This window comes from Convolutriloba macropyga, chromosome 12 (genome assembly GCF_964194025.1).
Source record: "Convolutriloba macropyga chromosome 12, txConMacr16.3, whole genome shotgun sequence".
NCBI classification, from domain to species: Eukaryota; Metazoa; Xenacoelomorpha; order Acoela; family Convolutidae; genus Convolutriloba; species Convolutriloba macropyga.
In genome coordinates this window covers 34,682,245-34,808,124 of record NC_134479.1, presented here as the reverse complement: position 1 = coordinate 34,808,124, position 125,880 = coordinate 34,682,245, and the positions used below count along the sequence as shown (strand labels likewise).

Genomic DNA, 125,880 nt, shown 5'->3' with positions numbered 1-125,880 from the left:
CTATATAAAGCTGAATTGTTTAAAAGTATTTGCACGAGAAAAAGTTCTTGATTTTACTTGTAAGATGAGCTTTTTTCATTCTATTAAGTGCTAAGAGTATGAAAAAAACTGCGCGAATAAGAAAACAGAAAAAGATGAAAAAACAATTTTTCGTTTATTTTGTAATTAGTGTTTTAACAAAAAATAGTGTTAAAAAATTGGGATAAAAAAATCTTTTCTAAACTTTTGACTGCAAATCCTTTAAAATAAATGAAACGTCAGGTTGCTGATTGTTCATGTAAAAAAAAATTAAAGCTGATCAGGAAATCAAACTTACGTACATTGGTCTTGACAAAAAATTTACTGTATAATAATAGTAACTATTAGCAAAGTGCTATATATTAATCACTCTGAATAACTTTTATAAATTCTATTATGACCATGTGATGCAGGGCCTTGGCCCCAAACTGTTGAAAGCTTTGTAAACAGTCTTTCATTATAGAAGACTATCGTATTTCATGTGGTGTCTCTTATTTTGCACTTAGGTCCATTTCTCTATGTATGGCCGGTTACAAATAAAAACTGTGAAATAAAGAGCATATTAAAATCTGGAATTAATTTTTGTTATTTTTAACTATTTGTTGAAAATCTTTTCCAGGCACTTTATTAGATTATCTAATTGAACTACGCTACAACTAGCACTATAGATTTGCGCTTGCTGAAAGAAAGTTTAAAATGATTTACATAGAAATCGTTTCCCATTAGTTTATTTAATGGAAAAGCGGTGAAGTGAATTTTTAAGCAAACTGCTTTTTATGAATCTTAAGTTATATAAAACCGAACTTTTGGAAAATTTTTGCACAAAATGTTTCCAACAGAAAAGATTTCCTGGATTAATTTGTAAGATGACCAGTTTCCATTCTATGAAGTGCTAAGAGTATGGCAAGAAAACATCTGATCTTTCGAAAACAAACTAAGAGCAGAAAAAAAAATTAAAAAGTTTTTGAAAACAATGTGGGACTAGAGAACAAAAAAAAGTTTCAATGGAAAATATCGCTCAAAATGTGCATGGAAAAATTTTTCAATACTTTCAATTAAAATTTGTTCGGTAATGAAACCTTTATCGATAGTCCGTATAGCGGAAATAAAGGAAGCTCCTCATGGAATTGAATTTAAAGACACTGATCATGAGAAGAACTTTAATATATATTGGAATTAACTAGCAAGAAATTGCTGCATATCAACCTTGACAGGAGTGGCAAGTAAAAGAAGACATACCCATGTTGAAAATTTTTAAATAATATGTCATTACAGCGGAGTCTTGTATCTCAAATATTGTCTCTTACTATGCACTTAAGTCCGTTTGAACTATTGTCTGGACAAAATGAGGAAAATAATTTTTTTTAATTTTGTTTATTCAGATTGTAAGATTTAGTGATGGCTAATAAACCGGCAAAAGGGATTCAAGACTCAGTCAGTTTTTTGACAAATCTGCATTTCTTGGCGCTTTTCTTGTATTGTTTTTGTAGATTTCGGCGCGTTGTTATGCAATGTTTTTGAGCCCAGATTTTTGAAAAATCAGTTCCTTTCTTACTTGATTTTTAGAAAATTTTTCGAATCGTTTAAATTAAACTGTCTTTTCTTTATAGCATACTTTGAAAGATTAATTAATTTCTCTAATACATAAATTTAATTTTTGCCCTCTTCATCTTTCTGCAAATTTCTGAATGCGTACTAAGAAAACAGTTTGTTTTTGTTCAAAAATTTAGAAACGATAATTAATATTTACTACTGATTTATTTACATTAACTCTAAAATTTATTTACATGAACTTAAACTTTGATCTGGTTGCAGTAAAATATTGCAATTTTTGTATTTTCTGAAGGATTAATTTGTTTTATATAAATTTGTAATAAAATTTGTTTTCACAGGATGTCAGAAAGTTTTCCTACGAACTGCGTTTTGTTAAAAAAATTTTCTAGGGGATGAAAACCCCATTAATTTTAAGAAACGGATCTATTTTACCGGCATTTGTCAGAAATCTGAGTAAGTTCATGTTTTTTTTGCCTAAATTAGAGAATAAATCAGTTCAATGCAACCTTTGAGGCCTACAGTCAACAAGAAGTTGAATGAAAACTGTTTTCCAGCTTGAAAAAATGAAATAAACCTTGTGAGTACAAAATCTAAAGAATACAAAAACCAAATCTGTAGACTCCTGATTTTCTACAAATGAAAAATTAGTGAGTGGTCATTAGAAAACCGACTGGAGACAAAAATTATTTTATTTATGTCTCAATTAAGTAAATGATGCAAATATATTGGGAATAAAATTATTGTTCCGACCTTCTTGAGGGGGGAGGAACTATATACTCAAATGGGTTTTTTTTGTTCCGTGAATTTTCGCCGCTCGATATATACATCGTAGAGAGTTGAGACTGGTATCATTAGAAAGCTCGTGCAGCGTAGAATATAGAATTAAAAAGATTTTTTTAATTTTCGTTTTCTACAGGGAGTTATCGAGGTTTAAACTTCTGAGAAAAGAAGAGTGAATTCACGTTGTTTTTATTCACATTTTCCAGAATTTTTGCCTAAATTTTCGTCAATTTTGCTAAAATTTGTTAGAATTTTTAAGAATAGTGTCGTTGATTTTATTTTTGAAGACGAACAAGCATTGTTGATTGTTTTGATTTAATTTTTTTGGTCTAAAAATCTGGATAAACATTTCAAAATTTAGCCTTTTTCATCAAAAACAGCACGAAATAAGCTACTTTAGTCCACTTTGATTAAATTTGCCGACAGTACCCTCCGAAACAACACTCATACAATCTTTGTAGACTCAAAGAGGGGCTATTTCTACTTCAGAGTCCCCTGAGAGTGCACTGTAGTTAAAAATTTACTGTTTTTTGCTAACTTTACTCGTTGATTATCAAAAATGCAGAATTTATTTTGAGTTTTCAACTAACAAATTATCTATATCTACAACATTCGTAAAATCAATTGTTCCTAACTGACAATAATTATTAGCAAGGCTAGTTTTGGGCCATTCTTGGACTGTTACAATCCAAAAAAAATCGGGTTGTAATCAGTCGGTTCTTTTTTTAAAAAAAAGAAAGACTTTTTTTTTATTAATAAAGAACAGAACATATCAAATCAAAGCTCAGGAGCGATAGGTCCAACCAATTCGCTTACTAAGCAACTCCAAGCTAATGCATTTAGTTTTTAAATTGAAAGTTTATGGTCGTTTCTTTTTTTAAAAATATTTGACTTTTCAATAAATAATGGTTTAATTAAATTTTCCTGTGTTTTTTTCTTAATTTGTTCAACTTCCAGCTTAGTGTCAGCAAAGAAAGACTGCTTCTTCTTTCTACTGATTTAAAATTTATTCTCGGTTGCAGTTTTAAGCCTGAAGTTATTGTTTTCTGGCTTTGATACTACAAGATTTCAGATTTTTGTTTGTTTTGATATTTGCCAGTTTCTCACGTTTTCTAATTTTGTCACATTATCACATTATTGACAGTTCTCATGTCACCTTATTAGCATTGAGAATAAGGCACAATTGATCATATTAAAATCCTGAAAGAAATACATCATCGTTTTAACGGCCTCGACGCCTCTTTCTTGAAGAAATCAATTGAATTTTTTAATTTTGTCTCTAACTGTCATTTATACTTTGTCGTTTCGGTCGCATGAAATTTCCTGTATAGTGACAGCTTTCATTGGCTTTTCATGGAAGAATAGAAGAACCGATATTCTGATATTAGTAGATAGCTGATGGCTTTCATGACTCTGAAAACAATCGTTTTCCAAAATTTAAAAAAAAAAACTTTTTAACTTCGCAATTTTGTTCTTTTTATGTTTCTTTTTTACCTAATCTCGTTAGTTAATTACAGGTCAAATTTGACATTATGGGTGTCAAGGGAATAAAAGGGATTGTTGTCCCAAAATCTTTTTTTAAAAGAATTTGTTATGACCTTACTGGCTTCGACACCGGTTTTTCAAAAAAAAGTAAATGAATTTGATTCTTGTCATAATTGACGTTCTTTTTGTAGATGCAAGAAAAATTCTGGATAATTACAGGTGTCGAGGGTTTCTTTTTCATGAATAAACGACCCTATTTAAATAGCTCTTTTTGTAATTAATGCCTTTCATGACATTGACTGTAATTTTGTTTCGAAAAAAAATTAAAAGTATTACATACTTTAGCACTTCGCTTTTTGTCTACTTGTTACCTAGTCTTACTAATGAATGGCCACGTACTACATTATAGCTGTTTGAAGAAGGCGCAATCAAATATATTTTGAGTGCCAAAATTTGGCTTGACGGTTTTGACAGCGTTTTCTGGCAAGTTTCAATTGAAATTTTGTTTGTTCTTTGTTGTTCTTTTTAGCCGCGTCAAAAAATGAATAAGGACAGGTCCTAATGCCCTTCTATAGAACCGGTGGTAATCGTAAATTGGTGGTAATATTAATTGATTCCTAATGTTATTTATTAATTTGAAGTTAACTGTTTCAAAAAATTAAGTTAATTTTTTTACTTTACTGTTTTTGTTCTTTTTTGTATAATTGTTACCAAACCTTTTTATGTACTGGTCGCATATGTTTTCTGGTGATTTATAAGTTATTTTTGTTTAGTTTTAGGTTTATCTGACGGTATGTTGACTTTGTTACTAAATTTAGTTTTTAAGAGGGACATAAATTTTTTGATGCAATTAATGTTTGTTGTTGTTGTTGTTTGATTTTGCTGTTCGTCTTGACTCGCTTTCTTAATATTGACATATTACAGAAATCTAATGCATCAATTTTTACTCCACTGAGTTATTTGCTTTGGAGGCTATCTTCTCGTTCATACAGAATTTTTTGAAAAAGACTTGGGCTTTTTTGGGATTCGCAAAAAAAAAATTTTGGGTTTTTCTATCTGTTCCTCATTTGGTAGACAATTATGCCAAAATTGTGGATGGGCGGGTTCGGAACCTTATGTGCCATCGCACATTACCGAGCCGCCTTGTTCACTATTAAGAATCAAATGTCCGATTGCTCGCGTAACTTTACTGGTGTTTTTCAGAACCATGATATAATTGTTTTTGTAAGCGTATGTAGACAATCGTTACAACCAGGGAGTGTAGTTCAAATTTCATTCAAGTTATATTATATTCGTCAAAAATATGAACGATGCTTGTTTTGGGCAAGCGCGGAAAAGAGTGAAAAGCATTTTTGACTTGACTCTTATCCACTCCACTAGTCAGACTTTCACACGCCATCAAGGATGCTCGTATACTAAGGTTACTAACCGCCATAGTTACCAATTTTCCACTTAGGTCGAAATGAAAAATGGCGCCTGACTGGTGATCAATCTCAAAAATGTCCCTTGCTAAACTAACTATTGATTAAAAAGGCAATTAGCAATTGATGCTAAGCATGATTCAAGATTTTTTTTTCAGAAAGATCTTAACGTCAGGGGTGACTAAAGAAGACAATGAGATGTTTTCAATTACCTATATCAACACTCAGCACAAACATTAGGTCTTTGACTTTGGTCTTCTCAAGTAAATTCTAAATAAGTGCTGGCCATAAAGTTTTAATCTAAGTGAGAACTCAACTTCGTACTCTCGGGTTACGTTTATCTGTGAGTAAAAGCAGTCAAACTGATTGGTCTTCCGTCAGTTATGCCCAAGGTTTTAAGGGCTTGCAGTTTTTTTAAGAAGGCTTGCCCATTTTTGAAGGTAGTTTGCGCAGTAGAGGTTGAGCAATCGAAAAAAAAAACGGCCACATTAATTGACTTATCGGGACTACTGCTACAAATCAGCGAAACATTTTCTTAGCCATCTCTGTTTTTTTGCATCACAAAAACATATAACAACCCAACGATAAAACATAATTGCACTGGCTTTTAAATTGAATGTTATCTTAAGAAGCAGCGGGTCTAAGAAAAAAAAACACCCACGAAAAGTTAAACCACGGTAACATACCCACACGGACATAAACCGACCAAACTAAAATTAAATTTCTGTTGCTCTATTTTGTTTGATTGTGATAGTTTCAAGAGAAATACCACGAGCCGCTAGCGCATGACCAAATGAGGAAAATATACAGCCCTCTAAAAACGAGGGGAGGGTGTTATTTCCCGTGTTTCCTTCGATTTTTAATTCATATCTAAAATTAGGTGGTTCTTTTCAGTGGGAGTTTTTTTAAAGACAGATATGTAGTTATAACCGAAAAAAAATATATAGTTTTGATGAGAATCTCACATTTGACAATTATCTTACTTAATTTACCATATTAATCAGAACAATTCTTACTTTTTGAATAGCAATTTATGTCATTTTACATTTTTTTATGAGTTGTGCTAGTAAATTTAACTTGAATACGCATTCGCATGTATTGTCAAAATTTTTTTAAAGCACAAAAATTTCATTTCAGAAAAAACGAAATTTTAGTGATTAAATTTCAAGTAATGTGCTGAATTCTTGATCAATATCTGGAATGCAATAGTTTGCAGCAGGAATCATTTTGATTTGCATTTTATATTTCAATAGAGTAACTTCATAGCTACGTCCTCAACTTAATTCAAAATGGAATCTGATTATGTAATTTATTGAAGTTGTAATTGAAAATTTTTTGTTTTATAACCTATCAAAAGAAAAAATTATAGAACGCGATTGAAAGGTGAGTCCCATTTTTTGTTGCAATTTCATTGGTGTTAATTTTTTTTATTCGTGACATACTGATTGTTTTGCCCCTAGCCAATGAATAAGTAGTACAAATAACAAAAAATTACCCTTGACAAAAGTTTAAATAGTACTGTATATTATGGAAGCATTTTTCAGTTTTTCTTTACTGTGATATCATAGAAGCTTTGATAAAATGCCATTTTTCATCAATCAATTAATGGAAATAATTTTTTAATTCTGTAGTTGAGATCCTTTGTCAGATATCCTGCTAAGCAGAACACCCCGGATCAGACGATCAGAGCAATCCAGCACTGAAAACTGCATTCTCAATCCTTAAAATTTTCAATGGTTCATATCATGAACATGACAATAATTAAGCTGAGCATGATTTTTTACATCCTAATTTTTAGCAATTCTGAGCAGAAAATTCGCGCGGTAAATGAATTAATTGTTTATGCGGTGAATCGCAGTTTCCCGCCATTTTGTGCTATGCGCATATATAAATTCAAGCATGCACTGCTACTTTGCATAACTAAATGCCGACAGATCTTATGATGTGCAGACTTGCGGTGAACAAATCAATTAATTTAATTGCTCTGAATACTCCACTTCAAAGTAAAGAACCACTTATTATAACTACTCGGCTTGCGATGGAGCCGACCTTTGAGTGGCCCGAACTTTAGCCAGAGGGATTTGATCTGACCCAACGTTGATCTAACCTGACATTAGTCACCGCTGTCGGAGGGCAAAATAAATGCAATGAGGAAGAATATATTTTGCATGTAAAAACTAATAACGATAACAAGCGGAAACATGAAATTAAAAGGAAGTTTGGCTCAAGATTTTGCTAGCCCTCCTAATTACGATTTAAACATCCCCCCAAACCCCACTCCCCACCCCCAACCACCCCCCCCCCCCAACCCCCACCGACCCCCCCCCCCCCCAGTTATGCCCCCAATTAGAAAAAGAATTAGAAAAAGAACAAGCAGAAGAAGGGTTAAATTGAATTTAGTTCAGTTTATTGAATGAATGAATGAATTAATTCAGTTTATTCATGTTACATGCGCAACAAGAATTTTAAACCTGATTTTAGGTTCATTCGAAAATTTCATTTCCACCAGTACAATTAATTTTCACTTCGCATGACAACTTAAGTGCTTAGAAAATTCTGCACATAGTATAATGCATTTGAAGTAATTATTACACTGTAAAGGTAAATTTCAGATTGTCCTCAGACATGCCAGACAAATTTCAGGTAAGATACTGGACAGGTCAGCACAAAGTCCCTCTGGCTGAAGTTCCAGGCCAGCCAAAGGTCAGCTCCTGGATGCGCAGAAAGTTATAAAAACTTGTTTAACACTTCATACTCAATGTTTCAGAGCGGTAAAATGTTAAGATGGCTTGTAAGTTGCTGTGACAGTTCTGACATATCATGAGCCGTAAGTCCGGGACCAAATATCCCCTACCGAACAAATTGGACGATGTGGTGCATTTTACCTCTTTGATTCAATAAAACCTAAACACGTAAAAAACAAAGTAATACACGTAAAAGAGTCTGACAGTGTCAAATATGGCGTAAAAAGAATGAAAATAAAAAATGAATTATAGAATAATATATTATGGCTAGTTAAACTATAGAAAATTGAACAAATTAGCGCAGTATTAATTAAATTCTTTTGGTATGGGCGCTGGTTCTCAATGGCTTTTCACGAAACGCGTCAGAAAAATTTATTGATGCTCATCAATATTGTGACAATGATCAATAATTCAGAACTATCCTGAGCGCAAGTTCTTTAAAAAAATACTGACAAAAATCCAAGACTAGAATTACAGAATTTTATTTTATGGTTAAAATTTGTTAAAAATAGTCAGAATTTTTCTTATTTGAGTGCAAACAATAGCTCAATTTGTTGAACATCATATGTCAAAATTTCTTTTCTTAAAACATTTAGAGCAAGTGCATATATACTTCTAATTATAAGATTTCATTGGACATCAGTTTTCTTTTGGATTTTTTTTGTTCAAATTTATATTTTTTGAAAGCTGCCAATTTAATTCAAATATTTTTGAGACAATTGTATTGAGAAGAGCTAAAATAATCTGCAATCATAACAAATGACGTCGTACCTGCTAACAAAAATGAAGCATAGAAATTTGGGTTGCGTTATTTATGCTGATAGTTTTTAAAGAATTCGTTTGACAAAATCAACTGCTTTTGCATTATTGTGATTGTAATTAAGTTGAAGATGAATAATTGCACTCTTTCATTATATTCGATAAAGTTCATAATTATGCAATGTTTACATATCAAAAAGACAAAAAACCGTTTATAATTTTCGTTTGGGAATCATCAAGACAAAATGCAGACAAAAAATTTGAAATTGAATTTTTTTATTTGACCTTTCACCCCTTCACTATTATTATTATTATTTTCCAGTTAAGTTATGTAAGTTTGTTCAAAGACAAGTAATTTAGAACAAGGTGCATGACTTTTACTTACCTATAATTGATGAGAACTTTCGAAACAACAAGCTATTGATTGTTTTCTGATATCAGATAATAAGGTAATGGTAGATGTTACGCGCAATAGTTGAAATAAATATTGAGAAGTATTTCAGACAGTGAAAAAGGAGAGCAAAAAAGAAAATTTTAAATTGCCAGAAAATATTTCATTAGGTTGCACATAAAAAAAATTGACCAATGAATTTGCTTCATTTGTGTATATTTAAAAGCAGCATACCTTTAAAAAAAGAGGTGAACAAAAATTTTCCCTTTAAGTATTTCTATTGGGATAATTTTGTGTGCTAAGTCGTGTAGCCATCGAGCTATGTGTACAAAATAAAACACAAAGACTGTTTTCTTATTGGTTGGAAAATTTGGATTAAAAATCTCCAAGATAAAATGACCCACCGTCTTTGAGAAGTTTCACATTTTTACCTTGAGTGCACCTCTGTGAGTTCAACTGCATTAAAATTCAATTTAAAACTCGCCAAAGATGAATAATTATGTCAAAGATGAAAAATTTAGCGCAGGACTAATAACTTTTGGCAGGAAGAAATTCGTTCTGCATTCTAAATTAGCAAAATAGAAATTGGAAATGAAAAATGAAGATATTTTTGTAAGGAAGTCACGTTTTATAGCTCTAGAAATGAGAACCTAGACCATAAAGTGCTGATATATGTGGACTTCGAAAGAAAGAAAAGTTGAGATGAAATTCATTTGTAATATGACTAAGATAACTCGGATTAAATTCGGGGGGGGGGGGGGGGTGGTCAGCGTCTCAGCTCTAACTTCAATGTCTGTCTAGACCAGCCAGACTTCAAAGCTGCCAACTTGAAGGGTAAAAAGGCGAAGAGAGGTCAAAAAGGTGACCATGTGAGAGGAACATTGCAATATCAAAGCTGGCCTTTCCAATCAAACATAAAAAAAGAAATCGAAGTTGCGACTAGTTTAATATGAACGTGAATGACGTGCTGTTAAATCTTGTCTTTTTTCTGTCAAAAATTAACAAACATGTTAAGGATTTTAAAAAAGATAAAGTCCATGTTTTTCCGTAGAAAAGAAACTTAAATTTGGGTTTGAAAAGAGGGAAGCGGAAAGCATATTACGAATTTGGTACTGCAAAAAAAAAACAAATTGTCTCAGAAAATACCCAGAAAAGTAAAAACTGGCCCAAGTGTGTTTATGTTTAACGTTCTGTATATATTTGTTTTACCAAATTAAGTTTGTACCAGACACAACAGACATATTCAGCTCAAACGACCCGGGTTGACCACCTTAAACCTTTCCAGGCAACCATTTGAAAGCCATAAATGGAGTTTATGGTAACTTGGCAACCATATATCTGACCATGAAAACAAATCAACATTACTCGGATAACTCTTAAAATAAACAGGAATTGTACTCTGAATGGAGAAAATCTCATTAAGGAAGTTGAAAAAAAATGTTGTTGGTTTCTCGGCAACTGCATCCAAGACCGAAGATATATGACAGGAGCCACTTTGCCATAAATTGTTTAATTAAGAGGGAAGTTTAAATTACTGCTTCAGCAATGCTTGGGCGTTGAAAAGATGCATAAGATTCATATTGGATTCTTCTAAACAACAAAAAAAGCCTCAGAAAAAGCCTCAAAAAACTATAAAAATGTACTATACAAGAATCGTGAAAAAAACTTAAAAGAAACAGTATAAAAACAAAGTAAGAAGGATTAGTGAACAATGTAAGAAATATGCACCAAATATGCATCTCAAAAAAACTATGTAGGAATCATATAAAAACCTTGATTGAAGCAAGTAGTAAACATGAAAGAACCATATGGGGGCCATATAAAAACTATGTATGGATCATATGAGAACCATGTAATAATCACATACGGTACCAATAGGCCACAGGTTGGTTAAAACATTTAAAGCTGAGATTGCTGTATAAACGATGTAGGAACGCACAAATGGGTAAGAAATTTTTTGCGTAGCTTGAGTGGAAATATATATTTGGTTTTTGGATATGGTTCCCAAAATAAGTTAACCCGGGAGACTTTGTAGGGCTTAAATTTGCCCAGAACTCTCTTTACTAAAGACAAGTCATAATAGCCTGTACCGAAAAAAGCATCCAAGCAAACAGTAACGGACTGAATTTACTTCCAAACACAATGCACCGAACTGAAACGATCACAAAACAGATACTAATGTTTGATATGAATTTCTGGTGTCTTTTGACAAATAGTTCTGATATTTCGGGTTAAATATACAGGGATGTTCAGCTAATTATACCAGGAAACATTGCACTAGATTAGATACAGACAATGATAGATTAAAAACACTTCAAGAGCGTCATTGAGAAGGAAACGTACTAACTGAAGCAAAACATCAAACAGACTGTTCCCAAATAAACTGACCTGAAAAATTCTAAATTAGCAAAATAGAAATTGGAAATGAAAAATGAAGATATTTTTGTAAGGAAGTCACGTTTTATAGGTCTAGAAATGAGAACCTAGACGATAAAGTGCTGATATGTGGATTTCGAAAGAAAGAAAAGTTGAGATGAAATTCATTTGTAATATGACTAAGATAACTCGGATTAAATTCGGGGGGGGGGGGGGGGGTGGTCAGCGTCTCAGCTCTAACATCAATGGCTGTCTAGACCAGCCAGACTTCAAAGCTGCCAACTTGAAGGGTAAAAAGGCGAAAAGAGCTCAAAAAGTGACCATGTGAGAGGAACATTGCAATATCAAAGCTGGCTTTTCCGATCAAACATAAAAAAAGAAATCGAAGTTGCGACTAGTTTAATATGAACGTGAATGACGTGCTGTTAAATCTTGTCTTTTTTTCTGCCAAAAATTAACAAACATGTTACGGATTTTAAAAAAGATGAAGTCCATGTTTTTCCGTAGAAAAGAAACTTAAATTTGGGTTTAAAAAGAGGGAAGCGGAAAGCATATTACGAATTTGGTACTGCAAAGAAAAACAAATTGTCTCAGAAAATACACAGAAAAGTAAAAACTGACCCAAGTGTGTTTATGTTTAACGTTCTGTATATATTTGTTTTACCAAATTAAGTTTGTACCAGACACAAGAGACATATTCAGCTCAAACGACCCGGGTTGACTACCTTAAACCTTTCCAGGCAACCATTTGAAAGCCATAAATGGAGTTTATGGTAACTTGGCAACCATATATCTGACCATGAAAACAAATCAACATTACTCGGATAACTCTTAAAATAAACAGGAATTGTACTCTGAATGGAGAAAATCTCATTAAGGAAGTTGAAAAAAAACGTTGTTGGTTTCTCGGCAACTGCATCCAAGATCGAAGATATATGACAGGAGCCACTTTGCCATAAATTGTTTAATTAAGAGGGAAGTTTAAATTACTGCTTCAGCAATGCTTGGGCGTTGAAAAGATGCATAAGATTCATATTGGATTCTTCTAAACAACAAAGAAAGCCTCAAAAAAAGCCTCAAAAAACTATAAAAATGTACTATACAAGAATCGGGAAAAAACTTAAAAGAAACAGTATAAAGCAAAGTAAGAAGGATTAATGAACAATGTAAGAAATATGCACCAAATATGCATCTCAAAAAAACTATGTAGGAATCATATAAAAACCTTGATTGAAGCATGTAGTAAACATGAAAGAACTATATGGGGGCCATAAGAAAACTATATAAAAACTATGTATGGATCATATGAGAACCATGTAATAATCACATACGGTACCAATAGGCCACAGGTTGGTTAAAACATTTAAAGCTGAGATTGCTGTATAAACGATGTAGGAACGCACAAATGGATAAGAAATTTTTGCGTAGCTTGAGTGGTAATATATATTTGGTTTTTGGATATGGTTCCCAAAATAAGTTAACCCAGGAAACTTTGTAGGGCTTAAATTTGCCCAGAACTCTCTTTACTAAAGACAAGTCATAATAGCCTGTACCGAAAAAAGCATCCAAGCAAACAGTAACGGACTGAATTTACTTCCAAACACAATGCACCGAACTGAAACGATCACAAAACAGATACTAATGTTTGATATGAATTTCTGGTGTCTTTTGACAAATAGTTCTGATATTTCGGGTTAAATATACAGGGATGTTCAACTAATTATCCCAGGAAACATTGCACTAGATTAGATTCAGACAAGGATAGATTAAAAACACTTCAAGAGCGTCATTGAGAAGGAAACGTACTAACTAAAACAAAACATCAAACAGACTGTTCCCAAATAAACTGACCTCAAAACAGAAATTAACGAGAAAGGTTTCAATATGAAATAATTTTTACCAGACATATATGACATCAGACAAGTTGCATTACACTTTTAATTCTGGAAACAAAAAATAACACACTGAAATGTGTTTAAATTCAGACTAAAAACCAAAGAATATGTCATTAATTCATAATTAAATTATCATAAATTCTATAGAATCCGAATATTTAGGGTGGAGGTTTTACCCTATTCACAATTCCACAATTGTTCCAAGAATCTATCTTTAGAGAAAACAACTGGACTGGATAGTAACTTCACAAACCTAGTACTCTTAATTGGAATAAAGGGTTATACCAGGCCCTCCATTCAAGCCCTAAACAAACTATTTTCAGGCGCTTTAGAACTGTAGTCAATTGCCAATAATAATGCTGATATTAGAATATGTTTGTAATGCCTCTCTATGTTATATGATATTTTAGCTGCAAAGAAATGTTTTACCAAAAGAAATAAATTGGTGACTCTAAGATTGAGAATTATACCAGGTCCTCAATTCACTTTCTAATTAATCGATCAACCAATATACTTAAAACAAAATAGTAGATGACGTGAAGAGCTCGTCGGTGTTCACTCCACAACCCTACCAGACGAGTATTAACCAACTTGATAGAACTTTAAGACATTGCCCATCAGGTACTTCAGGTTACTGCAGACCGTTTTAATTGTCTGCTTTGTTCACCATTCCATACTACATGGGTTAATTTAGCTTGCCAAGTCTTCAACGAGCAGGCAGGCCTACCCTCAGAGTGGCTTCACTATACGGTCTCCTTGAAGGATCTTGGCCGACTAATACTCTCAGAAATCAATCGCCTTGATGTTTTCCTCAACTCGGTGCTGTCCTCCAGTTCGTTAACATAACTTAACCTAATTGTCGATTGGTTGTTCACTACTTTACTAGTCATCAAACTAGTTTAAATCCAATTAATTGAAACTAAAACTAAACATTTTGTTAAGTCATTAAAAATGTGATGTGAAGTTACTAAATTTGTACAATGGTGCGCTTTCGATTTAGGAGAAACTGAAACTAATTAGCAAATTCTTAGTTTTAATGAATACCAGGTTCCTGTTCTTGTAGAACAACTAGTTTATGACTTCTATTAAGCCCAACTAGCGGAACGTATAGTCTATTCTTATTAGATACAGGTTTTAGTTTCTAATAACTTATAAGAAAAAGTCTAGAAAATAAAGATAGTGGAAAATTTACTAAGTTAAATTAACGAAAACTATAGTTACCCTATTTAACTAATTTCAAACAATTATTACAAATTTTAGCACCACGACAGAGATCTGTTAACCCACTTGTCGAATAAAGTTTACTCCGCAATTTCGATTATCACGACAATATAATTATTTTCCTACTGATTTTGGTTACCAAAATTGCCTAAAATTGAGCCGTTTATATACTGCTTAACTATGTTTGGTTATGATAGTTTAGTCCTATTTTTACCAAAAGTTCCAAATCTTTGTGTGAAAAATACCTTTTATGGAAACGTTTTCAGAAGGTCCTTCATGACTTTGATAACCTAGGCCCCTAATATGGGTTTCTCATCCTTCATAATGTGTATGAGAATTTGGTGGTAGATTCATCATAGAATCTTTATCAGTATCAATATTTACTTATTCAACCGTTCTCATTAGTTTAAATTTCTTCGCCATTATTATCTTGGTACGATTTCAAATATAGAATTTGCTTTGGTGTCGGGAATAATTCAGGGTCAGTATTAATTTGGTTCTTTTCCGAAAAACGCTTAAGTTCAACTTTCCATTCCTACAAATTCGAAAACGGCTCTCTTTGAGGATTTCTGGCAAATCTGATGGTGTTTGTGACAATCACTGCTAGTCTAAATTGTCCCCAAAAAGTAATATCACAGATTAAAAAATTGTCGGAAAAGTCTTTTCAGGTCAAAACTACCTCAAAAAAACCTGTACAAAAAATAAAAAGGCACACCTTTACCATATCTAAATGAACTCCATACAGTGTGTACAGAACTGATACAGCCTAAACATATGCATTACAACTGCATCTGTTATTCAAAACAGCTTGTACCAGATATAATTGACCTGGGGGCAAACTGCATTAGCCTTCAGGATTTCCTAGCAAAACTACTGTGACTGATTTTTGCTAGAAACTGCCTTATTCAACCGACCGATCTCGCCTGGGTCTGACACCTTAGTTTGGGCAATATTTGTATTGTCGTTTTTTTTAGAAATTGAATAATCAATTTTGTTATCTTCCAATTTCAAATTTTAATTATTCCAATCGTATTACTTTGTGTATTTTAAGAATTTATTACGCATTTTAAAAATTTTAATTTTTGCACTTAACTAGATTAAAGAGAGAAAATTTGATTAGTTCTGCATTGTTGCAGAGTAAATTGTTGCTGAATGGTACTCGAGTAACCTTTCACTTCTGGAATACTTTCCAAAGTTGGCGAAAAATTCTTTCTAACTTCTCAGTTAAAAGAGTACTTTTGCAACTCGGCATTGCTTCCGTTAATTGACCATGCTGGACTCTGTGATTGCTTTGATGTAAAGATTTCAATTGGGCGCCAACCTCGTTCTAATAGAATTACGGTCTAATGAAGCATTAAGACATATAAACAGCCTAAAATAGAGCTCATTGCGACCTAAAATCTTTGCACAAGCGTTGATTTATACCTTGGAGGACGATACAACTGGATCGCCGTCTTTTCATCAAATGAGGAGAAATGGAATGCTAAAGAAATAGAAAGAAACAATAACCCTAGTTGAAACCGAAAGTCATTAGAAGAGAATCGAAAGATTTTATCGAATAACCGGTAAATTCTGACAAGATCTGGCAATTTTAAGATAAACGGTGAATGCGGTGGAAAAAAAACCTTTATTGCCTGGTTGCGGTGAAATTTCATAATTTCACCGCTGAATTTGATGGTGAAAATACATAAATTCACCGCTTCGAAAAAAGTGTCCAAATTATGCAAGATAAGCGGTGAATGCGGTGAAATTAATGGGGGGTAATGGAGCAATTGTTAGATATACCCTCCCCTTAAAACTACATTTTAATCATTCATCTTTTTGACATTTTTCTCTAAGTAGCGAATTTATGTGATTTCACCACTAGAGTAAGCGGTGAGCTTACAAAAAACTGCCACATTTCACCGCTAAAAATGTAATTTCACTGCTACAAATCGCAAATCTTACAAAAATTACCGCGCATGTTTTGAAGAAAGTTGAGTGAATTTGATTTATATTCAAAACAAAAATACAAGAAGTTAGTGAGAAAAAAGGAAGTTAGTGAGAATGGCGCAGTGGAAAAAGGAATGAATAACATGCAGGAGGTGAGAGGTTCGAAACCTTTTAAGCGCGGTGAAATTTCATATTTTAGCGGTGAATTGTGGTGAATTTTTGTAAGACCACCGCTAATTCTAGCGTTGAATTTACATAATTTCCCCGCTTTCACTGCATTTCACTGCATTTCAATTATGTACAAAATTTGCGGTGAAAAACTAACTTTTCACCACTTATCTCAAATATTTCTTCCGATTTTTTTCTTATTCTTTTTATTACACAGACTGAAAAGAACAGCTCACAAACAGAAATGAACAGATCACAGACAGAAATGAACAGCACATAGATAGAGAGAAATGAACAGCTGAAGAACAGTCAGTTCACTGCGCTTCTTAAAACGTGCTTTAGAATAGAATGAGCGCTAAGAAAAACACAATGCAGCAACAACTTGAGACACTTACATCACTCATTGAAGATGACTTGGCAGATTTATTGAAATTAATTATCACTGATTTAAAGAGAAAGACCAAATGATAGTACTTCTCAATGGACTGTGTGATCAAACAAAATCTGCCTCTCTTGACAAAAAATGTGTTCCCGGATAGTATCAATTTCTTCGGGACTGCTATTCAAACTGAGGTTAGTTTATCGGATATGGTGGCGTGAAATTTTCTAGAAAAATTTGAAAATTTGCATAAGCGACCGGCAGTGATTGTGAAATTTGTGCACTTTTGGACAAAAAATGAGGTACAGGGACGAAAAAAATGGCTTAGACAATATTTGAACCCAATTAACAAAAAACCCGTATTTATGTACAAGCGACTGACCAAGCAAGACGGTGATCTGCTTGACTACGCCAGGGCGGGGGGATGCACACCACCTCCAAAAAAAGTCAACCGCAAGTATTAATAAAAACAAAAACTGGGGTACGTTTCAAAGAGTGACCAGTAGTTTGAGGATCAGCATACCAAAAACGCAAAAACGACCATTTGAAAAGGGTCATCAAAATGATTATTGGTTCAAGGTTTGTATCAGTTTGATAACGTTACGGCAACAATTAGATGCGAAAGGATTCAATAATTTCATCGCAAGCAAAAGTGATGATTCTCCTCTTACAAAAAATAGTCAATTACTTTTGTCATTCAGAACGCGGTTGATGCGTAGCAGCATCACACTAGCCGCTAATTAATTAATTAACTGTCAACTCTATTTACCATTATTATCAACTGTATTGGGTTGGAGCGCGGCATTCTTTGATTGTCTAATATCTATTAAATTTTTTTGATAACATTGCCAAGCTCTAGCACTCTCTCCAGGGAGATCTAATGGAGGAAGTAAAAAAGTTTGAGAAGGTGAACAACTCGCACATAGTTTGTTTTTTTAAATATTTGATCGCTTAGGAATTAAATTGACAAACTCAGGTGTTACGTCAACACATTACCTGTAATACTTTTGGCTACACGCCTTCGTGAAACTTGACTCACGATAATGATAATAAATTTTTCTATAGCATGCCAGCCCGATGATTTCACACTACCAAAAAAATGGTTAAGGTGGAGGAGTGGCTATTTACTTGAGAGAAGGCATAAATAAAGAAGTCATTGAGAGTTCAACAACCACCAAACAGATCCTAGTAAAACTTTCTCATACAGACAAATTTTTAACGATTTGTACTGCTTACAGTCCGCCCCCCCCCCCACAGCATATAGAAACTTTGAGGAAAAGTGCTTTCGGAATTGAATTAACTCCGGAGAAGAAAAATTGTGGTGGTAGATTTTAATATCGACATTTAAAGTCTTAAAGACAAAGTAGACAAAATAAAAATTCATTATCTGCATTTGTTTTTTCAAATTTGAATAGTGAACCTACAAGAGTTTCACAACAATCTGCAACTTGCATTGACCATTTATCATCAAATATTCTCCCCAAAACAATTGTTTTGAAATGATTCATCAGCAATAACTTTTGAACTGAGCTTTGAAACTGACCTTTACACGCCAGAAAAACAAAATCGTGAAACATTTTTTTGTAGAAGTTATAAAATTTTGAAGAATATAGATGTTAAATTAAGGTTTTTTCCTACTCTTTCAAAAATTATGTTCGATTGATTTTTCCCTTTGTGTTGACAAACAATTAAAACAATTGGGCCTGTCTCTCATTGAGTGCCCTGACAAACTTGCTCCCTTAAACTAGGTATCAACGAAAGCAAGAAAACCGACTTGGTTGAACTCAACAACTGAAAAATCATGAGCTATGCAAACTAAAAAATAGAATGGTGCATATCAGTGAGCCAAATGACATAAACTTAAGAAATTTTACGTATTTTAGGAAGAATGTCAAAAATTTACAGCACGATTCGAAAAAAAATTAGACAGCAAAGTCCAGATTGAAAGCTATTCAAAGTCCATGCAGGAGGTGAGAGAATCGAACCCTTTTAAGCGCGGTGAAATTACATGTTGTAGCGGTGTATTGTAGTGAATTTTTGTAAGACCACCACTTATTCTAGCGGTGAATTTACATAATTTCCCCGCTTTCACTGCATTTCACCGCCAAATGATAAACAAAATTTGCGGTGAAAAATTAATTTTTCACCGCTTATCTTAAATATTTTTCCAATTTTTTCTTATTCTTTTTATTACACAGACAGAAAAGAACAGCTCACAAACAGAAATGAACAGCTCACAGAGAGAAGTGAACAGCACACAGAGAGAAATGAACACCTAAAGAACGGTCGGTTCAGTGCTCTTAATAAAACGTGCTTTAGATTAGAATGACCGCTAAAAAAAACAAAATGCAGCAACATCTTGAAACACTAACATGACACATTGAAAATGACTTGGCAGATTTATTGAAATTGATTATCGCTGATTTAAAGAGAAAGACCAAATGATAGTATTTCTCAAAGTACTGTGTGATTAAACAAAATCTGCATCTCTCGAAAAAAAAACTGCGTTCTCGGATGTTATAAATTTCTTCGGGACTGCTATTCAAACTGAGGTTAGTTTATCGGGTATGGTGGCGTGAATTTTTCTAGAAAAATTTAAAAATTTGCATAAGCGACCCGCAGTGATTTTGGAATTTGTGCACTTTTGGACAAAAAATGAGGTAAGGGGACGAAAAAAAATGGCTTAGAGAATATTTGAACCCAATTAACAAAAAAACCCGTAATTATGTACAAACGACTGACAGAGCAAAACGGTGATTTGCTTGACTACGCCAGGGCGGGGGGATGCACACGACCTCCAAAAAGAGTCAACCGCAAGTATTAATAAAAACAAAAACTGGGGTACGTTTCAAAGAGTGACCAGTAGTTTGAGGATCAGCATACCAAAAACGCAAAAACGACCATTTGAAAAGGGTCCTCAAAATGATTATTGGTTCAAGGTTTGTATCATTTTGATAAAGTTAGGGCAACAATTAGATGCAAAAGGATTCAATGGTTTCATCGCAAGCAAAAGTGATGATTCTCCTCTTACAAAAAATAGTCAATTACTTATGTCATTCCGAACGCGGTTGATGCGTAGCAGCATCACACTAGCCGCTATTTAAAAAATTAATTGTCAACTCTATTTACCATTATTATCAACTGTATTGGTTTGGAGCGCGGCATTCTTTGATTGTCTAATATCTATTAAATTTTTTTGATAACATTGCCAAGCTCTTGCACTCTCTCCAGGGAGATCTAATGGAGGAAGTAGAAAAGTTGGAGAAGGTGGACAAACCGCACATAGTTTTTTTTTAATAATTGATCGCTTAGTAAAAAATTGACGAACTCAGGTGTTACGTCAACACATTACCTGTAATACTTTTGGCTATACGCCTTCGTGAAACTTGACTCACGATAATGATAATAAATTTTTCTATAGCATGCCAGCCCGATGATTTCACACTACCAAAAAAATGGTTAAGGTGGAGGAGTGGCTATTTTCTTGAGAGAATGCATAACTTAAGAGGTCAGTGAGAGTTCAAGAACCACCAAACAGATCCTATTAAAATATTCTCATACAGACAAATTTTTAACAATTTGTACTGCTTACAGTCCGCCCTCCACAGCATGTGAAAAATTGGAGGAAAATTTTGAAAACGTGCGTTCAAAATTGATTTCACTCAGGAGAAGAAAAATTGTGGTTGTAGATTTTAATATCGACATTTTGAGTCTTTACGACAAAGTAGACAAAATAAAAATTTATTGTCCTACGAGAGTTTCACAACATTCTGCAACTTGCATTGATCATTTAGCATCAAAAACTCTCTCCAAAACATCTGTATTGAAATGACTCATCAGCAATCATTTTTGCACTGAGCTATATAGCTGACCTTTATACGCCAGAAAAACCAAATCGTGAAACATTCTTTTGTAGAAGTTATAAATTTTTTAATAATATAGATGTTAAATTAAGGTTTTTTCCTACTCTTTCAAAAATTATGTTCGATTGATTTTTCCCCTTGTGTTGACAAACAATTAAAAAAAATTGGCCTTTCTCTCACTGAGTGCCATGACAAACCTGCTCCCTTAAACTAGGTATCAAGAAAAGAAACAAAACCGGCTTGGTTGTATTTAACAATTGAAAAAGCCTGAGCTAAGCAAGGTAAAATTAGAAAAGTATATATCCGCGAGCCAAATGACATAAATTTAAGAAATTTTACAAATTTTCGGAAGAATGTCAATAATTTACACCAGGATTCGAAAAAAATAGTTTGACAGCAAAGTCCAAATTGAAAGTTATTCAAAGTCTATGTTCCAAACTTTTAAAGACTTTTGTAGCATCAACATTGAACGTTAATCGTCTCATATAGATGTTGAGAAACTCAATCAGTTTTTTGTAATTGTTGGGAGAACTCTAGCGTCAGAATTTGGAATACCTTCAAACACACCACGCATTTTTTGTAACAACAATACCTTTTTTTGTTAATTCAATTACTCCGAAAGAATCGGAAAGAGTTTGTGGAAAATGTAAAAAAAAATCAATAAGTTAGGATCCCTGGAGAATGTTTGCACTTAAAACATCGGCTAGGATTATTATTCAGCCGCTATCTGAGATCTTTAACAACTATGTCCAATAACAATATTTTCCATCAAGCTTTAAAAATGTTAAGACTAAACCTCTAATTAAAACTCGTTTATCTGATGAACCATCAGATTTTGGGCCTATCAGTTTGCTTACATGAATACTTGGTGTTCGTATTGTTAACAAGCTCAAATTTATACCTCACATACAAACTGTAGTAAAAAAATGAATCACTTTTGCGGAGTGGCTCATTAAGCTCGATATCTTTTCTGTAGAAAACAAATTGTCAGAATTTATGATGAATACATCATATTCGAATTAGTTGCAGACATTTGATTTATGAAAACACTTACAAAAATCAATTAACAGAAGTTTTAAAAGCTCAGAAACGAATCATTAGATCAATTTATTTTAAACACCCTTGGGAGTCATGCATGAAATAATGAACAAGCCGCAACATGCTACAGTCTTCGAGTTTTTTTTCTATTAAACCTTTTAAAGAAATTTTCGTCCAAATCCGAAATCAAACGCCAGTCCTAACGCTCAATTTTTCTGAACACTATAAGAGGCCTCACACATGATCACTGTTAAAACAGAGATAGAAAACTGTGAGACCAAAGCAAGACAATCAAGAGCCGGAAATAATTCATTAAAAAATTAGAATAGTTATTGCATACAATTTCTTACAGGAAGATAACTTGTTGCCCTCAGATTTGTGTGAGACGAGTACTTCAAATTTTAATGGTTTTTTTTCAGAAACTTGAAAAAAACTATATTTGAAATAAGTAGGTAATTCATAAACTTTTCCTCTAGTTGCCGACTTTTTCAACTTCCCCAACCCAAGATCTTTGGTTTGTCCTTATTAGATCTCCTGGGCTCTGGCTTGTTGGGCATCAGCCCGTAATAGAGTACCTATTGGTGCTGCTTTTTAGCTTTCCATAGAGCAACTTTGATGCATCAGATAAACGAAATTCAATTCATTTATGAATCCAAAACCAGATTCATAAATTTCCGACCCACTCATCCACATTTTTGACTTAATTGGATTTCAACTGATGAAGAGATATAAAATTTTGACAAGCAGACATATTGTTCAATAAACCATCAATGGAATACAATAATGCCATGCTTGAGGGCCGATGAAACGTGTTGTTAATAGGACTACTACAAAAGACAATAATACAAACCAAATAACAAACTTTAATTACGACCAAAAACCGGTGTCTATATAGAAAACAAGCATAACAAAATCAAACTCGCATCAGATGATACCTAGACAGAAGAATTATTATATTGTCCATTAGAAAAGATATGGAGCCCGATGTGCGACTGGATAACAGGATAACAAACAGAGCAAAAGTTGCGAAGTTCACAAATACGTTTTAGTTTTGGAAACAATAATATAAAGAAGATAAATATTAGTAGATATTAACTGAAATCACTCAATTGTTTATTTATATCTCCATAAGAAGCAACTGAGACCAGTAATTATCCAAATGTAAGTCATACGAATACGAAGAGAAGCCAAATGCTGGCAAAATTAATAAGTTCAATTAACTTTGGGCGCAAATGGCATTGAAGCCGTTGAAACAAAAAACTTGTCAATTTGAGCAATGAAAAAGTTCAGTTGCGCAATTTTCAAATCCAATGGGATCTACCATTATTTTTATAATTTAAAATGAAAATCAAAATCCTATAAAGTGTACAAAAAAAATAACTCAAACTTTCTGTGAAATCTTGTAGAAAGAATAGTAAGAATCCGAGAAACAAATGATTGAAAATAAAGACGCCAAAAACATTCATGAATTGCTCACTGGAAACCAACTGTGGTTTGTGACCTGTATTTACAAAGACTAAGCTGCAAATTGGCCGAAAAACTGTTTTAAAAACTGGCAAATTTCAAAATTCCATTTTTGTCGAAATTTCAAATGTCATGTTCGACAAAATATTTCAACAAAAATACATGTATTAATTTGCAACATAATATGCAACATCGTAATATGCAAAACGAACATAAAATAACAAAAAAAAACAAAAGCATAATCTATTCTTTAAAAGCACTTAACTTGTTCAGACACGCTTTTTCTCAGCGCTGCGCAATTTTTCAACTATTATTTCCTTTAAATGGGCCTGTAAAAAGTTTCAGGGGTCGACAAGGAAACAAAATAAACTTATTAAATGTGCAACTATGCTCGAAAATGGAAAAATATGAGAACACGTAGTATCAATTTAGAAACAAAAAAACAATGGAAACCGTAGAAAACATTTACAGACATTAATTTATAACACAGAGCCACAGAGTTTCTGCCTGTTTTATTGAAAAAAAGGCAGGAAACGAGTTATTTGTGATAGAATTGAGGCAAAGTTGTGATAGACCGGTCGAACGAAAATAAATAAATTCAATGTCATACGAGCCATTAGATAACAACTGAAAGCTTTGTCTAGATTCAAATATACCTTATAGAAAAACAATTTCATCTTTGATCGCGGAGACTAAGCAATCGGGCATAGAGATCAAAGGACAGACAAATTAGTCCGCAAGCATTGAAAATAGAGATGGATTGAAACAAAAATGCGTTATCTTTAATTCGTGTGAGTTACAAAACAGTCCTAGACAAAACAGTACCTGACAAAGTAGTCCTAAATTTCAAGATAGTCCCCGACAAAATGGGCCCAGACAAAACAGTCCCAAGCAAAAAAAACATATAAAAAGTTCACAGACAAAGTCGTTCCAAAAATATAAAGATAATGACATGATGCCTTAGTTATTAAAACTTAATCTCGCAATTGAACCTAAACCAAATCAATTTATAAAAGAAATAGAAGCGGACACAATTCTATTTGTCAAACTCAATGGCAGCTTTTCCTTAAATTGAAAAGATTGCAAAAGATTGCTTCATGATGTTTCGCGTCATATTTATGATGCAAATTGTTAACATCGCTTTCATTCAAACAAATAAAGTACCAGAATTGATTGTCTTTGAAGGCTTTGACTATATTAGACAACGAAAACTTGCTAATGGTATTATAACTTCATGGGGCTGTTGTTTTACAAACAGCATTGGCAGACTCAAACAGCAATATCACAGTTCAAGAAAATTTACCAATCAGATCCAGCTTATGCTAAAAAGAGAAAAATCCAATCTTTGTTGGAAGTCAGAGCAGCAAGGGTTGACGATAAAAAAATTTTGCTGCCCCAAAATACATCGTAGGGAAACAGCACCCAATATTCTAACTTACAATTCTGCCCAAAAAAACTGTAAACAAAATTGGGAAACAACAGTGTCCACAAACGAGCGAACCCTCGTCACTGAATGATTTGAGATGCCGGAGATCTTACAAATTGCAGATAATTTTTGAAATTCATGTATTGTGATTTAGGGTCCCAGAACAAACATTTTTGTCGGGCACCGGAACAGTATTTTTGTCAACTAGTCAATACGAAAACTCCATCGCTGCCAGAGAACTGATCAAAGAATTCGAGGAAGAAAAAAGTCAAAAAAATTGTTGGACAAGATAACAGCTGACCAGCATGTAAAGCTGCTAAGACTCAAATTACGTAAAAACAGACGAAAATTTGCAAGAACTTGTTCAAAAGTACCTGAATCACAAAATAATTTAATGTCTTCATTTTTGCTATCGTGATACATAATTTTTCTGGAATTCAATTTTTTCATTGTCTATCAAAAAATTTTCTTACTTAAGAAATAACGCTGATTATTGCAATATTTTGATCAGTATGTAGGTTTTCAACTCCCCTCTTTCTAACAACAACCTGTGGTGAGGTTCTCTGCATTAAACCAGGTGTCCTATTTTTTCGAACGTTCCGATCTGATTAATCCTCATATTTTATTGTATTTTAAAATTTTAGCTCTCGAAATTGAAATTAATCTTTGTCATCCATCTAAAGACAGCTTTGACTAGGATTTGTCTGGGACTGTTTTGTCTATTTCTCCGGACTTTTATGTCTGGAACTGTTTGGTCTTAGAATGTTTTGTCCGTTCACTCCATAATTAAGCCGACCAAACTCCATAGGCAATCCTTGCTGTTCAAGATCCTTTCACACCAATTTCACTGTTCCTTAGCGCCAAAGTTATCTGTAGATAGAATACTAACTTTCGTTCTCCCTCACAGATTTTTTCTCTCATCAATTTTTTCTCAAACAGCGATGATTATTGCAAAGTATACATTAAAGTCGTGGGATATCTATTCTATGAGCAGTGTCAAACAAACTTTCCTGGCTGCTAGTTGACAAAAACATCAGACATAACTTACCTCACTCTTACCATATTGTTAAATCAAAATATTGAAGCCAATTACAAATTTCATCCAGTTTGTATAAAAAACAGTTTGTCTCAATTCACAAAGAAATGCCTATAACTCAAGGATTTTGGTCAAGTCAAGTGGCCAATAGAAGCTATATAATTATAACATTTTGAAACAAAACAGCTAACAATATTGAGCACTTAGCGAGCACCTAAACCTAAATCATCAAATTGTACGCTTATAAACGCAAAATTTGGTGAGATCTACACCTAGAAACGCACATTTCAAAGCATTGACCACAAATTTATCTAAGGAAATTGCAGAGAGTTTTCTGACTTATCAACGCTAGTTACCACTTAACTCACAAAATTTTGCAAAAATCGTCGGCCCCGGAACAGAATTTCATTTTGGGGCAAGAACTGATGATGAATACAAAAAGTGATCATGAATACCATTTTGAGGCAACTGAGTAAATTGTAAAAACTTTTCTTTGTCGTTGACAGTTCTGGTATTAATATCTGTCAAAAAAAGATGTAGATGTTACCTAATTTTTACGTTTCTTAGTTTAAATCTTACATAATTTTATCATGAATTCAGCCTAGAACTTACAAAAACACAAAGCTGAGGGCTCTTTTCCTGCGACTCTCACCGCCGACCTCCTGCATGCTTATACCTCAGTGCTACTACATTATTAATGTAATGAACCATATTCTCTTTAATTTATGTGAAATCAACGATAAATTCAACGGAAGCAAAAAATTATGTAAGATCTACGCTACATTCACCGGAAAATTATTCAAAACTTAAGCTAGATCTATCTTAAATTCTTGTAATATGCAATCTGTATCAACGCAAAATTATAACACATCTGCGCTAAATTTAACGCAAAATTAAGTAAGATCTACGCTAATGTCAGAGCAAAATGATATAAGACCTGCTTTAAATTTAACGCAAAATTCTTAAAGATCAACGCTAAGTTCAAAGAAAATTATGTATGATCGAAACTTAAAAACGCAAAAATATGTAAGATCTACGCTCAAGTGTAGATGGTACATAAATTCCACGCAATCACCGCCAAGCGTACATAACTTTGCGTTTTTTAGCTGACGGAAAACAGTCCCAACGGATAAAAATGAAAGAGAAAATTTCTGCTACCAACTCCGATTCGTCATTATTAACTGATTTTATGTTCTCTATTTCCTTCAAGTAGTAAAGAAACCAATTTCTGAGCTCTGTTCAAAGACGGGACCCAAAACAAAAATTGGAGACAAAACGGCTGACAATATTGATTCTTAGCGAGCACCAAAATGTGAAAACATCAACTTGTACATCTTTTTGTAGACAGATATTAATTACAGAACTTTCATGGACAGAGAAAAATTTTTACAGTTTACTCAACGGTCTTAAATTGGTATTCATGATCACTTCTTGTTTTCATCATCACTTCTTGCCCCAAAATGAAGTTCTGTTCCAGGGCCGAGGAATTTTGCCACAATTAGGTAAGATAAGTGGTAACTAGCATTGACAAGTCAGAAAACTTACTGCAATTTCCTTTGATAAGTTTGTGTTGAATGCATTGAATTGTGCGTTTTTTTTTGTAGATCTTGCCAATTTTTGGTTTTATAAGCGTAGATTTTACGTAATTTTTCATTTCTAAGTGTATATCCAAAAAAAATTATCTTGAATTTAGCCTAGATGTTACAAGAACTCAAAGCTGAGGGCTCTTTTTCTGCGGCTTGCACTGCCAACCTCCTGCATGCTTATACCACAGTGCCACCATACCTCCTTTTTATTGTAATGAACCACATTCTCTTTAATTTATGTGAAATCAACGATAAATTCAACGGAAGCAAAAGTTATGTAAGATCTACGCTACATTCACCGGAAAATTATTCAAATTTTATGCTAGATTCATCGCAAATTCATGTAAGATGAACGCTGTATCAACGCAAAATTATATCACATCTACACTAAATTCAACGCCAGATTAAGTAAGATCTACGCTAAATTCAAAGCAAAATGATTTAAGATCGACGCTAAATTCAACGCAAAATTCTTACGGATCAATGCTGAGTTCAATGAAATTTATGTATTATCTAAATTTAAAAACGCAAAAATATGTGAGATCTACGCTCAAGTGTAGATGGTACATAAATTCCACGCAATCACCGCCAAGCGTACATAACTTTGCGTTTTTTAGCTGACGGAAAACATTCCTAACGGAAAAAATGAAAGACAAAATTTCTTCTACCAACTCCGGTTCGTCATTATTAACTGATTTTATGTTCTCTATTTTCTTCAAGTTGTAAAGAAACCAGTTTCTGAGCTCTGTTCAACGACGGGACACAAAAACCCTAAGTTTTTCTTAGTAGGGTTGTTTTCATTTCGTTTGTGGTTCTCAGTCTTCAAATCAACTCAAATTTATTTAAATAAAACTCCTAGGTGATGAAATGGCTGATACAGATTGCTTAAAGATTTTGTTTTTGTTGAGGCTGTAGAATTCTTGGTCTGCTTTCTCCGCTTTCTTCCAGTTACATGCTTTTTTCCGGCCAAAATTAGTCACAATACTTTACAACACTTATAGTCAATTTTACGAAAGCAACTACTTATTTCCGTATTTCGTTACTTTTGTCAGATTGGATTGTCTCTCTTTTGTTTTCAGATAAGAACTTAAAAAAAAATAAAATTTTTAAATATTAACCACGAGTTATAGGTTCTTCGGGCAAATGTTGTGCTTTTTTACAATATTTAGATCCCCCCCCAAAGGGTTTCAAGAGAACCCAAAATCAAAATTGGATTACCTAAATAATATTCTAATGACTATTGAGAAAATTGTTATTTTTGTGACTATTAAAAACAGTCAACATTCATATTCAGGTTGCACTTTAGGAGAAACATTTTCAGCCATATTAAAAGAGAGAAATTAATCCGCAAGCGGCTCGCATTTCTAATTAAAAAGAGGAAGCGATTACCAATTTGATATTCGTTTTTTCGAACAAAAAGAATTGATCCGCTTTAAATGACAGTGAAAAGTTGACCCCTATGCTTCTCGGTATTTTTATTAGAATTGGTGGGTAGTTAATCAAAAGGTGTAATTTCGCCCTCTGCTCAGAGAGGGGTTTAATTATGGTTGATTTAACCCGCATCCGGTCTTTTAGGTCGCAACTTCACGGAGAGATAGGTTACAACTTCAATTTACATTCAAAAGCACAGGTTGAACATGTCAGATTTTTCATGAGCGGAATTTATTTTAATATTGTTTGAAGGTTGAGAGAACAACTTAATGCAAACTGTACTAGCTTGAGAAAAAGCTATACTTTTTCAACATACACTTTTTTAGAAAGATTAGGCCTTGAGGGATGGATAAGCAAAAAAATTAAGAGAATGTGTTTTAAAAAATTCAGAATTTCGAGAGTTTAAAAGCAGTTGGGTTGGTGTAACGGTTAGCAATAAAGAAATGATGGTTTGAATTCAGTATCGGTCCATTTTCACAGAAGTTGCCGTATATAATTATGTTGACATAGAGAACTTCGGCTTTTCAAAACTCGCAGCACTTTATTAGGAAAAATTAGCAGGTTTATATCAAGTTAAAAAGTATACAAAATAGATAAATATCTCCAAGAAGAAATCAAATTGAAACTATTCAAAATTGGTCTCACAAAACAAAAAAGACCACAAAACGCGCACGTTTTAAAATGACGAAAGCCAACGGAAGTCAACTTCTGGCTAAGTAGAAACTTCCGGCTTTTTGACTTCTGGCGTTGTAGACTTTTGGCATTTTAACATGTGCACTTGAGTGTTTAAGTCTTAAACTGACAATTCAGTAATGATCACGTCTTTTTTCAAGTCCTAAGATTTGTCAAAAATTGTCACAGCTTGCTCGAGATCTGTAAAGTCTTCGCCAAGACTTGGCAAGCCTTGAATGAAGTCTTTGCAGAATTTTTTTCAAATCTTGAGTCAAGTCTTGAATAAGAGTTGAAAAGTCGAAATTTGCGCTGTTGATAAACAAAATAGAAGTTCAAAATTAAACAGAATTTGAATAAAATTTTAAAGATAGACTTTTTCATCTGGCCAAGCCATTTGTGACTGGAGCATCTGTCAAATCTTCAACATCATCAATGGCAAATGAATGTTTGTCAGTGGTGAGAAAAGAGTGGCTATGACTGGTATATTTGTGCAATATCAAAAAATGTTTTATACTCTACCAAGCGAATTTTGTAGAAATGCTCGCATTTTCCTGCAAATCTTTTTCAGTGTGGATGCTTTTGAAGTCAAACCGTCGTAAATAGAGAATTTTTCGATATAAGACGAAAGAAAAGCAGCACTAAAAACTGCGTTTAAAATTTGACTCAAGAGTTGTGAAGTCTCAGCCCACACTTGCTCAAGAGTTATCAAGTCTTAGCTATGATTTGCTGTAAAATTGTCGAGTTTACAACAACTAAACTCAAAATTTGTAGGACTTGAGTTAAAGCGTGCCCATTCCAAAAAGTGATATGACAATAGAAGCGATACAGTACTGATCCTTGACTGAATTAATACTGATTAAGACTTGATGTTCAGTCCGGGTAATATTCTTTTTTCCGAAGCTTCTTGTTCTATTTATGTCGAAAATCTTTCAGCCAAAAAACGAAGAAAAACATAATTAACTGTCACTATTTATACGTTGAGACATCTAAACGCGAACTAGGTCAAAACGACGTGCTCATTAACACTGGGGTATTCAGAACCTTGAACAAATTTCAGCGCCAATTTAAATTCAAAATATACTGAACCACGTTAAAATAAGCCGAAATTTTATTGTTAAAATCATTCCGCGTACTCGTGTAGCTTTCCGCAGCTGAACACTCAACTAACTGTAAATAAAGTGAACAAGGAAATATACTTCCCATAGGTTTGCCAAAACACCTTTTTTCTCGGATTCTTTAAGAGTTGCAGGACTTCATTTTTAATACGTGTGTAACATCTAGTAGTTTAAATAATGAAACATTTATAGTGTGTCTAAGCGCTTCTGATTTCACAAATATTTGTTACATTGACATTTTTACATATAAGGCAAGCTATCTTTTTGGGACTTAGCTACATTTTACTATTTCCTACCCTTTGAAATTAAACACGCAGGGGACAGACGTCAAAGTAAAAGTATTGTTTGATTGAGAGCCAGAAAGAAATAAGCAATTAAGTAGACAATTTTTGAAATATCTAAACAATCTTATCGTTCTTATCATTACACATTAGATCTTGGTTGGCTTTTGCAAAAAAAAATCCGCTGAGTTGAAATGGTACTCATGTCATTGCCTCGGTTTCATATGCTGAGAAAAACAAATTCTTATTTGTTTTTTCTAACTTATCTTATTCGGTTGGCCTTGTAACTCGTGCGCATAGTGCTGCTGAAGTAATATTATTATCTACATTTTATCTCATATAAGCGGATTTCGTTTTATTGGTAACAAGCCTTGTTGAAAAAATAAGCAGTAAAAACCAAAAACAGTAATAGTCAAGTAGCATGGGTAGTTCTGATCACAGTCCTTTAAAAGTTGTGAATCGAAACTGCGAATCTTTTTTGCTGAAACAGCATGTTCTAAAAGATGAAGAAGATTTCAGGAAAAGTATTTTCAGGAAAAAACAGCTTCAAATAATACAAAGAAGAGACGTTTTCTCTATTCGGTCTTCACGCTGTAGATGTTCTTGAGAGAAAACATCAAGATACGTACAAAATTGTATATCCTTTGCGGGAGTTTCAGGAAGTTAGATATTTTATCATGGATCCTGTCAAACCCTGAGAACGTATACAATGAGAACTTTCGTTTACCAGGAATCCTTTAGTTTTTACTAAATTGTGTCATGAAGGTGCACTTCCCGGAATCTTGATGACCTTCTCGCCACTGACATTAAACAATTTTTTGCTAAATGGTCAATTACGAGTAAGAGTTTTTTAGAGCGTTTGTATTTAAAGGTTAATAAAATTATCTTATTGAGATAATTCTCTTAAATCTATTTGAACTCCGGCTTAATGCTTCATTTTGATGTTAGCAACCTGAATTGTAATTACGTCAGTTCCAAGATTTTTCATAAAATGTCTCTTTTATACATTTTTTATTTCTATCACTTTTCATAAATTTTTAGAACAGAACTTGAAAATAACCGCTATGGTACCGAAATTAAGTTCATTCACGCTTATCTTTGTCCTCGAACTCAACCCGTTCCAGTTCAATGTCACAAATTAACAACACGAAGAGGTTAATTAATAAAGCTTCAAAAGTTGTAAAATTGTCTTTGATCACGGCTAGCTGTCATGTATACTTGTGACTTGTAGATAAAAAAGAAAAGACAATCAATGGTTTGAATTTGCACTACAGATAGACACATTGATTACAACTCTATAGCGGGAAAAACATAAACGCTAATTAGTTTAACGAAAAGTAACAGCATTATTCTCATTACCTCTGTGCCGAGACTTTTTGCTGGCTGATAATTTGGAGTTACTGCAATCGAGCAACACTCAGAAAGATGCCAGGAAGGTTAACAGAAGCTCTCAGATTTTAATTATATGTGAATGCAAAGTAAGCCGACATAAGAGCAAGCCGAAAGTTATGTAATAGTTATGTAATCTATCAGAACCCGAGTCGAAATTACCCCCTGATTACCCCCAAACTGATGTAAGAGTAGGGGGAAATATCTACGGGGGGGGGGGTAAAACTATTTAAGATTAGGGGGGTAATGGGGGGGTTAATGAGGGGGTAGTAGGGGGAATTTTTAACCCTCAAAAAAGATGTAAGATTAGGGGGTAATTTTAGGGGGTAAAACGATGTAAGGTTAGGGTGCTAATGGAGGGTAATGGGGGATTTTCTAGATTTTACCCCCCAAAAAATTACACACAAAAACGTAAGTTTATGGGTTAAATTTATGGGGTGAAGCGATGTAAGGTTAGGGGTTAATGGGGAGAAAGGTGGCATTGTTGGGCTTTACGCCCTCAAAAATTAACCCTCAAAAAAGATGTAAGGTTAGGGGGTAATTTTGGGCGGTGAAACGATGTACAATAAATGGGGTAATGAGGAGTAAGGGGGAGTTGTTAAATTTTACCTGCAAAATTACCATCCAAAAAGATGTAAGATTAGGGGGTAATTTTAGCGGTGTAAAATGATACAAGATAAGGCAGGTAATAGCGAGTAAGGATGGAATTTCTGAAATTTATCCCCAAAATTAGCCTTCAAAACGATGTAAGATCAGGGGGCAATTTTAGGGGGGCGGGGGTAAAACGACTGAAGAGCAGATATGGAAATGGGGGTAAAATGACGCTAGAGTAGGGATAAAGTGAGGTAAAGGGACGCAAGAGTAGGGCGTAATGGGGCGTTACCCCCCCCCCCAATACCCCCTAACCTTACATCGTTTTACCCCCCAACAGGCCCTACACTTACATCGTTTTACCCCTAATTAACCCCCTACGCTTACATCGTTTAACCCTCCATTACCCCCCACTCTTACATCATTTTAACTCCATTACCTCCCTTATCTTGCATCGTTTTACCACCCTAAAACATTAATTAAGGGGGTTAATTTCTGCTGTGTAAAGTCTAAAAATCTTCCCCTACTCATAATTAGTCCTTCACTTTACATCGTTTCAACCTCCTAAGTTTACCCCATTATCTTACGTCTTTTTGGATGATCATTTGGGGGGGTAAAACCTAACATTTCTCCTTACTCCTCTCTAACCCCTTCATCTTACATTACTTTACCCCTAAAACAACCCCTTACCATACACCTTTTTGATGGAATGTTTATGGAAAGTAAATTCTAACAATGCCCCCTTATTCGCATTTACCCCCAACCTTATATCGTTTCAACCCCCCTAAATGTTTTCCATATTCTCACACATTTTGGGTGGGTGGCAAAAATTAAAAATACCCCCAATATACCCCCTTACCCCCAATGCAACCATTTGAGATTAAGGGGAAAAACTGAGGAGACATGCCGAATTAAGATAACGAGGTAATAAAGAATAAGGGGAGAATTTTTAGATTTAAGACAAGTGGGTAAGGAGGATGTAAAATATGGTGGTTAAGGGGTGTAAGGGGGAATTATTAGTCTGAACAACCGAAAAATGCGACGCGAAAAAGATATCAGTTGAGGGGATAAATTAAGAGGGGTAAGATGATGTATGAGGGAGGGGGGAAATTTTGTTTAATGTGTATTGGATGGCTAGTATTGGGCAAGCATCGATAGTCTGAGGGTAATGCGAACTGGCTCAGGGACAGAGGTTGTGGCTTCAAGGCTGTAACTCTGCGACTATCGAAGTAACACGATGAAAGAGTGGACTGCCATGGGAGATGGGGGTGAAACGATGCATGAATAGAGGGTAATAAGGTGTAAAACGATGTAAAAAGGAGGTAATAGGGGATAAAGGTGCGCTTGAATAGGGGTGTGATCGACACTGGAGATAATGCATTGTTAACAGTTACAATCAACACTGCGAATAGTTTTATAGAGCATAATGTAAACCACTGCCGCACAGAAACGAAAATACGTCAATTTTTAGACATCTAGTGGGTACGTGACTCACCTGTCTGCTGTCCATGGCCTCTTATCCGCTGTGGTATGTAATCGGGAAACCGCAGGTTTGTTAACGCGAAAGTTGCTCCCAACGGCCCACCAGGGGCGACTTAAAACACAGGTATCTCAAAATTTTTTGGCTTTTTTACCTCCTTTTCAAATTTTGGCTGGCCTGCTTATCGGCTCCTTTGACCACCACCTTAACAATTACTATACATTGACGGCAGACTGCCGAGTATAGCTGCGAAATTAGCTTGCTCAACACATAGATAGAAAATATATGCAGATAGGATTTGATGGCTGGTGATTCAATCCCTTGAGCGCATGTGATTCGCTTCACAGTTGTTTATGACTGCACCCTTAATATACTTGGTTTACTGATTTGCTACCTTCAAGATTCAGAAGAAATCATGTTTTGTGTTCCAAAATCTTTACGCATGCATGCTAAATTCAAACAACGCCAATAATTCCCATGATGATCCCAATTACCCAAAAAACAGGGGGAAGTCAGGTCCTCCGACTCTTTTACCTTGTAAGCTACTTGACAGAGTTAATACTTTGAAAGTCAAATACAATTAATTAGAATTCAAGAAGAATTACCCATCCAAGAACATTACTGTAGAGTTTTGTATTTTTGTCGTTAGAAGGCTTCTAGCTACGGACTGACAAGCGCCCAAAACCCTACCAAAATTCTAAAATTTTTGTTTGATGGCTTCTCTTGTTGTAGAGAGTGTAATGTGTTCTCTCCGAAATTAATGCTCTCACGGATGCTTGAAAAATTCACTCCAGACAATGAAATAAATAATCAGGAATTGTAACACTAGCAGATGAAGTTATAGCCAGAAAGAAATCACTGAATAACTTCAACAACCCGAAAACAGTTTTCTATAAAAACTAACTAAAGGTTCACACTAATTCAAATCAGTTGAATCATTCTATTCACAACCAACCATAACTGATGCAATTGACTTCTAGCCACAATAACCTCAATAATTTCTACCTCCCAGTAGCTCTGTAGCTGGACAGAAACTTATAATCTTTTCAATTAAATTTTTGATCACCCTTGTTGTTTCACTTACTGCAACTACGACACACTATGTTCTTTCATAAGGAACTAATTAACAAACTACATTTTTTTTTCACTGAAAATCAAATTTTCCTTTCGAGCAATCTCTCTCTATCTCTCTTTCTCTCTCTCTCTCTCTGTCACTTTTTTAACTAAAGAAAGGCTCTTCCTTGACTCATAAATCTCTAACTGAGCGTTTTGTTGTGCTTAAGGGTACTCAACCTTGTCAATTTTGTCAGCAATAGGTAACGTAACGTGTCGTTTCAATTAGAACAGTTTGACCTAACTTTTAGTTTCAATAGTCAACGTAGAATGTCAGTCACAAGATGCAGGGTACCTTATGTAATTGTTTGCTCAAGTTGACTGGAATTCTGTGGTTTAAAAAATTTGCTAGTTTCAAGATTCAGAAAAATTCATGTTTCATCTTCCGCACTCTTTATGCATGTTTGCTCTCTTTCATCCCTTCGCAGTTATGTATATGACTGATTCATTATACGAGCACCATTGCGCCACATTAGGAGGTACAAGTCTTTGCGTTACAAACAACGCAAAAATCCCCCATGATGATTTTTTTTATCAAAAAACAAGGAGAACAAAAATTCTCCTAGTTCTTTCCTTGTTAGCTTTTTGTCGGCGTTTAAACTTTGAAATTGAGATATAACCTATTAGAAATTTTAAAATTTAGTTGGGCTCATCAAAGAACACAATAACTCTGATAAAAGCCTTCTTTCGTAATGCCACGTATGCCCTATTAAAGCCCACCCAGGAGCGCCACTTCTGATTTTTGTGTTTTTGATGTTAGAAAGCTTCTAGCTGGCTTATGACCAAAACCCTATCAAAATTCTAATAGTTTTGGTTTGGTTTTTCTTCTTGTTGTTGAAGGTGTGCTGTGTTGTACCCAAAAATGCTTTTCCGGCTGTTTGAAAACTTCACCCCGGGAATAGAATTTATAATCAGGAATCAGAATAGCAGCAACTAATAAAGTTTTAGCCAAAAAATTGTTGAATAATTTAAACAATCCAAAATTATTTGTTAATGAAAACTAACTAATGGTCCTCGTTAATTTAAATCATCAGAATCAATCTATTCATAACTATCCATAACTGATGCGATTGACTTCTAGACACAAAAAATATAATTATTTCTGCCTCCCAATAGCTCTGTTGCTGGACAAAACCTTCTCAATTAGTTTTTGATCACCCTTGTTGTCTCACTTACTGCAACTACGACACTAAGTTCTTTCACAAAAAACTAACTAGATAACCACAATTTTCTTTCTCTGAGAATCGACTGCTCCACTTGAGCGATCTCTCTCTCTCTCTTTTTGACTGACAACCGCTGTCCTTTGGTCTCTTGAGCCTCTAAATGAGCGTTTTTCTTGTGCTTTGTTTTCAGTTTTTTCAGAGTACTCATTTTTTTTCAGTTTTCATCAACATTAAGTAACAGGTCGTTTCTTTTGGAACAATTTGATCTAAAGACAAAATTCAATAGTGGGTCATAAGTGAGTCACAAGATGCAACTTACTTTAAGTAATTGTTTGCTCAAGTTGACCAGAATTCCGTGATTTAACTGGTTTGCTAGTTTCAAGCTTCAGAAAAGTTCTTGTCTCATTTTCCACAAACTTTATGCATGCATGCTAGTTTTTATCCTTTTAACAGTTATGGATATGTCGTATTCATTCCATTCTATGGGTGTCACTGCATCACATTAGGAGGTATCAGCCCTTCACTTTCAAACAATGACAACAACGCCCACGGTGATCGCATTTACCAAAAAACAGGGAAAACAGGGAAGGTTATCCGTATAAGTATATATCTTTCTTTGTAATACAAGCAACCCCAACAATCACAATGATGATCCAGTTCACCAAAAAACAAGGTACGCCAACAATTCCTATGATGATGGCACTGACAAAAAGGGAGAATTCAAAATTCTAATAGTTTTCGTTTGGTTTCTCCTCTTGTTGTTGAGAGTCTGCGGTGTTGTACCCAAAAAAATGCTTTTTCGGCTGTTTGAAAACTTCACCCCGGACAATAGAATTTATAATCAGGAATCGTAATACCAGCAGCTAATAAAGTTTTAGCCAAAAAAAAAATTGAAAAATTTAAACAATCCAAAATATTTTTTAATGAAAACTAACTAATGGTCCTCGCTAATTCAAATCATCAGATTCAATCTATTCACAACTATCCATAACTTATGCGATTGACTTCTAAACACAATAACTATAATTTATTCTGCCTCCCGATAGCTCTGTTGCTGGACAGAATCTTCTCGATTAGTTTTTGATCACCCTTGTTGTCTCATTTACTGCAACTACGACACTTAGTTCTTTCACAAAAAACTAACTAGATAACCACAATTTTCTTTCTCTGAGAATCAACTGCTCCACTTGAGCGAAGTCTCTCTCTCTCTCTCTCTCCCTTTGACTGACAACCGCTGTCCTTCGGTCTCTTAAGCCTCTAAATGAGCGTTTTTTTGTGCTTTGTTTTCAGTTTTTTTTTCAGTTTTTTCAGAGTACTCATTTTTTTTCAGTTTTCATCAGCGTTAATTAACAGGTCGTTTCTTTTAGAACAATTTGATCTATAGACGAAAATCAATAGTGGGCTTAGTCAGTGAGTCACAAGATGCAACTTACTTTAAGTAATTGTTTGCTCAAGTTGACCAGAATTCCGTGATTTAACTGGTTTGCTAGTTTCAAGCTTCAGAGAAGTTCTTGTCTCATTTTCCACAAACTTTATGCATGCATGCTAGTTTTTATCCCTTGACATTTATGGATATGTCGTATTCATTCTATGGGTGTCACTGCATCACCTTAGGAGGTATCAGCCCTTCACGTTCAAACAATGACAACAACGCTAATGATGATCCCATTTACCAAAAAAACAGGGAAAACAGGGAAGGTTATCAGTATAAGTATATATCTTTCTTTGTCATACAAGCAACGCCAACAATCACAATGATGATCCAGTTCACCAAAAAACAAGGTGAACTAGGGTTCTCCTTCTGATTTTCTTGTATTGATTTATCAGCGTTAAAACTTTGAAATTTAAACATAATCGATTAGATCTCTTCAAAATTAGGTAGGCTTACCAAAGAACAGAATAAGTCTGGTAAAAGCGTTCTTTCGTACGGCCACCTAAGCGCTGTTAAAGCCCACCCTGGAGCGCCACTTCAGATCTCTGTGTTTTTGTTGTTAGAAGGCTTCTAGTTGGAGACTGACTAGCGCCAAAAACCTATCTCTAATCTAAAATTTTTGTTTGATGGTTCCCCCTGTTTTTGAGAGTGTAATACATTGTCCCAAAAAACGATAGTCTCTCGGCAGTTTGAAAACTTCAATCCCGATAATTGAATTAATAATCAGAAATCTTAACACAAGCAGATAATGAACTTATAGCCGGAAACAAATAACTGAATAACTTCAACAAGAACGTTTTTCTATGAAAACTAACTATTGGTCCACACTAATTCAAATCAGCTCAATCAATCTATTCGCAACTCTCCTTAAATGATGTAATTGACTTCTAACCACAATAACGACTATAGTTTCTGCCTCCTAGTAGCTCTGTTACAAGACAGAAACCAATAATCCTCTCAATGTCTCAACTAACAGTTTTCGATCACATTTGTCGTCTCAACTACTCTAACTACGACGCTGTGTTCATTCATAACGAACTAACTAAAAAACAGTAATTTCATTGAGAATCAAGTGCTCCTTTTGAGCAAGCTCTCTCTCTCTCTCTCTCTCTCTCTCTCTCTCTCTCTCTCTCTCTCTCTCTCTCTCTCTTACACACACTCTTTTTCTCTCTCTCTCTCTCTCTCTCTCTATTTTGACTGACGAATCACTCTTCCTCGGCCTTGTAAGCCCCTATCTGAGCGTTTTTCTTGTGCTTAAGGGTACCCAACTTCGTCAGTTTTTATCAACAATAAGTAAGTGTTGTTTCATTTAGAACATTTTGACAACCAGTTTGACAAATCGGTTCAATAGCGGGCATAGGAGGTCAGCTACAAGATGCAAGTTACTTCATAAAATTGTTTGCCTAGTTGACCGGAATTCTGTGGTTTACTTGGTTTGCTAGTTTCGGAATTCAGAAGATCTCAATTTTCTTGTTCAAAAACCTTTAGGAATATGTTCTAGTTTTTATCTCTTCTCAGTTAATGATATGTCTAGTTTTTCACAGGGTGCCTTTTTTCTCACAATAGGAGGTATCAGTCTTTGACTTTCAAAAAACGCCAACAATTCCTATCATGATCGCACTGACAAAAAGGAAAAACTCAGGTCCTCCTACTCCTTTCTTTGCAAGCAATTTTGAAACTGAGATATAATCAAATAAAATTCTTTGCAAGCAATTTTGAAACTGAGATATAACCAAATAACGAAGTACAAAAAAGTTTGGATTTGCTATTTTCGATAGTTTTTTTGAAAGGAAGTTAAACATCTGTCGGTTAACGGCGAAAGCTTGCTCTTTTTCTCATGGCTCATGTCCCTATCCAAGGAGTCACCAGTCAACAGTTCACGGCAATCGGTCTTGAGGAAACGGGGTTCGAAGGAATTTTGGGGGTCGCAAAAAATCAGACGCTTGAGTCTGCAACACTTAAGACTCTCTATATGATAACTCTCTTCAAATAGCCCATGTTTTTTTCAATCTAATTGAGTCTCCACATGAGTTCTAACAAGTATTTTTTCATTTCTATCTACTTCAATTAAAAACTTATTCAATAGATTATTATTTTCAATAATACTTCCGCTTTCAAACTTTTCGACCTCTTGAACTTCCTGGATCTAAATTGCTGCTTTCTTGACAATGTTGATTTCTTTCAATGTAAAGTTACCAACAATGTGTGTAACTTTTTTTCTCTTAGCTCAGGTTTCAAGTACACACCATGGGTTTCACCAACTTCACCTTCACCTGATATTCTTAAACTACTGACACAATTTAAATAAAAAGAACTCCAACCAAAAAATGTTTAATTTAAAGATTCACTACGGATTCTTTCTGCATGCAAAAATAACTCTAAAATTATTTTTCAAAAGAAAACTCCCCTTGATTGCCTTCCCTCTTTGGATCCAAAACTACTTCTATACTAACGAACAAACAAAAGTTTATTTTAGTTTTTTTATTTCATTTCTCTTTCAACCACCCTTCTGGTCTTTTTAATTTCGTTATAGTGCCCAATCCGTCTAAATAATCTTACATAGAAACGAAAAACCTGCAAAAATCACACCATTAATTATTCAATTTTCAGTTTTCAAAAACCTTTTTTTCCTACCTTTCTCAAAAAAAGATATTTGTTGAGTCCAATTTCTCCCATGCAGTACGCTTTGATTTTCCCGCTTTAAATTTAACGCAAAAAATTCTATCCCTATATATTTGTTCTCTAATTTTGTCGTTATTAACAATTAGCTTGTAGGAAATTCTTTTCAAATTCTGTGGATAAATTCAAAAAAATAGCCAACACGTTCTTAAAAGCGCTCTTCAATTTTTGCCTACATTTGGCAGCCCCTTTTTATAAAATAAATTACCCACTATGTCTCTCCTAAAAACCGCCAACTTGTCCCTCCAAATGTACCGTTAATCACAGTGAAAACAACGTTTTTTCTCATAACCATTCCGTTCTTAGAAACTTAGAAATTCAATTTGTAGCGTTTTGGGAAGGATTCTGATCCCTAATTACAATTTGTTTCTGTAAAGTCTTCCACTTTTTTTCTAATATAATGAAATTAAATTTACTTCGTACAATAAGCTCTGCACTTCGTTCTTTGCCTTTCTGACAAATTATTGATCTTACAAAGCATGTTCAGCTTTTGTTTGTTTAACAAATAATAGCTCATTTTTACTCCAACATGCGCTGCACAAGATTGTTCTTCTTTTTTTTATTGTGGCATCCTCAAAATTAGCCATAAAAATTTGCAACTGATTTAATCTTTCAAAAAGTCTAATGTCGCCTAATCTTTCAAAAAGTCTAATGTCGTCTAACTGTTTTGACGCCTCATATCAACAATTTCCACACTCCTCCCTCCTAGAATTCTTTTATCGCAAACAATCCAAGAAATTATTCCGTTTTGTTCAAAAGTACAAGCTCATTTTTTCTTTCCTGTTGTCCCAACGGTTTTTCATTTAATATAGTCCCAAATAGTGTACATAAATGTGAATCTTTTAAATAAAATTCCAAATAAATCGAAACGTTAAAATTGACACATGGGGAAGATGAACAAAAACTTTTCATATCTATGTTGTAAAGTTTGTTTCTAAACAAAAACAAAGCAAAACAACTAAATCAATCCCCAAAACCATATTTTTTTTGTTTGCACATAACAGTTAACAAAATTCTCCTTTCATATTCAAAAATGATTTCATCCCTATTTTGGTTCTTCTGACTATTTTTGTCATTTCAGATATACTCTACATAGCTTTCCCTGGGGTAGTTGACTCATTGTTTTGCTAGCTCCTGATTAAAAGACTCTGATGTTATTCCATAGTCAGCAAAACAAAATCTTAAAAAATAGATTTACATCAGCTCGCCACAGACAATTCAGATGAACCAACTTTTAAAATTGAGTTTCTTTTTCCCATGCTTGAAGGGAAGTCTACCTCCAACCTCATTCCACGGCAAATTTTTACACTTGCGCCCAACTCTCCGCCACAATGGACTCTACCACCGCTTCATTTTTGTTCAATGCCCTTTTTACTAACGCTTTCCTTCCCAAAAAACAGCCTGCACAATTCAAATTACTCCAATTCCAGTCTTCGGCATCTCTCGCCATCACTCGTCTGCACTGAGATCAGGGAAAGGCCACAGGGAATCTCTCTTTTTAATTTTTTTCCTCTGTTTTTGGATAAAAAGGAGCATCGAAAAAAGAATTCGACCAGTCTTACTCGAGTTCTGCTTCCATTAACCAATATGTTGCGATTACAAACTCTGAACCTCTTCTGCTAGTTCACCATCTCTGCCATAATCTGTACGGGCACTGTCTGCGACTTTCAACAAATTCAATTCTGACTCACTTCCTTTATATTGTGACAACAAAATATCGCCGAAATCCACATTCAGGATATGCAACTTTTGACAATCACATTCGCTAACGGCGGTTTTCACTCGCTCAATGGTAAACACCTGTTTGTTCTATAAATATTAACACTCCGGTCATTTTCTGCATAAGCGCTTCGTTCGGCAAAACTCCAGCACTTGCTTCAGGAGAAAGACTTTTTCGCGTTTTTCAGATTGCATCGAAATAAATGAAGCTCCAGATCTTAAGAAAATTTCTCCGAACATTTTGTTCCCAATTGACATTCTGGTTCAACGACATCCAAAAACAGCTATATGTCTCGTAAAAGTATCTCGTTTCTTTCATTGAGCAATCTTTTACCCTCTGAGTATCCAGACTCTACTAACTTCACTTCAATTATTCCAAAAGCCAAATCGAACAAGTCACAGATACACTCATCTGGGCCAGCAACTAGGGATTCGTTTTTTGCTAAATTGCCATTTGTTCGTTCATGGTCTACAATTGATGCTTGTCCGCAATACTGACTCAGTAGGCAGCACAGTGTCTTCATCCGAGCACTAATTCGCAAAAGAACCCTGGTTTAAATAGTCGTTAACGTCAGCTGTTCAATCGAAGTGTCAAAAATGAAGTCACATATTTCTGCTTTTTCAGAGCTAGTACCCAGGGTCTGGAGAGTTTCTGAATTGTCTTTTTCGTTGCTTTTTTGGCGATCGCCTCTTCTTTGCATAAAATCTGCAGAGTAGTGACATCTGCTTTGTACTCCGTTTCAACATCAAAACTGTCCACTGCAATGCTTTCAGAATTCTTAGTCACCTCACCAATCGTATCTCTCGAAGGGAAAGTTAAAAAACTCTCCCGTATGATTGCACATTTTCCTCCCAATGACTATAGGCTCAAATAAATTCGAATTATCTTTTGAGACAAGGTAAATGTGACATACATGTCTCTCCAACATCTATTCAGTTTAAAAAAACATAAGGTAAACTGGAGGAGATTTGTCCATCCTTTTCTGCTCACCAGATTTTCGAACGAACACGTGGTCTTTCGAACAACTGAAATCATCTCCATCGTCGCTCCAAAAGAAGCTGTCGTCATCGCTAAACTGGCCGTCGCAGAAACTTGCATTGTCTTCTTTCTCAATAATCTCAGTTTCCTTCAGTGCTTCACTTTTTAGCTTTGCAATCCTTTAACGACTGCCAACATCCCATTCACTAGCAATGCATCGATCCGTCGTTTCCTTGCACTGTTTATTGTCGGACAACGGTTTTGTCACAACCTGTTCTGTGAACTCTCCTTCTAACTCCATTTTTGTACTGCAATCAAAGTTGTCTCTGAGTTTACATTTTTTTAGCTGTGACAGATTGGAGCCGCTGTTACCACCAGGTGCTTTATATATGTCCCTGTTATCTAACAATTCCTCAGTAAATGAACTCACTCCAAAGCCAGCAGATTTTATTGCTGACTGACCAATGTTAATCGACGAGATTTTTTGCCGAATTTTTCAGTTGTATTTTTAAAGTTTTTCATTTTATTCTAGTTTTCGAGTCAAATCATTGTTTGATAACTCCTCTCTGTCAACAATCAATCTTTTTGAAACACTGGTTTGTCAATTTCACGCAGTAAAACCGCTTTCTCATCATCCTCCTTCTCAATCAAATACCTCTCAAGCGCATCCTAAAGCAACAGCGCTTTATTACAAAGATTTACATTAAACAAGTACGACGTTTCTTGAAAAGTTCAAGCACCATTCTTTGATCAGATTTCACGTGGCAAATAATTCAAAAAATCAAAAGCCCAACCACACAATTTATCTGGTAAAAACCTCCAAACATCTTCTGTCCAGATGAAGACTTCAAAAACATCCAAGTAACGATCATGCCAGTCCTCCTAAACTTCATAGTCGGGAGAGGGGAAAAATTATAAAACCGAATTAAGCAATTTTTCCCAAAATCATGCCCTCTACTCTGAATGCTCCTCTGAGACTTCAACATCGACTAGAAATTTTCTTAGCTTCTCATCTTATCTTTGTCTGTGAAGTCATCTCACTCTATCTGGTCCCGTATTTCCTCTAGTAAGTTCAATCAAAATCCTCGTCTCCCGAATCAAGGGGCTGTCTTCCAAAATAATTGTCACTAGAAAATAATTGACTCTTTTGATCAAATTCCCGCAATAATCTTCTTCCTTCAGGTCTCCAAATGTCTTCTCGTATTTCCACAACGTGCTCTTCAGACTTTATTAGCAAAACGGTCGCCAGATTTGTGTGATTGTTTTTAGTATCTCAGAAATCTTTTCACAATTTTGTTGTCTTCAAGTTTTGCTTGACAACTCTCATTTAACAAGCAAACCCACCCTGATGCGCCACATTAGATTTTTTTGTGTTTTTTTGTTAGACGGCTCCTAGCTGGGGACTGACCAGCGCCCAAAACCCTATTTAACTTTCAAAATTTTTTTTGGTGATTCGACTTGTTGTTCAGAGTGTACTGTGTTGTCAACATAAATGACGCTCTATCGGATGTTTCAAAATTTTACTCCGCATGATTGAAATAATATTCAAGAATCGTAACACTAGCAAATAAAAAAAGTCATAGCCAGTCATCTGAACATTTCAACAATCCAAAAGTAGCTTTTTATGAAAACTATTTAATGGTCAACACTAATTCATATCAATTGAATCAGTCCACTTACAACTATCAATAACTGAGACGCTTGACTTCTAACCACAGTAGCTACAATAAATTCTCCCTCCGGTAGCTGTATTACTGGACAGTAACCTATAATCTTTTTAGTTCACAATTTTTGGTCAACTTTGCAGTCCCACTCACTGCAACTACGACACTATGTTCTTTGACAAAAAACTAACTAGATATCTCCAAATTTTCTTCGCCGAGAACCAGACGCTCCACTCAAACATTTTCTTTTTCTCTCAATTTTGGCTGAAGAAATGCCGTCCTTCAGCCTCGTTAACTTGTGTGCTTAAGGGTACTCAGCCTTATCAGGTTTATTGGCAATAAGTAACCTGTCCTTTGATTTGACCTAAGGTATAATTTCAATAGTAGGCGTAGAATGTCAGTCACAAAACGCAATTTGCCTTATGTAAACGTTTGTTCAAGCTGACCTTTTGACCGTTTGAACTTCCAGTAGTTTAATTGCTGCTTTATCATGCCAATGTTGATTTCCTTCTCTGTGAGTTTACCAAAACTATGTGCTAAATTACATTTTCTTAGTTCAAGTTTCACGTAGACACCATGCGTTTCCCAAGCTTCACCTGATGTACTTGAATGACTGACAGAATTTAAATGTAAGATCTTCAACAATTATTTTACATAGAATATGACAAATGACGCCATTAAACAGTCAATTTTTAGTTACCAAAAAATTAACTAGAAAATTTAGGCTAAAGTTAAACATATGAATATTGGGAACATTTGGTGAAAGGTGAACCCTTTTACAAATACTTAAAAAAAATCTTTTTGTTTTAATTTTATTAAAAAATACTTAAAAAGTATTAACCTATATATTAAATTGTATAGAGATTAAGGCACATTTTGTCATAAAAATTTAAGATTATTTTAATTATCATCACAACGGCAGTATAAAATATCAAGTTAAAAAACACAAGGAATGAATTTCTGTATTTCCTTTTTTTGTGAATTTCTTTATTTAAGGTTCGCAAAAAGAGGCAAATGATAAGTCTAATTTTCATAAGACCGTACGCTTTGATTTCCCGGTCTTGAGTTTGCCACAAAAAACTTACATCCGTATTTTTTCGTTTTCTATATATGTCATTGTTAAAAATTAGCTTGTAGCAAAATTTTTTCAAATTCGGCGGAGAAATTTATGTGCCGTTAATTAAAGGGAAAACAGCCAATTTTAATTAACTTTTCGTTCTCAAAATTCAATTTTTAGCGTTTTGGAAAAAATTTAGAACCAAATCAACCTTTTGTTTTTTTTCAAAGTCTTCTTTCTTTTTTCTGCTGTAATTAATTTGGATTTTTTGCGCACAATAACCTCTGTGCTTCTTTCATTGCCTTTGTGACAACTTAGTGACATTGCAAAGCAAGTTCCGGTTTTGTTTGTTTTACAGATAATGGCTAAGATTCGATTGAATTTACGCTGTCCAAGTGCGTTCTGTTTCTTCATATAGTAACTTTGCTCAGGAATATATCCGAAACTTTTCAACTTAATTAATCTTTCAAGGCGTCCAATGTCATGTTTCGACGCCTCATTTTAACAATTTCCACATAGGGATGGACAACTCTTGAAGTAACTCTAAATGGCTTGTCATAAGAGATTTTTGGCGGATCAGAAGGAAAAAGTTTTCAATTTATACCAACTAAAAAATCTTGTGGGCTTCAAAATCAACGTCTAAAGGTTCGCCAGAGTTCTATTTTGCTCCGTCTAATTTTTCCGACCCCACATAGTGGGGGAGGAGCTTTGAACACAGTTTTGGCAGGTAGATAATTTCATTGCGGCGAATCGTCATTGGTATCATTGAACAATTTCTCAAACGTAAACTTTGAAAATTAAAAGATTCTTTATGCACTTCCTTTTCTTTGAGCAGTTTTTGAGGTTTAAAGTTGTTGTGAACATTTCTTTTTTGGTGTGTTTTTGTTCACTTTTAGCATCATACTTTTAACGGTAAACCAAGAAACAATTTGGAGGTCCTAAATAAAAGAGCAGTTCAAATTCTATCATTTTTGATTTCTATAGAAGATATGAATTTTTTCAATTCTTTTCATACTTTTTTTGGTTTTTTATATGTCAATCAGAACAAAGGCAGTAACCCTATCAAAATTTCAATTTATGGCAAACTCAAATTATGATCACATGAGGCCCAATGAACATTTTTTTGTCTCCAGTAAACTGTCGCTCATGGTTTTTATGGCTTCGAAACTGTGTTTTCGTAATTTTTTTGAGTTTTTGAAGTTCGCCAGCTGTTGTCGCGTTTTCTCAGTTTTACGAATTCTTATGTTACAGAAATGTGCAATTGGTTTCCCAAAGAGGAGTAAGTGAACGTACTTAAAGCATTGAATGCATACCTAATGGCTGTTAAAACTTTGAATTATTTTTTTCAAAAATTGTTTACAGTTTTTGCACTCATTTAAGCACTTGCCCCACTCAGTCTGACTACAAAAATCCCAAATGGTTAATTTTGAATTCAAAAGTCTGCTTAGTGACTTCATTTTTCGTTACTGGACTTAGATGCTACTTAAATCATAACTTTAATGATTTTTCACATTTTTTTCGTTTTCTAGTTTTTAATGGCAACTTTTTTTCTTTTTTGAAATCTTTTCTGACTGTCACAGTACTGAAAGTTTCCATCGACTTTAAAACGTTTTTGAAAAGAGTTTTAGTTAATATAAAGAAGGTTATCAGCGAAAAGTTTTATTTTAATGACTTCGAAATTGAATTCTTCCATTTTTCTATTGAATTTTCATTTGTATATAAAAATTATTTATTTGTATTAGTTCAATTTGTTGTTCTGAAACTACGTTATCGCAGAATTGAGAGATGAAATAGCAAATAAAAAAAGGAATCAATCTAACATAATCAAAACTTTTTGCTGATAAAGATTTTCCTTATTGCACTTGTTTAAGTTTCTGCTTTTTAGCTGTAACCTCTTTTCCTTTTGTGGTTGAGAATTTTTTTGACTAATGACATTTGGTAAAAGCATATGATTTCATTGGCTTTGATATATTGTGTTCGCGTAAATTTTTTGTTTTTCTGCTTTATTTTTGTAACTGCAGTTTTTTGCTCAGTCTTGTTCTGCGGCTCAGTCTCACCTGAAAACGCCCATCGTTTTCGTGAGGACTGATAAAAAAATTAACTAGAAAATTTAGGTCAAAGTTATTGATATGAATATTGGGAATATTTGGTGAAAGGTAAACCCTTTTACAAATACTTAAAAAAAATCTTTTGGCTTTTATTTTATTAAAAAATACTTACAAAGTATTAACCTATATTTTAAATTGTATAGAGATTAAGGCACATTTCGTCATAAAAATTTAAGATTATATTAATTATCATCACAACGGCAGTATAAAATATCAAGTTATAAGACACAAGGAATGAATTTCTGTTTTTCCTTTTTTGTGATTTTCTGTATTTAAGGTTCGCAAAATGAGGCAAATGATAAATCTAATTTTCATAAGACCGTACGCTTTGATTGCCCGGCCTTAAGGTTGACACAAAAAACTTACATCCCTATTTACTCGATTTCTATATATGTCATTGTTAAAAATTAGCTTGTAGCAAACTTTTTTCAAATTCGGCGGAGAAAATTAAAATAAAACCAACACGTTCTTTAAATTGCTTTTTATTTTCCCCTACTTCTGGCAGCGCTTTTTAAAATAAATTAATAATTATGTTTCTCCAAAAACCGCTAAATAGTCCCGCCTTATGTGCCGTTGATTAAAGGGAAAACAGCCCATTTTAATTAACTTTTCGTTCTCAAAATTCAATTTTAGCGTTTCGCAAAAGATTTAGAACCAAATCAACCTTTTGTTTTTTTACAAAGTCTTCTTTCTTTTTTCTGCTGTAATTAATTTGGATTTTTTGCGCACAATAACCTCTGTGCTTCTTTCATTGCCTTTGTGACAACTTAGTGACATTGCAAAGCAAGTTCCGGTTTTGTTTGTTTTACAGATAATGGCTAAGATTCGATTGAAATTACGCTGTCCAAGTGCGTTCTGTTTCTTCAAATAGTAATTTTGCTCAGGATTATATCCGAAACTTCACAACTTAATTAATATTTCAAGGCGTCCAATGTCATGTTTCGACGCCTCATTTTTACAATTTCCACATAGGGATGGACAGCTCTTGCAGTAACTAAATGGCTTGTCATAAAAGATTTTAGGCGGATCAGAAAGAAAAAGTTTTCAATTTATTCTAACTAAAAAATTTTGTGGGCTTCAAAATCAACCTCTAAAGGTTCGCCAGAGTCCTATTTTGCTCCGTCTAATTTTTCCGACCCCACATAGTGGGGGAGGAACTATGAACTCAGTTTTGGCCGATTGATAATTTCATTGCGGCGAATCGTGATTGGTACCATTGAACAATTTCTCAAACGTAAACTTCGCAAATTAGAAGATTTTTTTGTAATTCCGTTTCTTTGCGCAGTTTTTGAGGTTTAAATTTGTTGTGAACATTTCTTTTTGGTGTGTTTTTCTTCACTTTTAGCATCATACATGTTCAATTTTAGAACCTTTGTAACAAATATTAATAAAAAATTGTTATTTAACGATAAACGAAGAACCAATTTGGAGGTCCTAAATAAAAGAGCAGTTCAAATTCTATCATTTTGATTTCTATAAAAGATATGAATTTTTTCAATTGTTTTCATACTTTTTTGGTTTATTTTATGTCAATCAGAAAAAGGCAGTAATCCTATCAAAATTTCCAATTATGGAAAACTCAATTTACGATCACATTAGGCCCAATGAACATTTTTTTTGTCTCCAGTAAACTATCGCTCATGGTTTTTATGGATTCGATACTGTGTTTTCGTAATTTTTTGAGTTTTTGAAGTAGCCAGCTGTTGTCGCGTTTTCTCAGTTTTACGAAATCTTATGTTACAGGAATGTGCAATTGGTTTCCTAAAGAGGAGTAAGTGAACTTAATTAAAGCATTGAATGCATACCTAATGGCTGTTAAAACTTTGAATTATTTTTTTCAAAAATTGTTGACAGTTTTTTCACTCATTTAAGCACTTGCCCCACTCAGTCTGACTACAAAAATCCCAAATGGTTAATTTTGAATTCAAAAGTCTGCTTAGTGACTTCATTTTTCGTTACTGGACTTAGATGCTACTTAAATCATAACTTTAATGATTTTTCACATTTTTTTCGTTTTCTAGTTTTTAATGGCAACTTTTGTTCTTTTTTGAAATCTTTTCTGACTGTCACAGTACTGAAAGTTTCCATTGACTTTAAAACGTTTTTGAAAAGAGTTTTAGTTAATATAAAGAAGGTTATCAGCGAATAGTTTTTATTTTAATGACTTCGAAATTGTTTTCCATTTTTCTATTGAATTTTCATTTTTGCCCGTTTATTTTGTCTATTTAGTAGTCATCAGACATATTCTGATTAATGCACGTTGTTGCTGGCTTCAATTGAGTAAAAAAAAATAACGCGTTCAAATAATTTCAATGAAAGCTGATGGATTTAATTGATATTACACTACGAGTTGTACTTAAAAAATAATTATTTGTAATAGTTCAATTTAATGTTCTAAAACTACGTTATCGCAGAATTGAGAGGTGAAATAGCAAATAAAAAAAGAATCGATCTAACATAATCAAAACTTTTGCTGATAAAACTTTGTTCAAAATGACTTTGAAACTTCCTTATTGCACTTGTTTAAGCTTCTGCTTTATAGCTGTAATCTCTTTTCCTTTTGTGGTTGAGAATTTTTTTGATTAATGACAGTTTGTAAAAGCATATGATTTCATTGGCTTTGATATATTGTGTTCGCGTAAATTTTTCGTTTTTCTGCTTTATTTTTGTATCTGCAGTTTTTTGCAGTCTTGTTCTGCGGCTCAGTCTCACCTGAAAACGCCCATCGTTTTCGTGAGAACTGATAAAAAAATTAACTAGAAAATTTAGGTCAAAGTTAAAGATATGATTATTGGGAATATTTGGTGAAAGGTGAACCCTTTTACAAATACTTAAAAAAAATCTTTTGGTTATAATTTTATTTAAAAATACTTAAAAAGGATTAACCTATATATTAAATTGTATAGAGATTAAGGCAGATATCGTCATGAAGTTTTAAGATTATATTGATTTTCATCAGAGCGGCAGTATAAAAAATCAATTTATAAGACACAAGGAACTTGGTAATGTGCAATTGCATATGAAGTTCCCACTCCGTTTACCTTCTTTGCCAACTTAACTGTCTGCGAACCAAATGTAAAGAGATGAAAACATTCAAAAAATTATATTTTACAAAAATAAATGGTTTATGAATAGAGAAATTTGGTAAATTTTAGACCCGCGCCCCTTTTTGTGAATTTCTGTATTTAAGGTTCTATTTGATGATATTTTGACTTTGTTACAATGTGCTTTTAAAACTAGATCTTTAGTTCTTCCCTAATTAGCTTTATGTACTTGTTTATTTTACTGTTTGTATTGCCTCGTACTCTTTTAAATGGCAGGCATCATAACTTTAGTATACAGGTAAATCCTCACTAGGTATGCTTTTCGTTTTTGAAAAATAGTTATGAACAGCCGCTAAATTTAATGGCTGGTCGTAACTGTTTTTGAAATATAAAAAAAATTAGTGAGGATTAACCTATATATTAAATTGTATAGAGATTAAGGCAGATATCGTCATGAAGTTTTAAGATTATATTGATTTTCATCAGAGCGGCAGTATAAAAAATCAATTTATAAGACACAAGGAACTTGGTAATGTGCAATTGCATATAGCGTTCCCAACCCGCTTATCTTATTTGCCGACTTAACTTTCTGCCAATTGTAAAGAGATGAAAACATTCAAAATAATATATTTTACAAAAATAAATGGTGTATGAATAGAGAAACTTGGTAAATTTTAGACCCGCGCCGCTTTTTGTGAAATTCTGTATTTAAGGTTCTATTTGATGATATTTTGACTTTGTTACAATGTGCTTTTAAAACTAGATGTTTAGTTCTTCCCTAATTAGCTTTATGTACTTGTGTATTTTACTGTTTGTATTGCCTCGTACTCTTTTAAATGACAGGCATCATAATTTTAGTATACAGGTAAATCCTCACTAGGTATGCTTTTCGTTTTTGAAAAATAGTTATGAACAGCCGCTAAATTTAATGGCTGGTCGTAACTGTTTTTGAAATATAAAAAAAATTAGTGAGGATTAACCTATATATTAAATTGTATAGAGATTAAGGCAGATATCGTCATGAAGTTTTAAGATTATGTTGATTATCATCAGAGCGGCAGTATAAAATATCAATTTATAAGAAACAAGGAAGTTTGGTAATGTGCAATTGCATATAACGTTCCCAACCCGCTTATCTTCTTTGCCGACTTATCTGTCTGCCAAATGTAAAGAGATGAAAACATTGAAAAAAATATATTTTACAAAGATAAATGGTGTATGAATAAAGAAAATTGGTAAATGTTAGACCTGCGACCTTTTTTGTGAGTTACTGTGTTTAAGGTTCTATCTGATGGTATTTTGACTTTGTTACAATGTGCTTTTAAAGTTAGATCTTTAGTTCTTCCCTAATTAGCTTTATATACTTGTGTTTTTTACTGTTTATATTCCTTCGTACTTTTTTTAATGGCAGGCATCATAATCTTAATATATAGATAAATCCTCACTAGGTATGCTTTTTGTTTTTCAAAAACAGTTATGAACAGCCGCTAAAATTTAACGGCTGGTCGTAACTGTTATTGAAATATAATAAATACTTAGTGAGGATTAACCTATACATTATAATTGTCTATAGATTAAGGCATATATCTTTTTGTTTTTTTGTTCTTTTGTGAAGTCTTTTCTAGATGCCACAGTACTGAAAATTTCCATTGACTTTAAAACGTTTTTGAAAAGAGTTTGAGTTAATATGCAGAAGGTTATCAGCGAATAGTTTTTATTTTAATGACTTCGAAATTGTCGTCTTCCATTTTTCTATTGAATTTTCATTTTTGCCCGTATATTTTGCCAATTTAGTAGTCATCAGACATATTCTGATTAATGCGCGTTGTTGCTGGCTTCAATTGAGGTAAAAAAGTAACGCGTTCAAATCATTTCAATGAAAGCTAATGGATTTAATTGATATTACACTACGAGTTATATTTAAAAACTAATTATTTGTATTAGTTCAATTTGTTGTTCTGAAACTACGTTATCGCAGAATTGAGAGATGAAATAGCAAATTAAAAAAAGAATCGATCTAACATAATCAAAACTTTTTGCTGATAAATCTTTTTTCAAAATGACTTTGAAACTTCCTTATTGCACTTGTTTAAGTTTTTGCTTTTTAGCTGTAATCTCTTTTCCTTTTGTGGTTGAGAATTTGTCTGATTAATGACAGTTGGCAATAGCATATGATTTCATTGGCTTTGAAATTTTGTGTTTGCGTATGTTTTAAGTTTTTCTGTTTTTTTTCTGTATCTGCAGTTTTTTGCAGTCTTGTTCTGCGGCTCAGTCTCACCTGAAAACGCCCATCGTCTTCGTGAGGACTGATAAAAAAATTAACTAGAAAATTTAGGTAAAAGTTAATGATATGAATATTGGGAATATTTGGTGAAAGGTGAACCCTTTTACAAGCACTTTAAAAAAATCTTTTCATTATAATTTTACTAAAAAATACCTAAAAATTATTAATCTATATATTAAATTGTATAGAGATTAAGGCTCATATCGTCATGAAGTTTTAAGACTATATTGATTATCATCAGAGCGGCAGTATAAAATATCAATTTATAAGACACAAGGAAGTTTGGTAATGTGCAATTGCATATAACGTTCCCAACCCGCTTATCTTCTTTGCCGACTTAACTGTCTGCCAAATGTAAAGAGATAAAAACATTCAAACAAAATATATTTTACAAAAATAATTGGTGTATGAATAAAAAAAATTGGTAAATTTTAGACCCGCGCCCTTTTTTGTGAATTTCTGTATTTAAGGTTCCATTTGATGGTATTTTGACTTTGTTACAATGTGCTTTTAAAATTAGTTCTTTAGTTCTTCCCTAATTAGCTTTATGTAATTGTGTTTTTTACTCTTTATATTGCTTCTTACACTTCTTAATGGCAGGCATCATAAGTTTAGTATATAGGTAAATCCTCACTAGGTATGCTTTTTGTTTTTAAAAAATAGTTATGAACAGCATCTAAAATTTAACGGCTGGTCGTAACTGTTATTGAAATATAATAAATACTTAGTGAGGATTAACCTATATATTAAATTGTATACGGATTAAGGCATATATTGTCCAAAAATTTTAAGATTATATTAAGTTTCATCAGAAGGGCAGTATAAATTATTATTTTATAAGATACAAGGAAGCTCGGTAATGTGCAATTGCACATAGTTTTCCAGCCCGCTCATCTTCTTTGCCGACTTAATTGTCTGCCAAATGTAAACGGATGAAAACATTCTAAAAAATTAAATTTTTCAAATACAAATGGTGGATGAATAACGAAAATTGGTAAATTTTAGATCCGCGCCCCTTTTTTTGTGAGTTTCTGTATTTAAGGTTCTATTCGATGGTATTTTGAATTTGTTACAATGTGCTTTTAAAATTAGATCGTTAGTTCTTCCCTAATTAGCTTTATGAGCTTGTGTATTTTACTGTTTGTATTGCCTCGTACTCTTTTTAATGGCAGGCATCATAAGTTTAGTATATAGGTAAATCCTCACTAGGTGTGCTTTTTGTTTTTAAAAAATAGTTAGTAACAGCCGCTAAAATTTAACGGCTAGTCGTAACTGTTTTTGAAATATAACAAAAATTAGTGAGTATTAACCTATATTTCAAATTGTATAGAGATTTTGGCAGATGTTGTCATGAAGTTTAAAGATTATATTGATTATCAACAGAGCGGCAGTATAAAATATCAATTTATAAGACACAAGGAAGTTTGGTAATGTGCAATTGCATATAGCGTTCCCAACCCGCTTATCTTATTTGCCGACTTAACTTTCTGCCAAATGTAAAGAGATGAAAACATTCAAAAAAATATATTTTACAAAAATAAATGGTGTATGAATAAAGAAAATTGGTAAATTTTAGACCTGCGCCCCTTTTTTGTGAATTACTGTATTTAAGGTTCTATTCGATGGTATTTTGACTTTGTTACAATGTGCTTTTAAAATTAGATCGTTATTTCTTCCCTAATTAGTTTTATGAACTTGTGTATTTTACTGTTTGTATTGCCTCGTACTCTTTTTAATGGCAGCCATCATAAGTTTAGTATATAGATAAATCCTCACTAGGTATGCTTTTTGTTTTTTTAAAAATAGTTAAGAACAGCCGCTAAAATTTAACGGCTGGTCGTAACTGTTATTGAAATATAACAAATACTTAGTGAGGATTAACCTATATATTAAATTGTATACAGATTAAGGCATATATCGTCCAAAAATTTTAAGATTATATTAAGTTTCATCAGAAGGGCAGTATAAATTATTATTTTATAAGATACAAGGAAGCTCGGTAATGTGCAATTGCACATAGTTTTCCAGCCCGCTCATCTTCTTTGCCGACTTAATTGTCTGCCAAATCTAAACGGATGAAAACATTCTAAAAAATTAAATTTTTCAAATATAAATGGTGTATGAATAAAGAAAATTGGTAAATTTTAGATCCGCGCCCCTTTTTTGTGAGTTTCTGTATTTAAGGTTCTATTCGATGGTATTTTGACTTTGTTACAATGTGCTTTTAAAATTAGATCGTTATTTCTTCCCTAATTAGCTTTATGAACTTGTGTATTTTACTGTTTGTATTGCCTCGTACTCTTTTTAATGGCAGGCATCATAAGTTTAGTATATAGATAAATCCTCACTAGGTATGCTTTTTGTTTTTGTAAAAATAGTTATGAACAGCCGCTAAAATTTAGCGGCTGGTCGTAACTGTTATTGAAATATAACAAATACTTAGTGAGGATTAACCTATATATTGAATTGTATACAGATTAAGGCATATATCGTCCAAAAATTTTAAGATTATATTAAGTTTCATCAGAAGGGCAGTATAAATTATTATTTTATAAGATACAAGGAAGCTCGGTAATGTGCAATTGCACATAGCTTTCCAGCCCGCTCATCTTCTTTGCCGACTTAATTGTCTGCCAAATTTTAAGGGATAAAAACATTCAAAAAAATTAAATTTTTCAAAAATAAATGGTGTATGAATAAAAAAAAATGGCAAATTTTAGACCTGTGCCCTTTTTTGCGAATTTCTGTAAATAAGGTTCTATTTGATGGTATTTTGATTTTGTTACAATGTGATTTTAAAATTGGATCTTAAGTTCTTCCCTAATTAGTTTTTTGTACTTGTGTATTTTGGTGTTTGTATTGTCTCGTATTCTTTTTAATGGCAGGCATCATAAGTTTAGTGTATAGGTAAATCCTCATTAGGTATGTTTTTTGTTTTTAAAATAGTTATGAACAGCCGTTAAAATTTAGGGACTGGTCGTAACTGTTATTGAAATATAAACAATACTTAGTGAGGATTAACCTATATATTAAATTGTCTATAGATTAAGGCAAATATCGTCAAAAAATTTTGAGATTATTTTGAATTTCATCAGAACGGCAATATAAGGTATCAATTTATAAGATACAAGGAAGCTCGGTAATGTGCAATTGCACATAGCTTTTCCAGCGCGCTCATCTTCTTTGCTGACTTAATTGTCTGCCAAAAGTTAGAAGACGAAAACTTTCAAAAAATTTAAGTTTTTCAACAATAAACGGTGTATGAATAAAAAATATTGCCTTAACCTCAAACCATTATATATTGTAAATAGTGCCGCTTTCGAGCGCCGATGAGATGTACCAATAAAAAGACTACAAACAAGGCAAACAGCAGAGCAAAATTACAAAAACAAACATTTTTACAAACAAAACTCAATGTCTTTTTTCCTAAATGCTCTTCACAAAGTCAAAACAGCATCACATAAAAACAATTTTAAAATAACCTGCATGTCTCTAAAAGATATTGTACTTGTCCTAATGAGTTCAGACAACTAATACACATAAAAAAACGAAAAAGAAACGAAGACAATATGTCTTATGGCTACAAAAAGACGACAATTGCTGCCAACAATTAAATCAATGAAATATTGCTATAAACCGGTGTCCATTGAAGTTCTACGCTACGAACTAATGAAAATCATAAAATTTATTTATATGAACCGGAGTTCAACGCCAATGTAACTTTGGTCAGTATGTTAATGCTACAGGACACCAACAAAAAAAAACAAATATAATCAATTATTCCAAAATGACAAATCTGTCATGAATGTCATGAATGCTATGGGAACCAAACCTAGAAAACCGCTCAATATTTCAACCACAAAACGGCTATTTAACTAAAAGTTTAACTATTACTTCAATAGGAAAAAGTTGTTATTTGTCAGTAGTGAGGCTAAGCTTCAAGTTGACCGAAAAAAAAGATTAAAAAAGAAATAAAGTTCAAAAAGTTATTAAACTTTCTTAAAACAAATATTTTTAAGTTGATGAAACCAGCTCTCTACGGATGAAATTCTGAAGAGAGAGTCATTTTTTACACCACCAAAGAAAGCCAGTGAGACCCGTAATTATATATAGAAAATATCAAACAACTTGAAAACTAACGACAAAACTCATAAAAATAAAATACCAATCAAGTTTTGCAAAAAAAAAACGGTGTCGAAGCTTTTGAAAAACCATAACTTTTCCATTATGAGCTTTATATACGTTCAATTGCACAATTATAACGCCATCACTGTAATATGTCGCCCATTATTATGCCAAAAAATTCTTTAAAAATACGCAAGGACGAATGAAATTTATTTCATTTCATCAATAGAAGGAAAATGCGACCACTCAGCCGAAAATAAGCTACCAATTAACAGAAAAAAAGAAAAAGTTGTGGCAAAGCTTAAAAATCCAATTATTTTTTAATATAATTCTTTTGAAGTCACAAACGACAAGTTTTTATTTAAAAATCAAAAAATCTACTTGTAGCACCTTAGGACTCCATATGGTTGTTTCATTGGTGAGATTAAATAAAAGAAACTAAAAAAATAATTACAAATTAAGCACACAAGCTTTATATAATTTGTGTTCATTGGGCCTCATTTGCTGCTCATAAATGGGATTTGTCAACAATAGGCAATCTTTTGAACTCATTCTGGTCTATTTTCATCCTTTAAAATAACATAAAAAGACAAAAAATGCTGGAAAAATTGAAAAAGATAACGCTTTATGCGATTCGGGTAAAAAAATTTTAATCTCGAAAAACCTACGATTGAACTGACATTTGGCTTGATGTTGCTGCATATCCTATAAAAAAAAAGATTTTTCCTATTGTTATTAAACTACGTTATTTAATAAAAGATGTAATTATAATAAAAACAAAATGAAAGGTTTGGAATACCTATTGAGCTGAATTATAAATAAACGGAAAAAGTTGTTAAATCCAGGAAATTTTTAATAGTTGGAGGAAGTAAAATTACCCCTCTTTGGCGTATAAGATTTTGTCAGCTCTTTTTAGGTTTATACATCCGTTTTTTTGTAATAATTTTTCTATAGCCGAATAACTGTTGCAATTTTGATGAAAAACAGCTGCTGTTTTGAAAAATATAGCCGAAAGTTTAGCCGAAAATCGGATTAACAGTTCAGCAATACTTTCCTCTGTTTTTAAAACTGAAACCATTAACACTAGCGTTATCAGTTTTGACATTTTCTAACGCAAAATTGACAAGAACTGGGCAAAATCAAAGCGAATGTGAACAAAAACAACTGAATTTAGCCAAATGTTCACAAAACTTGATAGCTCAATGACTCCGTGAAAAAAAAAAACGAAAATAAAAATAAAACAATTTAAATTCTATATTCTACGTTGGACGGTCTTTCTAAAGATGCCGCTCACAGCTCTCTACGATGATTATATCGATCGGCCAAAATTGACTGAACAAGAAGAGAGAAAGTAAATTTGAGTATAGAGTTCCCTCCCTACAGGAGTGGGTCGGAACAATAAATGCTGGAGGATATTTAACCTGATATTACACCTGATCAAATGGAAATCCCGAAAACAAATTGTAGGATACCTATGCGTGTTCAAAAAGAAATGTCTATAAAATTTTGGTTTTGAAAGACATAAATTAAAGTTTTAGTTAACGTTTCGAATAGTTCTACTGATAAATGATAGAACCTAATAGATTATTTATAAATTTTGAATGGGGTCGAAGAGAAAAAACAGTTGTCGAGTCACCTCGTGCGTGTGCACTCAATGAATTTGTCGATAAATTTGGCATTGACGACTCGAATACTCTCACAGATAACAGTGAAACGAAAACTTGGATTGTTTCAATATGATGTTAAATGTTTTTCGGTAAATAAACGTCCAGATCCGTACAACCTTGTTTGATCTTCGCTCATGTCTTAAGAATTCAGATATTTTACCACTACTTTGTCGCAATTCGACAGATATGACGTCGAAACTTAGCTTACGATCTTGCTAAACTTGATAAGATGAATCAAGTTTCTTTTCACTGAGGTTAAACAGATATTGCGTAAACGACAATTACTACACATCATAAGAGCATAAGAGGGTGTCCTTATTCGCAAATTTAAGTGTTCATCTGTAAATCTATTTGAACTTAAGCTTAATGCTTCTATTTTAAGTTAGTGCAGTGAATCAGAACATAAAAATGAACGCTATGGTTTTCTATATAAGGTTCACCCACACTTATTTTGGGCGTCACAGTGTCATAAATGTCACAATGTTATAAATGTTACAAAGATCTTCAATGTCACAAAATAACCGCAAAAGAGGCCAATTATGCACCCTAACGCAGTTTAGAAACTAAGAAAAAGTGATCTTTGATGTTCGAAGTAATCTTCAAAGACAATCAATGTTTTGACTTTGCACTGTAGGTAGAAAAAATGATTAAAAATTTTTCACAGGAAAAAACTTAAGGTATTCAAAACCAACATCGATATTCTCATTAATTTTCTTAACCTTTCATTATCTAGAGACCCATTTAAAGACTAAAAGTTTACAGTAACCTTAAATGTCCTTTAAAAAATTAGGATGCGATGTGAGCCACTTCGATCAAGTTTTATTCACCAAATGTGGTCAAAAACTCGACTAAATTACTGTAATTCTTCACGCATGTAAAACCCGTAAACAATGATATGAGTAATGAGCACACGTTTTGTTACAAGGTTTTTGTTGTGAAAAATTTTAAAACGAAAAAGGGGAAATTGTGGGTGTCGAGCAATAGCCTCTCAGATGTGAACGCTTGAAAATTCGATTGAAGTTGCCCAATTGGACAGAGGTAATATCTAAGGGAACAACACTCAGTCATCCACCGGATTGCCCACCAATCTCACAGACGAGGAAAAATTGCGAACTCGCATACAGGAGTAGAAGTTGAAAGCCAGGAGTAGAACGCAATGCAGAGCTAAAAAATGCGCAAAGAGAAGTGTCTAAAAATTGAGTTGCAGGGCATACTTTTCAGAAACACACCAAAGAAAATTTAGATCTATTCTGTCCCCCCCCCCCAGCTTAGTGAGCATAAATTTTTTATGACCCCCAGGCGCACGTGCTATTTTCTTACATAGTAACGTGCTATATAATAACATATGATTTGTAACTGAGGGTCATAAAAAACACTGGGGGGGGGGGGGGGGGGGGAGAATAGATCCGAAAATTTTTGACCAGAAAAGGGTATCTTCATCATTCCCAAGTCTGGGAGTTGAAATGTGATGAAAATTCAATCGCAAAAATCTTCAAGGCCCTGCGTTTGACAACATAACCGGAAAAACGTGTGATATGCAATTGATGAACCATTTGTCAAACAAACCAACGTTGCTACTGAACGCCTTAAAGGCTTGTTAAGCAAACAACAAAAGAGCAAATCAGCCAAAATTTTTCGATATTACAAAATTTTCCGATGTCTGTGACCTGAGAGATAAAGAAAATTGGGTTGTGAGAGACGTCTTCATGGTGAACATGCTTGATGCAGAGATCCAAAGAGAATCGTTGAAGGAACCAGTTGACCAACAAAGAGACTAAATCAAAAAAGACAGCAACCAACAATCAATGATGAGGTTGGAACTCAACGACAAATTCAAAAATTGTTCTCACAGCCAACATGTAGTAGCCAACGTCTTAGTGGAAATACGGTCAATTATGTTACCTTCACTCGCAGTGCAAACGCAGTTTTGCTATTATGAATACTGACAATCCCAAACAGGCAATTTTGTGTCAAAACTATAGACAATCAGAAGGCTTCGAACATACAAAATTGTTCACAACACAAAAACGCGTGTAACAACTGTGGTTTGAACAATCGCTGTATATGTAAGTGTAGATAACGCAAAAACCTCAATCAAAGCAAAAAAATTAATAATAATAACGCCATCAATATTGATGAAGTCGAATAACAGGGAGATGAAACTCAACATGTTATTAAGATTCGTTGTAATTGTGACCAAAAACATGATTGCAATTATTCATCTTGTGATTATAATTGTGTAGCTGCACAATTTCACAATTCTGAATTGATAGAACCTTTAAAACAAAAAATTTGCACTATTCTAACAAATGTCATGGTAAATTTGGTAAGAATTTGCTCTATCTTCACCGAAAGCTTATAAGAAATTGAGTGATGCCGACGGATGGGCAGCAAATGAAGTCCCTTGAAATGTATTTCAAGTTTGTCTTAGATCACATTTGTGACGAGACCTCTTTACGACTCGCTATTTCAATCAGGCAAGCATCAATAAAATTGCTAAACAAATGAAGTATTAAGTTCCCATTGAAAGAGCGCGCTCACAAAATCTCTCCAGTTGCTCATATTGGTAAGTAAAAAACACACGTTGTTTACTCAAAATTCTACAAGAAAAATATCTATAAAACAAGAAAGAGATACCATAAACCATAGAAGAATTTAATTGACAGAATTATCAATATACTAAAAATGGATATTTTATTTTAAAAAAAGAGAAATTCGTTAATCGGCTCAAAATCTGCAGACATGGCGTCAGATCTACAATTTTCAATAAACTTTTCGGCAAAAGCAAGTATCAAATCCTAAATTTTCTCAAATCAACAGCCTCCATCAGTCAGAAATTAAATCATTTTGATACAGCAGAGCATAATATTTTTTAACGTTGAATTTGTCTGTTAAACGTTTGTCCGGAAACAGTACAAAATAGAAGCTTGAAATTTGTCAGTAGCGATTCGACAGGTGCATATAGATTCCAAACTGTTTTTAACTATATCACAGATACGCCAGGTGAAATTCAAAAAGTGTTGAATTATCAGCCAGTAGGACACAAGAGTACACTTTGCTTTACTGATGATATAATCACCTTAATCGCGGTCGGTAATGCATAAAAAAATATAATAGTATATACTGGCTAGCAAAACATTGACGCATTTTGAGCTACGTTCTGAGAAGATACTCAAAAATAACTAAAAAAGTTCACCAATACACTTTTTGGCCATAATGATATCCTAAGGTGCTGTCTTTGAAAAGGTCAGATCCGCCGTACCAAGGAACCAAATAAATACAAGGACCCATAAAAACAACTGGACCTTATTCTCTGTTTCTGAGAAATTCAAAAGATTGTTTGTTATATGCACATTGTTACCCAAAATATACGTATAGATCAAGCACTGTGCTTAATTGGAAAACAAGTAAAGCCGCAAATATTTTTTTCAAGATCGCATTTTTATGAAAATCGCAAATGAAACAAATAAACAATACGATTGAAATATCGCTAACCCGAAATCAAAACGGCGCACAGAAAGCCTAATTCTAGTATATCAATCCTAAATATAAACAAAAGAGGCCAAAAATTGGGACACAATAAGCAATTTTTTTAGTCAGAACATCCTATTAGTGTATAAAAACTTTAATTGCATTTCCAAAGGTTTGTAAATTGCCGCAGCTTTGATCAAAACTTATTTCTTCAAAAAAACTAAATCACAAACAAAAAAATGCCCATTCTCTCAAAAACACTTCTATAGGTCGATAACTTATTCACTCAACGCAGCACTTCAACGAATGTGTTATCGCGTGAGGCGTTCACTGTTTCAAAAAACTGCAAAATTTTGAGCAAAATGGACAAGCCTAGAATGCTCGCTTCATGCTGCAAGAAGACAACGCCCCCTCTAAAATTCACTTTTAAAAAAGGAAAGGCACAGTAGCTGGCCCAGAAGATGGAGGCTGCTTTTGAAAACGTCTTTCTTTGTCATTTACCTCTCTGCTTTTAGAAAGCCAAATTATGCACAGAAAGCCTAATTCTAGCAAATCAGTCCTAAAAAAACAATAAAACGCCAAAAAATATATCCCGAAAACGCTAAAATGAGGGATTCTGTACAACCTAGAAAAAAAATTATCTCACGTCGAAACAAAAGTTTTAAAAGCGTGAATTGTTATGGGGCTATTTTACTTTACAGTGACAACGAAAAGATGCCCATAAAGATCCAGAAACAGAGAAATCATTGCATAGACCAAATGTATATTTAAAACAGAGAAATTGAAGCCATTTTTGATTGAAAAAGCGTTATTTAAATTTTAATTTTGTGATTGCATTTTCAAACGGTTCCGAATTAATGAAGCGTCCATCAAAATTTATTTCTACAACAAAAAAAAAACTAAAAAAAACAAAACCGACTAACGTCGGCGAATTGCTCTCAAAAGACCAGCGATCGGTTAGCTTTGTCAGTAGATAGCCGCAGTTTAGTGAGGCTAGCTTTAGCTTGATTTTACTCCTCAACTTTTAGTTTTACTTGCTTTGTTAGTAAATAAATCAAGCCAAAAAAACTGATTTTAAAATTAGCAAAATAATACTAAATTAAATCACAATCATTTTTTTTTCTCTGGAGTGCTGTCAGGTAACCCATCTGCCAGACATAAAAAACGTCGTTGGCCAATAATGATCGCTAAATTCAGAAAAAGACCAAAATATTCAAAAATTTTGAAAACAATTGCAAATTTGAAAAAAATTTCAAAAAACTTGAAATGAATTGTTAAAAAAATTGCTAAAATTTGTAATGAATAGAAGAAAATTAATCCGTGGCCAACAAAATATTTCCAGTAACTTTTAATGAAACCTTAATGGAGGTTTTCTGACCTCGTAGGCTCAAATGATCTAAATAATGACAATAAATGTCAAAAAAAAATTGAAAAATTTGCAAAATTTTGTCAAAAAATGCTAAAATTCGTGATGTTAAAATCTTGAAAGACATTCCATTACATCTAGAAATTAAAAAGTAACCTATTGTCAATCGCTATATGAGGTTCCTTGGCTCTTGAGGCTGAAAAAAACGACAAAAATTTTCAAAAACTGAAAAAGATTCAAGTTTTATCAAAACTTGCTAAAATTTGTGATAATATAAAGTTGAATATTATTCCATAGCCAACAAAAAATTTCCAGTAACTTATTATCAAACCCTAATTGAGGATTTTTGAACTCTGAGGCTCAAACGACCTGAATGATGGCAAGTTGAAATCTTGTAAGACATTCCATTACATCTAGAAACTAAACAGTAACCCTTTTGTCAAACGGTAGATGACTTTCCTTGGCTCTTGAGGCTGAAAAAAAAACATAAAAAACGACCAAAATTGTCAAAAGTTTCTTTGTAAAACTGCTTAAATTTGTGATATTAAAAAATTTAAAACTATTCCATGGTCGTTAAAAATTTGTCAGTAACCTATTATCAAAAACGAAGTAGGTTTTCTGGCCCCTTGGTCTGGAAGACCGGAATAAGGAAAAAAATGTCAAAAATTTTGAAAAGTGCACGTTTTGTCAAAAAATTCGTTATGTTAAATTGTTAAAAACATTCCATTCCCACTGAAAACTATGCAGTAACCTATTATTAAAACCTAGAGGAAGTTCCTTGACACCTAGGGCTGATAAAACTCAAAAAATTTGCAAAAAGTTTGAAAAAAATTGTGCAAATTATATAATTTTGCGTGTTTTTAGAGGACGGTTGTTCGTCAGTAGCTAGACACAGGGGCGCGGGTGCACCGGGGGCTGATGGGGTCAACCGTGGGTGGAGGTAACAGCGCGGGGATGGGGGGAGTAATCAGTGCGGGGTACCAGCCTGGGGGTGGGGAGTCATCAGTGGAGGGGTCTTCATTCAATCTAAGAACCCCACTTCACACCAGAAGTATGATCTCCAAAACAATTTGAGCTGAAACAGAGCTGAAAAGCTCTAAGAGCACTTAATGCCCGCTAGGCGCTACCTGTTTATCTCGTTTTTGAGGACGAAAAGTCAAATGGATCAGACAAAAATTCGGTCAAGCTAAAAATTGCTTAAAAGAAGACCGACACAACTAAAATAATTGCTAGTTTGAGAGCAATAAAAATGCAAAACCGACTATATTTGGGCGAACTGCGACCGGTCGACTTAGGTAGTACCCAGCTTGGGATTTGAGATGCTTGCATTGAGTGAGTGGTGTAGCGGATTAGGGAGTCCAGGACTACATGACCACAGGACTAATAGCATTGCTCCAAAATTTGAGAGCAATTAAAAATGGCCAACGGGAAAGAAAAACACCCGCTCTCTTCAAAACGCTTTTGAAGGTCGACAAATAATTCACTCAATGGAGCACACGAACGAAAGTGCTATCGCTTGTTAAAATTTAGTTCTCACGGCAATTTGAAACATAACCGGCTAACGTCGGAATTGCTCGCGCTGTATTAGTGGGCGCTCTAATCTATTGCAACCTGCTTCAATCTATTGCAGCCCTCGGGGGCGGGGGGTTAACTAAAATCGCTAAAGATGCTTCGTCATAAAATTTAAAGCAAAGAAAATGACACTAATTTTGGTTAACTGTTCGTTTGACTTTAAGTAGTGAACTGTCGCCACTTGAGTTTAGCTTCTGACACTTGTAATTGAGAGCGAAATTTAAATCCCGCAAAACGAAAAAGTCGTGGGCGAAAAAGTCACACGAAAAATCAAATTTTGCAGAAAAAATTCCTCCACTTTTACAAGAACTGCTTCATGCGTTCGAGAGCAATTAATCACTTTCACTTCGAGGTCAAAAAAACTTCCTGCAAATGTACTTCTGGTAAAACGAAACCCTAAAACATATGCCTTTTCGTGTCTTAAAAAACCCATGTGAACGACCCCGTTCAGCTATCGCTATAGTAGCTATTAAACAAATCTCTTGAAATTAAATTAGAGCATTGAGCCCCAAAAATTTGAAGAAATTAAAATTCAAATGCGTCAACACCCTTCAACCTCCTTTGGTTGTTTTGAAAAGCCAATCCACATAATTTTGGAGATCAATGTGTGTACCCATTTGTAGCTATTCTGATGTCTCAATTAAATTGACCGTATCATAATTGTCGGGTTACTCCACAATGAATTGTCAACTCCGACCTATTGCTAATTGTAACTCACCTATGTTGCAGGTAACATACGAATCATTGCACTTTCTATATGGTAGTCACTATTATTAAAACGTCAAATCGGTTAAATATATTTATTTTATTTCAATACAATTGATCATTGAAGTTTAAGTCTACTGTATAGAATATTGCTGCAGCTAAGTAACAAATCGGATACTGTTTTTTTCAGAGTCTCAATTGACAAATTTTTGTTATTTGACGTTCGCTCAGAAGCTGCTTGCAGAAGAATGTCCCAAGGCTGGCAATTTTTTGACAGCTGCAGCTTTGCGAATAGGGCCCTTCTTTGGGTCCAAAATGCGTTGATTAGGAGCCAGGTTGCTCATTGGTCCGGTTGAGGTCCCATAACTTCTAAACATTTAAACGGTCGGGTTAGCTTTTCTTATTCTGTCGGAGAAAACCTAAATTAAGTGAACTTTGAATATTGCAAAACATAGCCGGCAGATTGCCGGAATAGCTGCGAAAGAATAGACCTGCTTGCCATATAATAGAGATAGAAACAGATACAGATCTAAATTGAAAAAAAAAATCGACGCCGCTCAAAAAACTAGGCTAAAAAACATTCAGCGATAAATTAATAAAGCTTGTTAAAATTCATTTCACCGAAGCCTCTTATTAGGGACCTTTACTGCACATATGAGTTCCTTTGACCTTAAACAAATTCAATTTACACTTCAGTTTTAAAGTGCAAAAGTCATTTTATTGAGTGAGGTAAGTCACGAATGCTCAAAATCTAATCACGCAAATAACCTAAAAATTTTCGCTAAAGCGAGTGAGAAATGACGTCACGCGCGCAAATGCCGTTAGTGAGAGGAAGAAGTCATTCAAAAAATTTGAGTTTTTCAGCTTTGCTGTGTGAACAAATGTAAAACGAAAGAAGAGCGTCAGACGACGAAACAAAAAACATAGCAGGACAAGTCCTGACGTACAATTCAAAGAATTTTCATTGACTAAACAGAAAAATAAGACCTAGAATGGACTGAGTGAATTGAGAAACCATTTTTAAAAAAAAATCAGATAAAAAAAAAAACATAAAATCAATGTCAAAATGCCGCATGTCAACAAAAAAAAACCACTAGCGAGAAATGATAATTTAATTCAAACAAAAAATTAGACCTAGAATGAGCTGTGAATGCATTGAAAAAACCATTTATAAAAAAATCCGATCCAAAAAATCGAAAAAACAGTAAAAATCAGAGTGAAATTGCCGCATGTGAACAAAAAATCACTACCGAGAAACCGAATTTTTGTTCAAACACCATTTTCGCACTCTACTTTAAAATTAGAGCGAAAAAAATTCACGCCGCAAAACCACTCGCTTTTTCGCTCCATTTCCTGTTTCGGCGTGACCAAAATAACTACTCCACTTTGACTTCAAAAATCACGAAAATGTGTGAACAGATCTTAAAAAAACATAGCAGGACAAGTCCTGACGTACAATTCAAAGAATTTTCATTGACTAAACAGAAAAATAAACCTAGAACGGACTATTAATGGATTGGGAAAACCATTTAGAAAAAAATCCGATCCAAAAAATCGAAAAAACAGTTAAAATCAAAGTGAAATTGCCGCATGTGAACAAAAACCACTAGCGAGAAAGCGAATTTTTGTTCAAACACCGTTTTCTCACACTACTTTAAAATTAGAGCGAAAAAAATTCACGCCGCAAAACCACTCGCTTTTTCGCTCCACTTCCTGTTTCGGCGTGACCAAAATCACTTCTCCAATTTGACTTCAAAAATCATGAAAATGTGTGAACAGATCTTGAAAAAAAAGACAGCGCCCCAATACAATTCAAATTCTTTGAAATGTAAAAAACCAAGAGCACCGCAATATAGCTACGCTCAGCTTACAGCTTCGCAGCTATAATAATAGAAGCAGTTCTTATACTGACAATCACAGTGCAACAAGCCACTGCAGCTGAAATTATGCAATAAATAGGGTTGGGAGGGCTGGTGGGGGAAGGAGAGATAAATCGCCAGCTGGAGGAGGATGGACGAGAGAAGTGTGGGTTTCATAATAAAGTTGGTCAACAAGCCAGCATTGATCCATTTTAAGGCAACTGAGACAATTTACAAAACTTGAATATTTAGATTGTATATAATTGCAGAAATACGTGCCTGTTGATTTGGGTTCTCGATGAATGGCCAACCGGCATCTCATTGGAGTTATTTGAGGTTCCCTTCACAGTACTCCTATGTGAGTTCAAATTCGGGGGAATTACTGCTGCGGTGGTTGTAGGACCAATTCCCGCTTGCGACCTTTAACAAAAATGAGCGTTTGAAATTTGCCATCTTCCAAGCGGGTCTCAAAACTCCGAGGAAGACATAATACCAGAAAATTAATACGGAGCGCTTATTCGGGATCTTCTCCGATGCCGTGCAACATAACACCCGTAGAAAAATTTAATCCCCCATTGTTTTCGACGCAGCAGAAGCTGCAAACGAGCATGAAACATCATTTCAATCTTCTCGAAAATTTTAACCGAAACTGGATGCTGGCTCAGAAAATATTGTAGATTTTATTTAATGACATCAATTGCTTTGCTTAAGCATTTTGGATCTGCATTGCAAAAGCCGAACAATTTGATGCTCGGAAGTATAGAAAACAAAATGCCCCATGGAGCTGAAGACCGCTTACTCAACACTCGTTTTCATTGACTCTTTTTTCAGCTCTCAAAAATTTTAACTCGAAATAAGAGATCGCTTTGTTTCGTTGTCTTCACATTGCTCTCGGGCAGAGCCTTCGGATTGTTTTCTTCACGGAAGAAATTCAACTTAATTGTAATATCGATGGAGCAAACGTTTTCGTTCCAAATCTCATTCTGTGTGGAGGGACTGGATTCAAGTTTATAACCTTTCCACAGTGTTAAGATCTGGGTTTTTCTGATATCGCTCTGTTTTCCTTGTGGCATGGAATAACGAAACCAAAATTTGATGAGATCTTGATCTTTTGATCAAAATAGCAGCTGAACTGGATAGGCTGCGTATTAAACTTTTGCTTGTTCCTCAACTGGGTCGCGTTCTTTTTCTCCTTCGTAGCTTAGTCTGTGATATGCCGGCTGAAGCTGCCAAGCTCTGTACACTCACCAAGCTCCGGCTTTCGGGGATACGCGCACAAAAGGAAAAGCCCTGTAGCAAGAAAAAAGGCAACTAAAGTGTATAGACCTTCTGTTTTTGAATTTGAATATTTTAGTAGGGTGCCCGAGAATTTGCTGATTGAGTTTTTTGGTGCCGAAAAAGTTTCCACTGCTAGTGGCAATGGCTCAAGCCAAAGTTTTATTGAAGATAACCAACGCTTGCTTAGCTCTGATTGTATATGGCCCTTCCAATCGATTCTCTACTCCTGTTTTTGTTCCTAATGTTAACTTGAACACACTACTCATCTGCGAAACTGAATTTTAGTCGACTGTACTTCTCCATCTTCGATGCCTTGCGACATAACTCCCACAGAAAATTTTGGTCCCCCATTGTTTTCGAAGCCTTGTGACGAAAACCCTGTAGCAGAAGCTCATAACTAAAACTCTTTAGCAGAAGCTCAAAGCGGCAAACGAAACATTATTTCAATCTTCTCGAATTTTTCAACCCAAAATGGATGCTGGCCCAGAAAATATTGTTCAATTTCCTTGGAATGCACAAATAGATCCTATGCACCAAGTAATTCTCGGAACTGGAAAAACTCTCAGTAAAGTCCTAGTGAATTCAGTTAAAGATATGGATTACCAGAGATTGTGCACTCTAGTTGAAAAATGTAAAACTCCTCTGGAAATGTATGCATAGAAGTAAGCGATTTACAGATCTAAGCTATTGGAAAGCCTCCGACTTCAATTTTTTCTTCTTTCACACTGGTTCTTTGATTTTTTTTTCGTCTTTTGATTTAGAAGACACTGGCATTAAATTATTCAAATTTTTTCTGCAACTGTCGGTTGCAGTAAGGTTGCTCTACGACAGTCTTATGAACGACGGCATGATCAATCTGGCTGAAATTTTAAATGAGTTTTTTCTTTTTTGTTTCGTGCGAGTTCTATGTCTTTCAATTTTCATCCTATGAGACATCTGGTGCAGCAAGTGCAAATGGTTGGGCCGCTCTGGTGTTTTACCACCTTTGCATCTGAGCCCTCACATCATCAACTGATCACTGCTGTATCTGGCACTGTTCGAACTTGCAAGTACATGGGGAGTGTTTCGTTAAACAGAGTCGCAGTTGAGTCAGTAGAAGTTGATGAGACCAATTTTTACTGCAGTTTGTAGGAAATGCTTGCTATTTTGTCTCGAGTTAGACAATCCAGTGCTTTACGGTAGATTAAATCTTCTTTGCCTCGTGTTTGTACAGTAAGCTAGCTTGGAATCTGAGCCAATGAATTGTCCAGCTAGATGACAGTTAATTTGTTGTGAAAAAATTACTTGTCAAACATTGTAAATCGAGTGTTTCCTATTGTGAAACCTTTAACTCTATGCACAAAAATGACTTCATCCAACCGTTCCGATTATTTTTTCGCAATTGACAATTTAGATTTCAGATAAATTAGTTTAGACAGACGTGATCAAAAGTAATGTCTTGAAGGAAAAATCTAGTTTAATTAAGGTAAGGACAATGAGGAAGGGATACGATCACAACTAAAATCTTTTTAATTTTGATCACCGGTTTTTCGTCTATTTTTTTTCAAATATACGTCAATATAATTCAAACTCAAGCAACGCTCTCAACTTATGATCTGCATATTGCTGATAAAAAGAGTTTTAAAGAATCTTTCTTAGGAGATGAACAAACTGATATTCTAAAAATGGTTGTTTTACGCATTGCATTGTTTTTGTGGCAGTATATGTCTCAGTTCACCCTCGGTATAAATATCCTACTCAGTTAGCCGCGGAGACCGCATAGGTTCTCAATAAATTCCAAAGAAGAGAACAAATACTTTTGTACGATGCGCAATAGTGGGCCCAATTCAACGGGATGTAGACCAAGATATAGTAAGGAAACCAAGTCCCACTTTACAAAAGCGTTTCAGGATTATTGAGTATCAAAAAAGTCACAATGCTTGACTGAGCGGATTGTTTCCTGTGCATTTTTGCCTCAGGCTTCTGCTCATTTTGCTCCGCAGAGCGCAAGTAACCTAGTTGCTCTTGTGGGGCAAGTTCTCAATGAACACTTCAAAGTTTAAACATTGTTGAAACTAGACTGAGCTGTCTTTCTGCCCGCAAAGTTTTGAAAGAAGCTGTAACAACTCACATCAACTGATGACTGCTACATCTGGCACTGTTCGAACTTGCATGTATATGGAGTGTTTCGCTAAACAGAGTCACCGTTGAGTCAGTAAAGTTGATGAGACCAATTTTTACTGCAGTTTGTAGGGAATGCTTGCTATTTTGTCTCGAGTTAGACAATCCAGTGTCTTTCGGTAGACTAAATCTTCTTTGCCTCGTGTTCGTACAGTAAGCTAGCTTGGAAGCTGAGCCAAAGCATTGTCCAGCTAGATGACAGTTAATTCGTTCTGATAGAAACCGTTGTTAAATATTGCAATCGAGTGTATTCTATTGTGCAACCTTTAACTCTAAGCACAAAAATGATTTCATCCAGGCGTTCCGACTAATTTTTGCGATTGAAAATTTAGATTTCAGATAAATTAGTTTAGACCGATAGATGTTCAAATGTGTTGTCTTGAAGAAACAATCTAGTTTAATTAAGGTAAGGATAATGAGGGAGGAATACGATCGCAACTAACACCTTTCTAATTTTGGGCACCGGTTTTTCGTCTGTTTTTTCAAATATATGTCAATACATTCAAACTCAAGCAACGCTGTCAACTTATGATCTGCATATTGCCGATAAAAAGGGTTTTAGAGTCTTTCTTATGAGACGAACAATTTGATATTAAAAATATGGTTGCTTTACGCATCGCATTGTTTTTTCTGGCAATAATGACGTCTCAGTTCACCCTCGGTATAAATATCCTACTCAGTTAGCCGAGCAGACCGCATAGGTTCTCATTAATTCCAACAAAAGAGTACATAAAAATACTTTTGTACGATGTGCAATAGTGGGACTGATTCAACAGGATGTAGACCAAGATATAGTAAGGAAACCAAGCCACAGTTTACAAAAGCCTTTAAGGATTATTGAGGATCAAAAGACTGTGTGGAGTCATAACGTTGGACCGCGCGAAGTGTTCCCTGTGAATTGTTTGCTTGACGCTCCTGCTCATCTTACTCCGGAGAGTGGAAGTAACGTAGTTGCTCTCATGAGGCGAATTCTCAAAGAACACTTCAAAGTGAAAACATTCTTGAAACTAAACTAAGCTGTTTTACTGCCCGCAAAGTTTTGAAAGAAGCCGGAACAACTCTTTTTGACGGTAAACATTTAGTTCAATTCAATTTAGGTACATTGAGTTTTGCTCAGGGGCAGTAAAATGCTTTGACGATTGAACCAAAAACTTTCCGTGTTTTAGATTGCCCTGCTTACTCATTTATTTCGCAAGCTCTTATCGAAAATCGTTAAAGCTTAGCTATCACCACATTTCAATAAAAATTTTCTGATGCAATAAATCTATAATTTGCGCTAGCATAAAAGTTTTTATCATGACCTGAGCTTAGCCTTTTGATTTTCAGTAATCTTATGTGAAAGTTGACTTATCGCCTATAGATCTAAGAAAAACACTCAATTCAATGGGTTTTTTGAAACATTTTGTGCAAATTGCTTAGCACTGTTATCTGAATTTTTGACATTAATTACGGTTCGTGTAATGCAGCATCGTACAGAACAATTGTAACTAAGTTAGACAAAATTAATAAGTGTTCAGTTTCTGTCGGTAATTTAAAAATTCCATTCACTTATTCTTTGTCGCTACTTCGTTTTATAAGATAGAACAGCTTTCCTCTCACAAGACGTATGCGTGATAGGTGAATTTTCCTAGGTACAGATTGGCGCTACTCATGTACGTCTGAACTCGTCTTGGATTCTCCTATTGTTTGTGGTTACTTGAGCATGCCTGATTGAAAAAGAAAAAGCCCCTAAAAATTGTTTTCATGAACTATATGGGCACTACTCTTGTACGCCTGAAAAATAATAGATCTCTTTGTATTGTTGTATGGTGGTACTCTAGTACGCCTGATTTCATTGAGGTTTTTTTAAAGCAAATATTTGCGCTACTCTACGCCTGAATTATTTCACTATAATAATTATGGGCGCTACGCTTGTACGCCTGACTTCTATCAGGTCTCTCGTTCATCATTTTGTTTCTCGCGCTATCCACGTACGACTAAAGCGTAACTATAATATCTTATAATAATGAACGCTTCCGTCTGAAGCCTGATTTTTAAAAGTTTGTTTAATAAGATTCGGCGCTATTCTTGTAATCAACTTCTAATAGGTCTCTAAATTTGAGTTGCAAAAAAGCAACTGTCTCTGGCTTAACTAAGGGTAACCGTTCGTTTTGCTGCTCCCTGGTTCTATTTAGCAAAAAACGCTTATCCGATCCAAAATGGCGAGCGACCCAAGTTCCCAACACCTGTGATTCTCCTGCAATACCTTCACCGCACTTGCAAAACAAGTAAATCTTTCAAATACTTCAAATATCTATAACCTCATTCAAATGATTCTTTCATTTTTTTTGCAAAAGTATTCCCAGTATTTTTTTTTGTTTCGGTTCCAATGCCACATAGATTATTTCGATGAAGAACGCGCATACTACAATGTTGAAAACATAACCGACTAAACGTCGGACGAATTGCTCATGAACGACTAGTGGGAGCTCTAATCAATTGCAGCCTGCTCCAGTCGAGCGGGGGGGGGGGTCTAAATGGGACTAAGACGGTCAATAGTGGGCTTCAAATAACCACATCAGAGGTTAACATATACCACTGTTAAGATTTAAAGTGAAAAATGGCACCAGTTTTGGCGCACTTTTCATTTGAATTTTAGTATTAAATTGGCGCCAATTGAGTTCAGCTGCTTGAAATTGTGATTGAGAGAGAATTTTAGATCACGCGAAACGCAAAAAGTCAAGGGCGTGAAAGTCACTTGAAAAGTCAAAATTTTCAAGCGAAAATTTTGCATAAAAGAAACACGTTTACAATAATTGCTATGAACTTCATTCAAGAGCAATTAATAACAGCAATGTTAACATGATAATCGCTTCTCCTCACTCTTTAGGCGGTTCTCATACACGACTGATCTTATCGCATATTCGTAGTGCTGCTCTGTTATATTGTATTTACAAAATGCAATTGTCTTTAATTTTGTCTGCTACAGGAGTGGCTCTACCAAAAAAACTGCTAATCAGTCCTCAAACTTTTAAATGGCTATTAAAGCATATCAGCTGTTCAAGGAGAACGACAGACACAAATCCCAAGTTAAATTTTAAATTTTGTGTCGCTTCTCTTGTACGCCTGGTTTTTGAATTATCAAACCAACTTTACATATGCTTGTTTTGTTGTTGACTTGACATTTCTAGTCAACATTCAGGACTATATTTTTCCACTTTTGAGGCTAATGACCGCCTGAGCCTTGCCTTTTCATTCCAAGTATTTTGTAGAAGTGGTTTTAGAGGTTTGTCATTTTTTAAAAAAATATATTCCTCTTTGTTACATGAGTGGCACTACACGAATCCTTACAATCAACCCTCAACTGTGGTTCAGTTCTCATTGGATGTTCGAGGAAAGCGATGGACATAAAATCCAAGTTAATTTTTACTTTTACTCGGGCTACTCTCGTACGCCTGATTTATTCCTTTTTAATAATTTTACTTTTTCTAATTGCTGCCTTCGCACATCTATTCGAACCTTGTTTCGAAACAATGTTTTTCACTCTTTTGGGCTGCTCATACACGCCTGCTCTTTGTCGACTTTTTCTTGCATCCATGTTGTAAATATGCTTTAGAGTTCCATCACTTTAAAAATTCTCTGCTTTGCTACAGGAGTGGCACTACAGAAAGCTCTGTCAATCAGCCCTCAATTGTTATTCCGTTCGCATGGGGTGTTCGAAGAGAGCGACAGACGCAAAAATAAAGTTAGGTTTTAGTCTGAGGCTAGTCTTGTACCACTGATTTAAATTTTCAATTATGAAAACAATTTTAGTCTTACCAGTTCTTGTCTTAACACATCTATTCGAACATTAAAAACGATGTTTTTCAATTTTGGGCCTGCTCAAGCATGCCTAACCCCTTTCGACATTTCCTGGCATCTATTTTGTAAAATTAGTGATCATTTTTTAAAATGCATTGCTTTATTACAGGCGTGGCGCTACAGAAAATGTGTTAATCAGCCCTCAACGGTCATTCAACTCGCATTAGATGTTCGACATGAGCGAAGGACACAAAAATCAACACTGGCGCTAGTCTTGAACCGCTGATTTAGTTTTTTAAATTATGAAAAAGATTTTACTCTTACTAATTGTTGCCTTAACAAATCTAATCGAACCTGAAAAACAATGTGTTTCACACATTTGGGGCTGCTCAAGCACGCCTGATCTTCGTCTTTTCCCTGCATCTATTTCGCAATATTGTTTTTGAAGTTTTGCCATTTTTCAAAAAAAAACTTTGCTGGGTTACAGGAAAGGCACTACAGAGAGCTTTGTTAAACAGCCAGCAACTGTCATTCACTTTGCAAGAGACATTCGATGAGAGCGACGTACACAATTGAAAAAATTTCGTGGCTGCTATAATTGCTTCAAATTCGTTTGAGAGCAATTAATGACCATAGTAATGAAACCAGGCAGCAAAAAGCTCAACTTTAGAGAATCTATATACAAGGTTTAACAGTACACTAACAAAACATTACGCAGCTTTAATGGCACTCTAATGACTTTGCCGTCCTCTAAGAAGAGTACTAATTCTTGGCTATCTCAACTTGACATCCGGTGTAGTGATATCGTTCACCTCTGACGTTATATTGGGCTTTTCGTTCGAGTTTGGTACATATGTCTTCTTCCTGAGAAAATCAAAAGGGGATTAGATCTGTTTAATCTGTGAAGACTGAACAGTTCCATACGCAATCCAAACAATTTGCCAGTCCAAAACGATAGAAAATTGAAACTTTCAAAGCAAATTACAATGGGCTTTGTGATACTCCACTCAATTTAAACAACAAGAAACTTCCGATTTTCACGAAGTATATTTATTTTGACGCATAGTGCTAAAGAAAAAAACCAACTGATTTTTCGGTGTTAAGTAGCCGTTACTGCAGTAGCTAAACTAGATATGAAGTTTCGGAAATCACGCATCAAATTTTATTTTTCAAGAGCTAGAAGTTTCTCAGAAAAAATTGAGATTCCCATGATATTTTTTAAAAAGCATAATCTATACAAAGTTGTACATAAAAAAAACCCGCCGTGTCTCTTTTTAATTGGTTGCTAGTTGCTCATCATTTGAACATTCCATTGATAAAAGTAGAGATCTTTCACTTTTTGTTTTGAGTGCTGTGTTGGACCTATTGGTTCTCATCCTCATTGGTTCTCGGAGAATTCACTCCATTTTGCCTATTCGGATCGGTTCGAAAATAAACAAGCAATCCATAGATTGCAGGAAAAGAGCCGTCGCTGATCTTGAAGCATTTCAGGAATGAAAAAAAAGAAGAGGAGGAGAAATTGACAATTATGTTCAAATAGTCAGAAAGTGTTCTAATTTGGTGTCCAATTTCAGTTAGATCCTGAGGTTACACTTAATTCAGCTTTTAAAGTTAAGGCTAATGAGCCTAATAATAATGACAGCTAGCAACCGTTCTAGTCAACTTCGATAACCTGATGCACCTTGACATAACGACTGTGGTCTATCGGTTTTGATCGCATTTCTTTTGACTGAGCTCTTTTGACTCAATTTCACTACATTGCGTAAATCAATGAGCGAAAGAAATTAAAATATACACAGCTGAAACAGTGAATAAGTCAGACGTGAAATTCAACAATTCAATAAACCATTATGAAAACAAACGATGTCAAAAACATAGCCGGCAGATTGCCGGAAAATAGCCACCGTTGACGCGCTAGACAAACATCGGTACTGAAACAGAAAAAAAAAGATAGAAATTGACAGAAAATTTTCCTTAATTTCAAAAATTGTTCTAATTCAGTGTGCAGCGTCAGTTAGATTCTACCCCTATACTTAATTCAGCTTCTAAACCAAAAGCTATAAATCTTAATGATAATGTCAGCTAGCAATCGCTCTAATGAAATTATAACCAAATGCACTATGACTTAATGACCGGGCTTTATCGGTTTACCCCTTTCTGTTGATTTTGATTTTGCTCTTGTGACATTGACCGTGTTCACTACATTGCGTAATTCAATGCGTGAAAGAATTTAAAGTCCATTCAGTTGAAACAATGAGTGAGAAAAGTCACGAGTCAAACGTGAAAATCGTGACTTATGTAAAACGAAAAACGTGATCAACAGGTAAAGCGAATTTAAAAAACATAGCAGGACAAGTCCTGACGTACAATTCACAGAATTTTCATTGACTAAACAGAAAACTAGACCAAGAAAGGACTATGAATGGATATGAAACCATTTAGAAAAAATCCGATCCAAAAAACCGAAAAAAAAATCAAAGTAAAAATCAAAGTGAAATTGCCGCACAGGAACAAAAAACCACAAGCGAATTTCTGTTCAAACACCATTTTCTCCCTCTACTTTAAATTTAGAGCAAAAAAATTTCACGCCGCAAAACCACTCGCTTTTTCGCTCCACTTCCTGCTTCGGCGTGACCAAAATCACTACTCCAATTTGACTTAAAAAATCATGAAAATATGTGAACAGATCTTAGAAAAAAACATAGCCGGAAGAATTCCGGAAACAACTCAAAGGAGAAAACTGCCCATACTTATGACTAAACAACTAGAACAACTATTGTGAACCCTGAACCTCCACAAATGCCATACAAAATTTAAGGAAGAATAGAAACGGCATTCAAAAACAAATTGAACAAAAAAAATGAAAAACTTAATGAGTTTTTTTTAATAGAACAAGTTTTTTTTAATAGCACGAGGAAACACAAAGCCGATTAAAGTTCCTTTGCAATTAAAGCAAGGAAAACAATGGGCAAGTCATAATAGGCTAAGAAACTAGTTTAAGATTTAAAAAAGAAAAACTGCAAAAAAAGAAAAATGGTTAAAATTTCTCAATTTTTCTGTCAATTTTCCTTTAAAAAATGATTTATACCACGAAAATTTTAGTCAATTGGTATCTGACTATTCCCTAAGTAACAAGCTTCTATTCAAATCCCACTTAAAGCATCAAAACAAAAAAAAAACATCAAAAAAATTAAATTTCGTCTAAAAATTAGCAAAACTGATCAAAAACCTCCAAATTAGCATTTAACTCAAATTAACAACTTGAAACCTTCAATTCCTATCAAAACAAGCCTAAAACTAATACAACATCATAATCAAACCTCATAACCATCAAAAGTTGCAAAAAAACTACTTTAAAAAGCCGCACGTGAACAAAATTCGTTCGCTTAGAGAAAATTTTTTCACACATCAATTTCTCGCTCTTTCAATAACAGCGATATGAACAAAAACCACTCTCTTTTCGATCCGCTCTTCATTTTTGTTCAGCACCAAAATCACTCCAAATTTTTTCACGCGCTTCATTTCCCGCTTCAAAAATCACTCCAATAAAATTGATTAAAAAAGGACATCTCCAATACTCCTCTTCGACTCGTAAAAAAAGACAGCGCCCAATACAATTCAAATTCTTTGAATGGTAAAAAGGAGAGCGCCTAAATAATAGCCGTAGAGAGGCTGACGCGGGTGTTAATCATCATGCCATTACCTATCTGGTCAGCTTGCAAAATATATATACAGAAACCTAAGTAATTTCACAAACTTTGATTGTGAAACAGAAAACCATAACTAATTGATGCTTAGATAAGCTACAAAACTTATTTTTGCACAAAAATATAACTTTTAAGTCAACCATCTTAGACCAGTGAGTCCGTTACCGATTTCAAACATAACCGACTAAACGTCGGAAGAATTGCTCTTGAACGACTAGTGGGAGCTCTAATCAATTGCAGCCTGCTTCAGTCGGGGGGGGGGGGGGGGGGAGGATTAGCTTTTCATTTGACTTTTAGTATTAAATTGCCGCCAATTGAGTTCAGCTGCTTGAAATTGTGATTGAGAGGGAATTTTAGATCACGCGAAATGCAAAAAGTCAAGGGCGCAAAAGTCACTCGGAAAGTCAAAATTGTCAAGCGAAAATTTTGCATAAAAAAGACACACACGTTTACAATAATTGCTATGAACTACGTTCAAGAGCAATTAATAAAGCCTTACAACAGTTTTTTTTGGTTGATTGAAAACTTTTTTAGAAGTCAAGACGTTAACAGAACAAATATTCTGTCAAAACTGCGAACGTGGCTCCCACAATTTGAATCATCAATTTCTGCCTCCACAATCAAAACATAATCTTAGGCTATTACGAGTAGCCCGTTCAACCTAATTTGGTAATACGCCGGTAAAATTCGATGCTGTGGCACTCAAATCAAACGAGCAAACTTCCCGTATTTTAGTTAGGTCGTGCATTGGAACGGAGTAGCACAATTTTGTTTTAACCTTCGAATTCAACTAACCTTCAATTGCAATTTAACATCCACTGTAGACCTATAAATCTCTCAATTTGAACTAGACTACCAGTTTCATTTCAACATGGTCAGATATCTGAGTTAAAACTGACCAAATATGTTCTGATCAAAAAGACATGTAACCTGGTCGACAACTGACTGAGTTTCTTGAGATCGTTCTGAAGCATCTCCAATTGTGACTTTTGGTGTTTTTGCATCACAACCTGCTTGCTCTGAAACAAAAACAGAAATTTATTCTATAAAGATTACGTGACTTAATCGAAACTATTTATTCGAGATGTCTGTGAGAATATCGACGTGACCTCAGCAGAGTCACAGAACCCAAATTTTGATTTTTCCTTTTCAACAAATAAATTGCAGCTGTTAACATTCATCTGTTATTTACATTAAACTTAACACAATACCTCTGTTATTATTGTATTTTCAATTGTTATTAACAAGTTGTTTTTTTAAACCATTTTCAAACCAGTGTTACGCAAGTTCACTTTAACTACGGGCACTGTATAGGTAGTAACTTCAGCTATTATAAAATCTGGTATAAATCAGCTAGCAAACACGTTTAAAACGTGCCTATTTCAACTGAAGCGCTAGGACAAAACAGTTAAGATTACACAGGCCTGTAAGTATAAATTACGTGCCTCTGCTTGAAGTGACCCTAAAACTTCTCGCGTTCATCGACCACCTTCTGCGAGTCACTTAACCTTGCTTAAATACGCAACTTTCACTTCTTAAAATGACGTCTTAAAATTCAAAGTTCATGGAATTCAACTTCTAGCTATGTTTTGAACTTCAGGCATTTTGTTTTAATTAAGATCTTTTTTACGTTAAGTTGTTCAAAGCCTGAGAAGGATTTTAATTTTGATATTTTTAAAGCAAAATAGTAAAAATTTTGCTATTTTGAACAATAACGCCCATCATGGTAAACATTGCATACCATAATCGGGGGCTAAAACGAGGACCTCAGTAATTCAGTATAAAGTTCGATCAACTGATTTCAGATAATTCAGACTTACGGTACTCAATTCATTCAGAAGTTGCCGTCTCTCTTCATTGCCCCGGTGGAAAGCCTGAAATAATTTACAAACGTCTGAATAACTTCTAAACGAACAAATAAAACTAATTGCACTTTACAATGTCAGCTTCGTGAATTCATATATCCAATTTTAACATTTTGCATGCCGTAAGTTTGACATAATAACAATACAACGTGCCAGAAAATAGCTGCAATGGCTTTGTCTATGTTCTCAGGAGACTTTGTCCATGTTCTTTGTGGTTTGAGGCGGGGGGGGGGGGGGGCAAACTTAGAAGATCGGTTTTTGATTAAGTTCTATTTAACCCTATTTTTCTGATATTCCCGTATTATAGAATCAATCGCTTCAGTATATATATATATATATATATATATATATATATATATATATAAAATGAGAGCCATATTAGAGAAATGAGTGTAGGTAAATCTATAGCACCTGTAGAGTGTAGAATGAGTGTAAAACCTGTACAACTAATTGCTGCTTCTATTAGCTGCTCTCAAATAACGTTTTATAAGTGTTCCGCAAACTCATTTGACCTTATCTCCATGGAAAAAAAAACACGGAATCATGCAAATGAAAAAAAATCGCCCCACTATAAGTGAAAAATGATGTCCTGCACACAAAACTCAGTCAAAATTGCATGAACTAATAAACTAAAAGCAGATTTAAAGTGATAGTAACCTCATACGGTTGTAACAAAAATCTTGACAATAAAATAAAAACTCAAGAGAAGGTTGATAACAGCTCAAGCTAAGGCTTTGCCGCTAATAGAAAAACGGGATATTCTAAGAAAAAGAATTTATAACCGGAGAGTGAGCACAATTTAAATAGCAACACATCATATCAGACTTGGTAGCAGTATTGTAGAAACAAGTTGACTTGATGAAGTTACTCATGAATTCATCCATCAAATTTTTATCCAAATTGTTATTTAAGCCTTTCATCAGATTAAGCATAATTTTACAGATTAAAAAGTTCATTTTGAGAAAGATGTAATTCATACTTGAACAAACATTTATTCACTAGCATGAATGATGTAGAGCTCCAAAAAAAATGTATTGTCGAACAATCAAATAACTTCAACTGCCTCTGTCAGCAAAAGTTCTTTCATTAACATTGAAATTGCTTAGAGTATGTCTTGAACGGCTTGGATTTTTAGCACTTGAAGTCACTGAGATATATGCTTGTAATCACAGAACTGCCATCAATTGTGTTTAGCTGATAAGAACTGAAGATTCATTCTTATAACGTAAAAAGAAAGCGGTAAATTTCATTTGATAACATCAATCAGACAGTAGTAGGTAAGCGAGAGCAATTGAACTCGAGTATCATAATTTCAAAGGAACTCGAGTATCAGTGGAAAATTCTGAAATTCTCACTCTCAATTCAAAAAGTGAAGTTGAAAACACAACCGACAAACGCCGAACAAGTTTTTGAACGACTAGTCTGGCTCAATTACATTGCAGCCTGCTTCAGTCTGGGGTAGGGGTGGTTGGCTTAGTGCGGTCATAAGTTGATTACGGGCTTCAAATGACGTAATTACAGGTTATAAACAATTCGACTAATTTCGGAAGAGTTGCTCTCGAACGACAGGCGAGGCAATTTAATTCCGGGCTGTAGCCTAGATAAATTTTTCTTTATGGGTGCAAAAATAGTTAAATACGCCCAGATTCCAGCCATGCACCTCCCGATCCCTCACCAGAAGGACTGCTCACACGGCTATCCGGCTCTTTTTGTTGATTTGCTACAATCGAATTTATTTTAGCATCAAGCTTCACTTCAGAGTGAGAGCAATAGAGATCACTCAAAAATGAAGAATGAAAGCGTGAAAAAGTCACTTGAGAACAAAAAGAACTTTCTAGAAGAAAAGTGCAAAAACGTTCAAGCAGAAATTTGCATCAAAAAAGACTAACACGTTTACAATAATTACTACGAACTTCATTCGAGAGAAATTAATAAACAATGCTAAATTTAAAAATCAAAAACGAACCTCACTTTGATAAATTTTTATTTGACTTTAAGTGATTAACTACCGCAATTTGATTTCAGCTTCTCAAAATTGTGCGCCACTCAATCGCAAGAAAAATTTATTCGGGAAAACCAAAAAATTCCAAGGGAAAATTTGGCATAAAAACAAAATGGAACACATGACAACAATCAACGATCCAAACTTCTTCGGCAGCAATTTAAAACTATTTTCACAGATTAAACTACATCACTCGATGCAATGGTGATAAAATGAACGCAATCTATAATTTGACAAGCGTTTACTACACAAACATTTAATTATGCCTTCTTTAGGCAAAAATTAGCCTTAAAAGATTGACCAAAGTCGAGCATAGCGTCATAAACACCACGAACTGAGCTTAACACTGAGCTTAACACTGAACGTTTCAATGGTATCGGTTCGATAGAAGTTGGTGGTCAAATCTTACCCCGTTGCTTCACTTCAGGTGCTGAAGCAACTGAGTTTGAGTCTTCTTGTTTCAAAGTACTGTAAAGTCGTCAGATAGGGAAAGATACTGTCTTGAAGTTTATCAACCTGTACGTTGTTACGGATTTCAGACAAGTTGCTAAAACTTACCTTAGCCTCTTGTTCGATCCTCAATTCAATCTCACGTATCTCATTCTCAAGGCGCACTTTTTCCTTCTGAGCCATTCGGATGCTTCTCTCCAGGGCGCTCTAAAAATACGCAAATAAGCTTATTTGAGCCTCAAAATATTTTATAGTCACCGAAAATTTCTGGGCTTCATAGAATCGCATATCAATTTGAGATGTTCAGCCATACACACGAAGTAACGTTTGCATAAGAGTCACGTAACCTTGATTTAAACACGCACCTTGCTAGCTTTAAAATGCTGAAAATTCAAGGCATTCCAACTTTTGGCTAGGTACATAGTAATTTCTGGTATTTTAACTGATGACACTGCAGAATTTCGGAATTTTCAAACTTTCACGTGAGTGTTTCAAAAGTAGATTACGTAAATCTGTTCAAGCCACCGAAAACTTTGTCATTATTCGAGAACAGGCCCAAACTTTTAGTCAAAATTGAGATGTGAATTATACACAATCAATTACCGTTGTCTGGACCACGCATTTTGAGAGTTAAAAATGCAGAAAGCTTCTGGGATTTTCAATTCTGGCGTTGCAAACTATGAAACTATGGGCCCAGAACTATAAATTTTAATTTCAATAATCATACTGTTTCGATTTAATTAACTGCTTTTTCTTTTCACGGGAAACAAAATTTTCGTTCTCATTAATTTTTTAAACTAATTAGATATGTACAGCGTAATAAAAAAAATTGGAGTCACCATAACAATTTACATATACAACTACACAGTTGTAAAATGCATGCCATTATGAAGGCATAGGAAAGAAAGAAAACAATACAGAAACGCTAAACACGTTCTAAATGCTCTCCAACAGTCTAGATGCTAGAAACGGTAAATTACGACCTCAAGTTGCTCAAATTTCCTTATACTCAAAACCAGGTGATAGGAGTTAATGGATGCATTCAAACCCCCAGAACCCCCTCGCATTTCATCAACTCAGACAAATAGTATTACCAAAACGTAAAACTTGATTCGAAATAAACACACATGATTGTAAATCTGAATCACTGAAAAATAAACAATCCTCGCAATTGAGCTGTAATATGGAGATAACACTAAGAAAGAGACAAAAACACACTAAGACAGAAACACTCATCGAAAATATACAAAAAAAATGGTTCTCACCCAATCACACCCCTTTGTAAAACATGACAGGGATCTGTTCCTTTTTCCCGCGTCTTTCATACAGCGTATATGAATACAGCGTATACGAATGAATTAAAGCGCACGTATTAATTGATAACATTTTGTAAAGGTATATAACAACTAATAGGTATAAAAACTGTGATTAGAGATGATCTTATACCATCGCGGAACAAAGAACCAGTTCCCATGAGGAAAACATGCACAATTTTGTATTCAAGGGATAACGGCTTCACAAATTACAGAGAAAGTCTAAATCGAAAATACATTAATTCTTACGTCTGTCATGTCTGCGAATGCTTTCGACACATTTCCTAAAGGGAAAAATTAGTTCATAAAACTGCTCCAATTATTAGCTAAATTTTATTCAGACAAGCAGAGCTATTCGACGTTCATTTGTATTACTACTTCACCGGATAACACATCAATTTATATTCTCATCAATACTTTTACGGATCAAATAGAAACCATTAATCTAGTCTAGTGGATGCGTTTACATCGTCCACCGTTTTGAAGTTCCAATAGAGAAAAGCAGGGCTTAATAGGCGACTGATAGCTTTGAACCATCGTTGGATCGGTCAATTAAAAGCCTCAATTATAAAAATTTGCTGAAAGTGGCAAACATAGCCGCAGATTGCCGTAATAGCCAAGAAAAAGACTTGCGTGCCGTAGAAAGCAGATAGAAACAGACAAAACTGAGTTGATGAAATTACTGACCCTGCTTGAAAAACAACGAAAGTGCAAGCGACAAACTGTTTTCACTTGTTCTATTTTAATTTCATTCCGCACAAGCCTTTTTGTCGGGGACCTGTAATACAGATACGAGTTTCTTAGACCTAAACTAATTTAAATTAAACTAAGTTTTGAAGTGCAAAAGCCATTTTGAGTGAGGAAAGTCACGTTCGATCAAAATTAAATAATTCAAATTACCTTAAAACTCTTTTCAGAGAGAGAAAAATGCAGTCACGTGCGCCACTTAAAAGACCTTCATTAACCGTGACCTACGTCAACATAAGAATCATTGTTAATTTGTCTGATACATGGGTTTTCAATAAAACTAAGTCTTGTCAAAACAAAATTTGCATAGCAACCAAATTTCAGGCTGGGCTAAATCTGGTTGAACAAAAGACACAAGTGGAAAAAATACGCATTAAAACAGTTTCAATACCCTTTAAAGCAAAATAATCAAAAGTTTTTTTTTAAAAAAAAAGAAACAAAAAACTGAACAATTTTGTGCTATACACATCAGTAAGTGACGTTTTCACCTAGAATTTAGGCTTTCCCAGTAACTTCAGCACACTAAGCGATTGTTAATACAAGAAGCTAAAATCTACAGAAGTCAAATAAGGAGGTACTCATTCAGCGTAATTTCCACTGGAATTTACCTGTTTATCCCATTTTGAAAATGAAGTCATCAAAAAATGTGTGAACACATCATACAAAAAGAAAAAGACAGCACCAATACAACCCAAAATCTTTGATCGTACAAACCCCCAAGGTCAACGCAAAATTTTAACGCACAGCCTACAGGATCGCCATTTTAAAAACAGTCTTTCATTTCATCGAAACAGAATAATCAAACATAACCGACTAACGTCGGGCGAATTGCTCTCAAACGATCAGCGAGTGGTTGGGTTCGTCAACAGCTAGCCACAGTTTAGTGACCTCAGGGCGCCACCTCTTTATCACGTTTCTGAATACGAAGGTCAAATGAGTCAGACGAAAAATCGGCCGAGAGAAAAATTGCATAAGACAGATAGGATTAATATATTTGCTACAAACTGCTTTTGAGAGCAATTACCAATGGTTTTAAAAGTGCCTGTTAGATCAATTATGATAAAAAAAAACATTTCAACCATAACTCATAGATAATGAGGATCAGAGATGGTGACATCACGCCACATAACAGCAGCTGAAGTGCCGAATCAACAAACAGAGAGAGAGAGAGAGATAAAACGTGAACGAGAAAGAGAAGGCAAGGAACCCTAACCGAAAGAGAGAGGAGCAGGAACATATTCCATGATTGGATTCGACACTGCAACTTCTAGTTATCTAACCTTGTTAATAAATAAATCACATAGAAAACAGTAAAAGGCAAAATTGAAAAAGTTTTCAGTTTCGCAATTAAAAAAATCAAAACCATTTTTTATCTCGAAAGTTCTGTCAAGTAACCCATCTCCGAGACATGAAAAGTTTCGTTGGCCAGTAATGGTCGTTAAACTCAGAAAAGGAAAAAATAGAAAATTTGAAAATTGCTAATTTTAACAAAATCTTGCCAAAATTCAAGACATTAATATCTTAAGAACCATTTCATTGTCCCAAGAGACTACCCAGTATCCCTGTTTCAAGCCTGAAATAGATTCACTGGCTCAAAGATCCATACGCTTGGAAAAAAAATGAAAAATTTAAATTTTATCCAAACACTACTATCTGGAGTAAAAAAATTGTTGATCACAATCCCATTAACTACAAAAAATATGCAGCAGCTTATTATCACACCTTGGAGGAGGTCCCAGGGCCTCTGTTGCCGGAAAAAAATCAAAAACATGAAAAGGTTGCAAATATTTTGAAAAATTGCTTAAATTCGTGAAAATAAAATCTTGAAGAACATTCCATTACATCTATAAACCATGCAGTAACATATTATCAAACCCTAGAGGAAGATCCTTGGTTCTTGACGCTAGAGAAACCTAAAAAATGACAAAAAATTTCAAGAAACTTTAATGAAATTGCAAGTTTCACTGAAAAAATTACTAAAACTTGTGATATTAAAGTTGAAAATTAATCCATGACCAACAAAAATTTTCCAGTAACTTATTATCAACCCTAAGGGAGGTTTTTTGGTCCCTTGAGGCTCAAAAAATCTGAACAATGACTAAATGTTTAAAATTGGAAAAATGGCGAAAAAAATATCAAAAATATGCTAAAATTCGTGATGTTAAAATCTTGCAAGACGGTCCATTTAATCAAAAAATTATTCAGTAACCCAACAAATCCTAGAGGAGGTTCCTTGGCTCCTTAGGCCAAAAAAATCTAAAAAAACGACAATAACTTGAAAAAAAAGCAAGTTTTATCAAAAAATTGCTAAAAGTTGTACCATTGAAAAATTGAAAATATTCAAGGACCATTAAAAATTTGTCAATTTATTATCAAACCCCATAGGATTTTTTCTGGCCCGTGGGTCTGGAAAAACCTGAATAAGGAAATAAAAAGTCAAAAATTTGAAAACATTGCACGTTTTGTCAAAAATATTGCTAAAAGTCGTGATGTTAAGAAATTGAAACCATTTCATTCCCACTAGAAACAAAGCAGTAACATATTATCAGTAACCCTAGAGGAGGTTTCTTGACACCTGGGGCTGATAAAAAACGAAAATGTCAAAATTTTCAAAAAGCTTGAAAAAAATGCAAAACAGTATAAATTTGCGTTTTTAGCAAGCGGTTGTTCGTCAGTAGCTAGCCACGTGGGGGGAGGGGGGGGCTAGCTATTTGTTCGTAAATAACTAGTAACAAAATATTTACTAGTTATTTAGTGAATAAAGCATAACATAGTCAGGCACTAAAACCTCGAGGCATCTCCACTTATGTCAATTAGTTTGCCATTAAGTCTTAGCAACGCGCGTGAAAAACATGATCAAAAACAAATGTTTTTAAACCGCATTTGTCTAAATTTTGTACCCACTTAGTTGCTCACCTAAGTCTAATATTGCTTGCCGTATTTAGTCGACCTCTCGCACTTGCAAAATCTTGCTTCTGACTTTCGCAAGCGTTAACATGAAGCACCTAAACTTTTACCCTTTGATTTTCTGACCACGTTATAATATAATCCTAGTCCTCGTGCATTGTACCCAACGCCACTGCAATTTATGTTGCACTCAACGCTACTAACATTTATGAGAAAATGTGAAAAACGACTGCATCACCGTAAAAAAAAAGTATCGTCAACTGGTGGGTAGATTTTCGTATTCTCAACGAAATACCTTCCGGAGACCTCTTCACTGAATTCGAAAGCCGCCATAAACCTCCTTGATCCTCATTGGAATTGTAAAAGGCAGTGTGTAGACTTGGGGTGCAATTGCTGTGACACATCTTGGAAAAAGTTATAAAGAACAGACCTCTGTTAAAATTCGATACTTGAGATAAAAATCAAAACCTCTAAACCTCAAAATTAGAGCACTTTTGTTTTAGAGTACACGATTTTGACAGTTTAGGTGCGTAAATGCTATTGAACATTTTTTTCAACTGAGGTAAATAAAAAAAAAATCACATATTGACCTAAAGGCCGACGTGACAAAGACCCTCCCCACGTAACGCACACACATTCAACTACAAAGTAAAAACCTGACTGTCAACATCTGTAGAAGAACAACTTCTGATAGTCTTTTTCTTAGTACAAACTGTTGAATAAGTATTTCAAACAATTAACAAGAAAATAAGAGCTACATTTGAGGTGTATTTGCTGTGACACATGTTGCAAAAAATTATAAAAGAACGATCTCTTAAAATTAACAGCTCGAGATGAAAAATAAAACCTCTTACCCACAAAATTAGAGCACTCTCGATTTAGAGGACATGTTTTTGATAGTTTATGTGCACTTTATAATTCTTCGATTAATAAATGCTATTAAAATTTTATGCTCATTAAGTGGATGCAGAGGACCTTTTTCGAGTAAGGTGAGTCGAAAAAGTATCACACGATTGAGCTAAAGGCTGACATAACAAAAACTCTCAAATGACGTCGCGCACACAAAATCAACAGCAAACATAAACCGACAAATGTCGGAAGAATTGCTCTTGAACGACAGGCGAGGCAATTTAATTCAGGGGCTGTAGCCTAGATCAAATTATGGGTGCAAAAAAATTTTTCCTCCGCCGGGATTCGAACCACTGCCCTCCCGATCCACAGCCACAACTACTAACCACTGCGCTACAGAGCACATACCTCACTTGTTCTGCAACCGAATTTATATTAGCTTTACTTCAGAGCAATAGAGATCACTCAAAAATGAAGAACGGAAGCGTGAAAAAGTCACTTGAGAAGTCAAAGAATGTTCTAGAAGAAAAGCGCAAAACTGTCAAGCGAAAAATTTGCATAAAAAAAGACACACACGTTTACTATAATTGCTATGAACTGCGTTCAAGAGCAATTAAAAATTTAAAAAAGTAAAAACCTGACGGTCAATCTCCGTAGAAAACTTCTAATAGTCTTCGTATAAGTACAAACTGTTGAATAAATCTTTCAAACCATTACAAGAAATTAAGTAAACGCTTACAAAACAAAAACTTCGACGCTAAACACCAAATTCGACGCCAAAAACCGACGCTGAAGACATAGCTTTTTCGAATAACATCACTCTTTGAAAAAAAAGCCGCATAAAAATCTTTAAAATAGGTAAGTAAAACATCCACTCTTTAGACAAAGAACTCCTCATTAGCAAACACAAAAATTTCATAGGTAGAGTCAAGGGATAAAGTAACAAAATGAACAACGAATGGTTTCGAACATTAGCTACAAAAAGCATAGAAAACTGAAGTAAATTACAGCAACGTTTACATCGTGTCAGAGTCAGTAACACTATATCCGTTTGAAACTTAACCGAGATAACAATGTCTTACAAGAGAACTAAGCACATCTTTCACTAAAAATCTAAATCAGCGGACCACGAAAAACTACGAATACGGCCAAAACTAAAAAAACTACCGATATATTTAAATCATGACTCGTGTCAAAGTCGTCAGAGATTAGATGTGAATATAAACACAAAAAACTTCAAATTCGCCCCATTGAAGGACCGGTAAGATCTGCCACTGATCAGACTAAGTGACAGGCAACCAAAAGAACTACAAAAACGCTAAACAAAAAATTATTTTTTAAAAAAAACAAGTTTTGACAAAGTAGTTGAAACCTTTAGATTCTTCTGGAAACTATTTGAGAGCTCCGGTGGCGCCTCATTAGAGAGCCAAGAAGCCAGCTATTAACCACACTAAGTCAGAAAAAAAAACCAAGCTAACAACAGAACGCGCAAGACTCCAAACTCTGAAATTTGTTTGAAAAGATTTAGAGTTAAATACGTAACAATGTTGGATATAAAATGAACCCCTTCAATTATGGCTCATTAGGGAGCCACTGAGACCTGTCATTATTGACACCAAGTAACAGGACAGAAAAGACTACAAAATGAGGGTTAGACTCAAATTAGTGATATTTTTGATATCAACAAACTATTAAATAGCTTCTATTATTCCACAATATTGAGCTAATGAGATCAGTAAATAATGGGACTAAGAATCAGGACATTTAAAAGAACTAAAAAACGCAGAAAACTTAAAACCACTATTTAACTCAAACGGTGTCTACATATATAAACCATTAATTGCTCTTCAACACAATTAAATACTAACAAACTATAAACCATTAATTGCCCTTCAATACTAACAAACTAATAAATAACTTCTATTATTCCACAATTGAGCTAATGAGATCAGTCAATAATGGGACTAAGAATCAGGACATTTAAAAAAACTAAAAAAAACCGCAGGAAACTAAAAAAAAACACTATTTAACTCAAACGGTGTCTACGTATATAAACCATTAATTGCCCTTCAATACTAACAAGTTAATAAATAACTTCTATTATTCCATAATTGAGCTAATGAGATCAGCCAATAATGGCACTAAGAATCAGGACATTTAAAAGAACTAAAAAACTAAAAAAAACTAACTCAAACGGTGTCTACGTATATAAACCATTAATTGCCCTTCAATACTAACAAGTTAATAAATAACTTCTATTATTCCATAATTGAGCTAATGAGATCAGCCAATAATGGCACTAAGAATCGGGACATTTAAAAGAACTAAAAAAACGCAGCAAACTAAAAAACACTATTTAACTCAAACGGTGTCTACGTATAGAAACCATGAATTGCCCTTCAATAAATTCATGAAAAAATGTACATTATTAGAACACACTCATGACTTAAGGAAACCCTTGGTGAAGAAACTCAAGATAATAACAGCAAAATTATAAGTTAAATTGCCCCACGAGAAAAAAATCCTTTCAAACACCGAAAATTTGTTCAAACACCAATCTATCTCCACTTTGACAGCAGTTGAAAACTTCATATCTTAAATAAACTACTACTAGCTTTATCGCTCCTGTCACTACTGCAGCCTGACTAAAATCACTACTCTAATTTTACTTCTCATTGACAACAAAGAGTCGGAAAAAGAACATATTTTAAAAAACAGCGCACCAAGACAATTAAAATTCTTTGAATTGTAAAATGAAAAAATTCCAATGAGATCAGTAATAGCTTTGCTATCGCTTTGCATCCATTAATAATTAGATAATGAATTGAGTTTGAATTGCAGGATCTTATCCGCTTGTCCCCCCCCCCCCCCCCCCCCCCAGCTCAGTGGGTGCATATTATTTGCACCCCCCAGACGCACGTGCCATAAATTTACATAATGATTTACTATGTAATGGCACGTGCTCTCCAACTGCAGGTACTTCTCTTGGCGAATTTGTTTTTAAACCAGCAAAGCCACTTTTATTTCCTTCTATCATATCGAAGCTTATATCGACGTTTCCATCCGAACACACTTAATTACTAACGAAGCACAAATCTTATCTACAGTGACTATGGTTAACAATTGATCCCTTGACCCTAAGCTGAGACTCGCCATGACTTCACCAATACCTTCGGATAGCTCGCTCTACGATAACGTGGGTTCATAGATAAACAACGTGAAAATCCTAGATTTCATAGCTATGATAATTTTATTTTCGCCATATTTTTTGAAATTTTCACCTACCATCTTTTAGAAGCAGTTTTGTATCTTCAATCTGATTGGCCAGAATAACCACTTGTCGTTCCAGCATTTGATTGAGTTCGTTCTGATTACTGTATCTCGTTTTCCACTCACTTCCTGAAACACACCGAGATAGATATTAGAATTTAATAGCATTGAAGTTAGGTTCCTAGTGACTCACATACTTGACGGTTATCTCTAGACAATTTTATTCGCAACTTTTACCCGCATGAAACAGTATGTAAGCAATCTCCACAATTTTCAGAATCCGATGTTGATCTGATCATGATGGGATTATGAGGTCTAATGAGTTCTTCAGAATCACTAAGGAAAATTGAACCTTCATTGTCAATGTCTTCCAGGCGTTTCTCCAACTCATCGATAGTTGAGGCCAATTCTCTGGTCGATGAATGAAGAAGGGCTCTGAAAAATAGACAAACATTGAAGGATCTTTTAATCAATCCCAATTTCTTGCGGTTGATATATTAGTAGTAGTATTAGTAATAACTTGAATTCAATAAAGGTCAACAATAACAGAACGGTGCTAACATCATTCGAGGTCAAACAAAAAGAGCAAAATCAAAGCAACTGATCGTAAAGACGAAAATTCAAAGTGCACTGTGTGCTGTTGGAATGAAAAATGAGCACCACGTCTGCTAATGAAATGAATAAATTACCAGTCAGTTTCTGGAGGTCAAAGTTTGGTATGAAACAGTATACATGTAAGTTCACGTTAGGTTTCAAATTAGGTTTATATGTACAGATTTATGGGTTGACTTCGGCATTAAATGCACAGGGTGAAGACTCCTCCTTGTAAGAGCGTTGTCCTCTGTGGCCTCTTATACAACGGATTGTGCTTCTAAGTAGGGCAAAGCTCAGGGATGTTCTGATGAAATTTATGACGTTAGGATACGTGTCTTTCGTCTTTTCAGCAATTCTTGATGCATGTCGTTTTATAACTATTGTGGAGCCGGGGCCGCTTCCTCCTGTGGTCGAGAAGATCAGAGGGATGAAAGAGCTATGCTCAACTTCAACAATTCTGTCCAGGTATTTGGTTTTCTTCGTCGTTTCGTGGAACTTGTAGCTCTCTTTGATTCCAATACGTCTGTTTGTTGGAGCAAACGGGTTGAAGACTTTAACATCATAGTATGATTTCTCAAAGCGAGAACCCCATAGGCCTTTAGCTGAGATATCTAATCGTGCTTCCTCGTCCTTGCAGGTTGCGGGTTTTAGGCTCTCATTGCTGAGAGGCTGCAGGTGAGGTTCAATTTCGATATCGTAACAAGTTTTTCGCATAAGCTCGGCGAAGAGATCTCTTACTTCATTATGCCTGGTTATTGGATATCCTCCCTTAGGGCAGTGAAGGGCATGGGATACAAGAAACTTCGAGCCACACGCACACTTCTCGGGAATATTTTTGAATTGCCAGCCGTATCGAATGCATAGGGCGTCTCTGAACTCGGTTTTGGTTAACCAAAGGTCATGTCGTTCTATTGGCAGTGCATTCAACCATGTAGACGCGCCTTTCTCACTGGCTAGTTGTACTGAATATTTGAGATCTTCGGTCATGTTTGCAAGAATTTCTTCTGACTTCTGTTTGTTTTGGGTTTGTTTTTGTCTTCGTATGTCTGTTTTGATTCTCTCTTGATGTAGTGTCGCTGTTGTTACGTCAAAATGATCTAGTGGGCTGCTGAGAAGTTTCGATTGGTCATACGCGGGGACTAAATCGTCAGGAGCTCTGATTGCCATCCCGCCATTCTTTACAGGTAGACTTAGCAGGGATCTCATACCATCATCGGGGGAGTCCTGGTCGGTCATATTCGGTATTAGGCTTCTACGTATGATGTTCTCTGAGTCAGCTAGGATGGTATCAGCTTTTGGGGTTGTACGTAGCAAGAATGTCAATTTACTTTGAGCGCCTCGGGAAAAACAGTGATAGGCTGCTTGCGGTGACGATTTGGCAAACTCGCTTAGGTTCTTCAGAAGTTTTTGTTGTGTTTCTGATTGCTCTTGAACAAACTTCTGGCAGGCTGCTTCAGACCCTATTACAGAGCCGAGAACTCGTGCACCGTCGACGATTTGTACGTTTGTGTTATTGAAAATATGTTTCGCTTTTTCAATGGTGTGAGGCTTGACAATTAGCTGGCATTTGGGGGCGTTGACAAAGTATCCAAATCCTTCACCAATTTTGTTCAGCTGCTTGAAGAACAACAGGAGTTTTTCAATTGTTCCCGCTGCAGTGCCATCGTCAGCGTACCATTTTTGCGAAACTGATTCCATGTTCATTCTGTCTATCAGCGGCCTTGACGCAATGCCATACATTAGCATTGCCAAGGGATCCCCTTGTGTACATCCTTCCTGGGAAAGAAGGGTCTGCTTGTCGACGTACAGATTGCTGGGGGTTTGGTAGGAGTTGTTTAGGGCGCAGTAGATAGAAGGGCAGATTCTCCTTATGTTTTCAAGCGCTGTTGCTCTGTTCAGGTTGTTGAAGGCATTCGTTGCATCTATAAGTAGCAGAGCTTCACAGGAGTCTTTCTCAAATTCGGTTCGCAGGGAGTGAATAGAGTACTCGATTCCCGCGGTCTGACCCATGCAAAGCTGATCGTTTCCGCCTATTGAGCGTAGTTCTGCATCCACACTTTTGGCGATGCATCTTCCGACTATCCTCCGAAGTACTTCACCAATTCCTATCGGTCTAACTCCAGGGTTTTTGTCCAGAGGAATAAGTCGGCAGCTGTTGTATGGCATCAGGGTTTCTGATTCGAGTTTTTGAGTCGCGATTCGTTTGGCAATAGCTGCGACTGTGTTCTTAAGGTTGTCAGAGTTCTTTTCGAAACAGGTCAAAATCCTTCTCCATTGCGCTGAGTCTAAGCCGGACGGACCATGTGCTCCGTTAGTGCGCAGGACAGCTTTTTCAACCAATGCTGCATCGATTCTTTCGAAGACTGCTGGGTGGTAAGCAAGGGGTTGTTGTCCTGAAACAAGACACTGTTCGTTCAACGAGGATGCAGGTGGGTGCTTCGAAAGAAGAATACTCAAAACATCGCTGTCTCCAATCTTGTGTTTCAACGGAAGGACTCCTCCTTTTTCGCCGGCCAGCACTCGCATCGCGCCTGAGACTTTTCCTTCTTTCATCATTTCATTGAAACGTTTGATTGGTTTGGGCTCACTTACTTTTTGTTTGGCTGCTGGCTTTCGTTTTTGCAATGCTCCTGCCTCATGGAAAAGTTCCGCCAGTTTTCCACTAAACCAAAGGTCGAGACGTCGGCTTAGCGTTTTATTGGCAGAGTTGTCGTCGGCCTTCTTGGTCCGGCAGAGCAGTAGGTGGGGCATGATCATGGCAGCGAGCAATGAGAAGGGGGCATTTGCTGATTGGTCTGCAAGAGGTTTAAGGGCGTCGTTTAGTGCGTTGGTAAAAGAGTTGCCTGCTTTGCATTTGTTGATTCTCATGAAGCTTGGCTTCCAGTGAACGATTTCTTGGTAGATAGGAAGCAGGTCTTCTGGTTTTTCTAGCGCTGCCCAAAAACTTTGTTCTGGTGTTTGTTGGCTTTGGGGGTTCACTGGGTTTTGAAAATTTGGGCGTACGTCTCCCGATCCACTCCACGTTTTTGGCTGTTTTCGAGACGTCTGCACATTTGATGTGGGCATATTCCTTGCATTTTTGACAGGGGACACTGTAGGAATTGTGGTGAATATTCTTTTTGCATATGATACAGTCCCATTTCATGATATGAAACTATTTTATAAGTTTATCACAACAATTAGGCTAAGTATTAGGCGTAGTAGTAGGCGTAGTAGTATTAGTAGATCAGGATTCTGGGAAACGAAACGCATGTTTCCGGGCAGGTGTTTTCAGCGCTGTTGTTCTAGTTTTGTTCAGTGGGTTACGATTACCGCATTTGTCCTCCACGTGCATTTGTTTTGTGCAGATGTTGAGCAAAAACGGAGCAAAAAATCTTGTACATTTTTGTTGTCGTTTTTATTAAATGTTTTTCCGTATGTCGTCCGTTTTCTACGGAAATTGAATAACGTTATCGTTCCACTGATCTCTAGTGCCCCCCGTACGTTATACATCCCGGGAGGTGGCACGCGCATCTGGGAGGTCCAAAAATTTTTTGACAACTTTACCAGCCTGTTTTTAACCACAAAAATGCAGGCTCTCTTGCGCAGTGCAAAACCAATTTTGGTGTACATACGGCTCCGTTTTGATCATTTATTTTCAAAATATTTTCCTTTAAACCATTTATGAAACAGATTTAACCACAGCCAATGAATGCAAAAACGGTAAATGTTCATTTGAATTCAACTTAAATCTTTAGTATCTATAATCAAAATAACGCAATTGACTACTGTCTGTAGGTTTTAGCCTCGATATGGTGGGGAAGTTTATTAACAGAAAGGAAAATGGGAACTAACGTACTTTATTTGAAGTTCTTCGTAGATTTCGCAATCCAGACGATCCAGTTCTTCAAGTGCCTCTAAGTTAAGTACATGAAAATCGGCGACAGTTCGAACCGATATTGCACCGTCCTTCACATTTGCTGCATAGTTGCCACCGGATGGGTTCCAAGTGAAAACTACCATAATTGAGCACTCAATTAGTATCTAAAAAACAAAACCCTAAAAAGACATAAATTTCTTCAACTTTGTAGTAGTAGCACAAGCGGGCTATCACTCACGGGGTTCCAATCCCAATGTCTATCAGTCTATTTCAGTTTATCTTTTTCCAGTTGTTACATGTTCCACATTTGCACACTATTCGCCAGGTGCACTTGTTCAGTTGATAGAAACTTTTTGTGAAGTATTCCCAGATGTTGGTAATTGTTTGCTTGTTGAGAGTTTCTGTATACGAGGGAGACAATGCTATAAAGGTGCATTGTTCGATGGATGTCGGATTCAAACTACTGTCTTGCTAACGGATAATATAATTTTTTTATTTGTCATGACCGAAATAGCTCAGATTTTTTAGACTGAATTAAGAAAAATAAAAAGGGGTTTGCTCTTCAGCCGCGCAGGACAAGACACAATAGCTCTTTTAGAGCTGTGTCATGAGAATAAAATTTCTATATGAACTTAGACATCACTGCATCCTATAAAATTTTAAAGACAAGTCACTATAACTCTTTAGAGCTGCGTCATGAGAATTGAATATCTATATAAGCGAATTTGTTATGAATCCAGTCTCCCCTCCCCACACTGGCTCTGCATGAACTATCAATGTCAGTCGGCCGTTTGGAACCACGTCACCCTCTGAGGCATATGATAGCGCTGTGCAGGACAGCAAAACTTATGCTCATGTTAGATGTTCTCATGTTCGGGAGAGCATGATTTGATAGTTGAGATGTTTGAAAGCATGGTTTGATAGTTTTGTTGATGTCAGATACTGACTGGGTTGTCAATAGCAGCCAAACTCCTGTCAAGAATAGGGCCGATCATCATGTTGCTCGTGAACACGAGCAATGAATTCAACGAATAAGGCTGCTAGTTTTACCACAAAGTTATGCATAGAGAGAGAGTTTAGGCTTCTGTGGGTCTTTCCACATGGGTTTGCACCCTTCATATAACGACTGAGCTGAGCTTCTGCACCGGGTTACAATGTCCACAGCTGCAGTTGAAAGCCCAGGAACATAAGTTGACTTCCGAATAACTTTTGAAGAAGTAGTTCCAGTATATTTTTGTTAAATATTTCTTATCAATTTGATCGAGATCGACGTTCCCTACTTTTCGTATTATATTTAGTAAATAACTGGTTCTTTTCCAGAAGTTTTCATCAGCCTTCCTTGTTCTTGTTTTATTAATTGTTATTAGCTCGTTTTGACGTGTGCTTAACAACCCTTCATTATTGTTTGTTTTAATGGGTATTTTTGTATTGTAAGATCCTTTAAGCAGTGAGATGAGCATTAATAGATCACGCAATTCAAAGTAATATGGCAAAGGCAGCAACTTCAGTGTGGTCAGTCTTTGCTTGTAACTAATTTCCCAGTTACTGATTATCCACGACGTTGCTTTTCTTTGAATGCGCTCGATGTCTTTGCTTTCGGTCTTATTCGCGAACCATGCTTGTGAGGCATAACTTATGACTGGTATAACGTAGCCGACATATGCATTGAGTTTTGTTGTTTGCGATGCAAGGTTTGATATGTTTCGTTTTAGGAAATAAAACGCTTTCCAGGCTTTGCTACAACGTTTCTTTATATTCGCTTTCCATGATAACTTAGTAGCCATAATTATACCTAGATCTTTTTGCTCGCTTTTATTTGAGAGAGTTTTAGAGTTAAGTATAAAGGAGTGCCAGTTTTTTCGTTTACTTTGATCGGCAGGATGTGACATTTGCTTTCATTGGGTTGCATTTTGTTGTTATGGCACCATTTTTCGATTTTTTCCAGGTCACTTTGTATATTTGCTGGATTTGTTGATGCAAGCAGAGCATTTTGATGTTTGTTGTGGAAGATCGTTTATATATATTATGAAAAGTAGGGGACCTAGGAGAGATCCTTGGGGGACACCACTGGTTACTGGTACAGTTTCAGATTCCAAGTCATTTACTTTCAGGTATTGTTTTCTATTTGATGGGTAACTGGCTACAATCTTTAAGAATTTTCCCCCTACACCAAGGTTCTCCACTTTGTTAATCAGATCGTGAGGAACTGTATCGAACGCTTTTTTGAAGTCAAGGTAAAGTAAAAAAATTTCGTTGTCTTTTTCGTCGAATTCATTATACAACAGGTCTAGGAAAAGCAACATATGGGTTACTACTGATCTATGCCTTCTAAATCCGTGTTGTGATTCTTCTAGCTTTGTCTTGACAATTTCATATAGTTCGTCGAAAATTAGTTTTTCTAATACCTTTGAGACGCTACATAAGAGACTAATAGGGCGGTATTGTTCAATCATTGCCCGATTCTCATCCTTAAATATTGGTACAACTTCACTGATTTTCCAGTAGGATGGAAAAAAGCCTTTGTTCAAGGCAGTTTTGAAAATCAGAAAAAGGGATTTAGACAAGGCTGGCAGATTTTTTAGAACCGTGTTTCCTATCCTGTCTGGGCCACAGGCTTTGTTTGTTTGAAGTTCTGACAGGATTTCTTTGATCTTGCTCTCGTCTATTTCAATTTTATTGTGCTGATGTTTATCGAAGGAGTTTCTCTTGATTTGATTGGTTTTAAGGAAAACTTTAGAAAAGAATTCACTGAAAAACGCACACTTTTTCTTATCTTCATTAGTTTGTGCATCCTTGTACTTCATTGTTTCCGGGTATCTACTACTTTTAGGACTTGACTTGAGATATTTTTGAAGATCCGAAAAACGTCTACCTTGAAAAACTTTATTTTCAAATTCTGCTTGGTCCTCATTCAAGGAATTTCTTAATCGTTTTTCCATTTTCTTCAGTTTTATTAATCTCGCCAAGGTGGATTTCTTTGATGTTTTTCGTTTTAAGGTTGATATTATTTTAATAAGGTGGGACGAATCTTTGCTTACCCAAGGAGCTAAGTTTGATCTGTGGGTTGTTGTTTTTGGGTTATTTTCGCTAAGAACTTTGCCTAGCCATTTGTACCATTGAATTACTAATTGATCTACGCTGCTGTAGCAGTAGGGATTAAATGGGTTTTTCTCTATGTATGTGTTCAGGTCTTTCCAGTCAACTTTGTTAAATGCGTATTTTTTATGTTTCGTGTCAATCGTTGTCGTTTTCTCAATTTTTAGGGTAGTTATAAAAGCGTCGTGGTCAGATTTAAAACTCTTATTGAATTCATTGTTCCTGGTCTTCGTAATGACAATGTTTGGGTTATTGGTTTGTAACACATCTAGCTGGTTTTGTGTTTTCTAATTTAGGACTTCCTGTGATAATTTTTCAAGAATTTGGATTTCATATTCATTTTGGGAGTTTAAGGTTTTCCAACAAGTGTGTTCGAAATTTATGTCTCCTGTTACGATTATTGATTCACAATTTTCTTCTTCAGCAAACATTTTCAGGTCTTTTATGAGGTTTATCATTTTTTCGACAGGCCATCTGTAATTAATTTGCTTAGGGGGGTTGTAAATGCAGCAAATTATCATAGGGACATCTTTTGGGGTAACTTTGATAGCAACGTACTCGTCAAGATTATTATTACCCAGGATCACCCTTTCATGCGGTAAGTTCTTGACAGCTATGAGAACCCCTCCATGCTTCGATTTATGATTGTCTGTGAGTCTATCTTTCCTGTGAATTGCATATTCTTTTAGGAAGAGGCTTTCGTCAGGTACGTCATCAGTTAACCATGTTTCAGTTAGGCATAGAATGTCCAAGTCATTTTCAGTTTTTACGCAGTTAGAGAATGAATAGCGTCTTTTTAGATCTAGTAGGCTTCTGGCATTGAAAATTAGTATTTTCATTTGTGTTTGTAATCATGGATTATTTACGTTTTCATTTTTTGTTTGATCAACATTTATGTCTACCCATTTCTTATCAATTTGTTGCTGTAACTTTAAATTTTGTATTCGTATTTCGTTTGATTTTGTGCCGCTTTCAAGCATTTGTCTTCTTTTTTGCAAAAGGTCATTTTCAACAGCCTGTTCTTCAGGGTTCAGTTCTTTACTTATAAAGATGGACATTTTGTAGTTTTTCATTTTGCTGAGTGATAGCATTATTAGGCGTTTAGCATAATCTCTATCTATTTTGACTATGAGGTTTCGACTTTTACCTTCACTAAATTTTCCAACTCGTTTTAAGTCGGTGACATTGCATGTAATTTGCAGGTGCTTAGTGACCGCTTTGACTTGTTTTAGATCATGCTCGTATCGTTCACGACTGTTGTTTGATTTCAGTTCAGGAATGCCTCGGAATCTTATGCCTTCATAGTTTTCATGGTTTTTCGGTGTTTTTTGTTGGGGAAGTTTTATTGATTTTGGCTTTGGTTCTGTTGGAGGGTATGATGTTTTTGGCTTTTCCCCGAGCTCTTGCTGGATTGAATTTAGTTGGGTATTGACTGCTAGGTTATTAACCTTTATTTCGGCTCTTAATTCCTCAACTTCTTGTAAGAGTTTTTCTGTTTCATTGTTTTTTCGAATAATTGTGATTTGGTCCAGCAAAGCATCTTTTTGTTTTAGGTCAAGACAACTTTGGCATATTAAGAGAATGTTGTTTAGAATACCACTTATACACATAATAATTTCATTTGATAGTCCAGTACATTTAGGGGTAAAATGCATGCATTCTCCGCATGCTACACATAGAAAAATGGCAGATTTATTTTCAATGCTCGTTGAGCAACTTTTGCATCGGTTGTGTTTTGTTTTCTCTTTTTGCTCTTGACTCATTTTGTCGTTTCTGTTGATTTACTTTAGTTTCAAAAATATTTCTATTGTTTTAAAAGATTGTTACGATCTCTATTAAATCGACGTTCGTGTCAAATGATAGTAGGAAACCGTGATCTCCGTGCGGGGATCTATGGTTTATTGAACTTGTTACTTTTAACCGTGATCTCCGTGCGGGGATCTATGGTTTTACTGGAATTACTTGATATACGAGGAGCTGCTGGAGGAAGGATAGAAAAGAGCCCGTGACCGCCGTACGGGGGTCTATGGTACTCTAATCTAATCGAAAAAACTGCACCGACAGCCGGTATCACGGGAACACTCGAAAACTTGTGGGTGCTTTTCAGCTGCTAGCTTGTTCGTATACAAAACCTTGTTTTTTAGTAACGATACTACTTGGCCTTTTCCTTTGTTGTTAAGATGGACCTTGTCGTTGTCTGAAATTTGAGCACTGGAGTAGATAGCGTCTGCTAAGCCCCGAAAACCCCAATCGTATTTTTCGGATAGCTGATGAAGTTTTCGATTAACTGCGCGATGGCGAAGCAGGTCGTGGTCCTCGTACTCGGATTTAACTTGTTCAATTTCGTGTTCTGGGGGAAAAGGTGGTGGGATGCCAAAAACAAAAACGTTATCGGTAACTTCAAAAAAGGTATTTGCTAACTCACAGATACTGTCAACTATTTCCTGCACTGGAGTGTTGGAGGGCAAATATCCGTTGTACAAGTCGTTTCCACCAATGAATATTGCTATTTTCTCGTATTTTCTTTTTGGTGGTATGAAGTTTTGCACGTGTTTCACCCCTGCGCCAGGAAGGGACAGGATGTTGATTTCAGGGTAAATGAGTTGTCTGATCTGTGAGTCACCAATCAGCAGGCCTTTGTTGTTTGACGTCTTGAAAGTGTGATATCTCATTTAGACATACACGCAAGTCACTAAAACCCTTCCATTGAAGGTCTTCCACACCTTGCGTTTGTAGACATTTAACACGAAACAATCTATTTAATAAGTTTATCCATTTTTATCCATTGACTTCTATGCATGGACTTCTATGCATATGACTTCTAAATGCACGGGTTTCGATAAGACCGACATTGACGTCTGACCGACATTAGGTCTCAAAACATTGAAAAAATTTCTCTTTTAGAAGCGTCCGATTGAGTAAATCATGAAGCCAAATTTGGTAAAATTTATGTGTTTGTTAATCCCGAGTTTTTAGAATATCTGAAGCTTTAAAATGCTCAAATATAAACAATCATTCAGCTATAAGTTCATCACAATATAAGATAGTTTGAGTTTAGAGACATGGGGTGAGAATTCGCTGATAGTTATATATGGAAAATGCAAAAACAGTTGCTAAAAATGTAGTATTTTGCAGCAGGAAATTCTTACATAATTGTAATTAGTCAACTAATAAGATGAAAATTCAACATTCTCAGATTGAGGTCGCGCTCAAAATCGCCTCTGATCTGATAACGCCATTGCTCCGCTGTTCCGCATTGGGAAGGGTGATAGGTCGTTATCTGTCTTGAGTCTTAGCTTTAAGTTTCAATTAGTTTGGTTGCTAATGTTTTGTTTCAAGTTAAACTATTTAAGCAAGAGTATCATTTCCGGTTTTACAACATTTAATCATCATGACTTTTCTCGTTACAACTTTTGGCAAATCATTTTACAAAAAGCGGTAAAACACTATGAACGTAAGAAGTTAATCTCTAGCATTAACATCCTCTGGGCCCACAAAACCCAACCCTAACCTGGTTGTGGGTTTGGGGTAGACATGCATAAGTTTTACTGCTGGTCTGCTTAATTTGCTTAAAGCTGTCTTAACATCGCATGATTTAGCTAAGCTATGTTATTGGCGCCGGTGAAAGTCCGTGTGACTCGTGGCCAGATTCCTCTTGGTGTCAACTCCTCAAGAAGACAAACAACATCTTTCACTTCCAAAGCTGCTTCACGAGACGTCCACCTCTGTCGTTTGTTCAGCGAAGGAACATACTCGGTTAGCAGCCTCTTCCAAATTCGCTGAAGTCTCTGCTTTAACTGTGTCCATGCCGAATTCTTCGAGGTAAGTGTTTCGTTGAAAACGGCTCCAGGAACATTGCAGAAGGGCCTTCCAAGCAAGAAGTGGTTTGATGTAAGTGGGTTGTCGTCTTCGTGGTTGCTTCCGACGTGGGTGAATGCACGCGAGTTGACAAGACACTCGGCTTCACTGACGATCGTGGCAAAGACATCTTGGGTGCGTTTTGCGGAACCGAGGTTTAGAAGAAGAGCTCGTTTGGCACACTGAACGAGTCTCTCCCACTCACCACCGAAGTGAGGAGCAGAAGGAGGGTTGAGCTTCCATTCGACCGACTAGTTCAGTAGCTGACCTTTGATATAGTCGTGGTCCAACATCAGTGGTCTTTTTCTGATCCGCTTTCTTGCTCCCAGGAAATTGGATCCGCTGTCTGAGAAGAACAAGCGCGGTTGACCTCGTTGAGCGATGAAGCGTCGGATTGCTGTCACAACACTTGTCTGTGCTGAGGTCCTCTGCAACTTCCAGGTGAATTGCTCTTGTAACCAAACAAGTGAATAAGCAGATGTAGGCATTCAATTCTGCATCTCGATGAACGACGGCAACAAGGTCCAAGGTAGTCCACGCCGACATTCGTGAAGATGACTGGTGACTGCGTTTCCTGGAAAGGAATGTCTGCTAGGTCTGCCATTGGTGGCTGTAGTCCCTGTGATCGGAAGCGGAGACAGCCAAAACATTTGGAAGCCAAACTTCCCAGGAAAGCTCTAATTCGAAGAATGTGGCATCTCTGTTGTATGTAGTTGCGGGTGTATTCAACTCGAATGCGCATACAAATTTTGTGGCATTTCTGTATGTAGAGTTGAATGCTGTGCTCTTTAGAGTCCATGATGATGGGTTGCTTGAAGTCAAAGGGTAGAGAGCTTCGTTTTGTTCTTCCGCAAACGCGGGGAAGTCCACTTTCACAGAAAGGGGACAAACGGAGCAGACAATCTTTCTTTGACAAAGACCTGTTTTGTTTGATGTCTTTGATAGCGTCATTGAAGGACTTCTCTTGCGATTTTCTGAAGAGAAAAATTCGGGCTTCGTTAGTGTCGTCGAGCTCTAGTTTGCATCTTTGTTTCGATCTGAGACTTTTTATGAACCTTATGACAAAAGCCATAGAGCGCATTAACTTCGTCCACTTTGAGAATCTGATGATGTCAATAAGAAATTCATCGTTCGATGTTTCCATTGTGACGTTCGTCTCTTCGTTGTTACTCAGGAAGTTCTTCCAATGGTTTTCAGGATCACTTAGGAAAGCTGGCGGCGTTAACCAGAACACATTGAGGTCACAAGCTGGTATTCCACGGAAGACATGATCAGCAGGGTTGAGTTTTCCGCTGATATTCTGCCACTTGGAGACGTCTGTGTTGTTGCGGATCTCTTTTACTCTATTTGCAGTAAAGGTTTTCAGTTTGTCTTCGCTTTTGATCCAGGCAAAGATCGCTTCACTGTCGCTCCAAAACTGTTTTGAGATAACTGGTATTGTTAGCTTCTTGGAAAAAAAATTGCATTAGTCTGCATCCTAGCACTGCTGCTTGCAGTTCAAGTTTCGGGATAAAGATTTGCTAATGTGGCGCAATTTTAGCTCTAGTTATAACAAACTCAGTTGAAATGGTGTAAGCTGACTGGGATCTGGTGTAAATGACTGCTCCAAAAGCCACCTGTGAGGCATCACAGAAGCAATTTAACTGATTCATCGGAAATGGCTAGTTCGGAGAAACGAAACATCGTGGTATTGCTATTGCTGGCACATTTAGATATTGCTCTATCCAAGTTTTTATTTTTTTCTGTTTCTCATCCGACAGGAGATCATCCGAAGCAATTCCTTCTTTCCAAGTATGCTGCAAAATGATTTTGAGCGTAATCATTAATGGGGCAATGATTCCTAATGGATCGAACAAGCAGGCAATTATGGAAAGGAGTTTTCTTAGTGTGTAGTCCGTTTTGTCTTCCTGAACTATGGCAAGTTTCTGGTGGCAGAAAGCATCATTAACTGTATTCCACATTACACCTAAGACACGATGTTTGTCTTTTTCCTTGTCACAATGTTCTTTGGTTATTTTGCTAAGACATTGAACAGAGTTTGAGACAAACTTAGTCAGACTGAACCTCCTTTAGAGAGGGTTTGTCGCAAGTCTTGAACTCATGTTTGAGCTTTCTGTTCATTGACAAACGAATGTATAAAGTCAACCATGTAGAAATTGTTGAGTGTTAAATCTTTTGTAGTGTTGTTTCCGAAGTCTTTTGGTATTCCTTGGAGCACCAATTTTGCTGTAGTTGGAGCTCACTTCATGAACGTAGTTTAAACGGAAGAGTGATTGATCGCTATTGAACTTTCCCACGTCCAACCGAACAAAATTTTCGGGCATGACAGATTCGTCAAATGCGTGTGATATATTGAGATCGAATTCTGAAGTCTTTGGAGCCCGTACCTTGTCAGTAGCGGTGTTAAGGACATATGAAATGGTACTGCCATTGTCCAGAATGGCGTAAAAATTATGTCTTTTATCAACATTTCCGAATAGGGTGACAAGTATCACCTGTAGTTGATTTCTCGTTCTTGATGGAAAACCAGAATTGTAAACCTGGTTTGGATTGTCATTGTTTTTGTCTTGTTGGTCCATTGGTTCACACATTGGCAGATCAATTTCTGTCAATTTGGAGATTCGGGTGCTTTTTTTCTGTCTGTGTGGAGAAGGCTGTGGTGTTTGCCATTGCAATGTCGGCAGAGAACTTTTGACGTGCAGTTTTTGGCCGTGTGACTGGCAGTAAGGCAATTGAAGCACAACGAGTTATTCTTTGCTTCGCTATTTCGTCTACTGGCAAGAAGACTGAGAAACTGCGGACACTTGCCAATGTAGTGATCATGCTGATCAAGCAGGCCTTTTGTTCTGCTCCTGTTTCCTGTTGATTTTCTCACAGGCTGCTTTGAACCAGAGAGAGAAGAGCCTCCTTTTGTGTTGTTGCTACTGTTAGCCGTCGATTGTTGAGGCTTTGCCTTATGGAAGTTTCTATTCGCTGCACTGTTATGTTCAAAGCTTTTACTGCTGGGATTACAGCTTTTATTTCCTGTCAAATTCTGTTTCAGCACAAATATTGCTGTAGTTGGTGAACATATGGCTCCAAAGATGAGTCGCATATACTGGAACTGCTGTGCGGAGTTCTTTAAAGAACATAGCAAAAAGAGACAAGACTGATCTTCTGTTTGTATGCAAATTGGCAAGAACATGGCCTCAATGTCTACCTTTAATGCAACCGGATCCTGGCGAAAGCGGAGTAGTAAGCCAAACAGGTTTTTGAGAAGGTCGGGGCCAGGAAGAAGGTTTTTGTTTAGCGATTGCTTCTTAAAAACAGATGCGGCGTTTTCAACACGCCTAACTTTCCCAGGTTTATTGATATTGGCGACGGGGTGATGGGGAAGATACCAAATTTTCTCTGGTGCTGGCTTTGAGAAAGTAACTGATTTCACATAACTTTCCTTCGAATCTCTTTCCAAGGTTATTTCAAACAATTGCTTCAACTCAATATCTTTGTTGAGTCGGCGCTGTTGGCTCTCAAGCTGTGCTTTGGCACCGGATAGTTGTTTTCCAATTTACTGTCCTGTTTCCAAATAAAACAGTTTCATATCTGTCTCCGATATGACGGATTGTATCTTGTAATATTTGAATTGCTCTTTTACTGTCTGTTGAAGTATCTGCAGTTTCTTCAAATTCAGTTCTTGTGTTCTCTATTTTCTAGAAACTGGTCATACGTTCACTGAGATTTCTTTCGGTTTCAACAGTTAAATTTGTGAGCGCATGGTCAAATGCTCTATAACTATGTGATAGGAAGTTTGTTTCCTGCAAGATTGGCTCACTTTTTCCCTTAATTGGGCCTGTAATTGTCTAACCGAGAAAATTGCGTACAGCAAAGAGGCTTCCTGAGGGTCCTTGAAGGAACTCGCGTTCCTAAATGTATTGTGTAGCGTCAACTCCTAAAAGTATCTGTATCTTGTTATCACTAAGTTTGGGAAAATGTATATGTTAAAGGTGAGGATAAGATGAACACTCTTCGTTCAAATCGTTCACAGGCGCATCATTAAAAGTCCAATTACTCACTGCATGAATGTAGTTTAAACGGAAGAGTGGTTGATCGTTATTGAACTTTCCAATGTCCAACCGAACAAGATTTGCGGGCATGACAGATTCTTCAAATGCGTGTGATAAATTCAGATCGATTTCTGAAGTCTTTGGAGCCCGTTTCTTGTCAGCAGCGGTGTTAAGGACATATGAAAAGATACTACCATTGTCCAGAAAGACATAACAATTATGTCTTTTATTAACATCTCCGAAAAGGGTGACAGGTATCACTTGTAGTTGATTTCTCGTTCTTGATGGAAAACCAGGATTGTAAACCTGGGTTGGATGGTCATTGTTTTTGTCCTGTTGGTCCAATGGCTCACACATTGGCAGTTCAATTTCTGTCAATTTGGAGATTCGGGCGCTTTTGTCTGTCTGTGTGGAGAAGGCTGTGGTGTTTGCCATTGCAATGTCGACAGAGACCTTTTGACATGCAGTTTCTGGCCGTGTGACTGGCACTTAGGCAATTGAAGCACAACGAGTTCTTCTTTGCTTCACTATTGCGTCTGTTGGCAACAAGACTGAGAAACTGCGGACACTTGCCAATTTAGTGATCTTCCTGATCAAGCAGGCTTTTTGTTCTGCTCCTGTTTGCTGTTGAATTTCTCACAGACTGCTTTGAACCAGAGAAAGATGAGCTTCCTTTTGGGTTGTTGCTACTGTTAGCCGTCGGTTGCTGAGGCTTTGCAATAGCAAAGTCTCTATTCCCTGCACTGTTATGTTCAAATTTTTATTGCTGGGGTTACAGCTTTTACTTCCTGTGAAATTCTGTTTCCAGTTTTTACGATTTTGGTTCTTATTCAGATTGTTGAAGGAACTTGAACCCTGTGATTGGTTTTGCTGACCTGAATGGCTGTTAGTGGTTGATGAAAAGTTGTCTTGAAATGGCTCGAATACTGTGGATTGCCGATCCATCTAATCGGAAAGCTCTGTGAGACCTGGATTTGTCCAGTCGTTGTCAACAACATGGTCGGTCCACCTCAACTTGTTGGGTTCGGTAGCTTATCTAGGGCTATCGTGAGCAAGTACGTGGCATTTAGGTCGGCAATGAACCCATGTGAGGCAAATGTCTGAACTACTTTTCTTAATAGCGAAGCGAAAGCTATCAAAGCTGCGTAAGCTGCGTGGTCATTCATAGCTGGTCTTTGGAAAGCTTCTAGTTCTTTTGTTAAAGCACCGACAACGTTTTGCGGGTTTCCAAAGCGTCTGTTGAGCTCTTGAAGGGCGGAGGAGTAACAGTTTGAAATGCAATCTGTTGCTAGTCCAATGACTAAACTTTGCAAATAGCTCACTCGTTCAATGTCAATGATGTCTTCGTTAATACGGATAGTCGAAGAAAACATGCTGCTCCACTCGTTCCACTTGAGCGGGTCTCCATCAAAATTCTGAAATCGGATGTCCGGCATCTTTACTGAGCGATAGATGTTCCGTTGACGATATGGGTTGGAGTTTTAATTACCAAAGCTTCGGCTGCTCTGGTAAACAGGTCCACGAGGGGTTACGTTTGGGGGTTCAAAACTACCGTTTTTTAAGTTTGACCAAGTGTTTGGGCAATATGCCTGAAATGGAACGGAATGGTTTGGCGTTGGGAAAGGATTGCCGAAAGAAACTGGAACAGGTGTTCTATAATCAGGTACATTTTCAAAGAGGCTGGTGTCATTAATGGGTCTGGGAGAAGCGAAAGTGTTTCCAGTCGGAGGAAGTGTTCCACTGAAAACTGGCAGTTGAATATTTGAAGGTGTTGACAATTGTGGTAACGCCGAAGTTGCGTCAATAGAGCTCTGCGAAACAATTTTCGGATTCACAATTGGTGTTATTGTTTGAAGGGGCTGATGTTGATTACTTGCTACGTTTTCAGTGTCTGTTTGTTCCAGTGCTGATGGCTGGAGACTATTCTGTACATCAGAACTGATGACTCTATTAAAGTTTTCTTGCAAAACTCCCATGGCGGACTGCAATTGTCTACGAATAGTAATCGGGTTGGATGTTGATCTTTGGTCTGCCAAGTTATTGATTTATTGCTGTCGGGAATCTCGCATGCTTTGAACAATTCCCGGAGACTGAGGTGCAGAGGCAACCGGTATTCGATTACTGCGTGATGAAGAGGCGCTGCGTGGACGCGTTGAAATATTTCTGAAAGAAAGTTCATGCTTCTTTACAGTTTGTGCAACTTCCACTTTTAGCTTTGTCCGGTATGCTGCATCGCTGAGGGAGTCTTCAGAGTCCACATTTTCCGATTGTGTAAGCTGGTCGACAAGTTGATCTAGTTGTGAAATCGTTTTCTTGAATTCATCATGTGTTATTGACACAACTTCGGGTTCCAGACCTGAGTGTATATGATATTCTAGCTCCCGTTTGAGCTCTTTGACAATATTTAGTTTCGGTGAAACAATCTAACTGTTCCAACTATTGATGGCTTTCAACCTTCCTTTTTCTTTATTGGTCTAACTTTCAAACTTCAGAGGTAAATTGAAGGGTCGAGTGGGGTGAATATAGGTCACTTGAAGCGCACAACGAGTGAACTTTTGACCTTCCAGAGGTCACTTAGAGGTGAAGTGGGGTAATCTTTTGACCTTTTAGAGGTCACTTTAAGGTCAAGTAGTGTAACGTTTGACCTTTTGGAGGTCAAGTGGGTTGACTGTTTGACCTTTTAGAGGTCACTTACAGGTCAAGTGGGGTAACCCTCTGACCTTTATGAGGTCACTTAGAGGTCAAGTGGGTTGACTGTTTGACATTTTAGAGGTCAATTAGGGTGACTGTTTGACCGTTTAGAGTTCAAGTGCGGTGACCGTTTGACCTTTTAGAGGTCAATTAGAGTTCAAGTAGGTTGCCTATTTGACCTTTTAGAGGTCACTTAGAGGTCAAGTGCCGTAACCGTTTGACCTTTTTAGAGGTCACTTAGAGGTCAATCAGTGATTTTTGGAAGTCACTTGGGGGATCCTTGGAGGAAAAGAGATGAATTTTATATATCATTTATGGGGTCCCTGGAGGAGAGAGGGTGACTTTCGTAGGCCACTTGGGGGTCCCTGGGGGACAAGGGATGACTTTTGTAGGTAACCTGGGGGGTCGCTGTGGGATAATGGGTGACTTTTGTAGGTCACTTGGGGGGTCCCTGGAGGACAGTGGGTGAATTTTTTTGGTCACTTGGGGGGTCCCTGGGTGACAATGGTTGAATTTTTTTGGTCACTTGGGGGGTCCCTGGATGACATTGGGTGACTTTTGTAAGTCACTTGGGTGGTCCCTGGGGGACAATGTGTGACATTTGTAGATAAATTGAGGGGTCCCTGGGGGACAATGGGTGACTTTTTTTGGTCACCTGGGGGGTCCCTGGGGGACAATGGGTGACTTTTGTAGGTCACTCGGGGGGTCCCTGGGGGACAGTGGGTGACTTTTGTAAGTCACTTGGGGGGTCGCCGGGGGACAATGGGTGACTTTTGTAGATCAATTGGGAGGTCCCTGGGGGACAATGGGTGACTTTTTTTGGTCACTTGGGGGGTCCCTGGGGGACAATGGGTGACTTTCGTAGGTCACTTGGTGGGTCCCTGGGGGACAGTGGGTGACTTTTTTAAGTAACTTGGGGGGTCCCTGCGGGACAATGGCTGACTTTTGTACATCAATTGGGGAGTCCCTGCGGGACAATGGGTGACTTTTTTTTGGTCACTTGGGGGGTCCCTGGAGGACAATGGGGTGACTTTTGTAGGTCACTTGGGGGGTCCCTGGGGGACAATGGTTGACTTTTTTAGGTCACTTGGATGTCCCTTGGGGATAACGAGAGACTTTTGTAGGTCACTTAGGGGTCCCTGGAGGGCAGTAGGTGACTTTTGTAGGTCACTTGGGGGCGTCCGTGGAGGAAAAGAGATGAATTTTATATATCATTTATGGGGTCCCTGATGGAGAGAGGGTGACTTTCGTAGGCCACTTGGGGGTCCCTGGGGGACAAGGGATGACTTTTGTAGGTAACCTGGGGGGTCGCTGTGGGATAATGGGTGACTTTTGTAGGTCACTTGGGGAGTCCCTGGGGGACAATGTGTGACTTTTTTAGGTCACTTGGGAGGTCGCTGGGGGACAATGGTTGAATTTTTTTGGTCACTTGGGGGTCCCTGGATGACAGTGGGTGACTTTTATAAGTCACTTGGGGGTCCCTGAGGGACAATGGGTGACTTTTGTAGATAAATTGAGGGGCCCCTGGGGGACAATGGGTGACTTTTTTGGGTCACTTGGGGGGTCCCTGGGGGAGATTGGGTGACTTTTGTAGGTCACTTGGGGGGTCCCTGAAGGACAGTGGGTGACTTTTTTAAGTAACTTGGGGGGTCCCTGCGGGACAATGGGTGACTTTTGTAGATCAATTGGGGAGTCCCTGGGGGACAATGGGTGACTTTTTTGGTCACTTGGGGGGTCCCTGAAGGACAATGGGTGACTTTTGTAGGTCACTTTGGGGGTCCCTGGGGGACAATGGCTGACTTTTTTAGGTCACTTGGATGTCCCTTGGGGATAACGGAGACTTTTGTAGGTCACTTGGGGGCGTTCGTGGAGGACAGAACACTGGAGGCAGTTGAGTGCAGCTGCTGAGGACTCAGGTTGGCCTGAGTGGGCTGGCTGGCTGTTAGAGGGCAGTAGTGAGGGTCTACTGCAAGCTAGTTCTGCTGGCAGACCACTGGATGCAGTTGAGTGCAGCTGCTGATGACTCAGGTTGGCCTGAGTGGGCTGGCTGCCTGTTTGAGGACAGTAGTAGGCTGTACTGCAAGCTGGTTCTGCTGGCAAAACATTGGAGGCTGTTTGGTGCAGCTGCTGATGGCTCATGTTGGCCTGAGTTGGTTGGCTGGTTGTTGGAGGGCAGTAGTGAGAGTCTACTGCAAACTGATTCTGCTGGCGGAACACTGGAGGCAGTTGAGTGCAGCTGCTGATGACTTAGGTTGGCCTGAGTGGGCTGGCTGGCTGTTGGGGGGCAGTAGTGGGGCTGCACTGCAAGCTGGTTTTGCTGGCAGAACACTGGAGGCTGTTTGGTGCAGCTGCTGATGACTCAGGTTGGCCTGAGGGGACTGGCGACATCCTCGTTGTCTTGCTTGTTGATGAAATATTTGTAAAGTGTTTCACCGGACCCGTATCTTGCTACTAACCAATTTTGAAAATGTGCAACAAAAACTAACCAAGAAGAACTGCTACGCGTGGTTGTTTAATTATTATTTTTTGAACCGTTGCTACTAAACAATTATTTTTTGAAATCGTTTGTTCAAAAATTAACCAAGAAAATCTACTCCGCGCGGTTGTTTATTTCATTTAAGAAATGTTGACAACAGGACTCAAATACCTCAGAACAATAGGACTAGTATAAGTTTTCAAAATTCCACCATTTAGCTAATTTCAAACAATTGAAGTGACAAAATTTAGATAGCTTCTTATCCCTGGTTGTTGGGGGCACTTAAGACCCGAAGGACAACGAAATTTATTATATCAAATCACTGAGATTGCAAAAAAATCTTATCTGGTTTACAGCCCTCAGTATTTGAAGGTGATCATCTCCATTCTGCCATCTCTTTTGTCCATCTCAATGGATGTCCATCTCAGTCCATCTAAATGTCTCAATGTAGCACATACCACTCAAAATAAATTAATCAAGAGGTCCTGGGTTCGCTCACTGAGTTCCAAGGAGCGCCAAAATGATAACGCCATGGCTCCGCTGGTCCGCATTGGGAAGGGTGATAGGTCGTTATCTGTCTTGAATCTAAGCTTTAAGCTTCAATTAGTTTTGTTGCTCATGTTTTGCTTCAAGTTACACAATTTATGCAAGAATATCATTTCCGGTTTTGCAACATTTCATCATCATGACTTTTCTCGTTGCAACTATTGGCAGATCACCTTACAAAATGCGGTAAAACTCAATGATTGTAAGAATTAATCTCTAGCATTAACATGATCAGATCATCCCAGACAAGTGGGACCTCTGATCAGAGCGTCCCAGATAGAAGTGATCTCTGATCAGACAAGTGTGCGCTCGAAGATCATTTTGCGCTCGAAGTGCACTCGATGCCGCCTCTGATCAGGCTAGTTCCAGCCCGAAGTGACCCCTGATCATTTAAGTTGCATACCATTGTCCAGATGAGTTCCAGACCATTGTCAAGACTAAAGTGCGCTCGAAAAATTGTCCCAGACCATATGCATGGATGATATCTGCAGATCTTCAATAACGAAAATATTGCACCAACATACATGAAAATACATAAAACATCAAGATATATCAATAAAAAAGTTTTATCTTAGCAATAAACGAGTAAATATATATCACCCAGGTTAAAGTAAAAGAAGCGAGTATGTCAATACTGAAGATGAACGCACTGCATGGAATGCTAAATTCTGTGTTAGTGGATTCTTATATAGACAATGATGCTCAGTAATATGCGCTCCCACATAATTTTCCGACCCCGCTCAGCAACGTTTTATTTAGTTGTCTATCAAATGAGGACGAGATGGAAAACTTTCAAAGTCTTACATATCAATCGACAGATGCTGGATTAAGTGAACAAACAATGCTGGACTTCAGGGCCGATGAGACTTGCCATTAAGGAAAGTAAAAGACATGAACAACAATAAAAACGTTTAAAAAGAAATATTATTTGTGACACAAAGGTCGGTTTCCATTACGACACTGATTTACAAAAGGAACAAGGAATCAGCAGAACGTAGAACGTGATTTCATCAAATAAACTTGTTTCTCATTAGATAAGATACGAGACCTTACAGTAATGAGATTCGGTAACCGGTCGACGAAGAAGAGCAAAAATGGAAAAGATCACAAATACGTTTCTGTTTTGAAAGCAACAATCATCCAATTGATTTAAACCTATACATATCAAATCTCAACATTGCAAAAAATTTGTTGAACCGCATAGGAAAGAAGTAAACGTTTTTTCTTCCTTTATTTGTCAGATGACTACAAAAAGAACGGCAAAAACAAAAAATGAATTAAAATTGCTAAGGAAGCGTTATCACTATCGTTAAAACTCTAGGCTACTCATTAAAAAAATTGAACTTCTTAAGAAATTTTTATTTTACCATTGAGACTGTTACAATAGTTTAAGAATATGGAAAGATGACAAATAACTCAAAATTTGGCAAAAGTCAAAAAAAATTGTTATTGCTGGTCAACCTTATAACAAAAGCTTCAATATAGTTCACTGAAGTCGGCTAAGCTTTGATCAATTAGAGTTATATTTTAGATTGCTTTCCATGAGAAATGAAGGAACCAAAATCAGCTTTTTTGGATACATTCTGTTCCATCCTCCCCCCAGCTTTGTGAATCTACGTCTTGCAATGCAAAATATAAAATGTTTATACCCAGTGTTGTGTTATATGCCCTCAAACAATTTGTAACTTGGATCATAGAAAACACTGGAAGGAAAACAGAAAACTTTGACAAAGTTTTAGGCCCTAGTTGAGAAGACCGATCAAAAACGAAGCAAGAACTGTTCGGTACGTTTGGTTTTCTACGTAAAAAACGATCGGCATGCTCGCTTTGTTCTGTATGGTTGGTTTCAAGTGAAAGAAATTGTCGTTATGTTTGGTCTAGAAATTAAGAAAGCTTCGGTATGTTGGGTTTTGCAAGATTTGGTATCTTCGGTTCGAAGTATAAGAAAGATTCGGTATGTTCAGTCCAGCCAGATTCGATATAATCGGTTTCAAACAAAAAAAACTGTCGGTGTGTTTGGTCTCGAACGTAAGAAAGCTGCGGTATGTTTGGTTTTAAAAAGTCCGCTAGGCATAGTCAGAGTTGGTAAGTTTGATTAATAGACTTTAAAAAGTGTTTGCTGTTTTTGGTTTCATACCTGAGAAATGGTCGGCATGTTTGGTTGACAACGCAGAAAAGCTTCAGTACGTTGTTAGCAAAAATTGATATACAAGAGTTTCCCGGGTCAAGGTGTCAACGCTAAAAAATGCTAAAACATGTAAGGTTTGCGGTGAAATTGAATAAAAAGTATAAGATTTGCGGTCGATGAAAAAAATGCGGTGAAAAGAATATTTGCCGCTAAAAATCGCAATTCTTACAAAAATTCACCGCTAAATTGACCACTAACCTGACTTGACGGACAGTATATCAAGTTGAGGTCCTCGTTCAAATGAGCTATATGATGAAAATACCCAGGCAGACCAAAAATGCCTGTGATCCAGACTTTGCCTCGTTCAAATTTTCGATGCGTTCATGTGCTCGTTCAAAAACGCTTATAAAAAGACCCGTCCAGACCAAAATACGATTTGATACTTTGGCTTGTTAAGTTTACCAAAAGACTCGGAAAGTCCAAACAAGTTCATGATCCACACTTTGGCTCGTTCAAGTAGCGAAAAGGTTAGGGTAGACTAAAATAGCTTATGATCCATGCTTTGCCTCTTTATTTCGTTTTTGCCCTTTTGGGGTCCTTCTTTCATGAGCTGCAGAATAAATTTGGCCTAATAAATGAACAAAAAAGTATTGCTTTCAGGCCAATACATCAAAAAGGGGTACATTAGAAATGTGAAGTTAGAAAGCACAAAAAGTTCATCTTACTGTTTTTTGTAAAAACTGTTCTAATTTCTTTTTTATTAGGCTTATGCGGGTCGATGTGATGAAAACAGCGTTTTCTAGGCTATGGTTGGCTATATTATAGCAAAATGTACGATTAGTGATATATAACGTCAGCTTTTGCAATATGGTCAAATGTACCTCAAAATTCGTATGCTCTGAGTCAAAGAGTTCTAGCCTATCGTCCATTTTTTGTATCACCTATCTATAGGAAAGGTCATAAACGAAAATTTTTGCTTTCAGGTCAATACTTCAAAAAGGGTACATTGGAAATGCTTCGGGTCACGCTTCCCATTTCTGATGGTTTTTGCTGAACTACTGAGCCAATTTATACGAACATAGTCGCGTTTTCTTGATCGTAATTTTTTCCTGACAATCACTTTTAATTGGTTATTGAATGCCCTGCTCCTAAGGTGATTAGGCTGCAAGTTTTAAAAATTCAAAATTTTTAGTGTTGCAATACGTTTTTTAGGTTTTAATGTAGTTTTTCTTCAAATGCGAGGTATTGTTACTGGCAAATTGTGTTTTTTAGGTTTCGCTTGGCTTCCTGAAGCTTTGGAAAAATTGTTTTTTGAAATTCAAAAGTTTTTAAACTTTTAAGAAATCTTGAAATTCCTGTTTGAGTTCTTTTTTTGTCAAAACAGACAAACGACCCTGGCCTTTGCGGCGAGGTTGGAAATTGTTCCTACTTCGTAGTAGAGGCATTCGACCTCAAGTAAATACGAAATGCGCTGGCTTTGGGTCCTGAATTACGTCCGAGGGGCTGGTTTGAGTCGCTTTGCTGGATTTTGTGTGAAATTTATGTCTTATTTGCAGGCTATCCGTCACTAATGGTTTTCCCTAAACTACTGAGCCAATTTGGACGGGCATAATTGCGTTTTGTAGATCGTAAATTCTTCTTGACAATTTGTGTTACAATATTATTGAAATAGGCCTGCTCGGAAGGTCATTAGACTCTAAGTTTAATTTTTCTTAAAAATTGTTTTTTCAAAATTATTTTAGTATTGATGCAGTTTTTCTTTCATTTGCGAAAATGCTACTCGCAAAATGTGTTATTTAGTCTTGTTTCAATCTATCAAGTTCTTTGAATCCTCAATTTGAGTAATTTAATAATTTAATATGTCTTCTTTTTTCAATTTCAGAAACTCTTGTGTGACTTCTTTCTTTGACAGATCACTCAAAACACCCCAGACTATGCGCCGAGGTGGGAAAATTTTCCTACTTTCTACTGCGCTGGCTTTGCATCCTAACTGTTTTCCAAGGGCCAGTTTTATGTCGCATTTCTAGATTCTGTTTGAAAATTATAAATTACTGGCACAAAATCGGAGCATTCTTTACGTTTCTAAGGGTTTCTGTGTCAATTTAAACTAACATGGTCGCGTTTTGTTGAATATGAGTTCTTCTTGCATCCAGTATTTAATTATTTACTGAAATCGGCCTTCTCAGGAGGTTTTCAGGCGGTTTACGAAAAATCAAAATTTATAAGGTTTCAAAACGTTTTTTAGTTTTGATGTTGATATTCTTCTAATTTGGGGTTTTGTTGTTTGCAAATGCAGATTGTGTTATTTAGGCTTTCTTTAGGTCCACGAAGCTTTTATAAAGTATTGTTTTTGAAAATTCAACAGTTTTTCATTTTTTGCGAAATCATGAAATGCGTGTTTGAGTTCTTTTTTATCAAAACAAACAAAAAGCCCTGGCCTTTAGGGCGAGATGGGATTTTTTTCCCACTTCGCAAAAGAGGTTTTCGGTGTTCAGTAACTACAGAGTGGACCTGAATTGCGTTCAAAATTATCTACATGGCGTCATTTTTTGTCGTTTTTGCGCGATTTTGCGAGAAATTGGGCTCGCAATAGCACAAAAATCGGGGTCCGGTTCATGTCATCAACAGATTCTCGAAAACTACTGTACCCAATTGGACGGGAATAGTCGCGTTTTGTTGGCATTGAACTCTTCTTGCTTGCAATTTTTGATTGATCTTCACATCGGCCTAAATAATAAGTTATTAATGGTTAAAGTTGAAAGAAGAGGAAATTTCGGGCTATTCGGGACAATCCAAACTCGGTAGAACAAAACACGCAATTTACCCAGCAAATGTTAGTGTTTCAAATTTCTCAGTTAGCGGGGAGTCTTCCCATATATATTTTGTATGTATTTCTACGTGACCCGTACTTGTCCATTGTTGGTCATTTGGTACGGTACTTTTATGTTGGAATATCTCCTCGTAGAGTGACTCAATTTTTGATCTGTTTGTTGATTTGGACTCAGCGTCTCCGTACTTGGATCCCTGTAAATGGCGTTTTCTTTTTTCCGCCGGTTTTGAGAAATTGGCCAGGCAGGACACATACCTTCTTTTTGACCATTTCGTATACAGTCCATTTCGTGTTTCTATATGTTAGACCAACAATAGAGCTCGTTTAGACTCGATAGTTAGTTCGTTAAAGTCGTCCGATAATGGAATTTTTCTCATATGTATTTTCTATATTACTTTATGGAATGGAGACCTGGCTCTGATCTCAGGTCAAATTTGACTCTGATGTCAGGTCACCTCACTTTTTTTTATCATTTGGCCGGGTACCTATTTTTTGCTACAACTTCTTCTAGATTGCACCGATTGTGCTCATTTTTTAATATAATGCGTATCTCAGGCAGTGCTACAATTAGTTTTAAGGGTTTTTTGTTCCACCGTTTCAGAGGAAATGGCAAGTGAATTTGCTATTGATTTTACCTCTAGAAGCGGTTGACAACATGCGGTCCGGTCACTTGAAGCTCTGAATTTTGTCACTTCTGGTATAAATTATATTATATTGCATAGTCCGTCTCACGTAGATTCCATATATATATATATATATATATATATATATATATATATATATATATATATATATATATATATATATATATATATACATATATATATATATATATATATATATAAATGTATATTTATATATATGTATATATATATATATATATATATATATATATAAATATATGTATACTTTATATAGCGTTTAGATGGTCATTTTTTGCTCTGAAGGTGGTATATCTCTCCTCCCCGGTCATTTGATACGGTACCTTTTTTGTGCCTGAAGAACGCGCCGATTGGGCTCAATTTTTAATAAGATGCGTATCTTGAGCAGTGCTAAAAACTGTGAGAAGGGCGTTTTTGCGTTTTTTTTCGTTCGGTCGTTTTTGAGAAATTGTCCAGGGAAACTGACCCCAGTTTAACCTCGTGAGGACAAAAACACACCATGAATGCAGCCAAACAGCATTGAATTGTCTTTTCAGATTGCTGTTATTGTTCAAAACATGTATCGAATCTTTCAATGTAACATCCTGAACGTGCGTGGATTCCTTGCAGTAAGTTTATGTTGAAGTATAGAGTTGTAAATTAGAGATTTAGCACAAGTCCTTTAAAAAATGATCATAGTAACTGAAGGCTCATCGGCTTTGATTTTGTTATTTCTTAACAAAAACAAGTGATGGTATGTAATGTTTCAAAGCCCGTTTCATGGTAAATCTAAAGAGCTATTTTTTGTTTTGATTGGTTCAGTTTTTTAGAACTAATAAACAATTTTCGACCCCAAACCCCCGAAAATGACCACAGGCTCACTGTTCGATCTTGACGTTTTCTTTAATCAAATTGTTTAAGTTCAAAACCGGTTAATTTGATTTGCAATATTATCGCACCACACTTTTAGGAATACGTTGAATGCTTTTGATGCACCCTTCAGGAAACTATAACAGAACGAGCGTTTGGTACCACTTGAAAAAACGGCATAGCGACTTAAAGCTGGTGACTTTTCATCGGATCAAGGAATTGTCCAGATCCAACCAAACTCGGTATGGAGCATCATCATTAAAAAAGAGTGTAAAACAAAAAGAATTTTGCTATAACTTGTTTAGGAAAAAAGTTAGTTTTTCATAAGGAAATTTGCGAATTTCGCGATTAGCCAATTTTATAAACAGGCGTTTTTCATCGGGTCAAAGATTTGTTCAAATTAATCCAAACTCGATATGGAGTATCACCAGTGTAATAAGAGCGTAAAACAAAAATAAATTTTGGTAAAGCTTGCCTAGCAAAAAGTTGGGTTTTCATACGGAATTTTGCGAATTTCGCGATTCGCGAATTTAACAAAAGTTATTTTTGATTGGGACAAGAGGTTGTCCAAATTGGACAAAAGTTGGTATGGAGAATCCCCTTTGTAGGTAAAAAGTAAGAGAAAAAGTTTTTTTGCCTTAGCTCGTCTAGGAAGAAAGTTAGTTTTTCATACGGAAGTTTGCGAATTTCGCGATTAGCGAACTTCTAATTTAGATCTTTTTCATCGGGTCAAGGAGTTGTTCAAATCAAACCAACATTGGTATAGAGTATCACCAGTGTAATTAAAGTGTCAAAAGAAAAAAAATTTTTGGTAGAGTTTGCATACCAAAAAAGTTAGGTTTTCATACGGAATTTTGAGAATTTCGCGATTATTGAAATTTAACGAAAATTAGTTTTGATTGGGACAAGAGGGTGTCCAAATTGAACCAAAGTTGGTATGGAGTATCCCCTTTGTAGGTAAAAAGTAAGAGAAAAGCTATTTTTGCTATAGCTCGTCTAGGAAGAAAGTTAGTCTTTCATACGGAAATTTGCGAGTTTCGCGATTAGCGAATTTTTAATTTAGATTTTTTTCATCAGGTCCAGTAATTGTTCAAATCGAACCAAACTTGGTGTGTAGTATCACCATTGTAATTAGAGTGAAAAACAAAAAGGTTTTTTGGTATAACTTGCCTAGCGAAAAAGTTGGGTTTTCATACGGAAATTTGCGAATTTTGCGATTAGCAAATTTTAACTTTATTTATTTTGGATTGCGTCAAGATGCTGTCCAAATTGAACCAAAAGTGTTATGGAGTAATCCATGAGCAGCTGGAGTGTAAAACGAAAAGATTTTTTTCTATAGCTTGCCTAGGAAAAAATTTAGCTTTTCATACGGAAAGTTGCGATTATTTCGACTATTTAATTTTTATTTATAGTGTTTTTCATTGGGTAAAGAAGTTTTTCCTATCAAGCCAAACTTGGCATGGACTATCAAATGTTATTTGTTGAGTGGAAAACAAAAAAACTGTTGCTATAGCTTTTCTAGGAAAAAAGTTAGGTCTTCATGCGGAAATTTGTAAATTTTGTAAATAACAAATTTAAAGAAAAGGTCTTTTTCATCGGTTCAAGAAATTGTTCAAACCAATTCAAACTCAAAGTCAGAGTTCCACCTTGTATACGGAGTATAATGCGTCCAATAACTTTTGATTTAGCTTGCAAAAAAAAATTGGTTTTCATACGGAAATTTGCGAATTTTTTCAAGTAATGAATTTTAAAATTGGTTTTTTTGATCAGGTCAAGGATCATCCCAAACCAAACCAAACTCGGTATGGATTATTGCCTGTGTAGGTAGAGTGTAGGACAAAAAGAGTTTTTGCTATAGCTTGCCAAGGAAAAAAGTTAGTGTTTCATGCGCGTTTCATACAGAACTTTCTGAATTTCGCGAAGAAGGAATTTTAAATATAGTTCTTTTTGATTGAGTTGTCCAAATCAAATCAAATTTGGCATGGAGTATCCCCTGTGTAGGTACAATGTAGGACAAAAAGAATCTTTGCTATAGCTTTGAAGTTTAAAAAAATAGTAAATAATAGGGAACTTTTTGAATTTCGCGATTTTTTCATTTGATCAAAGTTGTTCAAATTGAACCAAAATCGGCATGGAGTATCCCTTGTGAAAGTGTAGTGTATGAGCAAGCGAAATTTTGCTATAGCTTGTGTAGGAAAAAATTGTACTTCATACGGAAATTTGCGAATTTAGCGAATACCGAATTTTTAAAAAAAAATTTTCATCGGGTCAAGGAGTTGTTCAAATCAATCCAAACTCGGCATGGAGTATCACTAGTGTAATGATAGTGTAAAGCAAAGAGAAATTTTGGCATAGCTTGCCTAGGAAAAAATTGGGTTACCATGCGGAAATCTGCGATTAATTCGAAAAAATTGCAATCATAGAAATTTGAAAATACGCCTTTTTCATCGGTTCAAGGAGTTGTTCAAATCCAACCAAACTTGGTATGGAGTATCCCTTGTGTAGGTTGAGTGTATAAGCAAAAATTTTTGCTATAGCTTGTCTAGGAAAAAATTTAGTTTCTCATATAAAATTTTGCGAATTTCGCGATTAGCGAATTTAAAAAATAGGTCTTTTTCATCGGGTCAAGAAGATGTTCAAATCAAACCAAACTTGGTATGGAGTATTCCTTCTGTAGCTAGAGTGTAGGAGAATAAAAAATTTTGCTATAGCTTGCGTAGGAAAAAAGTTACTGTTTCATACGGAAATTTGCGAATTTATCAAATAACGAATTTTAAAAATAGTTCTTTTTCATCGGGTCAAGGAGTTGACTAAATCAAACCAATATTGGTATATAGTATCACCAGTGTAATTAAAGTGTCAAAACAAAAAAAATTTTTTGGTAGATTTTGCATAGGAAAAAAGTTAGGTTTTCATACGGAAACTTGCGAATTTCGCGATTAGCGAATTTCAAACATAGTTCTTTTTGATTGAGTCATAAAGTTGTCCAAATTGAACCAAACTTGGTATGGAGTATCCCCTGTGTAGTTTAAGTGTAGAAGAAAAAGAGTTTTGCTATAGATTGTCTAGAAAAAAGTTGCGATTTTCGCGATTAGCGAATTTTAGAAAGAGGCGTTTTTCATCGGGTCAAGGAGTTGTCCAAATCAAACCAAAATGGGCATGTAGAATCACCAGTGTAATTAGAGTGTAAAACAAAAAAATTTTTGGTATAGATTTCCTGGAAAAAAAATTGGCTTTTCATACGGAAATTTGCTAATTTCGCGATGAGCGAATTTTAAACATAGTTATTTTTGATTGGGTCAAGAAGTCGTCAAAAAATTGAACCAAACTTGGTATGAAGCATTCCCTGTGTAAGTAAAGTGTAGTAAAAAAAGATTTTTTGCTTGAACTTATGTAGGAAATAAGTTAGTTTTTCATACGGAATTTTGCGAATTTCGCGAATTGAGATTTTTTGCTAATTTTAAAAAAAGGTTATTTTCATCGGGTCAAGCGGTTGTCCAAATCAAACAAACTCGGAATGGAGTATCACCTGTGTAATTAGAGTGTAAAACAAAAAAAAATTGGTATAGCTTGCCTAGCAAAGATGTTGGGTTTTCATACGAAGATTTGAGAATTTCGCGATTAGCTAATTTTAACAATAGTTATTTTTGATTGGGCCAAGAAGGCGTCCAAATTGAACCAAACTTGGTATGGAGTATCCCCTGTGTAGGTAAAGTTTAGTAAAAAAAGAATTTTTGCTAGAACGTGTGTAGAAAAAAGTTAGATTTTCATTCGGAATTTTGCGATTTTCACGAATTGCGATTATTTGCGAATTTTAAAAATAGGTCATTTTCATTGGGTCAAACAGTTGTCCAAATCAAAACAAACTCCGCATGGAGTATCACCAGTGTTATCAGAGTGTAAAACAAAAAAATTTTTAGTATAGCTTGCCTAGCAAAAAGATTGGGTTTTTATACGGAAATTTGCGAATTTCGCGATTAGCTAATTTTAATTATAGTTATTTTTGATTGGGTCAAGAAGTCGTCCAAATTGAACCAAAGTTGGTATGGAGTAACCCCTGTGTAGTTTAAGTGTAGGAGAAAAAGAATTTTTGCTATAGATTGTCTAGAAAAAAAAGTTAGTTTTTCATACGGAATTTTGCGAATTTCGCGAATTGAGATTTTTTGCGAATTTTAAAAATAGGTCAATTTCATCGGTCCCAACAGTTGTGCAAATCAAACCAAACTCGATACGGAGTATCACCAATGTAATCAGAGTGCAAAACAGAAAAAATTTTTTGGTATAGCTTGCCTAGCAAAAAAGTTGGGTTTTCATAGGGAAATTTGCGAATTTCGCGATTAGCTAATTTTAACTATAGTTATTTTTGATTGTGCCAAGAAGTTGTCCAAATTGAACCAAACTTGGTATGGATCATCCCCTTTATTATAATTTGTTATGTTATAATTTGTTTTGTTTTGTTTGTTTGGTTTTACTGGGAGAGAGTCTTAGAGCGCGGATTTTTGCCGGACTCAATTCTCCTATAGTTGTTTGTTTGTAACTCCGCCGTAGCCGGTCCCCAGCCCGGATGAGAAAAGAGGAGGGGAAGACACCCAAAACATATTGGAAAATCTCAAAAAGTTTCTCGTTAATTCAACTGTAGATTTTTCCGACAGTATTCAACCTATTTTAGCTCTTGAAACATGCTCTGATCAGACAAAAGTGCGCTCGAAACGTCCTCTTATCAGACAAAAGTGCGCTCAAAACGTCTCTCTGATCAGACAAAAGTGCAGTCGAAACGTCTCTCTGATCAGACAGAAGTGCGTTCAAAACGTCCCTGATTAGACTAAAGTGCGTTCGAAACGTCCTCTGATCAGACTAAAGTGCGCTCGAAAACCTCCACTGATCAGACAAGTGTGCGCTCGAAAGCCTCACCTGATCAGATTAGTGTGCGTTGGAAATTGTCTCTGATCATACAAAAGTGCGTTCAAAACCGCCTCTGATCAGACCGTCCCAGACCGAAGTGACCCCTGATCAGACAAGTTCCAGACCATTGTCCAGAAGAAAGTGCGCTCGAAGCTTTTTCCAGACCATGTAATTCGAGCGCACCGGGAACATGTGTGCGCTCGAAACTCGTCTGATCAGGGGTCACTTCGGTCTGGCCACCTCGACCTGGGATATTATTGCATAAATTCAACACCTTTCAGCAAAAAGTTGGACAAAACTTGAGTTCCTATCTTACATGGTTTTCAGAATTTCCCTGCACACTTTCGATGCTTTTCCAACCAACATAGTCTGCATTTTTTGCTTTCACAATTTCCACGCCTTCAACGCATCTCTTTCAAAAGCCTCCGTGCCTATCCATCCCATGTCTCCAAGAACAATCGTGTCTCTTCCTTAAAGTGTGCCAACTGTCATGGATAAAGCAATATTTTTTTGGCT

At 35.7% G+C, this 125,880-nt stretch overlaps 2 protein-coding genes across 2 annotated transcripts; both read right to left on the bottom strand.

Annotated features, from left to right (window-relative positions):
* Positions 1 to 66,724: 66,724 nt before the first annotated feature.
* On the bottom strand, positions 66,725 to 97,876 carry LOC142351055 (coiled-coil domain-containing protein 169-like). The gene is made up of 10 exons (XM_075403126.1): positions 97,522 to 97,876; positions 97,263 to 97,447; positions 93,183 to 93,265; positions 92,846 to 92,959; positions 85,307 to 85,341; positions 83,853 to 83,951; positions 81,248 to 81,301; positions 80,358 to 80,446; positions 68,782 to 68,922; positions 66,725 to 67,012 (listed from the first exon to the last, which is right to left on the bottom strand). The coding sequence occupies exons 2-10, from the start codon at positions 97,424 to 97,426 to the stop codon at positions 66,871 to 66,873; spliced, it is 921 nt and encodes a 306-aa protein (XP_075259241.1). The 5' UTR covers positions 97,427 to 97,447; positions 97,522 to 97,876; the 3' UTR covers positions 66,725 to 66,870.
* A 6,102-nt stretch (positions 97,877 to 103,978) lies between these two features.
* LOC142350477 (uncharacterized) lies at positions 103,979 to 106,828 on the bottom strand. The gene is made up of 3 exons (XM_075402328.1): positions 106,481 to 106,828; positions 104,782 to 105,654; positions 103,979 to 104,488 (listed from the first exon to the last, which is right to left on the bottom strand). Exons 1-3 carry the CDS (start codon positions 106,826 to 106,828, stop codon positions 103,979 to 103,981), a joined length of 1,731 nt encoding a protein of 576 aa, XP_075258443.1.
* Positions 106,829 to 125,880: the final 19,052 nt, after the last annotated feature.

Excerpts from the sequence above, each read along its gene's own strand:
- LOC142351055 (XM_075403126.1), bottom strand. The coding sequence starts at position 97,426 with ATGGTAGTTTTCACTTGGAACCCATCCGGTGGCAACTATGCAGCAAAT. Across the intron at positions 80,447-81,247 it reads TTCTGAATGAATTGAGTACC|AGCAAGCAGGTTGTGATGCA; the intron begins GTAAGTCTGAAT and ends TTTTTGTTTCAG. Across the intron at positions 67,013-68,781 it reads TCGAGAACCCAAATCAACAG|AAGTTATGGGACCTCAACCG; the intron begins GCACGTATTTCT and ends TTAAATGTTTAG.
- LOC142350477 (XM_075402328.1), bottom strand. The coding sequence starts at position 106,828 with ATGTGTGAACCAATGGACCAACAAGACAAAAACAATGACAATCCAAAC. Across the intron at positions 105,655-106,480 it reads GTTTAAACTACGTTCATGAA|TTTTGGAGCGACAGTGAAGC; the intron begins GTGAGCTCCAAC and ends ATCTCAAAACAG. Across the intron at positions 104,489-104,781 it reads CACCAGTCATCTTCACGAAT|TCGGTCGAATGGAAGCTCAA; the intron begins GTCGGCGTGGAC and ends CTACTGAACTAG.